Below are 144,179 nucleotides of genomic sequence, written 5' to 3' on the forward strand. Positions count from 1 at the left end.
TTGAAATTTGTCAAACAAAAACAAGAATAAGAGAATAAAAATACAATGATAGGGACGATATGCATGTTAGTGCACTTATGCATGCCCCTTTACTGACCACTTAAGTATGATGTAAGGTCCACAGAAGTCAATTTGTGACTGAAACTGTGAAAATTTGTAGCTGAGACAACTGAATTAGGTAGGGCATTCCAGACTTTGACAACTCTATTACAGAAATCATATTTTTTACAGTCAAGTTTAGAATGATTTAAAGCAGTTGTTTGTGCACATATTATTGCAATTAAAACAGAAAAGGTCATTTATAGGTAAAATAGAATAGAATTTTTATTGGCCAAGTGTGATTGGCCACACAAGGAATTACTACATATAATTTTGTATGCAATATCTAGGTCTGACCGCAAGCGACACAATTCTAAGTTACCCAAACTGAGAATTTTGAGCCTAGTAGCATAGAGAATTCTATTGTGTACAGAAGAGTGCAAAACTTTTCTCATGAAGTACTTCTGAACCCGTTCAATTGTACTGATGTCAGTTATATGATGGGGATTCCAAACAGTTGAACAATACTTTAAAAGTGGTCTAGCATAAGTATAAATTATAGTTACATAAGTTCAGAATGTTGTAAAATAGTTCTCCCAGCTATCAAGCTGGCTAAACAAATACATAAGCAACATATATTAGACTTGTGCAAATCACTTAACAAAGCGCTCTGTTTGTAATGGAAGTGGCTAACTGGATCTGCTGTTTGATGTCAAAAGGTTTGCTTGTACCTAATAAATGTGCTAAGAGGAGATAGATTGCAAGCAATTTTGGTTTTTATGCCTCTCCTATTGATCACTACCTCCAAATTTGTCATTTTCACAGAAGCTGCATGCAGAATTAAGTTTTTATTGAGCTGTCCATCATAATTCCAAAACTCTTTCCTTGAATAGTCATGTAAGTAGGCTATTAGAAAAGCATCAATAAATGGTATTCCCTGGTAGAAATTCTACCTGGAAAGGCAGTCCTGGAAGAACAAAATTACATGGAACCATATTGCTAACTGAAAATATTACCATTGCCTCAGACATTGCTAAATTTATATAATCAAAGCCCATCAGCATTTACATGTTTTCAGGGAAAGGAAGGAAAGTGAGTTATTGATCAGTAACACACCACTAGAATTGGAATTCTGATTGTATGGCCAACTCTAATTAGAACTTTTATTTTGCAGCTGAAGGCAACAAATTAGTTATGTTATTTTCCCACCAGTTTATTGCTCCAGTTATAATACTCATTCCAACCTTCTGTTCACATACTAAAGTTATTTACCGTGCGCTTGTAAGAAGCAACTAATTTGAAGAAAAGATAATGCTTATTTAGCAATCATGATTGGGATTGGCAACTATGCTGTCATTAAGAAAAGTGGTTGGTAAGTGAAACCACAACTGCTTATAATCGTATTTTAGCTTTCTTTTGTTTACAGATTTCAAGGTCATAAATGTGAGGATTGATCCTAAAGTTACTTTTTCAACACTCTTCTAACAATGATCACTAAATGAGGACTACCTGTAATTATTACAATAGTAGAACTTGTAGTAATAGCCTCAGTGCTAGTATGCACTGAAAACCGTTCTCTCAGCTATTTAACACATGGAACAAAAAGACCTTTGAAAAAAATTCTATAAATGTACTTTTGATCACTACACAACCCAGGGTCAAGGGTATTTACAAGACCAGTTACTAGGAAAACAGCTATAGAAGATCTTCTTTTATTAAATAACCTCACCAAGCATGAATTTTTACATATACATGCAAGCCATTTAATCTTTGGCATGACATTTGCAACGCCTGGGTGGGGAGGGGGGAGAAGCTGGTTAAAATGCTGAGTCATGATCACAGCCTAATAGCCCAAAGGGTACTTAAGTTTAGGATTATTTTATATAGGTAGATAGGGAGGTAAATAGTCAGGGAAGTAAGATAGAATTACACAAGGTGTCACCTTATCTTCGAAATGTTTGCTTTTATTCTGTAATTCTGTATCTAGGGACAGAAGCACCCAGGACAGAAGAAAATAAAGCTTCTGGACTGTTTTGGGTTTTTGTTGCTGTTTTGCCTGTCTTTTCTGTTAACAGCAGCAAGCTAGACTCTTCTCGGTCTTCCTGAGCGCGCAAGAGCAGAGAGCCTGTAGGGCCTATTCAGTGTCCCCCTCCGCACGCGCGCTTCCATCCTCGGGTGGAAGTCGCCCGCTGCAGTCCGCGCTGTCTTCTGTGTGACTGCACGCGCACAAGCGGCGGCTGCTTTGCGCCCCCCCCCCCCCCGCCAGCTCCTCTTCTCCCCGGTTGCCCATACTCCGCTGCCATTTCCTCCCCCCTTTCAGTGCCCTGCTCAAGGACGAAGCGGGCTGCCCACTCGGCCTCCGCTCGCCGTAGCACCCGTCTCCTATACGACAGAGTCGACGAAGCGACGAAAGAAGCGCGTCTTTCCCTCTTGGCTGGAAGCTGCCGCAGCAAGCAGAAGATAGGAGAGAGCAAAGAGAAAGCGGTGGGGCAGCGGCGCGGGCGATGAAGTGAGGTGAGCAATAAAGAAAAGAGGAACCCAAGCTGAGATGCATTCATTAAGTAACATCACGCAGAGCCAAGAGGAAAAACAGGGGGAGAAGCTGAGCCTCTCGCGGGTTTCCCTACTCCCCGTGTGATCGGTTTTTTTTCTTTTCCCCGTGGCAGTCCCTTTTGAAAATAAGAGCAGAGAGCAGGGAAATCCTGGCCGGGGGTGGGGAGGGGGTGTTGGAAAGCACAGCGAGCATAAAGAGAGCTAGCTTGCTCGAGCTGAGCATTGATTTCTATTTAACTTGGCCCAGTGGGGCTTTCAACTAGTGACAGGATGCAAAACGGCCCTGGAAAACAGTAAATAGCCCTTCCCTCGCTCCCCCCCCCCACTCCCCAAAGAAATTCAGAAGGCTGAATCCTCGGTGCTATTTGACATGACATCTTCTTGCAAATAGTTCAGGGCAAAGCTGCAGAGCAAAAAAAAAAAAAAGGAAAATTAATAAAGCAAGGTTTATATATGGCCTAATTATTGGTTGCCGTGGGTTACAGGCTAATAAAATTGTGATTAAGTCTTATGTATTTATATATCTTTTCAAGGCACAGTCAACAAAATGATTAATCCAAGGGTTAGCTGTTAAACTGCTGTGGTCAAAGAATGCACCGCTGTGTCAAAAGTCTAAGTAGAGGAGAGAAAATCAATAGGGCATGAGCTTTAGAGGCTCCCTGTTTCAGTCCTAAGCACAGCATAGGAGCTCAAAGATCATTGGAACCTGAAACCGGAAAATTCTGGCGGTCTACAGGCTTTTATGGTTGTTTAGAAATAAACTATGTAAAACGGAAATTAAATATATTGGCATAGTCACCTTCCTTTATTCACATCTTAATAACAAGCGATGGTCAGAGAGATATCTACATAGGTAGAACATAATGGATCCTCTCCCGCTCACCAATAGTACAAGTGAATTCTATAATTACTTTCTAATTAAAGCCTCTCGTTGAACTACCTGTTGTATCCACAATCCAAATTGCAGATAAGCATTGACATTCAACATGGGAACATAACTACAATGCACTTATAATATTTACACTGAGAGCAAAAATGTAAGTTCCTTGTGAGTTCAGCTTAATAAAGGTAACACATATAGGTATTAAGGTTAGTTAAGGTAACGCATATAGCCATGCAGTATTCTTGTCAAAAGTAGAGAATGTCATTCCATTTTTCCAGGATAGTTTTTAAGTTTCCAATCTAAGCTACAACCCTGGTATTCCTTGGTGGTCTTCTATCCAAGTATTAATCCATTCCTGCTTGGCTTTTGAGTTCTGATTAGATCACCCAATTTTTACCATCTGTTGAGCCTTAATAAATTAGCAAAAAAAAAAAAAAAAAGGCAAAGTTTTTCCCGTCAGTCATGTCAGGCTCTAAGGTGGTTGCCTCCATTTCATGCCAAGGGAACCAGTGTTGTCCAAAGACAATTTCCGTGGTCCTGTGACCAGCATTGCTATATGCCAAAGGTGCAAGAAACACTGTTACCTTCCCACTGAATTGGTACCTATTTATCTACTGACATTTGTATGCTTTTGTACCTGCTAGGTATTAATAAATTAGCACATTATCATAAAATGCACTTTATCTTAGGATGGCGTGGTCAGCTGTACATGAAAGTGAAAATGAAAACTTTACCCCGTATGGTAATTAGTATAATTAAGAGGTTATTTGTCTGCTATCTATTTAAAAATGCCTTATTTTTATGCCTTAATTTTCATGTGGTTTTTACTTCTTGCAAAAATGTTATTTTTTCCCTGTTTATGATTTTCCATAAGAACAAATTGTCCCTCCTTCCCTCCTTCCCTCCCTCCCCTCCAGGGTGTTTTTTCGTCCATGTTATGTGCTATATATGCTATAACTCTGGTCAGCTAACAAAAATAACAATAACAAGCAAATAAAGACAAGAAAACAAACAATTGACCTAACAACTCTTCGCAGCACATGAACAATTACAAGAATTACAAACTATGGATTCCAGCCTCACCCTAACTTAATGCTTGGGAGAGGAGCCAATGGTGCCAGTTACAACAGGAGAAAAATGGAGAAATTTCCCACATTATATAAAAAATATAAGACCTTTTGAAACTAATACTTCATTGTTCATAATTTTTAATACATCCTGGAAAAACCACGATCTGTTTGTCAGAAAGGGAGAAAGAAAAGATTTTGAATATGCAGTAATCAGTTACTGTTTGAGATTGTTAATTTGAAGGAAATGAACATTTATTCTTGGTATATGTTAGAAACTGGACTATTGTTACATAGGCACATTCTTTTCTAATTTCTATTTTGCTTTTCTCTGCTCTTTTTTGTTTTTAGAAACACTTGCCCAATAGCTGCTTTAGATAAATACAGGTAGTCCTCGACTTACAATTGAGACTGGAATTTATGTTGCTAAGTGAAAAATTTGTTATGTGAATTTTGTTCTATTTTATGATTTTTTTTGCCACATTTGTTAAGTGAATCACTGCAGTTGTTAATATAGTAACGGTTGTTAACTGAATCTGGTTTCCCCGTTGATTTTGCTTATCAGATGGTCGCAAAAGATGGTCACATGACCCTGGGACACTGCAACCACCATAAATATGAACCAGTTGTCAAGCATCTGAATATAAATCACATGGGGATGCTGCAACAGTCATAACTGTGAAAAAATGGCACCCTGTGCTCTTCACAGATGAAAACAGGTTCACGTGACGGGCTGGAGACACCGTGGAGAACATTCTGTGTGAACCTGCTTTCATCTGTGAAGAGCACAGGGCGCCAATGGCAAAGTTGCCAATCTTGGTGTTCTCTGGCAAATGCCAACACCTGCACGGTGTTGGGCTGTAAGCACAACCCCCACCTGTGGATGTCAGGCCCTCATACCACCCTCATGGAGTCTGTTCCTGACCGTTTGAGCAGCCACATGCACATTTATGGCCCGCTGGAGGTCATTTTGCAGGGCTCTGGCAGTGCTCCTCCTGTCCCTCCTCGCACAAAGGCGGAAGTAGTGGTCCTGCTGCTGGGTTTTTGCCCTCCTACGGCTTCCTCCACGTCTCCTGATGTATTGTCCTGTCTCCTAGTAGCGCCTCCATGCTCTGGACACTATGCTGACAGACACAGCAAACCTTCTTGCCACAGCTCGCATTGATGTGCCATCATGGATGAGCTGCACTACCTGAGCCATTTGTGTGGGTGGTAGACTCCATCTCATGCTACCACTAGAGTGACAGCACTGCCAGCATTCAAAAATGTGCCTGGATGAAGCTGTCTATCTAGACCCGTTCCAGTCCGGCTTCCGGTCCGGATATAGTACAGAGACAGCTTTGGTCGCGTTGGTGGATGACCTCTGGAGGGCCAGGGATAGGGGTTGTTCTTCTGCCCTGGTCCTATTAGATTTCTCAGCGGCTTTTGATACCATTGACCATGGTATCCTGCTGCACCGGTTGGAGAGCTTGGGAGTGGGAGGCACCGTTTATTGGTGGTTCTCCTCCTATCTCTCTGACCGGTCGCAGACGGTGTTGACAGGGGAGCAGAGATCGACTGCGAGGCGCCTCACTTGTGGGGTGCCACAGGGGTCGATCCTCTCGCCTCTCCTGTTCAACATCTATATGAAGCCGCTGGGCGAGGTCATCAGTGGCTTTGGGGTGAGATACCAACTGTACGCTGATGATACACAGCTGTACTTTTCCACCCCGGGCCACCCCAATGAAGCTGTCGAAGTGCTGTCCCGGTGCCTGGAAGCCGTACGGGTCTGGATGGGAAAAACAGGCTCAAGCTTAATCCCTCCAAGACGGAGTGGCTGTGGATGCCGGCATCCCAATTCAGTCAGCTGCAGCCGCAGCTGGCTGTCGGAGGCGAGTTACTGGCCCCAAAGGATAGGGTGCGCAACTTGGGTGTTCTCCTGGATGGACGGCTGTCGTTTGAAGATCATTTGGTGGCCATCTCCAGGAGAGCTTTTTACCAGGTGTGCTTGGTTTGCCAGTTGCGCCCCTTCCTTGACCGGGATGCCTTATGCACAGTCACTCACGCTCTTGTCACCTCTCGCTTGGATTATTGCAATGCTCTCTACATGGGGCTCCCCTTGAAGTGCACTCAGAGACTGCAGTTAGTTCAGAATGCAGCTGCACGGATGATTGAGGGAGCCACACGCTGCTCCCGTGTAACACCGCTCCTGCGCAGACTGCACTGGCTACCTGTGGTCTTTCAGGTGCGCTTTAAGGTTATAGTTACCACCTTTAAAGTGCTCCATGGCTTAGGGCCCGGGTACTTACGGGATCGCCTGCTGTTACCATATGCCTCCCACCGACCTGTACGCTCACACAGGGTCTTCTCAGGGTGCCGTCCGCCAAGCAATGTCGGCTGGCAGCCCCCAGGGGAAGGGCCTTCTCTGTGGGGGGTCCTACGCTTTGGAACGAACTTCCCCCTGGCTTGCGTCAATTAGCTGACCTTCGGACCTTCCGCCGTGAGCTGAAAACGCACTTATTTATTCAAGCGGGACTGGCTTAAATTTTAAATATTACTTTTAACTAGAGTTACTATTTTATGAATTTTAAGGGTTTTAAATTTAATTATTTTAAATTTCGGCCATCTATAGATAATAATAATAATAATAATAATAATAATAATAATAATAATAATAATAATAATAATAATAATAATAATAATAATAATAATAATAATAATAATGTTTTAATTTGTATACCGCCTTTCTCCCGAAGGACTCAGGGCGGTGAACAGGCAAATAAAATACAAACAAACATACTCAATAATTAAAACAACCCTTAAAAAACTGATTCAAATTTGCCAGAAAATTTAAAATGACATTACACCCCATAAAATTACAAAATTTAAAACCCATCAACAATTCAATTAAAATTAAAAATTAAAAATCAGGCCAGTCCAGCCATATGAAATAAATAGGTTTTAAGTTCGCGGCGAAAGGTCCTAAGGTCAGGTAGTTTTCGAAGCCCGAGGGGAAGTTCGTTCCACAGGGTAGGAGCCCCCACAGAGAAGACCCTCCCCCTGGGGGCCGCCAGTCGACACTGTTTGGCTGACGGCACCCTGAAGAGTCCCTCTCTGTGGGAACGCACTGGACGCTGGGAGATAGAGGCCAGCAGTAGAGGGTCCCGTAGGTAGCCCGGTCCTAAGCCATGGAGCGCTTTAAAGGTGGTAACCAATACCTTGGAGCGCACCCGGAAAACAACAGGTAGCCAGTGCAGTCTGCGCAGGATAGGTGTTACGTGGGAGCTCCGAACCGCTCCCTCAATAACCCGCGCAGCCGTTTTCTGGACTAGCTGAAGTCTCCGGGTGCTCTTCAAGGGGAGCCCCATGTAGACAGCATTGCAGTAGTCCAGGCGAGAGGTAACGAGAGCATGAGTGACTGTGCATAGGGCATCCCGGACCAGGAAGGGACGCAACTGGCGGATCAGGCAAACCTGATAAAAAGCTCTCCTGGAGACGGTCGCCAAATGATCTTCAAAGGACAACCGACCATCCAGGAGCACGCCCAAGTTGCGTACCTTCTCCATCGGGGTCGATGACTCGACCCCGACAGACAGCCGCATCTGCAGCTGACTGTAGCGAGGTGCCGGCATCCACAGCCACTCCGTCTTGGAGGATTAAGTTTGAGCCTGTTCCTCCCCATCCAGACCCGTACAGCTTCCAGACACCGGGACAGCACTTCGACAGCTTCGCTGGGGTGGCCCGGGGTGGAAAAGTACAGCTGAGTGTCATCAGCGTACAGTTGGTATCTCACCCCAAAGCCACTGATGATCTCACCCAGCGGCTTCATATAGATGTTGAACAGGAGGGGTGAGAGAATCGATCCCTGTGGCACCCCACACATGAGGCACCTCGGAGTCGATCTCTGCCCCCCTGTCAACACCATCTGCGTCCGGTCAGAGAGGTAGGAGGAGAACCACTGATAAACGGTACCTCCCACCCCCAACCGCTCCAACCGGCGCAGCAGGATACCATGGTCGATGGTATCAAAAGCCGCTGAGAGATTTAATAGGACCAGGGCAGAGGAGTAACCCTTATCCCTGGCCCTCCAGAGATCATCCACCAGCGTGACCAAAGCTGTCTCCATACTGTATCCGGGCCGGAAGCCGGACTGGAACGGGTCTAGATAGACAGCTTCATCCAGGTACTGGGGTAACTGACATGCCACTGCACTCTCTACAAACTTCGTCGTGAAGCGAAGATTGGAGACTGGCCGGTAATTCCCTAAAACAGCTGGGTCCAGGGAAGGCTTCTTGAGGAGAGGTCTCACCACCACCTCTTTCAAGGCAGCGGGAAAGACCCCCTCCCGCAAAGAAGCATTTGTAATCCCCCGGAGCCAGCCTCGTGTCACCTCCTGAGTAGCCAGTACTAACCAGGAGGGGCACAGATCCAGTAAACATGTGGTGGCATTCAACCTTCCCAGCAACCTGTCCATGTCCTCGGGAGTCACAGGGTCAAAGTTATCCCAAACCACCTCAACAAGACGTGTCTCGGAACTCTCACCTGGATCTACCCAATTTTGATCCAATTTGTCCCGAAGCTGAACGATTTTATCGTATAGGTAACCTTTAAACTCCTCGGCACGCCCTTGTAGGGGGTCCTCCCGCCCCTCCTGTTGAAGGAGAGAGCGGGTCACCCAAAACAGGGCGGCTAGGCGGTTATCTGCCGACACAATGTGGGAGGAAACGTAGGAGCGTTTCGCATCCCTCAATGCCACTAGGTAGGTCCTGCTATAGGACCTAACTAGTGCCCGGTCAACCTCAGAAAGGCTGGATCTCCAGACACTCTCTAGGCGTCTTCTCCGGCGTTTCATCTCCCTCAGCTCCTCGGAGAACCAAGGAGCTGGCTGAGACCGATGCCGGGTCAGAGGCCGCAAAGGCACAACATGGTCCAAAACTCCAGCCGCGGCCTGTTCCCAGGCCGCAACTAGTTTTTTAGTCGTGTCGTGGGCCAGGTGCTCGGGAAACGGCCCAAGCTCCGTCAGGAACCTCTCCGGGTCCATCAGGCGCCTGGGACGGAACCAACGCATTGGTTCCGTCTCCCTGCGGTGGTGGGTAGCGGTCAGAAAGTCTAGGTGAAGGAGAAAATGATCTGACCATGACAAAGGTTCGACAACTAAATCATTTAAAACCAGATCATTCAACGACTGGCCAGAGATAAAAATCAAGTCTAGGGTGCCTCCCCCGACGTGGGTAGGGCCGTCAATTAATTGAATCAGGTCCATGGCCGTCATGGAAGCCATGAACTCCCGAGCCGCCGAGGATTCCACGCCGGTTGATGGCAAATTGAAATCCCCCATGACCAACAGTCTAGGGGTTTCAACTGCCAACCCGGCCAGCAACTCCAACAGCTCAGGCAGGACTGTTGTCACGCAGCAAGGAGCCAGGTACGTGATCAGCAAGCCCACCTGAGTCCTACGACCCCACTTCACGTAGAGGGATTCACACCCAGCTATCTGAGGCACGGTGGTCTCCCTCGGCTCAAGACTCTCCTTAATAATAACCACCACCCCGCCACCCCTACCCTGGGCCCTCGGCTGATTGAATGCTCGGAAACCTGGTGGGCACATCTCCACTAGGGGAACCCCCCCTTCGGTGCCCAACCAGGTTTCCGTAATGCCCATAACGTCCGTGGTCCCTTCCTGAATTAGATCTGAAATCAGGGGGGCTTTATTAACCGCGGACTTGGCATTACATAACATCAGCCGAAGGCCCAAGTCCCGAGTACTCTGGCCACTCGGGTCACGGGAGAATCCTGGGGGGGCGGAGCATGCAATCGCTCGTAAACACGAGAGCGGACCCCCAAAACCTGATGTGCCCCCCCTTCCATCATATCTGCCTCTCCCATTTACCGTATTAATAGCTCGATCCTGACAAACTGGAACGACACCCCTCTCCACAACCTTCGCACCTATTAAGTTACCTCCGCGAACACATGGTGGACCTAAGACCCTCCCTGACGGGTTCCCCCCCATTCCCCCCCCAACCCAAACCCGTCAGTTTCCCTCCACCCCTTAAAATTCCCATTAAAACTCCCCGGTAAAAAACGATTAAAACAGTTCATTAAAAATCCCCTAAGCCTCCTAGATTTCGCATGCCAACTCTCGGGGTTCCAAAACCCGTCCTCAAGATGTGCCGTCGATAGTGTAGAGGGCCAAACCTGTGAGAGAGGGGAATCTCGCAGGGCAAGAAGGTCCGCAGTTGAAAATCTTAGCATAAATAAAAAGTACAGTATGGTTAGCAGTCCATCCAAGCCGGTCAAAATGTCATTACAGCAAGACTAGGGTCCCTGGCTGGCGACATGGACCGTGGACTTCCAGGACTCCGGGGGGGCGTTATTCTACCCCCAAACCCAAACGGCCCCACTTGCCCCAGGTCCAGATGACCAGCCATTCTCCTCCAAGCCAGTCCATTCGGCCTTGGTGTTAAAGTCGATATGGGCCTTGATGTCAGGGACTCCATACCGGTTGCTCCGACTCTTCAGGCCTGACCTTCAGGCCTGACCTTCGTGAGGGCCTCGACCCTTCAGAATGAACCCAACAGACGAAAAGGTCGTTGCGCCGCCAACGGCCGGAACTCCAGGCCGCCGCCGCCACCGCCATCTTGGGCAGTCCTAGGTCGAACTGCAGAGGGTCTAAAAGAGGGCCAGCCTCGCCTCCAACTCCTCCTTCAATGGGCCAAACCCTCCAGATGACTCATCCGATCCTCTGCCGCTACCTCTCAGCGACCGATCTTCTCCTCTCTCCTCCTCTCTGGCATTGATGGGAAAAAAAACTCTCATACGTTGATAGAAAGCCCTCAGCCCCTGGGAGTAGGGGGAGGCTGCCCACCGTCGCTGCCACTGCCGCCGGAACCCGGAAGCCAAGCGCAACCGCCGCGGCCATCACCCGGCCAAAGGCCCAACAGAAGGCCGAAGGAACGCTGAGGGAAGCGCCGAGCACCGAGGGAAAGAAGTCCAGCCAGGCCCCTTCTGACATCAATGGAAAAAGCCCTCAGTCCCTGGGGGAGGCCTCCATCGCTGCCGCCACCACCACCAGACCCGAAAGTCATGCAGCGCCCGCCGAGGCTGCGACCGCCGCCCCAAGCAGGCCGAGGGAGACACCGAGGGAGCCACCGAGCCGCTGCAGAGCCACCACAGAGCCGCCGAGCGACCATCGCCCCAGGCAGGCCGAGGGAGACCCCGAGGGAGCCGCCAAGCCGCCAAGCCTACCGCCGAGTGACCGCCACCCCAAGCAGGCCGAAGGAGACGCCAAGGAAACCGCCGAGCCTACCGCCGAGCCTATCACCTGTCCCGAGGCTCCCGACTCGGCTGGCCTCATCCTGAACGCCGCATCCGATGTTCCCTCAGCAGGGGCTGGGACCAGGAGGGCAAAAAACAAACCCTCCCAGTCCCAGACCCCCAGGAAAGGCCGCTAACCGCTCCGCCGAAGAGCTTCACCACGCCATCTTGGCACATGCGCAAATATGTTTTTTAACTTTCTGATTTAATTGTATATTGTACTGTTTTTAAAATTGGCTGTACACTGCCCTGAGTCCTTCGGGAGAAGGGCGGTATAAAAATCTAATTAATTAATTAATAATAAATAAATAAATAAATACATACATACATACATACATACATACATACATACATACATACCAACCCATTAGCCAGAAAGCATAGGAACTGAGAAGTGGTCTGTGGTCACCACCTGCAGAACCACTCCTTTATTGGGGATGTCTTGCTACCTGCCTATGCTTTCCACCTGTTGTCTATTCCATGTGCACAACAGCATGTGGAATTGAATGTCAATCAATGTTGCTACCTAAGTGGACAGTTTGATTTCACAGAAGTGTGATTGACTTGGAGTTACATTGTGTTGTTTAAGTGTTCCCTTTATTTTTTGTGCAATGTGTGTGTGTGTGTGTGTGTGTGTGTGTGTGTGTGTGTGTGTGTATTCTGAAGTTTTCATGGGTGTTTTATGTAGGTCTTTGGTTGTTCGGGTTTTCTCCTGTGTAAAATTGGAAGTGTCTTGGCGACGTTTCGACGAAGTCTCATTCGTCATCTTCAGGCTTCAGCTTTGTGCTTCTGGGAGCAATGTGTATATATATATAAATGTGTGTATATGTATGTATGTATGTATGTATGTATGTATGTATGTATGTATGTATGTAGGTCTTTGGTTATTCGGGTTTTCTGCCACGTAAAATTGGAAGTGTCTTGGTGATGTTTCGACGAAATCCCATTCATCATCTTCAGGCTAGGTGTTTACAGCTTCGTGCTTCTAGGAGAAATGTGTGATAGCAGCTGTTTCTTTCTTTTATTTTATTATTTATTTATTTTTATTTATTAGATTTTTATACTGCCCTTCTCCCGAAGGACTCAGGGCGGTGTACAGCCAGAATAAAAACAAAATATATACAATTTAAAACAACATTTAAAAAGAGCAAATTTTAAAGGCTGATTATTAAAATTTAGATTTAAAATTTAAAAAATATTAAGAATACCCAATTAAAATTCATCAATAATTATGCCAGTCCCGCTTTAATGAATAAATATGTTTTGAGCTCACGACGGAAGGTCCGAAGATCAGGCACTTGACGCAGGCCAGGGTCTAACTAGTTAACTGCTAGTGGGGGTTTGAACTGATTGGTTAGGAGCTTGGCTGTGTTCTGATTGGGTGGAAGTGTGTTCTGATTGGGTGGAGGTTTGGCTGTGCTCTGATTGGATTTACATTTACATCTTTACATTCCCAGATAATTCCTGATAGCTCATATCATTTGGATGTAATCATTGAGAAGGGAAGAGAAAACTGTAGAGAAAAAGGAAAGGTCCAAATCAAATAAGCAGTGGCAGCATCAGTAAGACACCCTTTGACTTTTAAATGGCAGTTAAAAAAAATTCAGAAAATAGGGATATAATTGTATTCTTGCTTAGCAACTATAATTGGAATTGGTAGTCCGATTGCTAAGCACTGTGGTTGCTAAGCAAAAAAAGAAATCACATGGCCATGATGGACTTAAGATGTCACTTCCTATTCAATCATTAAGCAAGTCACCACAGTTGGGAAGTGAAACATCATATGACCACGACTTACAACTTTATTTCTGTGTTTTATGTTAACTCTGCTTATTGCAAAGTGCCATGGTTGGGGAAGGCACACAAATGGCAATCACATGAGCATGGGACACTACATGAGTATGGGGCATTGCAACAGTTGTAAATGCAAGGATTGTCACAAAACTCTTTTTTTACACTATTGTAAGTTTGCAAGTTTGCAAAACGAGGCAATTGGCTATTCTGACATGGCACTCCAGTGGCTGCTTAAGGATGAACAGACCATAACTATAGCTCAGATGGCTAGATTCTGCGCAGCAGCATTGGGAGTTCATCGGAAACCCGTGTCTAATCCACCATAGCTATTTTATACAACAAATGTGGTAAACCCTTTGCACTGCTTATTCCTTTGCATTTTAGTATTAAACTGACTACAGGCCTCACAGTTTTGTATTTTAGTAGAGTTAAACCATGTGTAATTGACAGACTGGGTTTTATCATAGATTTTATCTATTTATTATTTTGTTCTAGAATTTTTAATTGGATATACACTGAGTATTTTTATTTGTTCTGGTCTCTGGTCTATAAACAAATAAAATCATAAACTCTTAAAAAAAAGCAAGTCAATTGGTAAGCAAGGACTATCTGTAAGAAAATACATGAATCTTTTGCTTTGTTAACCTATCATAAATTAGCTTATTTATATTTCATGGATGATCCAACAATTCTGATAACACATATTTTAATGGATTATAGCAAACTACTTCATGTTCCTGGCACATATTCAAAAGGTACAGTGCCTATGCCAAATCCGACTTCATTATTAATTAAGGATTATCTTAAAACATTAATGATATGATCTTTTACACATCTGCTTGGAAATGTATTACAGTGGAAAAGATTATAACTGCCAGATTTGTAAACAAAAACTACATCTAGTGGTTCGATAGTAATGTACTGATGAAAAAGGTGAATAACATGGGTTTGTCAAAAACGGATCGTGCCAGACTAATCTTATTGCATTCTTTGACAAAGTGACAAAATTAGTAGACCAGAGGAATGCTGTCGATATAATTTACTTGGACTTCAGCAAAGCATTTGATAAAGTAGACCATAACCTACTACTAGGTAAAGTAGAAAAATGTGGGTTAGACAGCACTACCACCAGATGGATTCATAACTGACTGACCAACCGCACTCAACGTGTAGTCCTCAATGGAACAACATCCACATGGAGGGAAGTATGCAGTGGCTCTGTTTTAGTGCCCAGTACTCTTCAACAACTTCATCAATGACTTGGACGAGGGGATAGATGGGGAACTCATCAAATGAAATTCAACAGTGAAAAAAGTAAGGTTCTACATTTAGGCAAAAAAAACAAAACACAAAATGCACAGGTACCGTATATGTGGTACCTTGCTCAATAATAGTACCTGTGAGAGGGATCTTGGAGTCCTAATGGACAACCATTTAGATATGAGCTAGCAGTGTGCAGCAGCTGCTAAAAAAGCCAACACAGTTCTGGACTGCATAAACAGAGGTATAGAATCAAGAGTGTTAATACCACTCTATAATGCCTTGGTAAGGTCACACTTGGAATATTGCATTCAGTTTTGGTCGCCACGATGTAAAAAAGATGCTGAGACTCTAGAAAGAGTGCAAAGAAGAGCAACAAAACTGATTAGGGGACTGGAGGCTGAAACATGAAGAACGGTAGCAGGAACTGTGTATGTCTAGTTTAATAAAAAGAAGGGGAGACATGATAGCAGTGTTCCAATATGTCAGGGGCTGCCACAAAGAAGAGGGAGTCGGGCTGTTCTCCAAAGCACCTGAGGGTAGAACAAGAAGCAATGGGTGGAAACTGATCAAGGAAAGAAGCAACTTAGAACTAAGGAGAAATTTCCTGACAGTTAGAACAATTAATAAGTGGAACAACTTGCCTGCAGAAGTTGTGAATGTTCCAATACTGGAAATTTTTAAGAAAATGTTGGCTAACCATCTGACTGAGATGGTGTAGGGTTTCCTGCCTGGGCAGGTTAGACTAGAAGGCCTCCAAGGTCCCTTCCAACTCTGTTGTTGTTGTTGTTGTTGTTATAACATTTCAGAATGAAAGTAGAAGGGTGTTTTGGATAGAATAAGGACAAGCAATTAGTACCAGTGGTAGGTTTCAAAAAAATTTACTACCGGTTCTGTGAGTGTGGCTTGGTGGGCATGGCTTGGTGGGCATGGCAGGGGAAAGATACTGTAAAATCTCCATTCCCACTCTACTTGAGGGGAAGGATACTGTAAAATCTTCATTCCCACCCCACTCCAGGGGAAGGTTACTGCAAAATCCCTATTTCCTTCCAGTCAGCTGGGACTTGGGATGCAGAGAATAGATTGGGATGGGGCCAGTCATAATTTTTACTACAGGTTCTCTGAACTACTCAAAATTTCCACTACCGGTTCTCCAGAACTGATCAGAACCTGCTGAAACCCACTTCTGGTTTATTTATTTATTTTTATTTATTTATTTATTTATTTATTTATTTGTCATAACAATATATACAAGCGTTACATAAAAGGTTATAAATATATGAACGTATATATGAGGAGAAATGAGGTACTAAAAACGTGTATATACATAGGGAAAGAAACAGTAGGACAGGAACGGTAGGCACGTTTGTGCTCTTATGCACGCCCCTTTAGAGTCCTCTTAGGAAAGTGGTGAGGTCAACCGTGGACAGTTTTTGAGTGAAACCTTTGGGGTTATGAGAAGAAACCACAGAGTCAGGTAATGCATTCCAAGTATATACAATTCTGTTACAGAAATCGTGTTTTCTGCAATCTAAACTGGAGCAGTTGACATTGAGTTTGAATCTGTTTGTAGCTCTTGTGATATTGTTATTGAAACTAAAAAAGTCATTGACAGGAAGGACATTACAACGGATGATTTTATATGCTAAACCCAGATCCAGTCGAAGGCGACGAAGTTCCAAGTTTTCTAGACCCAAGATATCAAGTCTGGTGGAATAAGGTATTTTATTAGTTTCAGAGGAATGGAGAATTCTTCTCGTAAAATACCTTTGGACACGCTCAACTGTGTTGATGTCAGATATATGGTAAGGGTTCCAGACAGGAGAGCAGTAATCAAGAATTGGCCTAACAAATGTTTTATATGCTCTGGTCAGTAGCATGGTGTTTTTTGAAAAGAAGCTACGTAAAATTAAGTTGACAACTCTTAGAGCCTTCTTAGCTATGTAGTTGCAGTGGGCTTTGGAACTTAAATCGTTAGATGTACAAACTCCAAGGTCTTTGACAGGGTGGGGGTCATCTGCGAGGCAATGTCCATCAAGCATGTACTTTGTGATTGGGTTCTTTCTTCCAATGTGCAAGACTGAGCATTTACTGGTTGAAATTTGTAGTTGCCAAATTTTAGACCAGGCAGATAGATGATCAAGGTCCTTTTGAATTGTGGATGCATTGTCAGTGGTGTTGAAAAGTTTGACATCATCAGCAAAGAGAACACAGTTACTTGAAATATCAATACAAAGATCATTTATATATATTATAAAGAGAGTAGGTCCAAGAACGCTGCCTTGAGGAACACCACTCTTGACAGGAACAGGATTTGAAAGAGCATTACCAATTTTAACTATTTGTTGTCTGTTTGACAAAAAAGCAGATATCCAGTGGTGTAAGGGTCCTGAAATGCCATAGGATTTTAATTTTAGGAGAAGTTTATCATGTACTACTGAGTCAAAAGCTTTGCAGAAGTCTATGTATATTGCATCTATTGATTTACCTAGATCAAGATTAGTAGTCCATAGGTTTTACAGTAGAGAAGTTGTAGATTGCATGATAATTTTTCCTGAAGCCAAATTGTTTATTTGAGAGAAGGTTGTGCATTTCTAAGTGTAAGGTAATGGATTGGTTGATGATGGATTCCATAACCTTGCAGGCGACGCAACATAGGAGATAGGTCTATAATTATCAACTAAGCTGGGGTCGCCTTTTTGAAAACTGGAATGACTGTGGCTAGCGACCAGAGACTGGGAAGGAACTGGTTCTAAAGGCTATATTAAAGATTATACTTAGGGTTCTGCTAGATTACTAGAGAGTTTTTAAAAGTAAGCACAAAGACCATCAGGTCCAATGGATAGAGATGGCTTCAATTTACTTAGAGCTTTACCAACATTTTCTTCTGTAAAATCAACAATTGTTAAGTTGTCATGCTCATTGATTGTACAAATTTGGAATGTTGGATGAGTGCCATCACTGTTGACAAAAACTGATGCAAAGAATTTATTAAAGAGGTTTGCTCTAGATTCTTCAGCATTGTATTCATTGCCATCAGGATCTTTTAGAGGTGGCATGCGTCTAGAGTTTTAAGCTTGTTGTTGACAAAATTATAGAAGGCACGACTGGAATTAGTGCGCAGTAGATCTTCTTCTAGCTTGGTGTGGTAACTTGTGCATTCAGTTTTGATTTGGTTGCATATAGTTCTGTAGCGTTTTTTAAAATTAGCTACATAGCCCTTTTGTTTCTTTTCCAGAGGATCTTTTAGATTGAAGCTTTTTTATTGATATGGGTAGTTTGCTTTTCCTAATCTTGATGGTAGTTAGTGGTACATATAGTTCGATGACTCTGTTGATTTTGAGTAGAAAAACTCTATAGTGGTCTTCAGCAGTTATACAGGTTGAGAACAGATTTTGCCAGTCTAGAAATGAAAGATCATTGTTTATAGAGTCATAATTGGCTTTTTTGAAGTTGTAAATGGGAATGCTATTGATATGATGGTTAAAGTCACAACGTATATTAAGATGGAAGTCAATCATGCAATGATCACTGTTGGAAAAGGGTTCTCTTATTTGTAGTCCATAAATGGTATTGTTATTGTTGCAGAAGATGAGGTCAAGGCAGTTGTTTAGTCTTGTATTATTGGTTACAAGTTGTTCAAGACCTAGGTTAGTAACAGCGTTGTATATTGTTGTGTGGATTGGATCAGTTGTACTTTCGTTAGTTATCCAGTTGATGAGAGGTAAATTTAGGTCACCCAGGAAGATGAGTGGATATGGGCAAGAGGCAGCCCAAGTTAGTAATGAGGTTAAAATATTAGCATGAGTAATATCGTAGTCGGGGGCTCTGTAGCATAGAATGAATCAAGTGCGGTATTAGATGATAGATCACATACAATAGTTTCAGGAAGAGAAAGTTTGTGGGCAACTTGTATGTTTTTAGATTAAGTGACTTTTATAGAAAATAGCCACTCCACCACCTCTTCGGTTTTCACGATCTGAACGGTGAACTTGATATTCTTTGTTTAAAATGATGGAATCAGGGATGGAAGAGATTAGCCATGTTTCGCAAATAAATATAATGTCAAATGTACCACTGTTTAGCAGGAGGATAAATTCAGGTAATTTGTTAAGAATACTTCTTGCATTCATCAATTTACATTTAAAATCTGTAGAAAGAGGTGTTAAAGAGGTAAGAGGCGTGCATACCTAGTTTTGAATGTTAGTTGGTTGAGGGATATGTATAACTGGTGGTTGTATTGGAGGTTGGATGGGTGGATGGAAGTTTTGGGTAGTGAGTGCTTGGATGTTGGGTACTAGACTGTTTGTTGATAAGGTTTGTTGGATGGATGGTTGAAAGGCTGGTTGGAAGGTTGGTTGGATGGATGAACGGATGGCTGGTTGAATAGTTTGTTGGATAGCTGTACGGATGGCTGGTTGAATGGTTTGTTCGATGGCTGATTGGTTAGTAGCCATGCAACTCCATAGATCAAACGTTATCTTTTCTCTGGATCTAAAATGCTTCTTCATTTTTTAGAATGACTCAGGCTCAGATCTAAAAACTCTTATTCATAAATAGCAGTAGCTTATATTATATGTTATTAAAAGAATTCTTGATAAATATGGACCTGCTGTGAAAAAAATTTCAGAAATTTCAACTGGTGTTCAGTAATGTTGATAGAATTTTAACTAACAAGCGGGTAGTGGTCCATTAATCATATACCAGTTTATAAATAAAATTAAAGGTGTTCATTTTAACATTTTAAAACTTTACATATCTTAAAATGAAGAGCTGTTTTTTCCCCCTTAGGAAGTGGTCAGCCTTTAAAATGAGCAGGTATTTCTTGTTATATATGCCATTGACCACAAAAGCTTATTTGATACAAATGTGCAAAATAGGATTATGTTGTCAGAATCCTATATATAGTATTCTCTGACCTAAGATTTAGATGGCAAATGAAGACATTTAAAAAACTAATCATACATTTGAAACTGGCTGTTTAATAATAATTACGAATAGTACTTTTATTATTCTTGCTAGTTTAGCTTCTCATGAATATGCTTTAATTTCTTATTGTTGATATATTTTCTATATTTTGTCATCTACTTTAACTTATTTTTTGAAACTAAAAAGTAAAGTAAAATTTCACAATAATTATGCATTGCATATGGCAATTTATCTGTTCACATTATCCAGCATTACAGTGCCTGAAACTGTTAGATACCATAAGATGATTGTAAGCATGTACTGTACATTTACAAAAGGATCCTATGGAAGATTATGAATTCATCTCAAAGTGTTTGTATGCCTAAGATCTGGTTATATTTCTTTAATATTCCTGTATTTTTTTATTCAAAAATAAATTATTTTGTAAGGACATTTGGATAGACTTCATGGGATATATGGATAGAAGTGATAACATTTGTTCGTCACATGTTCTCAGATATGTGGCAATGACAGATTCACTATCCTTTGTCTATCGTTGCTGAATTCCATCACTGAGCTGGAACATTTTAGTCAGAACTGTTTTCAAGAGTATGTGTCTGTCTCCACCAATGTTCTACTCATCTGAATTGCTGACCACAGAGTCTCTAAAGTTTACAAATCCAGCATTATACTCTGTTGAAATAGTTATTTTGTCACAGGAAAGTTCAACTTGTCTGGCAGCATCTTCTATAGCCAGAACATTTTGAATAAACACTAAACATTCTAAATCATTGCCTGAAACTCATCTGTGTTTATTACTGCCATTTTACATTTATTTTTACTAGTATTTCTCACAGTTTGCGAATTTATTTTGCTGTCTCATTTTTATCCTGTCATTTTTGAAGTGTTCTAAAGCCAGGTCTTTTTTAATCTTTTATATTCATGGGCCCTGTTTCATTTGGTTAATTGATAACTTTCCTACAATGTTACCCCACTGTTGAACAGGCAGTCTTCATTTACCAACCACAATTGGTAAATTGCTTAACTCTGTTGCAAAACGCTACAGTCGCTAAGCAAAACTCACAATGATAGTGCCAGACTTATGATGTCACTCTTGATTTTATCATTAAACAAACACAGAATAACAGAGTTGGAAGAGGCCTCGGAGGTTTTCTAGTCCAACCCCTGCTCAAGCAGGAAATCCTATACTATTTCAGACAAGTGACTGTTCAGTTTCTTCTTTCAAACATCCAGTGCTGGAGAACCCACAATTTTGGAGAATAGTTATAAAAGATTGGTTGAAAAGCTGTTTTTTTTAAACTGTTGTAACTTCGAACAGTCATTAAACAAGGCAGCCAGGAAGTAAGGGAACTAACCATATATCTAAATTATTATTATTATTTTTTTGCATTTATATCCCTCCCTTCTCCGAAGACTCAGGGCGGCTTACACTATGTTAGCAATAGTCTTAATCCATTTGTATATTATATACAAAGTCAACTTATTGCCCCCAACAATCTGGGTCCTATTTTACCTACCTTATAAAGGATGGAAGGCTGAGTCAACCTTGGGCCTGGTGGGACTCGAGCCTGCAGTAATTGTAATTGCAGGCAGTTGTGTGTTAATAACAGACTGCATTAGCCTGTTGAGTCACTTCCCAGCCCTAAATAATATTATCACCTGGTTAGCTGCTGAAAGAAGATTACTTGTGTTGACTATAAACAATAGCATGACAAAGAAGCCACAATGCTGCATTGGAAGATCTGCAAGAAATATTATTTGCCTTCAAGCAAGAACTGATGTAACCTTAAAATAGAAAAAGTAATATAAAATGAAGACGCTAAAATGCTTTGGGACTTTAGAATTCAAACCACCTGCCACGTAATACTCGAGACTTAACAGTTGTTGATAAGAAAGACAAAAAAGTCTGGATGGCAGATCTGGCAGTACCTGGAGAGAGCAGAAGAGAAAGAAATGGAGAAGATAACAAAATACAAAGACCTACAAATAGAAATAGAATGATTGTGTATTACTAATAATGATTGGTGCCTTGAGGGAAATTCCAAAACAACTGGAGCACCTCTTAAGCAACATTAATTAATTGATTGATTGATTGGTTGATTGATTGATTGATTAAGCATTGACAAAATTCCCATCAGTCCCTTGCAAAAGGCAGCTTTATTCACAACAGCTTATATTCTGCAGCAATACCTGTAACACCATGAAACATCAACATTAGCCTTGGAAAAGACTCAATAGGTGGATAAAAACGTCAAACTGAGTCTGGACACCTGGATGACTGCGAGAAATTATAACAACATTTATTGGTGCTATATTCCCATTATTCCACAAATTTATTAGGCCTTGCTTTCTCATGTTTAGATTCAGTATTGGAAAAAATAACTTTGCTTTTAAGGGGTGCAGCAGAAGACAATCTGCATTCTGATGCATGAAATGACATAGAACATTCTATAAAACTGAAGATAATCATATTTAGCTGACATTCATACAAATTGTTACATGCCATCAACTTCTAGTGACTGTATGGACCAATATTCACTACTTCAATCTGTCTCTAGTATTAATTTCTAAACTTTCTAAGGCATTATTCTTACCTCATCATCTGTTTGTGTTATTTTCCTTAACTTTATAGTAATTGTATAGTAATTTTTACACTAGAGTCGGCAACGACTAGCACGTATGTGCGAGGGGAACCTTTACCTTTACAGTAATTTTTATAGTCCAGCAGCCACTAGCATCACCATTCCTAAATATGTCAGTTTCTGCTTCCTGATCATTATCTCAAGGAAGTAATCAGCTTTATTTGGTCCAGGACTAACTAAAAGAATAAAGGCTTTCCTGTCAGTCATGTCCAGATCTAGGGCATAGTGCTCACCTATGTTTCTTGGCCAAGGGAGCCAACATTGCCAAAGACCATTTCCATGGTCATGTGGCCAGCATGGCTGTTACCTTCCCACTGAAATGGTACCTATTAATCTATTTGTATTTAACATGCTTTTGAATTGCTAGGTAGTAAAAAGCTGGGGTAAATAATGGGAGCTCATTATTGTGTGGAACTGGGGTCTCGAACCCGGGCTCTTCAGCTGACAAGCTCAGTATCTTTAACTGCTGAGCTATCACTCCTTTCCAGGACTACCAAGTTTCCTTGAAATCCATTGGGTTCATGGTAGCCACATTACAAATTTGTAATTCAAAACTTTTGAAAATGCAGTGTCCAGTCATCCAGTTACCACAATTCTATACAAATGAGAATATCAAAAGGAAAATCTAAAAAAATAAGCTTTCTAGTGTCTTTCTAGTGTGTTGAAGGCAATATTCTCCTTTATTGTCCCAGAGATGTGGAATGCAGATCCATAAGAATTATGTTAGGCCCCTTCTCTCACTTTGTTGGGATCTATGAAGATTTTTCCATTTTTCCATGTTATTCTTTGTTAGGCAATTTAAAATATTCTTGCCTAACTCTGTATTCCTTCTATAGCAGAATATCCATTATTTATCTGTTCTTAGACCCAAGGAAGCAAATTTTTAGCTGTCACTTTTTATCATCAGATTAATGTTAAATATTAGCCCGGATTTTTCAGACATCCCATTCTTATTTTCATGAGTTCTAAGATTTTACTGTCAGCTAATAGTGTTTCATTTTTCATACTGCTAATATGTTGACTATCAATATTTGAGAATAGAATAGAATAGAATAGAATAGAATAGAATAGAATAGAATAGAATAGAATAGAATAGAATAGAATAGAATAGAATAGAATAGAATAGAATTTTTATTGGCCAAGTGTGATTGGACACACAAGGAATTTGTCTTGGTTCATATGCTCTCAGTGTACATAAAAGAAAAGATACGTTCATCAAGGTACAACATTTACAACACAAATGATGGTTAATATATCAATATAAATCATAAGGATTGCCAGCAACAAAGTTACAGTCATACAGTCATAAGTGGAAAGAGATTGGTGATGGGAACGATGAGAAGATTAATAGTAGTGCAGATTTAGTAAATAGTTTGACAGTGTTGAGAGAATTATTTGTTTAGCAGAGTGATGGCCTTCGGGAAAAAACTGTTCTTATGTCTAGTTGTTCTGGTGTGCAGTGCTCTATAGCGTCGTTTTGAGGGTAGGAGTTGAAACATTTTATGTCCTGGATGTGAGGTATCTGTAAATATTTTCCCGGCCCTCTTCTTGATTCGTGCAGTATACAGGTCCTCAGTGGAAGGCAGGTTGATAGCAATTATTTTTAGCAGATGTCTCAGGGTGAAATGTTAAATTTGTTACTACTGGTTCTGTGAGCATGGCTTGGTGAGGGGGTAATGTGACTGTGTGGGCGTGGCCATTTTTTTTTTTACTTTTAAAAGCATTTTTTTCTACAACCTCTTCGGCCAAAGAGGTTGTAAAAAATGCTTTTAAAAGCCTATGTTGATCAGGCAACTCAGCTGGAATCGCCAGAGGAAAAAAAGCTTTTAAAGAGTTCTGATGATCTCAGCTGTGTTGCCTGATCACCAGAACCTTTTAAAAGCATTTTTTCTACAACCTCTTCGGCTGAAGAGGTTGTAGAAAAAATGCTTTTAAAGGGTTCTGACGATCCCAGCTGAGCCGAGGCTTTTTTTTTACTTTTAAAAGCATTTTTTCTGCCGAAGAAAAAATGCTTTTAAAGGTAAAAAAAAACTTCTGATGATCACGCGGCTCAGCTGGGGCTGGGGCAGCAGGGATTTTTGCTACCAGTTCTCTGAACCACCCACTGCCATCGCTACCGGATCAGGTGATTCGGTCCGAACTGGCAGCATTTCACCCCTGAGATGTCTTCTTTAATATAGATCAAAATATGAGTCCATATTTTTAAAAGTCACATGTTATGGATATAATAAAATCATAAATATTCCATAAACATATATAAGTAATAAAAATATACTGCTAAATTGATGAGGTGTAAGGAAATGATAAATCAAAATGTTTTTCTTTTAAAAAAATAATGTTATTTAGAGATTTACCCTATCCTAGAGTATCCTGTTTACAGTTTATTACTAAATGCTCAAGCATTTAGAGGTGAAGCAATACTTTTCTCTTATATCCTATTGCTGCATTACTTACCCACAACTTTGAATCCACACTGGATTTGGCAAATCTTTCACTGCTATTTGTTGAATTAAAAGTGACAAACTAAGTAAATAGTATTGCATTAACTGCTGTATCACTATCAGGAAGTTTCAAATAAAAGAGTTTAGAACATCAGTATTTTAAAGAAAATGTCTCAGCTGTTTTGATTATAGAGCTACGATATAAAAGTTTATATGTAAATTTTAGAAGCCTCATAATGAATAATTATTTAATATAAATGTATAAATCTTCTTGCAGACATTAGTTAGTTGTTCAAAAGCAAATAGAAGCAACTGATGTTCTAAACATTAGCAAATTGCAGAACTATTCAGAGTGTGCCTTTGAAAATATCACCCTCGTGGGATGCTGTAATTCATTATTTTTCATCATTAGTTTCACAAAATATTTCATCAGTTTGCTTTGGCAGAATGTTTGTTGGTTAAAAGTTAATTGGATTTTCAAGTCACATTTAAGACTAATAATTTCCACATGCCTAATACTTCCATTTAAAAAAAGGAAATATTTGAGTAATCAAATACTTGAACTACAAATTTTGAGAAGTAATAAACTGCTTTTGTTTATTATAGAAATGTCAATATAAGTATTACAGCAATTGCATTTAACAAATATTTCAGTATAAGAGACATTCTCACCTCTACAAGAACAAAGAAGACATTATTTATTGCCATATGTTACACTTAAATACTAAAAATATATTTAATTGGCATTGCTTTAGTTGGATGATTACCCCTAGTTATATATAGAGACTAGGGGTGTCAAACTGGGTCAGATCAGCATTGTAGTTCTCATCCGTGGGCGAGCTGTGGGGAGAGATGGGATGGACATCCTCCTGCAGCACCTTGCTGGCCAAAGGCACCGCAGGCCAGCCCTTTGCTATTTCCAGGCCGGCACCGTGGGAAACATTTAAGCGCCCTGCAGTCCAGAGCCAGCCCGTGGGTCTTGAGTGTGACACCCCTGATATAGACAATTGGTTAAGAGAAATTAGTGAACAAATAAGTTCATGTACAAAAGCAGGTTGTCCTCAACTTACATAATTGATTCGCAGTTATGGTTGTAAATTGTGATGGTCATTTCGCTGTGTCTGATTTCACAAACTTTTTCCAAAGGTTGTTAAGCAAACACAACCGTTATTAAGTGAACCCATTGTTTACTGTGCCTTTTGCCAAAAGATAAATGCCAGTTTCTTGCAATGTCATAAATTGTGGTCACATGACTACAGACACTGCAAATGGCCATAAATGTAAGTTGGTTGCCAAGAACCTAAGGTGATTGTGTGAGCAAGGGGACTGTCAGAACTTCAAATCTAGATCATAAGGCTCAAGGTTGATTCAGCCTTCCATCCTTCCAAGGTGGGTAAAATGAGGACCCAAATTGTTGGGAACAATATGCTGACTCTGTGTAAAACCTCTTAGAGTGGGCTGTAAAGCACTGTAAAGCAGTATTTAAGTCTAAGTGCTATTGTTATAAGTATCTTTCAATGTAAATTCTTTCAAAAAGTCCAATGTAACTTTGAACAGTCACTGAGTAACCAATCATAAATCAAGGACTACCTGTATATCATTTCCCAGTATATTTGTATTTATTTGTATTTTACACAACACAGGTGCATAATTCCAATCAGAAGTCACCTCTGTCATTATATGGGATATTGCAAGCATCATTCAAAAAACAGGCAGGAATAGAATCTTAAATATTACTTCAGGTTCTCCTATCTTATAAATAATCTCTAGCAAAATGAAAAACAGAAAAGATTGAATTTATTTGCTCACCAGTAGATGGTGGTACAATACTAAGTAAAAGTTTCAATACTGACAATATGATTTTAATCTTAAATTGGACTAAGAAGCTTATACATACATTTTTGGGAAGAGGGGACAGATGGAAGTTTTCTGTTTTCTAAGTAAGCTATCAGTATTATATTTCCGTAATAACAAAATATAGTTTATTTTTAAAAAAATAAAGGAAGTTTGGAAGAGAGTGGATGTACAGAAATTGGGAAAAAATAATGTAAAGAGAAATTACTTTTTGCGATTTCTGTTCATCCACGCTCTTCCAGACTTCTTTTATTTTTTTGTAAAATATTGGACTTATTTATTTTATTTTATTTATTTATTTTGTCACAACATCATATAAAAAGATTATATAGTATATAAACATATATATGAGTAAATATTGGGAAGTATAAGCATCTATATATATATATAGGAAGAAGAAAAGAAAAACAATAGGACAGGAATGGTAGGCACATTTGTGCGCTTATGCACACCCCTTATGGTCCTCTTAGGAATGCGATGAGGTCAATAGTAGAAAGTTTTTGTTTAAAGCTTTTAGGATTATGGGAAGAGACCACAGAGTCAGGTAAAGTATTCCAAGCACTGATGATTCTGTTACAGAAGTCATATTTTCTGCAATCTAGATTAAAGCGGTTAACATTAAGTTTAAATCTGTTGGTTGCTCTTGTATTATTGCAGTTAAAGCTGAAGTAGTCTTTAACAGGAAGGACATTACAATAAATGATTCTATGAGTTAAACTTAGGTCTTGTTGAAGGCGACGGAGTTCCAAGTTTTCTAAGCCTAGGATTTCAAGTCTGGTGGGATAAGGTATTTTATTGTTTTCAGAGGAATGGAGAACTCTTCTTGTGAAATATTTCTGGACTCGTTCAATTGTATTGATGTCAGAGATGTGGTGAGGGTTCCAAACAGGCGACCTGTATTCTAGAATTGGTCTAGCAAATGTTTTGTATGCTCTGGTTAGTAGTGTAGTGTTTTTGGAAAAGAAGCTACGCAAGATTAGGTTTACAACTCTTAGAGCCTTTTTTGCTATGTAGTTACAGTGGGCTTTGGCACTTAGATCATTTGACATGAAAACTCCAAGGTCTTTAACGGGATGGGGGTCATCTGTAAGGTAATGTCCATCAAGTATGTACTTAGTGTTTGGGTTCTTTTTTCCAATATGTAAGACTGAGCATTTGCTGGTTGAGATTTGGAATTGCCAAGTTTTAGACCAAGCGGTTAGATGATCAAGGTCTTTTTGGATGATAGATGCATTGTCTGTGGTGTTAAATAGTTTGACATCATCAGCAAAGAGAACACAATTACTTGTGATATGGTCACAAAGATCATTAATGTATAGTATGAAGAGTGTTGGTCCAAGGACGCTGCCTTGAGGAACGCCACTCTTGACAGGAACAGGATTTGATAGAGCATTGCCAATTTTGACCACTTGTTGTCTGTTAGACAGAAAAACAGATATCCATTTGTGAAGAGGTCCTGAAATGCCATAGGATTTTAGTTTTAGGAGAAGTTTATCATGTACTACTAAGTCAAAAGCTTTGCAGAAGTCTATGTAGATTGCATCTATTGTTTTGCCTTGATCAAGATTTGTAGTCCATATGTTTTTACAGTGAAGAAATTGTAAGTTGCATGATAATTTTTTCCTGAAACCAAATTGTTTATTGGAGAGTAGGTTGTTAGTTTCTAAGTGTGAGGTAATGGATTGATTGATGATTGATTCCATGACTTTGCAGGTGACGCAGCACAGAGAGATCGGTCTGTAATTTTCGACTAAGCTGGGGTCTCCTTTCTTGAAGATAGGGATGACTGTGGCTAGTGACCAAAGTTTGGGAAGGGAACTGGTAGTGAAAGCTTTGCAAAGATTATGCTTAGGGGTTCTGCTATATTAGTGGAAAGTTTTTCTAAGAAGTATGCGCATAGTCCATCAGGTCCAATAGATAGCGATGGTTTCAAGTTATGAAGAGCTTTTTCAACGTTATCTTCTGTGAAATCTATATGGGTTAAGTCATCATATTCAATGCTGGTGCGTTTATGGAATGTCTGATATGTGTTATTGCTGTTAACAAAAACTAAGCCAAAGAAAATGTTGAAGAGGTTAGCTTTAACTGTTTCGTCATTGTATTCTTTGTTGTTAGAATCGTGTGAGGTAATGGATTGATTGATGATTGATTCCATGACTTTGCAGGTGACGCAGCACAGAGAGATCGGTCTGTAATTTTCGACTAAGCTGGGGTCTCCTTTCTTGAAGATAGGGATGACTGTGGCTAGTGACCAAAGTTTGGGAAGGGAACTGGTAGTGAAAGCTTTGCAAAGATTATGCTTAGGGGTTCTGCTATATTAGTGGAAAGTTTTTCTAAGAAGTATGCGCATAGTCCATCAGGTCCAATAGATAGCGATGGTTTCAAGTTATGAAGAGCTTTTTCAACGTTATCTTCTGTGAAATCTATATGGGTTAAGTCATCATATTCAATGCTGGTGCGTTTATGGAATGTCTGATATGTGTTATTGCTGTTAACAAAAACTAAGCCAAAGAAAATGTTGAAGAGGTTAGCTTTAACTGTTTCGTCATTGTATTCTTTGTTGTTAGAATCTTTTAGTGATGGGATGGATCTTGAGTTTTTAAGTTTATTGTTAACAAAATTATAAAAGGCTCGATTGGAATTTGTGCGCAGAAGGTTCTCTTTTTGCTTGGTGTGGTAATTTGTGCATTCAGTTTTTATTTGGTTGCATATATTTTTGTAGCGGTTTTTGAAATTTGCTACATAGCCTTTTTTGTTTCTTTTCCAGAGGGATTTTTTTTTTGATTGAAGCTTTTTTATTGATATGGGTAGTTTGCTTTTCCTGGTCATGGTGGTCATTTGTGGTACATATAGTTTAATGACTTTATTGATTTCAAGTAGGAAAACTCTATAGTGGTCTTCAGTGGTTGTGCAGGTTGCAAACAGATTTTGCCAGTCCAGAAATGAAAGATCGTTGTTTATAAAATTGTAGTTGGCTTTTTTGAAGTTGTAGCTGGGAATACTATTGTTATTACGATCTAACTATGGACGTATATTGAGATGAAAATCAATCATGCAGTGGTCACTGTTGGAAAAAGGTTCTTTAATTTGTAGTCCATAAATTGAGTTGGAGTTGTTGCAGAAGATGAGATCAAGGCAGTTGTTGAGTCTTGTATTGTTAGTTACAAGTTGTTCAAGACCTAGATTTGTAACAGCGTTGTATAGTGTAGTATGGATTGGATCAGTTGTACATTCATTAGTTATCCAGTTTATGAGAGGTAGATTTAAGTCACCCAGGAAGATGAGAGGATATGGGCAAGAGGTAGCCCATGTTAGCATTGAGGTTAGCATATTTGCATGGGTAATGTCATAGTCAGGGGCTCTGTAGCATAGTAAGAATCGAAGAGTAGTGTTAAGGGATAGGTCGCATACAATAGTTTCAGGAAGAGAAAGTTTTTGTGCAACTTGGATATTTTTGGGGTGCATCCTACTTGGGGTGCATCCTACTCTCTTGTTGAACTGCATATGGTTCTGATTACTCCGTTTACATTGATTTGCAAGGGTTAAAGCAATAGCAATAGTACTTAGACATATATACTGCTCATGGTGCTTTACAGTCAGCATATTGTTCCCAACAATCTGGGTCCTCATTTTACCCGGATAGAAGGCTGAGTCAGGATCAAATGCCTGGATGTGGCTAGAGTTAGGTGCAGTACTGTATTCTAACCACTGTGCCACTGTGACTTTTAGCAAGCAAGATATGTTGTTATTTCTGGTAATCTTTTTGGACTGTTTGGACCGAAAGATGTTTTATGGGGGGGGGTTTATAGATAAAGATGGGACATTAGATGAAGAGATAAATGTCTGCAACCTTAAACAGAGTGCAGTGTTTATATTTATGATAAATGTTGTAATTTACTTCTTTATGTATTTCTTTCTTTATTCTTACTTTTTTGTTCTCTCTTTTTCTTTTTTCCTTATATTTGCCATAGGCTAAATAAATTTACTCGCACTTAGTTTTTACTCCTTTCTATGCTGTTCTCTTTTTTTTGTTTGTTTAGTTTGCATACGTTTTACTAATATAATAAAAATTCTTAATAAAAATTTTCTATACACAGAGAGACAAACCCGCTAGATCAGTAGTAGTCAACCTGGTCCCTACCGCCCACTTGTGGACATTCCAGCTTTCATGGTGGGCGGTAGGGGTTTTGTCCAATACTGAATACTTTTTTTTTAAATTTAATTGACTTTTTAAAAAAATTAAAAAGCATTATAGCATTATTTAAAAACATTTTCATTAGGTTTTCATAAAATTTCCTGTGACAATTTAAATTTCTGAAAGTATAATATTTGTATCGCCCACGCATAAGTTTAGGTCATGTTACATAAGTGAAACTAAATGGTGCTATAGTGTGACGGCAAACAAAAGATCTTTCTCCCAGAATAGCTCGCGCATCTCCCCCCACACCACTCAGCTATTACAGACGAGCAGAGCTGGTAGCCAGCGCCCCCCCAAACCCAATCCATGATGCGTGAGAGGCATGCACAGACGAAGATGCACTTTATAAATCACCATTATTGTGGAACCGGTGGGCAGTTAGAAAATTTTACTACTAACAGATACAAAAGTGGGCGGTAGATATAAAAAGGTAGACTACCTCTGCACTAGATAATCCATGTCCCATTGGATCATTGTTTCAAAAATATTTTTTTACTAGATTTCTCAATGCCTTCAACACAGAGCTTCTTATTGACTGTCTTCACTGGAAAAATTGGGATATATTTAGAGATGTATCTGCCTTGAAAATAGCCCAACTTGAATAGTATAGCAAAAACATCAACAGGCAGCAAATTCTTTTGAGATTTTCTGTTACAGTGTAAACAGATTCATGATTATGTTTATGTCATTTTTTTATTTACAAAACTAGCCAGATTTCAATCCATCGGAGTCATGGGTCTATACGTCTTCCCATATTTGTTCAGATGTTACTGTATTTGTTGTTATAGAATTGGCTAAAATATATTATGTAAAAGTAAAAAAATTGAGGCTATATGTTATCATCTTATTCTACCACACTAAAAAATCAGAAGTTAACCCTTTTTTTTCTTTTTTCACTTTTTCCTCTTCCATTTTTCTTCCCCCATTTCTCACTTTTTTCTTTGAATTTTGATAAATTAATAAAAAAAAATTGGAACTAGAAATGTTTATTGCATTACTCGATAGCAAAAGCATCAATATAAAATATGAAATGTAATTATCTATGGGTAGTCCTAGTTGGCTATTACAATAGCAGCAGGGACCATATATTGCAATAGTGTTGTTTTTATCAGTTACCATTTTTATTTTGCAACTTAAAAATGAAATATATAGAGAGCAGCTGAATTCGTCTTCAAATATAGTATATTTGTCAAGGAGAGTCCTTTTTTGGCAGACAAATATATTCCTGAAAAATTCCAGATTTCTCATGAAAAGTTAATTTTAATTCTAAAATTGTGCAGAAATGCTCTCTGAGATTATTTTTGTTTTCCATAAACTAGGTTTGATGTTTGTTGAATTCTTTTCTCTCTCTAGTGTTTTTACTCTGCATATATGGAGAGCTAGAATCAAGACCTATTTTTTCCTGTCTATTTTTACAAGGGTTAGAGAGATTTCCTTTCTAGCTTGGAGGAGAGAAAGTAGGACTTTGATGCTATAGATGTGGGTGTTACATCTCATTCTAAATCTTGCGTGTGTTGGTATAGGAAATTTGTTTCAGTATATATCAGTGAAAAATTAATTGTGTGTTTCTGTTTTCTTTTAGAAAATATCCTTATAACTTTTGTGCCCAGATATGGAATCAATTTCTATGATGGGAAGTCCTAAAGTCTTAAATGAAGCTTTCTTACCAAATGGCAGAAATTACATCAAAGACACCAGTAAGCTTACAGTTGGCATAATTGGAAGTGGGGACTTCGCTAAATCCTTGACAACTAGGCTTATCAAATGTGGGTTTCATGTGGTAATAGGAAGCAGAAACCCTAAATTTGTGGCGGAATTCTTTCCCCATGTTGTTGATGTCACTCATCATGAAGATGCTATCGCAAAAGCAAACATATTTTTTATCGCTATACGCAGAGAACACTATGCAACTTTGTGGGACCTCAAGCATCTTCTTGTTGGTAAAATTCTTGTAGATGTCAGCAACAACATGAAAATTAACCAGTATCCAGAATCCAATGCAGAATACCTGGCATCCCTTTTTCCAGATTCCTTTGTTGTTAAAGGGTTCAATGTTATTTCAGCATGGGCATTACAAGTAGGACCAAAAGATGCAAGCAGACAGGTAAGTTATGCATTTCAGCATTTAAAACAATGAAAATGATGATCAAGTATACATGAGAAACCCTTTGAAGCAGGGATGAAATGCTACTGGTTCGGACCGGTTCAGCCAAATCAGTAGCGATGGAGGCAGGTTTGGAGAACTGGTAGCGGCGGCAGTGCGAGACTCTGCCCATCTGCCCGGTCATCATTACTTCCTGGCTTTAACCAGGAAGTAACCTGTTTTTTTACTTTCTGCACATGCATAGAAGGGTTTGTGCATGCGAATAGGGTATACGTGATGCGTGCGCACTTCCAAACCTGTAGGGAAGGTAAGTAGGTTTTACCTGTGTCTTGAAGCTTCTGCTACAAAATGCTGTAATTTTTCATATGAGAGTACCTAAAAAATTAAATGAGATTATTTCTCATTTTCATGGTATGGCAACTTCAGCATTCAATTTTATTACGAGGGCAGAGGAGAGTTTCAGATTGAGAGCCTCATTTGATATTTGATTGGCTCATCAATCCACAATCAAAAGTCCAGAGCAAAAGAGAGTAGGACAACATGCCTTCAATTTAAATTTATTTATTTATTTGATTTTTATACGGCCCTTCTCCCGAAGGACTCAGGGTGGTGTACAGGCAAGATAAAACATACAATGTACAAATTAAAATGCAATTTAAAAAACTTATTTTAAAATTAGCCTGAAAAAATTAAAATATGCCAAGAACTAAAAACCCCATTTAAAATTAATCAAATTTACAAAATTTAAAATTAAAATTCAATTCAAGCTAGCCCCGCGCGAATAAAAAGGTGTATCTTCAGTTCGCAACGGAATGTCCGAAGGTCAGGTATTTGGCGTAAGCTCGGGGGAAGCTCGTTCCAGAGTGTGGGAGCCCCCACAGAGAAGGCCCTTCCCCTGGGGGCCGCCAGCTGACATTATTTGGCGGGCAGCACCCTGAGAAGTCCCTCTCTGTGAGAGCGTACGGGTCGGTGGGAAGCATGTGGTAACAGCAGGCGGTCCCGTAAGTACCCAGGCCCTAAGCCATGGAGCGCTTTAAAGGTCGTAACCAACACCTTAAAGTGCACTCGAAAGGCCACAGGTAGCCAGTGCAGTCTGCGCAGGAGCGGTGTTACGTGGGAGCTACGCGTAGCTCCCTCTATCACCCGTGCAGCTGCATTCTGGACTAACTGAAGCCTCCGAGTGCACTTCAAGGGGAGCCCCATGTAGAAGCATTACAATAATCCAAGCGAGAGGTAACGAGCGCATGAGTGACCGTGCACAGGGCATCCCGATCAAGGAAGGGGCGCAACTGCCGAACCAGGCGAACCTGGTGGAAGGCCCTCCTGGAGACGGCCGTCAAATGATCTTCAAGCGACAGCCGATCATCCAGGAGGACACCTAAGTTGCGCACCCTATCCTTTGGGGCCAATAACTCACCTCCAACAGTCAGCCGCGGCTGCAGCTGGCTGAATCGGGATGCCGGCATCCACAGCCACTCCGTCTTGGAGGGATTAAGCTTGAGCCTGTTTCTCCCCATCCAGACCCGTACGGCCTCCAAACACCGGGACAGCACTTCAACAACTTCATTGGGGTGGCCCGGGGTGGAAAAGTACAGCTGGGTGTCATCAGCGTACTGCTGGTATCTCACCCCGAAGCCACTGATGATCTCACCCAACAGCTTCATATAGATGTTGAACAGCAGGGGCGAGAGAATCGACCCCTGCGGGACCCCACAAGTGAGGCACCTCGCGGTCGACCTCTGCCCCCCTGTCAACACCATCTGCGACTGGTCGGAGAGATAGGAGGAGAACCACCGATACACGGTGCCTCCCACTCCCAATCCCTCCAACCGGCGCAGCAAGATACCATGGTCGATGGTATCAAAAGCCGCTGAGAGGTCTAATAGGACCGGGGCAGAGGAATAACCCCTGTCCCTGGCCCTCCAGAGATCATCCACCAATGCGACCAAAGCTGTCTCCGTGCTGTATCCGGGTCGGAAGCCGGACTGGAACGGGTCTAGATAGACATCTTCATCCAGGTATTGGGGTAGCTGTCGCGCCACAGCACTCTCTACAACCTTCGCAACAAAGCGAAGGTTGGAGACTGGACGATAATTACCCAAAATAGCTGGGTCCAGGGAGGGCTTCTTAAGGAGGGGTCTCACCACCGCCTCTTTCAAGGCGGTAAAACTAAAGTAAGTATAATTCATGTGACTAGAATTGTTTGAAAATAATTTATAAGAAATATTTTAGATCCTGCATGAATGCTGCACATATACCATGTAAGTCTGTTTTGTGTTTCTGTATCTGCTTTAAGAGCAAGATTAAAGATGTGTAGTTGTAATGATTTCATTAAAGCAGCATTTGTGGATTTTTCATTCTTGTGTAGAAAAAAGACATGTATGTCTGAATGATACTTTTTAAAAATTATTTTAAGTATTCACAGTAAACTGGTCACATCCCATGTATTTAATAATTTCTCTTACTATCAATATTTGGTGGAACACTATGGGATGTATCTAAGATTTGGGGGAATTATGTACAGTCCAAAATTTGTGGGAATTGTGTACGGGCAATATGTTTTGCACCATTGACTTAACATGAAATAAAGATAAAAATAAAATATAGATAAAATAATTACAAATGCTTTTTAAAGTGTAATATGGATGTCTGTAAAGTTAAGTTAAAAATAATTACAGGAAATTTCATACTTGGAAATACATACATTAGTTTGACTATTTAGTCCATGTGGTTACTAATAATTTGTTTGTTTGTTTTAGGTTTACATATGTGGTAACAGCATTCAAGCTCGACATCAAGTTATTGAACTTGCTCGTCAGCTCAGTTTTATTCCTATTGATTTGGGCACTTTAGCATCCGCAAGAGAGATTGAAAATTTACCTCTTCAGTTGTTCACACTCTGGAAAGGACCAGTCATAGTGGCTGTTGGCCTAGCCACCTTCTTTTTTATCTATTCCTTTATTAGAGATGTAATACATCCTTACGTGAGAAATCATCAGAGTGATTTTTATAAGATTCCTATTGAGATTGTGAACAAGACATTGCCAGTTGTTGCAATTACTTTATTGTCTCTAGTGTATTTATCAGGGCTCCTGGCAGCTGTTTATCAACTTTATTATGGTACTAAATACAAACTGTTTCCATCCTGGTTAGAAAATTGGCTACAGTGTAGAAAACAGCTTGGGTTACTTAGTTTTTTTTTTGCAACAGTTCATGTTGTTTACAGCCTTTGCTTGCCTATGAGGAGGTCAGAACGATACCTATTTTTAAATACAGCTTATCAACAGGTAAGAAAAATATCCTTTTTGGATCAAGTAATTCAGAATACCCTGCATGTGTGATTAGTAATTTGAGATATGTTGATCATTGCCTTAACATTTTTTCCTGCATGAAAAAAACATTAAATTATGGTTTTTAAATATGTTAACATTTTGTAGTGATGTAGTGATGTATGTACTGATGAATAATAATATATAAAGTATTGCTCATTTTTTTAAAAATTGATTTAGCTTCAATAATGGTCACCCTCTTGTTTCTGAAAAGTGCTCATAACTCCCCAAATGATCAATTTAGCTATAAACAAACTACTCAAAATAAAAGGAATTACAATTTATTATTTACTTTGCATAATGTATTCTTCTTCTAAACATGAAAGGGCCAGATGTACCAGCCAGATGAAGTTTCTAAAGCCTCCTTACTTAATTATATAACTCTCTCCTCTTGGCTCCCATTCATGATAGTTCACCAGGCACACTTTAAAATCCTTCAGATTTTCCAGTTAGTTTTAAATAATTTTCTATAAATGTGTTAAAATTGTTGAAGATTCCATAATCTATTTTTACAGGTCCATGAAAATATTGAAAATTCCTGGAATGAGGAAGAAGTATGGCGAATTGAAATGTACATCTCTTTTGGAATAATGAGCCTTGGGCTGCTTTCTTTGTTGGCTGTGACTTCCATTCCATCAGTAAACAAATCATTAAACTGGAGGGAATTCAGTTTTATTCAGGTGTGTACTAAACTGAAATACTAAATGTAATTAATCTAATCTAGTAAAAGACTTTAGTAGCATTCAATATTGAAAGATTCAAGCTTGTGTGATCTGGTCTTTGTGTACTGAGAGCGCTGGAAACTGGGAGACCAGCTTCCCAACGCACATGCATATGCCAGGAAGTTAAGCTTTTGGTTTCCAATGCGTGATGCGTGCCGGAAACCTGAATCTCAGTCTCCCGGTGCAGTTTCTGGTGCTCCCACACTTGCACACCAGGGAGCTGCTCTTCCGGTTTCTGGTGCGCACATGCACATACTCCCATTTCAGCACTCCAAAAAGGTTCACCAACATTGCCCTATGTCATTTATATTATTTTAAAATATTCACAATTTCATTACAGTGTCCTGATACCACAAATTATAGCCCAAGTAATAGCCCAATATACATTTTAGGAATACTTAAGAATTATACATGGAATATATTTACTAATTATTTATTAATGTGATTGTTTTTATTAATATGCTTGGTCTTTATGTAAAACTATTTTCATAACTATTTATTCAAATAAATAAACTCTGTTTCTTTTTTTGCTTTCTAACAGTAGAGCATATCTCATGTTTTGTACTAATCCAGTAAAAATTGAAAGGCCTTTCCAATAAGCATTTGAATATTTAAGATGTTTCCATTCATTTTACACTTTCTTTCTGTTAATTGGAAGAGTTAATTGGAGTCATCATACTAAAAATTATTAGCCCAATTTTCAAAATATTGAACTCTAATTTTTATTGTATGTTCACAAGTCCTTTAGCCATGTTTAGAGTTAATTTTTATTTAGTATGTTTTGTATACTAAAATATGAAGAAACCTAATCTATTTATATCTACGTTTATAATAGTTTAAGTTTTTGTAAATAACTTTTAATAGTTTGCTATATGTGGAAATCATGATGTCAGCATTTTAATTTGTATTTGTTTCTCATCTTCAAATCTCAAAGTCTACCCTTGGATACGTCGCTCTTCTCATAAGTACTTTCCATGTATTAATTTATGGATGGAAAAGAGCCTTTGAAGAAGAATGCTACAGATTTTACACGCCACCAAATTTTGTTCTCGCACTTGTCTTGCCTTGTGTGGTAATTCTGGGTAAGATAATTTTGCTTCTACCGTGTATAAATAGGAAACTGAGAAAGATCAGAAGAGGATGGGAAAAAAGACAATTTATACAAGATGGAAATGGATCTGATTCATATCCCTCACCAGAAAGAATTACAGTCATGTGAACATACAATGAAAATATTACCACAATGTTTGTCCCTTTAAATGTCTGTATTTAATACTGTATAGGTTTTATTTTAGACTGAAATATCTCAGGCATTAAGTGATATTCAGAATATAAGCAATACAGGTAAAAGCAGACATTGAATTTTCATCATAATAGATAAGAACGAATATATTTTGAAGGATTTGATTTGAAACTTAAGCCACTTCTGCCATTCCAAGATTACAGATTTAAACAAATGTAACAGATAATAAGTTCCATTGAATTCAGTAAACTTTACTGAGGGTGGATTTGCTTGCAATCTACTGTATTAGATGTAGCTTCAGTTAGCATACAAGGCTCAATAAAGGGGCCTCAGAGCCACAACCACACCCCTACAGTCCTCTAAAAGTTGTCAGCAAGTTGGAATTACTCTTCTGATTTTTCATACTATTAATGACATTTTAAATTAATCAAATGTAAACCTTTTATTTATTAGATTACAAGTGTGCCTCTGGGTGTGACTCACAACAATTAAAACAAACAGTAAAAAAAAAATAAACAAAACAGGATACAGCTACTCTGAAACCATTATTATAAATTCAATAAAACATCAATTGCAGCTGGTAAATATAAATTGAATATCCATTTAATACTGCCATTACCAATGCTCATGACTACTGCAGACCTCTAGGAACAATGGCACAGCTAAGTCTTCAGGTCCTTCCTGAAGGCCAGAAGGGTAGTTACCAGTTCTTTTTTTTTTTTTTTGTTTACATTTATATCCCGCCCTTCTCCGAAGACTCAGGGCGGCTTTATTCTGGTCCTTCCTGTTCACTGGGCATGGTCTGTCATAAAGGCCAAATTTCTTGCTTGCTTCAAACTAACTTTAAAGCTATTATAGATTTCAGCACTTCAAGAGATAAATCTACTATTTTTACCTAATTGTTTTTCTACTTTCTGGCTTGCATTCTTAATGCTCTGATTATTAGGCTAAAGATGAGATACATTTTATATCATTCTCTGATATCATTGGGCAGCTGATATTACTGTTAGTCTTTAGACCCCCTGAAGCGTTTTTTTCTTTGATACAACATTCTCTGCAGTCAAAGATGTAGATGAATCTAGCCATTATTTAAATTTCATATAGTACCCAAACCCAATACTAGGAAATTATGGAAAATTAAAAAGTCAAGCAATTCAACTGGGCTGGAGCACTGCCACTGGATCCAGATAAGGCCATTCAAGGCCATGTTTTTCACTTGAAGGAAAGGGAAAACAAAAGTGCAGTTACCTGCTAAAATGAGAAATATAAAGTATACAATATGGTGGTACTTCTACTTTGAATCTGGGAAATTCCTTGCCTCAAAACTGAGAAGTATATTTAAAAGTTTTTATTTGAAATTTTTAAGAAAGCCATTATAGAGTTAGTATTTGTAACTGTGTTATAATTAAAAGCTATTAATTTATTTTAAATGTTAAAAAAAACGAAACATAACTATTGGTCGATACAGGAAATGCCTAGTTGAACAACAGCTTTATTAAGATTCAACCAAAAAAGTGACAATTGTTGAATTGTCCAAGACTGTTCAGAAAACAATATGTACCATATAGGGTATTGAAGCAGATGCTTTAAAAAAAAGCAGAGTCAGGTGCTTTTGTGTTAGGTGTCTCCACACCCACCCCATAAACAGGATAAATTGAGAGTCGATAATCTCTGTTTTGCTGGATTCTTGGGAGTGAATGAGGTAAGAAATGAAGAATCTGCAAGAAAAATGCAAGTTCAGACAGCTCCAAATACCTAACACTCTAAACCTGACCTACATTGTGTTTTATTCAAAGAATAGCAGCCATTAATTTGTTTCTGTGCTAAATTTAATCTAACATGCTTCATCCACAGCTTTCATTTTAGATTGATATAATTAGACATCTGGTCTTGTTTTTGGACTTTTTCACTTTCCCTTTATTGTTTTATTGTAGGATTTTGTTAGAATTCTGAGAAAATTTTGTAATCTTAAACAACATTACATAGTATTTTGAATGATACCTAGCTATGCTTTTTACTATCTAAATTAGCCAGAGGATTGCAATTAGCAGACAGAATGAAACAGAACTATGTGTGAAGCATGTAAACTAAACATAATCATGGCTGTTTAAACAATAATTATTTCAATTACAAATATAGCAGGAAAATATGTAAATATAAAATCAATTATCCAGGCCAAAAGCATGTAAAAAGGTCAAATCATGGCAAAAGTTTATTAAACTTTATAATTTATTTTAATAAACTTTGGACTAGTTGCCATGATTTAACCTTCTTACATAGCAGGACCAAGTTAGACTTTTGAGGGCAGCCAGCAATATATCCTATACTATGAAGAATTTGGTAATTTATCAGATTACCAAATGTAATCCATATTCTCCATACATACACACAGAGACATAAAATTTCACTCAGAACAACTGAAATATAACAATTATACTTTATGGAAGGATTTCACAATTTTTATAGCCAGTTAACAATTAATAGTAAAGATACTATAAATGTGGAACAACTGATTGAAAATACAAGCTCTAACAAATTAATCAAATAGGACAGATCAAAAGCTTCCATTTACATCAATATATCATTAGATATTCCAATGTAGAAATGCACAAATCTAATACTTATTCTCTTGATGATTAGATGCAGATCACTAGAATTCTTAATATACATCTTGCTTCTGATATAGTGATACATATAGTAGATGGAAAAGTACCAGTGTTAAGTTGCCTCCTGGCAATACCTCCTGGCATTCACTTATCTCCATACTGAGTAAAACTTTTGAGTAAAGTGAAGTATTCAAGTACAGCATTGATTATCTTAACATAATTAAAAAAACTATATTTGGTTGGAGTACACCAAGTTACTGTTGACTACTTGTAATATTTCCTGTGATATTAATAATATATTTTAAATATGCTTTATTGTGCTTTATTAAATGTACTATTTATGGTGTTTTCATAAAAACCCAATCAGTTTCTACAATGAATCTGCTAAAACCAAATTACCATAAATTAATTAATATTAATTTCATTTTTGAAGCTTCAGTTGTAGAATTTTAAAACTTTCAGTATCAGAATCTTGATCATTATTCTGTTCTTTGCTAGAATGTTCCTTACTTCACCAGCTAGGTGTGTTCTACTATTGCCATTTAAAGTCAGTGAAGATTCTCAAAACATACAGCCAAAATAAATGTTATTTGTTAAATCCTTTAAAAAATCTGAGGCAGCCTTCTGTAGTTTTACGATACATCATCTGTGCAAATATTTTTCTATGGAGAGAACTAAGTAATCAACATTCAGTTGAACCACAAAAAGTGGGCCCTGCACATGGAAAAACACTAGGAAGGCCTATGTGAAAAATGTATTCACTTTTCACCATCACTTTGTATATTATGTTAAAGTCCTCAGACAATGGAACATATTATTATTTTGAATTATTTTCATATTTTACATTAGATTTGCAGTATTTAAATGCTTTCTGTAACAATTATTGCATAGTAGATAATAAAATATTTAAATAATTTTCTATTTTTAAAAACCAATACTTGTTTGCTAGTATTGATATGGCTGGCAAGAATAAAAAACACCATTTATATTGCTATTATATCTGTAGAGTGGAAGTTCATACAAATTAGACATAGGATTGCTTAATTTGCTTTCTTCTGTTTTTAATAAAGCAGGACTGAATTCCTTAAAGCAGCAACATCTTTTTTCAGGTTTGAGTAATTGCTGTGCTCACATGATAACTTAAGCACTTTTGAATCGTTGTTGATGGGTGCACAGCCATAACTACTAGACTGGTACAGTTACTATGTTGTAGGAATGAGATTAAATAGGAAACATTGATTAACATAATTTTATATGAAACAGAAAGGGCTAAACTATTATAAACTAATTTGATATTTGATTTTTAAATTAATTTTTTACCATAAACAGTCAAAACTCTAAAAAATTGAAGTGAAAAAAATAATCCCAAAAAATTAAACAAGACAATTTAAAGGGAAACTTTTAAATTCTTGTATTTATCAGCCATTTTTTCATGATTTTTTTTTCTTTCCTTATCCATGACTGACTTGTATATGCTCTGTACTTGGAATAATACTATATACTATATAATATACTATACCACATTTCAGGTGGTTGTTTCAATGCCTCTTAAATTTCATCATATTTAGAATATTAGATGTTAAAATATTTTACTCTTATAGTTGTGCCCCTAGCTGGCTTGGATCTAGACAACCTATTAATATCAGTGGGTCAGTTCTTAGAGTTTGACTACTGTAAGTCTCGGATAAGCTCAAACATCCTTACTTGTTCACAGCTTTGTTGCATTTTCCTTAAATATATTTTAAAAATTAATTAGAAATATGGTGAAAAAGTTTCAGAAAGGATTACCTACAGAAACGTAAGTAAACTATCACCAAAGAATCCAAACAATTATCTTCGTAGTTATTAAATGACCAAAACGATCCTCATAAATTTAGATTGTTTTCTAATATGATCTATCATATACTTTTTATTTTCTTTCTGTTCTAACTCTGAGTGGAGCAGCTAAACCTGAGTAAATCTTCAACATAATACAAAGTACATGTAACAACTATCAGTGCTGCCTCATCTTCGACCACCGTGTAATGTTAGATATCTATAGTTATCAGACATAATAGGAATTTTTCAGGGTGCATCAGATTGAAATGAAGATAAATGTCCAGAGTCCATTCAGCATGGACAGCTATAGCAAATTTAAATAAATCAATAAAATTCACAATGAAGGAAATTCCATCTATGTAATTTCCAATAAAATTTATTAGCAAATTGTTTTTCCCTAATAAGTACTGTATTGAATCAAGTAAGGCTTCTAGATAAATATATTTGGAATCAGATTGATTTGATTCTGTGAGCTGTTTTTCTATCATAGATTCTCACAAGAAATATAAATATTTATGCTACAAAAGCTACTGCAAGTCCAGGATTTTTTATTTGCACTTGGTTGCAAATGCTCTGAAAATATTGTGAAACTGTAAAAGTGTTCTTACAGAATTAAACACAGTTATTTTTCATATTAAAGAGAGATTAATTTATTTTAAATATAATACCAAATAATTAACTTGTATTTTTAGATAAAATAGCCACATTGAAATACAGATATGCTACATAGAATGTTATTACATATTGACTGCAGTTTTCAACCCACAAATGTACATTGCTTTTCATATGTACATGCCTTAAAAGCATGCAAAGTAACAGAAGGATTGCAACCCAATTTATACAGTCAAAGTATATTTGACTTTAGTTCAAAGTCAAATATAGTTCAAAGCGAGTCAGTAGTATGACTCTAAGTTAACCAAAGTGTTCCTAGAATTAATACTTTTGCTAGATACTCAAATTTAATTGCAAAAATGTACATAATTATTGTATGCTAATTATTAGAAACTCTTCCTGCTCCAAGGTTATTTACCACAATGTGTTTGACTAAGAATGAGTTTTTGCTTAACAAAATAACAGAGTTGTCTTGTTATTTCTAGTCCAACTCCCTACTCAAGCAGGAAACTGTTTCAGACAAATGGTTGTCCAGTCTCTTCTTAATCTCTCTTAATTTCTTCTTACATATTCCTTACTTTCTGTGTACTCATTTTTCTTATATTATGCACTATTATAACAATTCCCAGGACTTGTTAAGCTAATTTTGATTATATCTGACATAACCATTACCTTATAATATTGTCAAGCCATGATTTGTAGCTAAAGGACAATTTATTGTAGCTTGAAAATTAATCTATTTTTTCCTTTTGGATCTAACAGAAATGTGTGGAAATTTTCCACTATGCTGTGTGAAACGTAGGAAAGTACATAAGCAATTTAATATTCATACATTGCAGTATATTGGTCATTGTTAAACCAGGCCATTATACACACACACACACACACACACAAACAAACAAAAACACCTGTCATTACCCCAATATTTTCAATGAAACTAATATTGCCATATATTTTGAATTGAGTAAAAGCCATATAATAAATATAAATTGTTTATATACTTTTAGAAAACTTCAAATATTTTCAATTTCTAAAAATATAACTTTATTTCTCATTACAATGCATTATAATATTCTAACGGCGCTTAATGTATGTGTGATATTCAAAACAAAATTTCTATGCATAATATAATCCTTATAAAAAACTTTGAATTTTAATTTTTCACAGCTGTAAATGATTGGTTTGTTTCTGTATTTAAATGGTGTCTTGATTAGTGTTATTCAGCTCTTTTAATTTTATTTGTTTACTGCATCTGCAGAATACATTAGAGTTGAATTTATGTCAGATAAATTGTTTTGTGATTCTACTGCATTTTATTTAATAGTGTCTATTTGACTGTACCAGTATAAATTCTGAAATGTGTGTCCATTCTTGAACAAATGTGTGATGTTACAATCATAATAAACTTCCTTTGTGAAACAGATTTTACATGTTCAATGTGCATTTGTAATTATTTACTATGGATTATATTATGTTCAATCTAATAACAATAACAACAACAACAAAAACAAAAACAACAGAGTTGGAAGGGAGCTTGGAGGCCTTCTAGTCCAACCCCCTGCCCAGACAGGAAACCCTACACCATCTCAGACAGATGGTTATCCAACATTTTCTTAAAAATTTCCAGTGTTGGAGCATTCACAACTTCTGCAGGCAAGTCGTTCCACTTATTAATTGTTCTAACTGTCAGGAAATTTCTCCTTAGTTCTAAGTTCCTTCTTTCCTTGATCAGTTTCCACCCATTGCTTCTTGTTCTACCTTCAGGTGCTTTGGAGAACAACCCGACTCCCTCTTCTTTGTGGCAACCCCTGAGATATTGGACCACTGCTATCATGTCTCCCCTAGTCCTTCTTTTCATTAAACTAGACATACCTAGTTCCTGCAACCGTTCTTCATGTTTTAGCCTCCAGTCCCCTAATCATCTTTGTTGCTCTTCTCTGCACTCTTTCTAGAGTCACATCTTTTTTACATCGCGGCAACCAAAACTGAATGCAGTATTCCAAGTGTGGCCTTACCAAGGCATTATAAAGTGGCACTAAAACTTCACGTAATCTTGATTCTATCCCTCTGTTTATGCAGTCCAGAACTGTGTTGGCTTTTTTAGCAGCTGCTGCACACTGCTGGCTCATATCTAAATGGTCGTCCACTAGGACTCCAGGATCCCTCTCACAGGTACTACTGTTGAGCAAGGTACCACATATATGTACCTGTGCATTTTGTTTTTGTTTTTTCCCTAAATGTAGATCCTTACTTTTTTCACTGTTGAATTTCATTTTGTTAGATAGCGCCCAATGTTCAAGTCTATCAAGATCCTTCTGTAACGAGCCTATCTTCTGGAGTGTTGGCTATTCCTGCCAAAATAATGTTGGAAGTAGTTTAATGCAACAAAAATTCAACTTGAAAATAAAACATATCAATAAAACACAGCAACATCATCCTAAGAAGTAGCTACTCATCCGATTTATAGCAGAAAGGTTCCTATCATTATTTTTCTGTTCTAAATCTCTCCATTCTGTAAAATACCAATATCTTCTGAGTATGGCATTTTTTACAGGATTAGCTAGACATTATAGAGTGGAAGTGTTAAATTTGTTGAATGATATACGGCTGTGGATATAAAACACAAATGTTCAGAAATATTCTAGGATGCACCAGGTCATGAAAGGAATTCTTGAATCCATTCTTCTAACAAGTTTCTTGTATTCTCTAAAGTTACAGCATGTTCAAGGTAGAGGCACAAATAGGAAGATCCTAAAACTGCTCACAAAGTTGAATGACCTCTGTAGATTAATGAATAATCATTAATCAATTATAACTCAGGCTACAATGTTGAGATAATCAGACATTACCAATAAAAGCTGAAGAAATATGTCTGGTATATCTTTTCCGGTCCATTGAAGGTTGTTTCAAAGAGTTCTCACAGACTGTCCATCTCTGTTGTCACTGTCTATCAGAGATTTCATAGTGCATAAGGTTTGCATGATTGAATGAACATGAGATAAATATGCTAAACTTATGCTTTTAAAATCCAGCAGTAGTCTCCTGGTATTGTTGAGTGATGTTCACTTTGATCTAGTTTTACATTTAAAAAATTCCTAACTATATCGCAATGGGCAAACCTCATGTAACATAAATTTGTAGCTAAATCTTTGGAAAGATTGGTTTTTTGGCATGTTTTTTAGGTTACATAAATTCTTAGATTTAAAAGGAAATTGGAGGGTGACCTTTATTCCTAAATTGTGGTTAGGAATAGATATATAGAATAGAATAGAATAGAATAGAATAGAATAGAATAGAATAGAATAGAATAGAATTTTTATTGGCCATGTATGATTGGACACACAAGGAATTTGTCTTGGTGCGTATGCTCTCAGTGTACATAAAAAAAAGATACATTCATCAAGAATTCTAAGGTACAACACTTAATGATAGTCATAAGCACTCACAAATAAGCACTCAGGAACAATCAATATCAATATAAATCATAAGGATACAAGCAACAAAGTTACAGTCATACAGTCATAAGTGGAAGGAGATGGGTGATGGAAACGATGAGAACATTAATAGTAGTGCAGATTTAATAAATAGTTTGACAGTGTTGTGGGAATTTGTTTGGCAGAGTGATAATGTTTGGCAAGAAACTGTTCTGTGTCTAGTTGTTCTGCTGTGCAGTGCTCTGTAGCGTAGTTTTGAGGGTAGGAGTTGAAACAGTTTATGTCCAAGATGTGAGGGGTCTGTAAATATTTTCACAGTCTTTTTGACTCATGCAGTATACAGGTCCTCAATGGAAGGCAGGTTGGTAGCAATTATTTTTTTTGTAGTTCTAATGGTCTTCTGAAGTTTGTGTCTTGTTGGGTTGCAGAACCAAACCACACAGTTATAGAGGTGCAGATGACAGACCCAGTAATTCCTCTGTAGAACTGTATCAGCAGCTCCTTGGGCAGTTTGAGCTTTCTGAGTTGGCACAGAAAGAATATTCTTTGTTGTGCTATTTTGATGAAGTTTTTGATGTTAGCTGTCCACTTTAGATCTTGTAATATGATAGAACCTAGAAATTTGAAGGTCTCTACTGTTGATACTGTGTTGTTTAGTATTGTAAGAGGTGGAAGTATGGAAGGGTTTCTCCTAAAGACCACCATTTCTTGAAGTCCATTTCTACAGTTTTGAGTGTGTTCAGTTCCATATTGTTCCAGTCGTACCACGAGGCTAGTTGTTCAACCTCCTGGCTATATGCGGATTCATGATTGTCTCGAATGAGACCAATCACTGTTGTGTCATCTGCGAACTTCAGTAGTTTAACAGATGGATCTTTAGAGATGCAGTCATTGGTATATTTATTTTATTTATTTATTTATTTATTTATTTATTTATTTATTTATTTATTTATTTATTTATTTTGTCACAACAATATATATAAGTGTCATACAAAAAGATTATATAGTATATAAACATATATATGAGTAAATATTAGGAGGTATAAGCATATATATAGGAAGAAGAAAAAAACAATATGACAGGAACGGTAGCCACGTTTGTGCTCTTATGCATGCCCCTTATGGTCCTCTTAGGAAAGGGGTGAGGTCAATAGTAGAAAGTTTTTGGTTAAAGTTTTTAGGATTATGGGAAGAGACCACAGAGTCAGGTAATATGTTCCAAGCACTGATAACTCTGTAACAGAAGTCATATTTTCTGCAATCTAGATTAAAGCGGTTAACATTAAGTTTAAATCTATTGGTTGCTCTTGTATTATTGCAATTAAAGCTGAAGTTGTCTTTAACAGGAAGGACATTACAATAGATGATTCTATGAGTTAAACTTAGGTCTTGTCGAAGGCGACGGAGTTCCAAGTTTTCTAAGCCTAGGATTTCAAGTCTAGTGGGATAAGGTATTTTGTTGTTTTCAGAGGAATGGAGAACTCTTCTTGTAAAATATTTCTGGACACGTTCAATTGTATTGATGTCAGAGATGTGGTGAGGGTTCCAAACAGGCGACCTGTATTCTAGAATTGGTCTAGCAAATGTTTTACTTAGTAGTGTAGTGTTTTTGGAAAAGAAGCTACGCAAGATTAGGTTAACAACTCTTAGAGCCTTTTTTGCTATGTAGTTGCAGTGGGCTTTGGCACTTAAATCATTTGACATGAAAACTCCAAAGTCTTTAATGGGATGGGGGTCATCTGTAAGGTAATGTCCATCAAGTATGTACTTAGTGTTTGGGTTCTTTTTTCCAATATGTAAGACTGAGCATTTGCTGGTTGAGATTTGGAGTTGCCAAGTTTTAGACCAAGCGGTTAGATGACCAAGGTCTTTTTGAATGATAGATGTATTGTCTGTGGTGTTAAATAGTTTGACATCGTCCGCAAAGAGAAGTGGAGAGAACACACAGCGTTGGGGGGCCTCTGTGCTAATTTTACAGGTATCTAATCTGTTCTGATTATTTGTGATCTGATGGAAGGTGTTTCATCAGGATTATCTATCCGTAAATGTGCATGAGACTCTGCATGTTTGGTTTGTTGTGACCTTGATAATTTTTGTCTGCTTATTTTTATATGATGATACTTTTTCCGTTTTTGATTTATTGTGTTTATATTGTGTACTGTACAGAGTCACAGTTTGAGTTAAGTGAAAATAAATAAGCCTAAATGACAAAGTATGGATTCACATTGCAAATCCCACCATTTCATACCTGCATTACAATGCTCCACAGAAGTAGGGCTAGAAGCTGTAGCCTGTTACACACATTTATAGCCAGAAGCAACGGAATACCTAAAGAGTAACTATAGAAAGAAAATACATATGCAGCATTTCTGAATAGACCTGGTGGTATTGCTGACATGCCATGAACCTATTCTGGAAAATTACTTAATTAGAATTTAGGACAAAGTAAAAACACTGACATGGAAAATGTTGACACTCTTGAAGCAGAGGGATTCTCTTCAAGATTTGTGAATCTTCACACTGCCTTAAGTCACTTTGCACAATCAGAACCAGAGATTTTGAAACTTCAAGAGAAACTTTTCCTGATAAAGGCTTTCAGCGGGGAAGTGGGGGAGGAAAACGGCTGCACAAATGGTTTTTTTTTTTTAAATTACGATGATTTCTCGTGTTTCTATCCATTTCTGACAGCCAGGAACTGGATCGATGGCATCTGATGAGCTGGGACGAGCTTTTCCTTCCTTTTTAAAGCTGACGACGACACTGCTAATATCGCTAAGGTTACGGCGGGGTATTATTAATGCAATAATATCGTTTGGGCGCCATTCCTTTGGGGTGCTTTTCTTACGGGCAATGAGTGTGCTTCGGCTCGAAGGAAGCCAAGCTTTGGCTCCTTAGGGCCTTTCCCTTCCGCAAAACTATAAAACACCTTAACCTAACGGCATCTTCGTAGGGTATATGATAAATAACAAAGCAGCTGAGGTGGCGGGAAGGAGCAATAATTTCGGGGTTGTAGCAGCCCGAGGCCTCTTCCCTGACTTTCTCGCCCTGGGAAAAGGGACCCATCGCCCCAGCTGAGGGCTTTGGTCGAGGGCCTGTTGGGTTTGTTTTCTCTTCTGTTTTCCTTCGCCTGCCGTCCGCTCCTCCCATGGGACCGCTAGCGCTTCTCTCGCTGCCATGGCAACGGCGCCCGGTTTGTGTTTTCCTCTGTGGAAGAGGCAGCGTTGAAGCCTGGGTTGCCGATCCTTTCGGAGCCATGGCTTCCCCGGCTCTGCCGGAAGTTTCGCCGATTCTCATGGTTCCCTCTTTCAGCGAGAAACACAGGCATCTCTCCTCTTCCTCCAGGCTGGATAGCAAACTCAGCAACGGCCTCGAGCAGGTGAGAGAAAGTTGCGGCTATAGAGATTCAATTCCCTCTTGTTTCTGCCCAGCTCTGGGGCGTCCTCCTCCTCCTCTTGTTTGGGCCGTTTAGCCGGGACCGCCGGGCCTCGCGAAACGGGTCCTGTCAATTGCAAAAAGTGGCAATCAAAAGAGCAAGTGTTTTTTTCTTCTCTTCCCCCCTCCCCCCCCCCACTCTTGATTTGTGGGTTTTTTCTACTTCATTTATCAAAGAAGGGTTTGTTGTGTTTGAATCTGCCTGAGGGGTATTAAAATTTCCTGCCAGTTAGAGCAATTTATCATGAGTGGCAGGACTTGCCTCCAGAGGTTGTGGGTGCTCCCCACAACTGGAGGTTTGTAAGAAAAGACTGAACAACCATTTCTCTTAAATGGTACAGGCTTTCCTGCCTGAGCAGTGGGTTGGACTAAAAGACCTCCAAGTCCCTTCCAACTCTGTTATTCTGTTATTAACAACAGCTACCCCCTCTCTCTTTCTCCTGGGAATGGTTCTGGAGAAAACCATCCATGTTCTTCTCTGAGAGGACCCAAAACAGACAACAGACAGAGGAAGAAAATTTAGGCAAGGGTAAATAAAAGTACACTTTTATTTTGTTGGTGTATGGTTGCACTTATGCAGGGTATAGGAACACAAAGGGGACCTTAAAAATGTAAACTAAAAGTAACAAGGGACTTTGGAGGTCTTCTAGTCCAAAACCCTGCTCAAAGATGAGGTGTCATTTATACCATATATTTGAGCTACACATAACTGGGCTTACATAACATTGTATACAACTAGAATTTTTTGGTTGTTCTTAATTGATGAATAACATTTATTTTCTTACAAAGATTTACTTATTGATCATAACAGTTTTACTCATATATCTTTAATTTTTACTGGTATATCCCATTTTTTCTTTCTAGGGTTTAGATTAAAAACATAAAAAGCAATTTTAATGATATTGTGGATGTAATATATTCAATAGAATAAAATAGAATAGAATTTTTTATTGGCCAAGTGTGATTGGACACACAAGGAATTTGTCTTGGTGCTTATGCTCTCAGTGTACATAAAAGAAAAGATACGTTCATCAAGGTACAACATTTACAACACAATTGATGGTCAATATATCAATATAAATTATAAGGATTGCCAGCAACAAAGTTACAGTCATACAGTCATAAGTGGAAAGAGTTTGGTGATGGAAACGATGAGAAGATTAATAGTAGTGCAGATTTAGTAAATAGTTTGCCAGTGTTGAGGGAATTATTTGTTTAGCAGAGTGATGGCCTTCGGGAAAAAACTGTTCTTGTGTCTAGTTGTTCTGGTGTGCAGTGTTCTATAGTGTCGTTTTGAGGGTAGGAGTTGAAACAGTTTATGTCCTGGATGTGAGGGATCTGTAAATATTTTCACGCCCCTCTTCTTGATTCGTGCAGTATACAAGTCCTCAATGGAAGGCAGGTTGGTAGCAATTATTTTTTCTGCAGTTCTAATTATCCTCTGAAGTCTGTGTCTTTCTTGTTGGGTTGCAGAACCGAACCAGACAGTTATAGAGGTGCAAATGACAGACTCAATAATTCCTCTGTAGAACTGAATCAGCAGCTCCTTGGGCAGTTTGAGCTTACTGAGTTGGCGCAGAAAGAACATTCTTTGGTGTCCTTTTTTGATGTTATTTTTGATGTTAGCTGTCCATTTTAGATCTTGCGATATGATAGAACCTAGAAATTTGAAGGTTTCTACTGTTGATACTGTGTTGTCTAGTATTGTGAGAGGTGGAAGTATGGAAGGGTTTCTCCTAAAGTCTACCACCATTTCTACGGTTTTGAGCGTGTTCAGTTCCAGATTGTTTTGGTTGCACCACAAGGCTAGTCGTTCGACCTCTCGTCTATATGCGGATTCGTCATTGTCTTGAATGAGACCAATCACTGTTGTGTCATCTGCGAACTTCAATAGCTTGACAGATGGATCGTTGGAGATGCAGTCATTGGTATACAGAGAGAAGAGAAGCGGGGAGAGCACACAGCCTTGGGGGCCCCTGTGCTAATTGTACAGGTATTTGATGTGATCTTGCTTAGCTTCACCTGCTGCTTCCTATTTGTTAGGAAGCTTGTGATCCACTTACAAGTCTGTTCCGGTACCTGTAGCTGGTTTAGCTTAGTTAGAAGAGTGTCTGGAATGATGGTATTGAATGCTGAGCTAAAGTCTACAAAGAGAACCCTTGCATAGGTCTTTGGAGACTCAAGATGTTGTAGGATGTAGTGCAGAGCCATATTAACAGCATCATCTGTTAATCTATTTGCTCAGTATGCAAATTGCAAGGGGTCCAATAGCGGATCTGTGATGGTTTTCAAGTGGGACAGAACTAGCCTTTCAAAGGTTTTCATGACTACAGATGTTAAAGCAACTGGTCTGTAGTCATTCAGTTCCTTGATGGTGGGCTTCTTTGGCACTGGGATGATGGTAGTGTTTGAAGCAAGAAGGAACATAGCACATCTCTAATGATTTATTGAAAATATGGGTGAAGATGGGGGCCAATTGGGCAGCACAGATTTTTAAGCAAGAAGGAGTTATCTTGTCTGGGCCTGGAGCTTTTCCTGGCTTTTGTCTGTGAAATAGGTCCTGCACTTCCTTTTCTGTGATCAGTAGGGGTTGTGAACCCAATGAAATAGGGTCAGTTGTAGGAGGCTTGGCTGTTGTTGGTGTGTCTGACATGGGGGTTGTGGAGATAGGTGGCTGTAGTTTCCTTTCAAACCTGCAGTAAAACATGTGCAGGTCATCTGCCAGTTGCTGATTAACTTCAGCCTAGGAAGGAGGTTTGCCATAGCCGGTGATATTTTTAAGAGTTTTCCACATATTTGCTGGTTCATTTGCTGAAAATTGATTCTTTAGCTTTTCAGAGTAGCTTCTTTTTGCTGCTCTGCTCTCCCTTGCTAGTGCATTTCTGGTCTGATTGTACAGCATTTTATCACCTTTTCTGTTGGCTTCCTCTTTGGAATGTCGTAGCTGCTTAAGTTTAGGTGTGAATCAAGGTTTGTTGTTACGGTATATTCGCAAGTTCCTTGTAGGTACACATAGGTCTTCACAGAAGCTAACATATGATGTTACAGTATCTGTAAGTTCATCCAGGTCTGCAGAGGTATCTTCAAAAATATTCCAATCAGTGCAGTCAAAGCATGCCTGCAGCTTTAATTCTGACTCTTCCGTCCAGGTCTTCACTGATTTAATTGTTGGTTTTGTGGTTTTAAGTCTTTGCCTGTAAGCAGGTACAAGGTGAATCATGCAATGATCAGAGTGTCCTACAGCTGCACGTGGTAAAGACCGATAAGCATCTTTTAGTGTTATGTAGCAATGGTCTAGAGTATTCTTACCTCTGGTGGGACAATTGACATGCTGAAAGTATTTTGGTAGCTCTTTCCTTAAGTTTGCCTTGTTTAGATCTCCCAAAACAATGGCCAGTGAATCAGGGTGTTTGGCTCAGCCTCCATGATTTGGTCAGTTAGAGTTCGTAATGCCTTGTTTACACAGGCTTGTGGTGGGACATAAACAGCAATTAGAAGAAATGAGGAAAATTCATGAGGCGAATAGTATGGTTTGCAGTTGATAATTAAAGTCTCTAAATTGTTGTCACAGAATTTGTAAATTATTTTAAAATCTTGACACCAGTTGCTGTTAATATATAGGCATAAGCCTCCTCCTTTCTTTTTACCAGATGTTTCTGTAATCCTGTCTGATCATTCAATCTGAAACCCTGGAATGTTCAGGCTGTTATCTTCCATAGATTCGTTTAACCAGGTTTCAGAAAAGCATAGGACTGCTGAATTGCGAAAATCAGAATAATATTTGTTTAAGAGGAGTATTTTATCCATCTTATTTGCAAGTGAGCGTATATTTGTTAGGAAAATTGAAGGCAGAGGAGTTTTAATGAGATTTCTTAATCTGTTTAAGATCCCAGCTCGCTTACCTCTCTTTCTTCGCTTCCGTCGTTTGGTTTTTTTTAGTAATCCATGGCTCCATGGGAATTGCCTCCTCTTGTGTTAGAATCTCCTCCGTGTTTGTAAAGACAGGCGGGGGTGAGATCAAAGAAAGCTGCTTCTTAAAGAAATGTTGCTTAATTTTTAGCAGATGGTCTCGTGAGTAGGAAATCCGTAGTGAGTCACAGAGAACAATTAGACATAAAGAAACAATTAGAGAGCATTTCACTGAGGCAGCCTTCGTCGGCGCCATCTTGAAGGTAGCCATCAACATATATTTACAAATATATCCAGCAAAATTTTGTGCTGATGAAATTAGGGGAGATGCAAACGTTACACAGAATATTTTCTAGATGTTAGGCTAAAAGAGCTATTTATTCAGTGATTATAAAACTTTCCATTTTACTTTCATTTTGACCAATAAAATGTATACCCTATACAGCATAGATGTTTAGTTATCGGAGGGCCTATGGTATATAGAAAATATCAGATATTTCCAATTACATCAGGGGAGGGTTCTAAATTTTTTTACTACTGGCTCTGTGGGTGTGGCTTATTTTGTGGGTGTGGCTTGATGGTCATGTGACAGTGGGCATGGCTTGATGGTCATGTGATTGGGTAGGTGTGGCCAGCTCAATGTCACTCACGTCAAGGGGTGCCTCGCCTGGCCCCTCCCTCCCAGCCATTCCTTGTCACACCAGCCTCAACGTATCTATAGTTCTGTAAAAATGTTGTTCATCTTTTTTCAATTTTATTATCTACATACTATAGATGCACTTTAATGGACCACTGAAAGGAGGAAATGGCTCACATGCTTTGCCCAAGAGTGTGATAGGCAACAGGCTTTTAAGAGGCTGCCAGAAGAAGTGGGAAGGCAATGTATTTTTCAAAGCATCAGAAGGCAAAACAAGAAGCAATGGATGGAAACTGAACAAAGAGAGAAGCAACATAAAACTAAGGAGAAACTTCCTGATAGTGTGAACCAATATAGGTGCAGAAATATTTCAGTTATAATTTCACATATAAAATAGCGATTTGTGTAATACAGCCTGCATATTGTTCAGAACAGTCATTAGTATTATGGCTGATGTTTGACTAAAAGCCTAAAAGTCAAAGATTACAAGAGTGCTTCTTTCCCTGTATGTATACAAAATATCACATACCAGGAATACCATATTAAGATGGACTTACGCAGCGGTGGATTTCAAAATTTTTTACTACTGGTTCTGTTGGTGCGGCTTGGTGGGCATGGCATGGCATGGCAAGTGTTACAGGGGAAGGATACTGCAAAATCCCCATTCCTTCTCCACTCTAGAGGAAGGTTACTTCAAAATCCCCATTCTCTCCCCACCCCACTAACCTGCTCTGGCAAGGAATCAAACTCTTCCCTCTTCATTTCCCCAAATAAAATATTACTCATAAGAAAAGTCTCCCAGAAAAGCAAGGAAAAATCGAGCTGCTAACAAGGAACCTGCCTGATGCTCATTCCACATTCCTGCCAGCTGCATAAAGGAAGCTTTGTAAGAAGAAAACAGCTACCGGTGCTTAGAGATAATAGAATGTGGAAGCCGGAAGTTCGGCTCCATTTACAAGCAGGCAGAAAACTCATTCAAGACAGGATATTTCACAATGGAAATCGGCCAAACCTTTTTAAAATCACAAAGCCCATGTTGCACAAACCCCAAAACTTCAAAAACATAGAACCATATAAGAATCCCTTTTCCTATCCAGTTTGTTGTTCAGCTGACCCAGAAACGAACTGCTGAATGTCATTTCGCTTCTGCAAGTAAAAACCTCCTTCTAGCAGCTGCTGCTTAGCTTGTCAGTTTAAACGAGGTGACTTTTTTTGCCCTTCTTCTTCTTTGCCAAGTGATCTCCTGGCTGAGAAGTGAGTCCTGATTTTTTCATTCTAGTTGATCAGTTGGGAGGCTTCTTGGCTTCTCAATTTAAAGTGATGTTGTCTTGTTTTGTTTTTCTCTTCTTTGTCAAGTGAGCCCTGATTTTTTCCTTCTGGCTGATCAGCTTGGAGTGAGGAGGCTGCGAATAGATTGGGGCGGGGCCAGGCAGAGGTGGTATTTACTAGTTCTCCGAACTACTCATAATTTCCATACAGGTTCGCAAGAACCAGAGAGAACCAGTAGCAACCCACCACTGAATGACATGTAATTTCTTAGACTTCTGTTTGTACACCACAATAAAAGTCTGAAGCATTGTTATGGCTATTTAAGTTCTTATCTTTTTAACAAGACCAAAAGCATTTTTATTTTATTTATATTTGTTACAGCTGTGATTTTTGATCAAATGTATTTTGTAGTAAAAATAAATTAAAATCTTTTATTTCCTAGAATTATTTCGTAAGAACTTTTGAAAACTTTTTTTAAGATTAAGTATAATAGTAAAAAAAATACAAATTAAATTCAAGAAAAAAGAATAAAACATGCAAATAAAGAAAAACAAAAAGAAAAAAGTTTGAAACTTATTTATTTACATTATTTGTGCTAAAATATTGCAGAGAGATTTGCCTTTGATTACATAGAGATCAAACTACTTCAATGTTACTATACCAGAATAAGACTTCTGGCAGCATAAATGAAGAATTCAACTATTCTTCAACAATATAGTTTGATCATTATCATTCTCATTGAAGTACAAAATCCAGCTGTTAGAGATGACATCAATCTTGATTTGTCAGGATTGCTGTTGCTAAGAAGTGCATTCATGAAATGCAGTGTCTTGTGACCACATCATGTGCAGCAGCAATCTAGGAGTGTGAGCAGTCTGGATATATGCAAGCATGGGAAGGCCAAAGAAAGGTACATGTTAGTCCAGCAGGGCTGGGGAAAGAGGATAGAGGATAGCATGCTTTGGTGCAATCACAAGAACACTATACATTTGTAGTCATACCACAGGCTTTTTATAGTTTTATCTCAAAATAAGATTCTGACATATCTTTTGATAAATGAACAAATACAAATGGGGTGAATTTATGGAATATTAAAATTATGCATATTTATAGGTTGGTGGGTGGGTGGGTGGGTGGGTGGATGAATAGATAGATAGATAGATAGATAGATAGATAGATAGATAGATAGATAGATAGATAGATAGATAGATAGATAGATAGAGTGAGTCAATATTTTAGCCTCCACCTTCATGGATCACTGCCTTGTCGTGGTGAAGAGGATTCTGTAGGTCAATGAATGTATGAGCTATGCCATGCAGGGCCACCCAAGATGGACAGGTCATTCTGACAAAACGTGATCCATTGGAGAAAGAAATGGCAACCCATTCCAGTATCTTTGCCCTGAAAACCCCATGGAAAGTACCAAAAGGAAAAAAGATATGACACCAGAAAATGAGTGTCCAATATGCTACTGGGGAATAGCAGAGGGTTAGTACTAATAGTGCCAGAAAGAGTGAAGCAACTGGGCCAAAGCCGAAAGGACGCACAGCTGTGGATGCATCTGGTGGTGAAAGGAAAGTCCAATGCTGTAAAGATTTTTTTCTCCATAGGAACCCGGAATGTAAGATCCATGAATCAAGGCAAGCTAGACGTGGTCAAACAAGAGATGATAAGACTGAATATCAAAATCTTAGGAATCAGTGAACTAAAATGGACAGGAATGGGTGAATTTAATTCAGATGACCATCAGGTGTACTACTGCGGGCAAGAATCCCTCAGAAGAAATGGAGTAGCCTTCATAATCAATAAAAGAGTAGGAAAAGCAATACTGGGATATAATCCCCAAAATGACAGAATGATCTCAGTTCAAATCCAACACAAACCATTCAATATCACAGTAATCCAAGTCTATGCCCCAACCACTGGTGCTGAAGAGGATGAAATTGACTGGTTCAATGAAGCCCTAGAGCACCTTATATCCTTATCATCATGAGGGATTGGAATGCTAAAGTAGGAAGCCAAAAGATAATTGGAATAACAGGCAAGTTTGGCCTTGCAGTACAAAATGAAGCAGAACACAGGCTGATAGAATTCTGTCAAGATAATATGACAGTCATAGCAAACACTCTTTTCCAACAACCCAAGAGACGACTCTACACATGGACGGTCAACACAGAAATCAGATTGACTATGTGCTCTGCAGCCAAAGATGGAGAAGCTCTATACGGTCAGTAAAACTTTAAATATAGAAAAAGGAGTTCGACAAGGCTGCCCCCTATCCTCTCTGCTCTTTATACTTTCATTAGAAGTATTACTAGAACGAATTAGACAAAATCCAGAAATAAAAGGATTGAAAATCAGAAGTAAAGAATATAAACTGCAAGCATTTGCAGATGATTTGGTTTTTATCATTGAAGAACCACTAGAGAGAGGACAAGCACTAATTAAGGAATTAGAAAGATATGGAACTGTAGCAGGGCTGAAAATTAATAGATAGAAAACGAAACTTCTACCGAAAAATTTAACAGAACCACAAACAATAGAACTGGAAAAATCACTTGGACTTCAAACAACAAGAAAAATCAAATACTTAGGGATATAGTTGACAGCGCATTGCAAAGCAATAAAGGAGAATAATTACAACAAATTATTACAAGAAACAAAAAAAGATTTAGAATTGTGGAAGAAGATGCAACTGTCACTACTAGGAAGAATAGCAGCCGTAAAGATGTCTATACTACCAAAATTCCTGTTTCAGACTGTTCCAGTCAAATTAGAAAAGACCTTTTTTAATGACCTTAATAAAACAATTGGAAAATTTATTTGACAGGGGAAAAACCTAGAATAAAAATGAAATATCTACAAGATATGAAGAGCAGAGGAGGATTTGGATTACCAAATTGGGAATTATATTATAGTGCAGCAACACTAGTTTGGTTTAAAAGACTGGATCAATTTAAAGAATAAAAGAATACTAGCTATAGAAGGCCACGACCTACAGAGAGGATGGCATGCCTTCCTGTGGGAAACAGGCCATACGAAATAAAAGTATTTCCACAGACATTTGATTAGAGATTTCCTAATAAACAATTGGATTAAAGTTAAAAAGAAACACTATATAAAAATCCCAATTTGGCTATCCACAATGGAAGCGATGATTCACCCAAATAATTTAGATTTGAATAAAATTCTAAAATATAAAGATCTATTAGATATTCATGGAAATTTAAAAACACTACAGGACCTCCAAGAACAAGGACTACGGGTTGACTGGTGGGCCTATCTTCAGTTACAAAATTGATACAAACAAGATATAAAAGAATATGGAATATATCTTAAACTACAGCAATTAGATAAAATTTTACTAGGGCCAGACAAAAAAAATATTACCCAAATTTATAAATACTTGCTAGAAGTAGAATTGGAAGAAGAAGTACTGAAAGGATATATGATTGCATGGGGTCAAAATATTGGACATCATATAAATTTATCAGATTGGGAGAAAATATGGAACCGAAATTATAAACTTAACAAAATCAGCAGCATACAAAGAAAATGCATATAAAATGTTCTACAGGTGGCACCTGCCACCTTCGAGACTAGCGAAAATGTATCCCAAAATGTCTCCCATATGCTGGAAATGTAAAAATAAAGAGGGAACATATTATCATGTGGTGGTCCTGCCCCGAATCACGTAAATATTGGTTAAAAATTAAAAAGTGGCTACAAGAAATCACAAATGAACAATTGGATCTAGAACCCGAACTTTTTTTATTGGGGATTTTTAAAAAAAAATATGTGAAGAGTATAAAATATTTAATACTACATATATTAACTGCTGCTAGGATGGCCTTCGCTCAATGTTGGAAACAGCCATGTGTGCCCTCAGAGAGACTTATTATACAAAAGATTATGAATTGCGCAGAAATGGACAAACTAACTCTGAGTCTGAAGGATAAAGAGACATCAGTATTTTATGGTATATGGGAATGGTGGTATGGATGGATGGAAAGGAGATAGGAATATTTAGTTACTAAGTATAATCAACAGATAAAATAAGAACACAAATATGTATAATTTATTGTTTGTCATTGCACGGATTATTGTTAGATGAAAAACACCACAAATAGCTGTTAAATGATATAAGCTTTTCTTTTTCCTTTTTTTCTATGCTTTTAATGTAAAAAAGTTCAATAAAGTATATATATACAAAAAACAAGACCAGGAGATGACTGTGGCTCAGATCATGAGCTTCTCCTTGCAAAATTTAGACTTAAATTGAAGAAAGTAGGAAAAAGCACTAGGCCACTCAGGTATGAAGTAAATCATATCCCTGATGAATATACAGTAGAGGTGACAAATAGATTTAAAGAATTAGATCTGATAGACAGAGTGCCTGAAGAACTATGGATGGAGGTTTACAACATTGTACAAGAGGTAGCAACTAAAACCATCCCAAAGAAAAAGAAAGGCAAGAAAGCAAAATGGTTGTCTGAAGAAGTTTTGCAAACAGCTGAGAAAAGAAGGGAAATGGAAGGCAAGGGAGAAAGAGAAAGATACACCCAACTGAATGCAGAATTCCAGAGAATAGTTAGAACAGATAAGAATGCATTCTTAAATGAACAGTGCAAAGAAATAGAAGAAAACAGTAGAATAGGGAGGATCAGAGATCTCTTCAAGAAAATTGCAGATATAAAGGGAACATTTCATGCAAAGATGGGCATGATAAAGGACCAAAATGGCAGGGACCTAACAGAGGCAGAAGAGATTAAGAAGAGGTGGTAAAATTACACAGATGAACTATACAAGAACGAGCTTAACATCCCTGATAACCATGATGGGATGGTCACTGACCTTGAGCCAGGCATCCTAGAATGTGAAGTCAAATGGGCCTTAGAAAATCTGAGCAACAAAAAAGCTAGTGGAGGACACAGTATTCAAGTGAAGCTATTCAAAATCTTAAAAGATGATGCAGTAAAAGTGCTAGACTCAATTTGCCAACGAATTTGGAAAACTTAACAGTGGCCACAGGGTTGGAAAAGGTCAGTTTACATTCCAATTCCAAAGAAAGGCAATGCCAAAGAATGTTCAAACTATCACACCATTGCACTCATTTCACATGCTAGTAAGGTTATGCTTAAAATCGTACAAGCTAGGCTCCAGCAGTATGTGGATCAAGAACTGCCAGAAGTACAGGCAGGATTTCGAAGAAGCAGGGGAACTAGAGATCAAATTGCCAACATACACTGGATCCTGGAGAAAGCAAGGGAGTTCCAGAAAAACATCTACTTCTGCTTCATTGACTAGATGAATCAAAAATTGGAATTAAGATTATCAGGAGAAATATCAGATATGCAAATGATACCACTCTAATGGCAAAAAGTGAAAAGGAGCTAACGAGCCTCTTGATGTGGGTGAAGAAGGAGAGTGCAAAAGTTGGCTTGAAACTCAGCAATAAGACAAATAAGATCATGGCATCTGGCCGTCTCAATTCCTGGCAAATAGATGGGGAAGAAATGGAGGTAGTGACAATTTTATTTTCCTGGACTCAAGATCACCACAGATGGGGACTGCAGACAAGAAATTAAAAAACGCTTGCTCCTGGGGAGGAAAGCTATGGCAAATCTAGACAGCATAAAAAGCAGAGACATCACCCTGCCAACAAAAGTGTGTATATTCAAGGCTATGGTTTTCCCAGTTGCAATGTATGGCTGTGAAAGTTGGACCATAAGAAAGGCTGAGGCCTTTGAACTCTGGTGCTAGAGAAGACTCCTGCGAGTCCCTTGGACTGCAAGGTGATCAAACTGATCAGTCCTAGAGGAGATCAACCATGACTGCTGTTTAGAAGGACAGATCCTGAAGATGAAACTCAAATACTTTGGCCACTTAATGAAAAGGAGGGACTCACAGGAGAAGAGCCTAATGCTGGGAAACATTGAGGGCAAAAGAAGATGACGACAGAGAACGAGGTGGCTGGATGGAGTCACGGAAGCAGAAGGCATGAGCTTAAATGGACTCCAGAGGATGGTAGAGGACAGGAAGGCCTGGAGAAACATTGTCCATGGGGCCCAATGGATTGGACACAACTTCACAACTAACAATAAAAAAATTAGATGTAGATCTTTTTTAATTGTTTACCCCCCCCCCCAGTTTAACTTCTAAGTTTTTACCTAGAGTTGCTTCATAATTATATCTGAAACAAAAAAAACATTATCTGTTTGAATTTTATACTCATACAACATGTAAAATTTACAAATACCATTTATTAAAAGTAAAAGAAACAAGTTTTTTTCAGATTTTCTAGGTAAAGTAAGAAATGGAAGAGTTGTTACATTCATAGAAATTACTAACCATTACAATCTTATTTAAATGAATATTTTAGGAAAATCACTTCATATATGTGGACCTTGATCACGTGATCAAATTGCTTGAAGAAACTAACTCAGTAAGTATATTAAAACAAATAATAAGCATGAATCTTATTTCTATTTATTCCAATAGAATTTAAAGCTAGTAATACTATATCCTATATACATTGTATAGAGTGCTTAAAAAAATTCAGAAGATTATTAGCTCTAGGATGATTGCAAATGCATACGTGCTGTTGTTATGGGATTGTGCTTCCATGGTAAGCAAAACAATAACTTTGTCTTGCTTCCTACTTAAAACTGATAGACATATTTTCCTCAAAACTAAGAGGAAAGTCACAAGATATGCAAAGCAATGCTGGTGACACATTGAATCTTCTATCTCTTTGAAGAGCGGATTGTTGCAAATATTAAATACATATTTTCCTTTTGCTACTCTTATTTACTCTACTTTTTTTAAGAATATAGAAGAACAGATCCAAGCATGTCAGAAGGTTGCAAAACACTATGAATATGGAATCGTATCCTTTTCTCTTGTTTTGTTACATGAAAAATTAGAAGCCAAAAATACTTCTATTCCATGAATAGAAAAAGACAAAATAATATTTATCTATTTTAAATTGATAAGTTTGTTTATTTACTAAATTACATTCTAATATAGTTATAATAATTATATTAATTAATAATTACATTGTAATCATCACTACCTTTAAAGCGCTCCATGGCTTAGGGCCTGGGTACTTACGGGACCGCCTGCTGTTACCTCATGCCTCCCACCGACCCGTGCGCTCTCACAGAGAGGGACTTCTCAGGGTGCCGTCCGCCAAGCAGTGTCAGCTGGCGGCCCCCAGGGGAAGATCTATCTTTCTCTGTGGGGGCTCCCACCCTCTGGAACGAACTTCCCCCGGGTTTACGCCAAATACCTGACCTTCGGACCTTCCGCCGCAAATTGAAAACACATCTATTTATTCGCGCGGGGCTGGGCTAAATTTTATTGGTTTTAACTTTATTACTAATTTTAATGGGGTTTTAGTTTTATATATTTTTAAAGTTTTTAGGCCAACTATATAATAAGTTTTTTAATTTGTATTTTAATTGTATATTTTTGTACTGTTTTGTTTAATCTTGGCTGTACACCGCCCTGAGTTCTTCGGGAGAAGGGCGGTATAAAAATTGAATAAATCATCATCATCATCATCATCATCATCATTATATAAAATAAAAATATATGAATAAAAATTGGATTACTACTAAAAAAAATTAATCTAGACCACACCAATCTGGCTGTTCTGGGAATGGTCCAATTCAGTAGGATCTGTTCAGCCTTCAAACCAAAGCTGATCCATATAGTTCATAATCTTAGTTAATATTCTTTGATATTAACATAAAAAGAGCCATCAATTTTATAAGCAATGTTCTTTATGAATGTTTCAATGGGCTCTATGTTAACAATGTTCCCAATATCTTGTACAGTACACAAATCTTCCTCTGAGATCTATTTCAGAAATTTTTTGTTCAAATCCATGTGCAGGATCTCATTTAAAGTCTTCCTGGTCAAGCTTGTCTGCCTGGGACCCACACCACATTTCTGACATCGATACAATTGAACGTGTCCAGAAATATTTTACATGAAGAGTTCTCCATTCTTCTGAAAACAACAAAATACTTTATCCCACGAGACTTGAAATCCTAGGCTTATAAAACTTAGAACTCTGTCGCCTTCGACAAGACCTAAATTTAACTCATAGAATCATCTATTGTAATGTCCTTCCTGTTAAAGACTACTTCAGCTTCAATTGCAATAATACAAGAGCAACCAATAGATTCAAACTTAATGTTAACCGCTTTAATCTAGATTGCAGAAAATATGACTTCTGTTACAGAGTTATCAGTGCTTGGAACATATTACCTGACTCTGTGGTCTCTTCCCATAATCCCAAAAGCTTTACCCAAAAACTTTCTACTGTTGACCTCACCCCATTCCTAAGAGGTCTGTGTGCATAAGAGCACAAACGTGCCTACCGTTCCTGTCCTATTGTTTGCTTGTTTTTTCTTTTTATATATCTTATACTTCCTTATATTACCTCATATATATGTTTATATACTATATAATCTTTTTATGTGATGCTTATATATATTGTTGTGACAAAATAAATAAATAAATAAAAATAAATAAAATAAAAGCTTGCCATTCTTTGGCTAAATGTCCACCATTCAGTAGAAAATCACAGAAATTAAATTTCTGTGCTGACAATTTTGTCATTGTAGCATTCATTTGCAATATTGTATATTGTCTCTTGTTTGAATACATTTCTTTGAAGAGGAAAGATATATGATAATGCCAGGTCTTTTAACTTCCTTGCTAGAGCCTCAAAATCTATTATGATGTGACTATAACATCATTTGCCATTTTACTTGTCCTGATGTATATTAGCAATAAAGGATTGTTGATTGGATACATCTTGACAGCTACTATGTCACATTTCTAACCTATATTGCCAAGCAGCAAATTTCACAGGCTGGTAGGTTCAGTCAGCACAGGTTTATTTCAGTTCTTCATTCTAATGAATTTGCCAAGTACTGCAAATCTTTTTATGTGTTGAAGGGCACCGCTGCATCCCCTCTGCCCTTCAGGGATCCTTCTTCCTGTCTTCTGTTCTGTAACGTGTATGCTTGTATGTTTTCTACTGAAGGCTGTTTTTTGTAAGCCCAGAGGTACAGACTATTTTATGTCTCTTACTTTTGGTAGCCTTTATCCACTGGGATCAATGGGCTTTTTTCTTTGTATGATTCTTTTTTTCATGGACAATAGTTTTCTTAATCAGTTCCTATCATGCGCTGCCAAATTTCTTTAACATGCTCCTATTTTATTTATATTCCCCTTACAATCTTTATGTAGGCTGTAAATCACTCTAATCCACAATTGGCATTTTCAGACACACCATTGTAATTAGCCTTACTCTGGAGATTACCTTTTCAGCTTTCATTGTGAATCTTCACACTAGAATATGATAGTTTTAACTCTTCAGACATTTAACTTTTCTAATTGGCCCAACTTTGCAGAAGATTGCCAGATATGAATAGTTTAAAATCTTTATTGCTAACAAGAATGAAGTCTTATATATAAGAAATGATCTGCCCTGCGTAGTGCAGTCAATGCTTTATGGTTCAGAGTTCTTATCCAAATTAACAGTTCTCTGGTCTTAGCCATGGGAGGCAGCTGGAATATTTTATAAAACACTTCTTATGAGTCTGAGTAATGTTGCTTAGTGACTCACCAAATTTATCTTATATATTCAGCTGAACACACAGTTTCATAAAAGATCCTGTTCTATGGTCGTTTCCCTCTTTTTGTTATGTCTTACTCCTTTTCATTGACAAAATCCTACTTGCTTTCTCTGTTCAGTTGCTTGCATTATTTATATAGGTTATATCATAATCTATCAAATAATGCAAGCAACTTCTATATAGTGTGTGTAGTGCTGAATAGAATAGGCTCTACTTCTGCATATTTTATGTAGGGCAGAATCTCATATATGTAGTTATTTTATGATTGGTAATGGGGGCACATCATACAATCTAGGATTATTTTGCTATTATATGACCAATATGGCTAGTTTGGATGGCCAATATGTCCATTAGCTGTCTCTTTCAATCTGGCACACCCCAAATATATTAGATTATGGTTTGCAATTCCCAATAAGTGTATTTAATGGGCTGCTGTCTGAGATGAAAGAAAACTGTTTCTAGCTAATTTGGAAGGCACTAAATATATTTTAGAGTTGAGATTGTACTCAGCTATTTTCATAAATTATTAAAATATTATTTAGAGAAAAGAGTGTTACTCTGAGACTTGATATTAAGTAAGTCTGAATGATTTATTTATCCTCTTTACTATTAGAATTCTAGCACAGTTATCAACATGAAAATTGTTACTAATTTTACAACTAAAGTTTGGGATTTTGGTTTGTTTATTTGTTTTTAATTTGTAATGCAAAATGTTATGCAAAATTGTGTTTTCTGTAACAATTTTCCTTGATTGTTAATCATTATAAGCCTCTGAATGATTTAGCACACATCTCTAAAATTTTAAACTTATGTGTGGAGAAAATTCAGACAATGGATAATGTTTTTATAGAAATTACATGTGAAATTCTCAAATTGTATGGGTAAGTACTTAAGTAATGCTTCTATTTTATTCTGATATTAACTAGCCTTGTAGTTTGGTGGCCAGAAATAATATGCATTGATATTCATTTTAGCAAAAGCATATGACTTCAACATTTGTTGTTGTTGTTAGTTGCGAAGTCGTGTCTGACCCATCGCGACAACATGGATAATATTCCTCCAGGCCTTCCTATCCTCTACCATCCTCTGGAGTCCATTTAAACTCATGCCTACTGCTTCAGTGACTCCATCCAGCCACCTCGTTCTCTGTTGTCCCCTTTTTCTTTTGCCCTCAATCTTTCCCAGCATCAGGCTCTTCTCCAGTGAGTCCTTCTTTCTCATTAGGTGGCCAAAGTATTTCAGTTTCATCTTCAGGATCTGGCCTTTTAAAGAGCAGTCAGGATTGATCTCCTCTAGAACTGACTTGTTTGTTCGCCTTGCAGTCCAAGGGACTCGCAGGAGTCTTCTCCAGCACCAGAGTTCAAAGGCCTCAATTCTTTGGCGCTCAGCCTTTCTTATGGTCCAACTTTCACAGCCATACATTGCAACTGGGAAAACCATAGCCTTGACTATACACACTTTTGTTGGCAGGGTGATGTCTCTGCTTTTTAGTACGCTGTCTAGATTTGCCATAGCTTTCCTCCCTAGGAGCAAGCGTCTCTTAATTTCTTGGCTGCAGTCCCCATCTGCGGTGATCTTGGAGCCCAGGAAAATAAAATCTGTCACTACCTCCATTTCTTCACCATCTATCTGCCAGGAATTGAAAGGGACGGATGCCATGATTTTAGTTTTCTTAATGTTGAGTTTCAAGCCAACTTTTGCACTCTCCTCCTTCACCCGCATCAAGAGACTCTTTAGTTCCTCTTCGCTTTCTGCCATTAGAGTGGTATCATCTGCATATCTGAGGTTGTTGATATTTCTTCCGGCAATCTTAATTCCAATTTTTGATTCATCTAGCCCCGCCTTTCTCATGATGTGTTCTGCATATAAGTTAAATAGGCAGGGCGATAGTATACAGCCTTGCCTGACTCCTTTCCCAATTTTGAACCAATCAGTGGTTCCTTGTCCAGTTCTCACTGTGGCTTCTTGACCCGCATACGGGTTTCTCAAGAGACAAATAAGATGGTCTGGTACTCCCATCTCTTTAAGAACTTGCCACAGTTTGTTGTGATCCACACAATCAAAGGCTTTAGCATAGTCATATATATATATGACTATGACATATATGACATATACATATATAACATTTAGAATGTTATAATTATAATTTAGATATTGGGGAAAATATTCTCCACAAATTATGATTGCATTAAATAAACTGAGCAAAGATTATAATGTTACATTTCATTTAAAATTAATTTGAAAAAGAAAACTCTCAGTTTATATATCATTCAGATATATTAAACCTTTATCTAAATTTGTGGATTCAACTTTCATATAAAATTAATGAAAATGTAAGTAACAAATAAATCAATAGAAAGTATTTCTAATATATAAGACCTCATACTTTTATTAACTGTTGCAGGTATTTTAATAGCTTAAATGAATCCAATTAGCCCAACATCGAATATTTAGGAACTCAATAAAAGTAGTTCTGCTTGTTGTCCTACATATCACACTTAAACAGCAACTGTGTGCTAGTTTTCCTAGAACACAACCAATCATTCTTAGTAAATATTATGGATCTTAGTATAACTACTTATTAAAAGTGCGAAAGGTATTCTCAAGTCTTTAATTCTTCAGATGTACTGAGTTTATCCTTAAGTACCTTTAAGGTACTTTAAGGTACTTTAAGGTACTCTTTAATACAATTGAACGTGTCCAGAAATATTTTACAAGAAGAGTTCTCCACTCCTCTGAAAACAACAAAATACCTTATCCCACCAGACTTGAAATCCGAGGCTTAGAAAACTTAGAACTCCGTCGCCTTCGACAAGACCTAAGTTTAACTCATAGAATCATCTATTGTAATGTCCTTCCTATTAAAGACTACTTCAGCTTTAATTGCAATAACACAAGAGCAACCAGTAGATTCAAACTTAATGTTAACTGCTTTAATCTAGATTGCAGAAAATATGACTTCTGTAACAGAATCATCAGTGCTTGGAACACTTTACCTGACTTTTGGGATTATGGGTCTCTTCCCATAATCCCAAAAGCTTTAACCAAAAACTTTCTACTATTGACCTCACCCCATTCCTAAGAGGAACATAAGGGGCGTGCATAAGAGCACAAACATGCCTACCGTTCCTGTCCTATTGTTTTTCTTTTTTTTCTTTATATATATATTTTATATATATATATATATATATGCTTATACCTCTTTATATTTCTTCATATATATATTTATATACTATATAATCTTTTTGTGTGATGCTTATGTATATTGTTGTGACAAAATAAATAAATAAATAAAGATTATGTCTTCTCCTCCACTTACATTGTTTAACTTTGCTGCCACATAGTGGGCATATAAATATTCACTAGTTATAATAATGCAGTTGCAAAAATCTAAATATTTCATAACTGTTTCCTGAAGAGAGGAATGAACCAAAGTTTCTTACTGTATGTTTTAAACTTTTTAGTAGCATTAAAGTATCTTTTAATGTTTTTCTTCAGTGTTTTTCATTCAGGTTATCCTTGGTAGAATTGCTACACAGCTAGAGGATTGCACTATTTCAGAGTCTTAGATTAAGATTGGAAAAACCCATGGTCATATTCATAATCCAAGCATATGGATTAGGTTTATAATCCATATATAGTTGGCAGATCTAGAAAATATTAAAGTGAAATTAGTAGTTAGAAATAACATACATTTTTATCTTTTCATGAAAACTGTAATCATCATTATTCAAGTATTGTTATTTCTCTCATGCTTTTTAAAATACATCTGTAATAATTGATACATTTAATTCTGCAGGTTACCATTTTACAAAAAGAAGTTATCTGATGAAGGAAAGTATGCTAAAGAAGTTCAAGAATCAATTGCACAATTGGGTAATATTTTATGTTGACATACCTTCCTTATATAACTTGACCTCAACTTAGGACAACAATTTGAAATGGTTGTAACTCATTACATTTGTAACTTGACTCAATGGGGTTATTGGACCCAATTATTTGACTTTTTTGCAGTGTTCATGAATGAATGAATGAATCATGTTAAGAAAATCCATATTCATTAAACAAATGCAATGCTTTTAAACCCATTCTTCTGAATTATGCCTTTTGCCAGAAATTGACAAAAAATGCTGGAAACTGGCAAAAAAACCTTCACAAATTTTGTTTACATGACCACTGACATTGCAACCAGTTATAAAGATGAGCTAGTTGTTTTTCTTCTGAATTAAAAGGCAGTATGATGGCATTTTACAGTCAGAAATGCTTTATGGAATGTACTGCACCTATTTAGAGCCAATCATATTTGGTATGACCATTAAGTTATCAATCATAAACTGAGGACTATACATCTTTCTGAACAGAATTCTCTTGATATATTGCAAAATTGCATAATTGTTTTGAATTATCATAGCATATTGCAATAGAGGGAAACTTGTCAAGTTATGTATCTCAAGAAAAATTGCCCAAAGAAAAAAAACTGCATTCATCCAATTATTAAGAAAGGCTGTGAGCTATGCTAACTGGATATCAAGGGAGTGGTAATCCAGTTCATCTAGGAAGTACCAAATTGGAAATGACAGTAGTAAGAGTAGAAATTGCATTTATTTAGGATTGTTTCATATTTTCAAATCAGTACTGATGATAAAAAATGGAAAAGAGATTAAAAAAAGAAAACTCCATTTGATGTACAGGTAGTCCTTGTTTACAACCACAATAGAGCTCAAAATTTCTGTTGCTAAGCATGAGAGTTATTAATTGACCAAGCCCCATTGTATGACTTTTTTGCAATGGTTATTAAGCAAATCAGTACAGTTGTTAATTGAATCATGCAGTTGTTAAGCAAATCTGTTCTCCCCCATTAACTTTGCTTGTCAGAAATTCCCTAGGAAGATTGCAAATGACAATTCCAATACCCCTGGATGCTGCAACCATCATAAATATATGCCAGTTGCCAAGCACCTGAACTTTGATCATATGACTGTTGGAATGCTGTAATGGTCATAAGCATGAGAAGTAGTCATAAATCACTTTTTTCAGTGCCATTGTAACTTTAAATAGTTATTAATCCAATGGTTATAATTTTAGAGAGAGAAAAAGAGAAATTGTATAATAGAGTGGGATACATTCTTCCTCCTTAGCTCTCGAAACAAAACATTGTAACTTTGTAACTAAATACTGAGAAGAAATGCATATAATGTTCATATATAAATAAAAAAATAAAACTCATGCAACAGAATGTCATAAAAGTGTATTACAGTTTGCCTTTTGTTTCAGGTCACTTGATCAGAGTGCCATGTTCTCAAATAAGAATACAAATATGTAAGTGCATTATTAGTTTTTACCATGCTGAGCCACCAGTAAAAGAATTTGAAGGTAAGAGTTATTTTATATTTTGATATATTTTAATAAAATTAGTTTACTACAATGTTAAAAAATATAAACAGCCTATCTATATAATAAATGAGAAAGCAATAAGCTGTGAAGAAAATCTGTTACATCATGTAGAATACAGATATTTCACATGAAATCTTATATGCAAATGCAAGTAGATAAATAGATACGACTTTGGTGGGAAGGTAACAGCATCCTGGGATAGAGTCATGCTGACCAATGACCATAGAAATTGTCTTTGGACAACACTGGCTCGTTCGGCTAAGAAGCAGAGATGAGCACTGCCCCCTAGAGTCGGATATGACTGGACAGAGGAAATATTTATCTTTACAAATATAGTTCAACCACTATGCATCAAATGTCTGAATGAAATGTCACACAATATACTGTACTAGAAGTGTGATGAAGAAAATATATGTAACCACTGTTTCTTTGCTATGGAGAAATGCTTATTCTGAGTAAAACTGTGAATTAGATCACAAACACATTTTTTTTTAAAATTTGAATTTATATCCCGCCCTTCTCCGAAGACTCAGGGCGGCTTACACAGTGTTAAGCAATAGTCTTCATCCATTTGTATATTATATACAAAGTCAACTTTTATTGCCCCCAACAATCTGGGTCCTCATTTTACCTACTTTATAAAGGATGGCAGGCTGAGTCAACCTTGGGCCTGGTGGGACTTGAACTTGCAGTAATTGCAAGCAGCTGCTGTTAATAACAGACAGACTTAGTCTGCTGAGCCACCAGCACATTTGTTAGCCACATTTGTTACTTCAGTTTATAATAAAGTAATAAATTTAGTTTTACTTCAATAGACTACTTATCTTTCTCATATCTTGTTAAATTTAATTATTTTTAAAGAAGTTATTTTGTATATTTTAAATATAATAGATCAGTCCCATTGAAAATCCAGTTATTTCCAACATTGATGCATTGGATAGACATAACTATTCATAATTTTATCCAGGGGTGAAATGTAAAAATGTTTGCTACTAGTTCTATGGGCGTGGCTTGATGGGTTGGCTTGGTGGTCATGTGGTCATACCCAGTGGGCGTGGCCAACTTGACATCACTCACTGTTAGAGCCAGCAGCTGCACATTTTGAAACACTTTCTGCCCTTCTGAAGGCCCTAACACTTTGAGTTTCCTTCCATCACCCAAGCGAACATCGGAGCCTTCTCTTGCAGAAGGAGAATCCAGGCACAGAAATGGAGAAATGTGGGGCGGGGGGGAATGGAAAAGAGAAGGTGTAAGAAGCAGAATCCAGGCACAGAAATAGAAAAATGAGGAGGGGAGAATGAAGAGGAGAAGATGTAAGAAGCAGAATCCAGGCACAGAAATGAAAAAGGAAATGGGAAGAGAAGGTGTAAAGCAGAATCCAGGCACAGAAATGAAAAAGGAAATGGGAAGAGAAGGTGTAAGAAGCAGAATCCACGCACAGAAATAGAAAAATGAGGGGGGGGGGGGAGAATGGAGAGGAGAATGTAAGAAGCAGAATCCAGGCACAGAAATGGAAAAACGGGTGGGGGGGGGAATGGGGAGGAGAAGGTGTAAGAAGTGGAGTCCAGGCTCAGAAATGGAAAAATTGGGGGGGGGGATTGGGAGGAGAAGGTGTAAGAAGACTTTTCCTTAGATTGCTGACGTTTGGCGATCTAAAGAAACGTCTTCCAGCTCTTCAAGATCGACTTTAAGAAGCCAACAGCAAAGTAGTGGCAGCAGGGGCAATAGGCGTGTGTGTGTGTCTGTCTATCTGTCTGTCTGTCTGCAAGGATCTGGAGGCAGGTACCGCCCCTCTTAGGAAAAGAGGAGGTGCCGAAGCCCTTGCTGTCTGCTGGGAGAGGAGGACTGAGGAGAGGTGCGCGCACACACACACACACACACACACACACACACACACACACACACACCTATTGCCCCCGCTGCCACTACTTTTGCTGTCGGCTTCTCAGAGCTCTTAAAGTCGATCTTGAAGAATTGGAAGACGTTTCCTTAGATGCTCCAAACAATGAGTTTGGAAGTGTGGAAGGTAGGGAAGCATGGCAGGGCTGCGGGCCATAGACCGGTTTGTGGGCATGGCCAGCCAGCAATTGCTAGTGGTACAGTCCTCAATCTTTGCTACCGGTTCTCCCGATCCAGTCCGAACCCGTAGCTTTTCACCCCTGATTTTATCTTTATGAAATATGCCATCTACAAAATGCAGGCCCTGATTTCTAGAGTCATTAATGTTTTTGATTATTAGTTCTAATATGAAACAATTACTGGTAATTATCGTGCTGATTAACCTTAATAATAAGGTTCCTCCTATGTTACCATTTCTGAATTGTGTTTGCATGTATCCCTCTCTCTATTATTATCCTTCATTCTGTAAGGAATAAACAAGCTTAATATATTACTTCATGTTTAATCAAAATGAGTAATACAATCAAGAAATAATATCCTAACTTTAATTAAGTAAAACACACATTTATTTACTCTGATATTTAATTATCAATTCTAAAATTCTATAAAATGTTTATAAATTTGTTTATTTGAAACTTAAGTTAATTATTATTGTCAATGATCTTAATGCTTGGGAGTACAGTGTGGTAGTTAAGGTGTTAAACGATAGGTAGTCCTCGGCTTACAACAGTCCATTTAGTGATCGTTCAAGGTGACTGCACTTTAAAAAGTGACTTAGCACTGTTTTTCATACTTACAACCTTTCCAGCATCCCCATGTCATATGGTCAAAATTCAGATGTTTAGCAACTGGTTCATAATAGTTGCAATATTCTGGAGTCATTTGATCAGCTTTTGTGACTTTCTGACAAACAAAGTCAATGGGGAATTCACTTAACAACACTTAATAACTACAATAATTCACTTAACTACTATGGCAAGAAAAATTGTAAAGTGGGGCAAAACTCATTTACAAATGTTTCACTTAGCAACATAAATTTTGGACTCAATAGTGGTCATAACTTGAGGACTACCTGTAGAAAACTCCATTCTCAGACATGGAAATTCATTTCACCATGAATTCTTGGAGAACAGCAGGCTATAAATCTAATGAATAAATAAAATCAGAAAAGAATTAGTTTGCCTTAAAGTAATTTGATGGGCTTCTTCCAATTTTTCTTAATACAGGTTATCAATCTACAAGTGCAAATTATAAAAAGCAGATTGTAGAATTAGGAGGTTTAGCAGAGACTTTGGTTTTGTCACTAACACTTGTTGAAAATCAACTTTCTGAGAAATTATGGATCATTAAAACTTTGCAACATCTTTCTATTTCTGGTTAGTATGATTTATATTTAAAAAATATTGTAGCTAATCCTTATCTATTTTACTTTCTTTTTCAGTACAATGCTGGCAATTTGAAGGGAGCTAATTATCAATCCTTTTGTATTTCAGAAGCAAATTGTAAACTTATGATGAAAGCTGAAGCACCAAGAATATTATGTTCTCATCTGAATGAAGTTGACCCCTCTGGGCAATTATTATTCCGTTCCTCAGAAATCCTTTGGAATTTATTAGAAAAAACCTCCAAGGAACAAATTATTGAACAGCTCAGTAACTTGGAATGTGTACAGTTAAGCCTATTTAAAATACTATATATAAACCTAAATTTAAATGCTAGTTTATAAATTAGAAACTGGCATTTTTATCTTCTATTTCTCATATACATTAAAAAGAAAGGTAGAACAAGCATTTTTTAATTGCTTTCATTCTATTTGAATTATTTATTGATATAAAATAAATTATTTATTACATTATTAAAATACTAAAATCAGTAGATTATGGACTAACTACTTTCTGCCTTCTAAACCTTTGCTATATAAAGGTGTATATTAAACCAAAGAACAAAAATACAAAAAACATGACATGGAGGTGCTGCAGTGACTGTAATTTAGAGGACTATAATTTAGAGGACCAGTGACTGTAAGTTAGAGGCCCTACCAGTGGTGGGTTGTTCCTGGTTTGGACCAGTTCTATAAAACAGGTAGTAAAACTGGTGGGAGGCTCCTCCCACTGACCCAAACATCAAAACTCTTCTGCGCATGCACAAGAGTGTGCGCGGGGCCATGATGTGAACTGGTAGTAAAGGTAAGTAGAACCCACCCCTGGGACCTACCATTTGTTCAACACTGTCTTAAATTTGAACAGTCACTAAATAAATGTCTTTAAGTGAGGACTACTTAGTACTGTTTAGAATTTCAGTATGTAGGAATGATATTATATTTTCAATTAGAAAAAGTATAGGTATTAAGATATATAATTGTGTTGTTTTATTTAGTGCTCTGAAGGAAGCATTTACAAATTTACTCATACACGGTTTCCGCCATTATGATCGTCAGTTAAGAAATGACATTTTGGTAATAGCTACCCTTGTTGCTCAGAACCCAGGAGCTCCGATGATTGTATGTATACTTGATTTTGAATTTTGGCAATTAAAAGTAATTGAAAATCAGTTACATGTTCTGTTAACATCATTGTGCCAGCTTTTTTAATACAGCCACAACCTTTCTTCCCTAAAACACATTTACCTTTTTCTAAATAATTATTTCTTGTCTTGGAATTCTATATATAATTATGTTTTCAGTTAAATATGGCAGGCATTATAAGGTCTTGCTTTATATTTAAAATATAAATATAAATATATTTAAATGATAAGGTTTCAAAAGTTGTGACACAGAAGATAAAAAATTAACTCCTATGAAAATAGAATTAATACTGAAAAACTTGTAGAAGATATGGTAATCTTATAATCTTGACATTTTCTCTTACCTTAAAATGAGATTTTAAATTTTACACCTAATAACTGCAAAATATCATTGGATCAAATATCAAGTTTTTCTTTTTTTTCTTTATTACAAGTTTTTTATTTTTTTACAAACATATCAATATCAACAGTGTGGCACCTGGGAGTCATACATTCTAATACAAATAAAACTAGTAGAATTAATCATAATTATTACATTCAATCAACTTATATATTTCTAATAATGATACATTTATATTAAGTTGCATTATTCAATTATTCCATATTTTCTCTTGTTATTGCATTTATTTTATTATATAAAGGCAGGGGTGAAATCTAAAAAAATTTCCTACCAGTTCTGTGGGCGTGGTTTAATTGGTGGGTGTGGCTTGGTGGTCAGGTGACTAGGTGGGCATGGCCAATAACAATAAATAATAAAAATAATAAACAAAACAATATGAGGTGCCAAAAACCAATTTTCACACTTTACACACACACAACACAACACAACTGACTCATATACAATCTAAAAGCAGCTGCACTTCACCCAAAATGGCCCCTGCAACAAGCAGGAACCTCACACAGCCACAAAAAGCTCAAAAACCAACTTTCACACTTTACACACACACAACAAACACAACTGATTCACACACACACACAAAATGCCACATACAGCTTTGTGAGATTTTGTGTTTGTGTAGTTAGAATGAAACACTACAGAAACACACCAAATCTCAGAAAGCTGCACAAATATTTTATTTTATTATTTTATTTATATTTTTTGGATAAAAGCAGTTAAATTTAAAACTTTCTTAACTTTAAATTGCTGTCTAAAAAAAAAACTCCTTACAAAAAAACCAATTAACTATTTTTTAAAGCTCCCCCCACAACAGTAACTTACCCAATTGGAGGCAGGCAGATTGAGTTGCTAGCTGATGCAATTGATTGCAGTAGCCGAAACAAAACAAGGCTTAGCGAGCCCAAAAGAAGCAGCAATTAGGCAAGTGGGGACCAGGTGATTGGGTGGGCATGGGCGGGGGCTGTTGTAAGAGGTTGTTAAAAAAAGATTTTAAAAGCCTGTGATGATCAGGCAACTCAGCTGGGATCGTCAGAGAGAAAAAAACCTTTTAAAATGCTTCTCTGACGATCCCAGCTGAAGTTGCCTGATCGCCAGAACCTTTTAAAAGGATTGTTTTAACAACTTCTTCTGCCGAAGAACTTGTAAACATGCTTTTTAAAGATTCTGGCAATCAGACAACTCAGCTGGGATTGCCAGAGGAGCCTTTTAAAAGCTTTTTTTTTTAACAACCTCTTTGGCCAAAGAGGTTATTTAAAAAAAAGCTTTTAAAGGGTTCTGACGATCCCAACTGAGCCGTGCAATCATCAAAGGCTTTTTTTTTTAACTTTTAAAAGCATTATGTTGGCTGAAGAAAAAATGCTTTTAAAAGTTTTAAAAAAACACTTCTGATGATGGCACAGCTCAGCTGGGGCAGGGGGTGGGGCCAGGGATTTTTGCTACTGGTTCTTCGAACCACCTGCCGCCATCACTACCGATCGGGCACTCCGGTCCAAACCAGGAGCATTTCACCCCTGCATAAAGGTGTATGCACTAATATTCCCCCTTCTGTTATTTCTATCTCTTATTCTAACTTCTAATCATGTCACCCTTTATTAAAAGACATTTTCTTTCTATCCTACCTAACTTCTAGTCATGTCAACTACCTAAAAAAAGAAAAGAGAGAGAAAAGGAAAAGGAAATCAGAATAACAAAAATAAATCATCTATCCATTGTCTCTTGCCTGCTTCAGTGCTTAAATTGCTATGCTTTTTTTTGGCTTGCCTCCCACATTCCTTTCTTGAATCTTTATCTCTGTCTGCATCTGCTTCTTGGCTGTTCAACAGATATTTCTCCCACCTGTATCCTTTTCCACTGCCTAGTTTCCAAAATTTCTGCCTAGGGCCCTATCTCCCTTTCAAAAGTATCTTCCAACTCTCTTAATACATTTTCCTTGTGATTTAATTCATCAGTCACTGTTATTTCCATTGTTGTCTCCTCTTTGTCATTTTGTTCTTCCTCCATTTCTTCTGTTGACTCCTCCCTTTCCTGGGAGTCTTGGTCTTTACTCATCATCCCTCATATGGTATTTTCCACTTTTTCCATAATCTCCTTAAATCCTTTCTCCATGATGTCTTTTGTGTTTTGAAAAAGTAATGCCATCTCCTTTGAAATTCTGTTCATTTTTTCCTTATAAAGCATCTTATTTTGTTTTATAAAATTCAACTTTTGTCCATCAGTCCAAGAACTGTTTATTCAGTCCTTAAGTTGCCCTTCAAGGACTACGCTATTCCCAGTTCTTTATATCCTATAGGTAAACAATCAGTTCCAATTAGATAATTCCATAGGTTATCAAAAGCCACTTTGTGCCCCTTTTATAGGTTTAATCTTCTAGCATAACATTCAGGGATCCCTTTAATTAAACAGCTTCCTTATTTTCATATTTGAGTCTCCAGTAATCATGGGGTACTTAAGAATAACCCAATAGATATTTTCACAGTCCTTCATATAGGTATTCCCAGACTTGTAATTTTTCCTTTCATGAGCAGGTGGCACTCTCAACTTAAATTTCAGTATTGCCACTAGTCAATCATTTTTATTGTAAATCAGTTATAAAAGCAGCATCAGTTTTATAAGTAAATAGTACCAGCGTTTTAAAATGCTTTCCCAGTACCACATCTTCCCAGTTTAAGAGTCCAATTTTTGGTATATTTCAAAATGTACTATTTTTTTCTATTGTGCCTTCTCCTTCTGGTCTGGTATTTTCTCAGAATGCTTAGACGCCTCTTTAACAGATAATTCTGAGCAAATAGTTCTGAATTATTACTTCAGGTTAAATTTAAGGCAAAAAGAATCCTCTCCCCTAGTTCTAGCACTGTTCACCTACTTTGCTCCAGCTCCAGTCTTAGTTGTTCCTTGGTTGTCACAGCTTTGTGGTGGCCATCTTTAGACTGTCTCTTCTTGCCATGGCTGAGAGGGAAAAGAACTCCAGGTCAGACAGGAGAACTGTGATTCTCCTTGACTTCTCAGGACTCCCCTCTTTGCCTCACCCTACAGGGCAGCTTTGGCTCCTCTCGGAGCCCACAAACAGGGAGAGGTCAGCACAGGGAACACGGAGACCCATTCCCTGTGTCTGATATTGCTGCGACATCAACCAGAAGTCTCATTTTTCTTTTTTCTTTTGTGTGCATATGCGTGTGTGTGTGTGTGTGTGTGTGTGTGTGTGTGTGTGTGTGTGATTTTTCCTTCGTACTTTTATCCTATATTAAATATATATTTTGAATCTATGAATCATCTTATCAAAGTGCCCATATTTCTGCTACTGTGCATTAGTTCGCATATTAATATAATAAATACTATTGTGGAGTATCTGTTATCCAACTGACAAAGAAGAGGTTAATTTGCTGTAAAAAAATGCTAAGAAGGTATGAATAATAAAAGCCTGAACCTACATCATTTTTACTCTTCGGTGACTTATGAACTAGAGATTACTACTTCTATATTTGTTTCTTTTGTTTCTTTGTTATTCAGCTATCATTTTACATTGTTACATTTTGATTTGGACAAACTCTGGCTGCAAGGTTATATCTTCTGGCTTAATATAAATCTTTTGAACAGGATCTTATGTTCCAATATCTCAGGGGCTGCCACAAAGAAGAGGGAGTCAAGCTATTCTCCAAAGCACCTGAGGGTAGGACAAGAAGCAATGGGTGGAAACTAATCAAGGAGAGAAGCAACTTAGAACTAAGGAGAAATTTCCTGACAGTTAGAACATTTAATCAGTGGAACAATTTGCCCCCAGAACTCGTGAATGCTCCAATACTGGAAGTTTTTAAGATGTTGGATAACCATTTGTCTGAAGTGGTGTAGGGTTTCCTGCCTAAGCAGGGGCTTGAACTAGAAGACCTCCAAAGTGCCTTCCAACTGTGTTATTCTATTCTATCTAACTTTTTAATAGGTGGTCCATTCCTCATTGATCATAAGAAAGCTTTATTGTAAGTCTACCTTTCCAACTAGGAGCAATAAAATGCCTGGTTTTGATTTTTTTCTAATTATTTCAGTATATAAAGTTGTCTTTATGGAAACATTATCCATTTTTAAAGGATTTTGAAATTATATTTCATCTTCAAAATTGGATCTACTCCTTTTCTTATCCCAGAGCTTTTGCCTTTTTTCATATCACTAAAATTAATACTTTTGTTACTTTTTAAGATCTGAACAAAAAATAATCCTAAATTGGTCCATTTCAAATGTTTGTGAAGAACTACATTGATTTACAAATACCATTTTATATTTTCTAAAAAGTAATTTCTATTAATCCATCCACTGTTTAAAATATTTCCATGTGCTTTAGTGTATTATAAATTTAAAAACAGCACAAATATAAATACAACTGTTTTGTACATATCTTAACTTTATGTGTATCTGTGTTTAGGAAACTGGATTTTCCAAGCAATTAATACTATTTGCTACTTTTGATGAAAGTAAGTATTTTAACCATGAATACTTAATCATGTAAATGTGAACTATGAATGTTTATTTATAAAATGTGTTTAATTTCATTCACAGTAAAAAGTCATAGTCCTTTGGTAAAAGGTCTTAAACTTACTTCCTGTTATGAAGACTTTGAGCTGAAAAAGCTGCTGCTTAACATGCTTACTGTACTAGCAAAAGATTTATGTTCTGTTCAGGTAGGTCATAAAATAATTGAAAGGAATAATAATTCCTCAAGACTTTTAATACTACAAGTTTTCAGAGAGTTCTATTAATGCATCTGTAAATATACATTTATGTTGAAATTGACAGTACTAGTATACGTTCAGCTACTAGCACCAAAAAGCTTCATGTCAGTTATGTCACTTCTAGATGTCAAAATACATAGGCAAATATTTCTCCTCCCTCAGAAGAATGTTATTCTAAAATAACTTTAGTATATTTTAGAGCCCAATAACTGTATATAACAGTGATATATAACAGCCCAATAATTGTATAAGTTCATACAGTCAGATAGGAATCTTTTATTGAAGAACAATTTTAAATAGATTGTATCTTGCACACCCATTTTCCAAAGAAAATAATCAGAGGAATACAATAAAAGTACTTATTGTGTGTATTTGGGGGAGTGGGGGAGAGAATGAGAATGTGGCTGGTGGTTGTGGTTGTGGTTGCGAATGACTGGTATCAGCAGATATAAATTTTACTCCTTTTCTACATTTATTGTGACATCTATCAAAAGTGGCAACCCAGTAGTATACAGCGGGCATCATGTTTCAAATTTTATGCAAAACATAACTTTAAAAATGCTTTCTGAATGTACTAGCAAGAGAAGGTTAAAAGTATATTGTTATTGTTACCCTTTTACTATTAAAACTGATTTCTCTTTTCAAATTATAATATATTTGCTTTCCTTGTTTAGCTGTTGCATGAGGGTAAGGTTATACTTGCTTTATTTCATTATTTAAAACCAAACGAAAAAGGAGGAGCACTTGATATGTCTGCAGCACAGTATGAAGAGTTACAGCTTCTTGCTATTGCTACATTAGCAACAATGGCTCCCTTATTGATAGAAGACTATATGCTGTGCCAGGGAAATACTCGCCTTCTGCTGTTTCTGGAATGGTGTGTGAGCAAAGGTGAGTCAATAAGGCAAGATAACTTTTAGCTATAGTGAATAGACTGCCGTATTGCAGGCTAACTTACTGCTCACTCTGGGGAGTTTGGTTCTGACAGGCTCAAGGTTGAATCACTCTTCCACCCTTCCAAGGTCGGTAAAATGAGGACCTAGATTGTTGGGGACCATATACTGAGTCTGTAAACTGCTTAGAGAGGGCTATTAAGCATTATGAAACTGTATATAAGTCTAGGTGCTAATGAAATGCTGTGAGTTTTTATATAGAGCTAATTTGCTTTTAGGCTAAGAATTATATGTTCCAGTTTCATCCTGCTTGGTTTTCTACATAATCTCTATCCTTATAAGTGAGTAAATGTCACATGACCGTTGCAGCATCCCCATGATCACATTATTATTATTATTATTATTATTATTATTATTATTATTATTATTATTTATTCGATTTTTATACCGCCCTTCTCCCGAAGGACTCAGGGCGGTGTACAGCCAAAGTAAAAACAGACAATACAATATACAATTAAAATACAAATTAAAAAACTTATTTTATAATTGGCCTAAAAAACTTTAAAATATATAAAACTAAAACCCCTTAAAATTAATAATAGAAAATTTAAAATCAATAAAATTTAAGCCAGCCCCGCGCGAATAAAAAGATGTGTCTTCAGTTCGCGGCGGAAGGTCCGAAGGTCAGGTATTTGGCGTAAACCCGGGGGATGTTCGTTCCAGAGTGTGGGAGCCCCCACAGAGAAGGACCTTCCCCTGGGGACCGCCAGCCGACATTGCTTGGCAGACGGCACCCTGAGAAGTCCCTCTTTGTGAGAGCGTACGGGTTGGTGGGAGGCATGCGGTAACAGCAGGCGGTCCCGTAAGTACCCACATGATCAGAATTTGGACCCTTGGCAACTAAAATGCATTTATGACAACTGAAGGGTCCTGGGTCATGTGCTCAGCTTTTGTGTCTTTTGACACACAACGTCAACGGAGAAGCCAGATTCACTTAACAATCATGAACTACTTTAGCAACTGCCATGATTCATTGAGCAATTGTGGCAAGAAAGGTCATAAATGGGACAAAATCTCACTTAGCAGTGGAAAATTTTGCCTCAATTGTGGTTGCATGTTGAGGATTACTGTATGGAAAATTTTGAAATGAAAAACTTTTACAATATTAACTTTTACCATACTGTTAAGTGCAATACATAACAACATACTCTGGGAACAAACTCAGCCAAAATATTTTTTTAAAAAATTCTTATATAATTATATAATACCTAAGCATAGTACATAAAATCATCTGCTACAATGTCCTACCAGCCAATGATTACTTCAGCTTCAATACAATACAAGAGCACACAATAGATAGAAACTCATGGTAAACTGATCCAAATTAGACTGCAGAAAATATGACTTCAGTAACAGAGTTGTCAATGCCTGGAATGCTCTACCTGACTCTGTGGTTTCTTCCCCAAATCCCCAAAACTTTAACCTTAGACTGTCTACTGTAGACCTCACCCCATTCCTAAGAGGTCTGTAAGGGACATGCATAAGCGCACCAGTGTGCCTACCGTCCTTGTCCTAATGTTTTATCCACATCCTTTTCATGTATTTATAATTATGTTTTTATTTGTATCTGTCATAAAATACATGCTTGGTGAAAGTAAAAATAAATAAATAAATAAAATAAGTAGCAAGGAATTTCTGCATGTTCTCTGCCATCATTATAGCTTTGGAGATTGGAGACCAAATGTACAGCATTTCTTGCCAGAATATCAAAGAGCCATGATGATGCCTTCCTTTTTCCTATGAAGATTATATGTTCAATTAAACTTTAGAATTATATAATTAGATATTTGATTAACTATTAGGGAAATATCTATGTTACAGCAATAGAGTGCTGACATTTACAGTAATGTTTCAAACATGTTAATATGAAAAGTTTTATAGTTAATTTGAAATAAAATGAATATATTTTTTCTTTTCAGATTCTTTCTTTACTCAAGGTAATAGTTTCCATGGCACAGGTGGTCGTGGCACCAAACTTGCACAGATGCGCTTCTGCTTGAGAGTCCTGAATCCAGTTGTATCTCTCGCTGATGATGCTGTAAATGTTGACCTTTGTGATCAAGGAGCAATTCATCAACTATTGGGTAACACATCTGAAATTAATTTTGTTTCATTAACTTAAAGTTGTCCGAATAAAAATAAAGCTCAGTTTTATTCTTACTATGCTTTAAAGCAACATAGTTTTTCCTCATTTTTTTTCAAAATGACTGCAATTTTCTTTTAAGTGCTTTCTAACATACAAGACATTTAATAGCAGTGCAATCTTAAAAGGGCATCTCTGGAATCTCCTAGGGGTTTTGTTTGTTTGTTTTATCTCTAAAACCAAATGCAGCCAGTTAGTTCAAAAGAAGCAGGAATTTACCGCATAACTATAGAGGTATAATATTAATCCTGCAATGATAGCATATTCTATATATTTTATCTAAAACTGTGAATGCTATTTTCACATGCGGAGAGCATGATTATGACTTTATTTTGCTTCCCCAGTATGTTTCATAGTATTCCATTCAAAGAAACTTTTGCAGTTGAATTATATTACTTTCTCTAGTCTCATAGCTTTGAGGATGAGAATTTGTATTCTTCTATATGAAGAATCTTGACTGAGATGCCCCTACCTTTGCCAAGATATTATTTTTTCCCCAACAATGGAATAGTTTTTTTATTTGGAGCTTTAAGCTTCATTATCTTCCTAAATTTCCTTAACTGAAAAATAAGAATCCTCAGACAAATGATGTTTATATTGGGAAATCTATCTTAGGGGATGGGCAGTTCATTGGTTCTTTGCTCAAGGAACTTCTATATAGGCAATATGTATAGGTACAGGGGTGAAATCTAAAAATTTCCAGTTCTGTGGGTGTGGCTTAATTGGTGGGCATGGCTTGGTGGTCAGATGACTGGGTGGGCATGGCCAATAACAATAAATAATAAAAATAATAAAGTATACAAAACAATAAGAGGTGCCAAAAACCAACTTTCACACTTTACACACACACAACACAACACAACTGACACACACACAATGTAAAAGCAGCTGCACTTCACCCAAAATAGCCCCTGCAACTATCAGGAACCTCACATAGCCACAAAAAGCTCAAAAACCATCTTTCACACTTTACACACACACAACAAAACACAACTGATTCACACACACACACACACACACACACACACACACACAAAATGTCACATGCAGCTTTGTGAGATTTTTTGTGTTTGTGTAGTTAGAGTGAAAAACTACAGAAACACACCAAATCTCAGAAAGCTGCACAAATATTTTATTTTATTATTTTATTTTATTTTATTTTATTTATATTTTTTAGATCAGGGGTCTCCAATCTTAGTAACTTTAAGGTTTGTGGACTTCAACGCCCAGAGTTCCTCAGCCAGCAAAGCTTCCAGCAAATTTAAAACTTCCCTAACTTTAAATTGCTGTCTAAAAAAAAACTCCTTTAAAAAAAAAAACCCAAGTAACTATTTTTAAAGCTGCCCCCACCCGTTTCTTACCCAATTGGAGGCAGATTGAGTTACTCACCAAGGAGATAGAATAGAATAGAATAGATATTTTTTTTTATTGGCCAAGTGTGATTGGACACACAAGGAATTTGTCTTGGTGCATATGCTCTCAGTGTACATAGAGAGATGGATTGCAGGCAGGCAGATTCAATTGCTAGCTGATGCAACTGATTGCAGCAGCCAAAGCAAAGCAAGGCTTAGCCCGAAATAAGCAGCAATTAGGCAAGTGGGGATGGGTGATTGGGTGGGCATGGGCTAGGACTATTGTAAGAGGTTGTTAAAAAATGATTTTAAAAGCCTGTGATGATCAGGCAACTCATCTGGGATCGCCAGAGGAAAAAAAGATTTTAAAAGGCTCCTCTGACGATCCCAGCTGAAGTTCCTGATCACCAGAACCTGTTAAAAGGATTGTTTTAGCAACCTCTACGGCCGAAGACCTTGTAGACATGCTTTTTAGAGGTTCTGGTGATCAGGCAATTCAGATGGAATCGCCAGAGGAGCCTTTTAAAAGCTTTTTTTTACAACCTCTTCAGCCAAAAACGTTGTTAAAAAAAAGAGTTTAAAGGGTTCTGATGATCCCAGCTGTACCACACATTCATCAAAGGCTTTTTTTTTTTTACTTTTAAAGGCATTTTTTCAGCTGAAGAAAAAATGCTTTTAAAAGTAAAAAAACCCAAAACCCTCTGATGGCGTGTCTCAGCTGGGGCAGGGATTTTTGCTACCGGTTCTCCGAATCACCTGCTGCCATCACTACCGGAACAGGCAATCCAGTCCAAACTGGGTGCATTTTACCCGATAGGTACATATAGGTAATATACAAAACAGGGTATGTATTGTCAATGCTATAGTTCTGTTTTGTTTAAGATTTAGAACACTGCAAAAAAATAAAAATATATATGTCAGCTTTGGAAGCCATACTAGGCCAGAAGCTTCCATGCTGCCACTTTCTCATGTGTGGGAAAGTAGGAGGGGGGATTTAGTAGAGGGGTTGCTATTAGACATAATAACATTCTTCCTGTCGGTCAAGGTCAGGTCAATCCTGCATCTGGAGAATTAGTGGTCGGAGTGATGTCTTGAGATGGGACGTTTGACGATTGGAGCATGTGATCGACAGAGGAGTCAGGGCATGGTTTTGGGGGTTTTGATTTACTGAGGGAAAATCTCGATTTCTCAGATTCAGATTTTCCCAGATGTGCCAGTTTACCTATCTACTAAAAGAACTTTGAAAGATGCATGCTTCGGAGTTTTACTTGGACAGGGGTTTTTTTTCTGGAACACTGACAATATATTGCAAAAAGTAAAATGTTTGCTTTTTCTGAGAGTCTGAGTAAGGAATTAATGGGCCTAGTTGTTGTTACCACTTATGTGTTCAGAAAACATATTGAAGGAAGGGTATCAGACTGACATCAGTCTCTTAAATGACATGACAGATTTCTCCAATAAATTGGACAAAAAATGATAATCACCATTTGGTTTTTTGTTTCTCCCAATAAAAGTGCTGCATCTTAATAAGAACCCCAACTTCCAGTAAGCTTTCCTTTTTGCATCTGAGCGTAAGATGGATATACTTAAATATGTTAAAAGACAATATAGATAAGTTTGAGAAATATTAAATTTGCAAAATAATGTATTATTATGTAATGTGTTCTACTGGTATAATAATTTCTAGTGTAGCAGCCATAACATCTTTGTTGCTGTTTTCTACTAGGTATCTTAAAATTTACCACAACTAATTATAAAGATTCTGCCCTTGTGATGGAGATTCAAAGCGATATCTTACTTATTCTGTCAACTCTTTGTGAAAGTAATATCCATAGAAAGGTTTGTATTTCCTCATGGATTTCAAAAGTTCATTGAGTGAATTTACAATGAATAAGAAAGTGAAAAGTGAGCCTATGTTCAAAGTTTATTTTATTTATTTTATTTTTTGATTCTTTACTGTCTCTGTCCATTAAGATCCTAAACTGGCATTCCTGAGTTGCTTTTGATATGATTAGATTTTCAGATAACTTGGCTTTGGGATTGCATTATAACATGAAGTAGTAAAGATCAGAAACAGCCACATATAAATTGCAAAATATAGTACAGCTATTTTTATTTATGTAATTACTGTATATAAGTGTACAATGGAAAGTTTAAAAGAATCTTGGAAATCCTGTAGTGCAATCTTATACACATGCATAAATACATTTTTATAACATCAGTGATAAATGCGATCTAGCCTTTGTTTATAAACAATGTCAGCAAAGAGAATCTACTACTTCCCAAGGCAGAATGTTCTGTTCCTTATTCTTTTTGATATTCACTTGAAATCTATTTCTATGTCCTGTTAAGTCCATTGTTTCTTATTTTGTCTTCTGGAATAACTCTGAACAATTTTATTTATCTATAGAATAGTTATTCAGATATAGGTAGTCCATGACTTGCAACCACAATGAAAAAAATTGCCTCATGACTTTTCTTCACACTTATGGTTACAGCGTTCCAATGGTTTTTTTCTTCTTCTTCTTGTGCCATATCCCTCATCGGATGTTGGCGATCATGTTTGCAATCCTATTTTTGTCAACAGCCCCATGAAAAAGTGCTGCTGAGTTTTGCCCAAACCAGTCCCTTAGGTTTTGAAGCCATGATGTTCTTCTTCTGCCTGGACCTCCTTTGCCTTCAATCTTTCCCTGGAGGGTTAAGTGAAGAATGCCATATTTTTCTGGGTGTCGCATCACATGTATAAAATTTTGCTTTGGTCCCAATGGTCACATGATCAAAATTCAGCCATTTGGCAACTGAAATGCATTTATGACAGTTGCAGTGTCCCAGGGTCATGTGATCAGCTTTTTGCGACCTTTTGACAAGCAAAATCAATGAGGAAGTCACATTTATTTAATAACCATAATACTAATTTAATAGTGATTCACTTAACAACTGTGGCAAAAAAGATAATAAAATGGGGCAAAACGCAATTAACTATTTTCTTGCTTAGCAACAGAAAATTTGGGTTCAATTGTCATTAAGTCAAGGACTACCTTTATTACTGTATATTGCAGGTATGTCTCCTTTCAATCTTCCCAGATTAAATATATGTTACAATTCTAATCTTTTTCTCCTGAGTTTTATCTTCCAGATCCCTTATCATTTTGATTTCTCTTTTCTGAAAATGCTTCAGTATAGGTTGCAATTTTCAAATCAGAAGCAGATAAAAATGTTTTGGATCAATTTATGTAATCTCTCTAAACCTACTGGCAGCTCTTTAAAGGAGCCCTCTCTTTTCCTGGCCTCATGAAGATACATTCTTAAGTTAAAGGAATGACACATGATCACATCCTGTTGTCATCTCTGTAAAGTCTCTTAAAGTCCCAAATGAATATTTTCCTAAGTCTGCATAGCTATTGTGGAAGCCCAATAAAAGGCAAAGCTCTTATAAGAAACTGCCAATGGATATGGAAAAGGTGCTTGTTGTGTTCCAACTGGACACAATGTTTTAGATTTGGCATGACCAAAGTAGAATAGACAGGAACAATTATTTATAATTCTTACAAAATAATGTAAGTTTCACTATTAAACAGGAGCTCTTTGGATGGGAAGGAGTGGATACACTTATTCCATTTATGAAGATAGATGTCAAAAATTTCTATAGTGGATTGGGTCATAATCGTCTTCTTTTCTGTGCTCTGGACTGCTTATGGTAAATATAGCAATTTCAAACATTTTAATCTTTGAAAGAAGGGTGACAGACAGGGTTAGGGTTCAATGATCACAAAAGCATTTTCTTAGTTTATTCTTTAAGTATTTAATTTTAAATGGTTATATTTAATTACTGATTTTTTTCAGTAATAAAACAATAAAACAAAATTTAAAACAAAATTTATTTTGTTTTGAAACTCTCCCCAACTTTAATCTCCTTGTTTACTCCCATACTGCAAATATTAAATTCACACGACTACTTTCTACAAGTGAAGGAAATATTTTGAAGATTCTTAATGAATAATCTTTCAATATACATCTTATATCAATCATACTAATAATTTGACTTTATGGGAGAATTGGCCATAAATCAAGTGGAGCATGTACTTTGTATCTAGGAAGTCTCAAATGCTGGGCAAAAGTTGCATATATTAAACTGGAGTGCTTTTAAGAATTATGTGAGAATATAAATGGAAGTATAGGTAAAGGTAAAAGTTCCCCTCGCACATGTGTGCTAGTCATTCCCGATTCTAGGGAGCGGTGCTCATTTCCGTTTCAAAGCTGAAGAGCCAGCACTGTCCAAAGACATCTCCATAGTCATGTGACTGGCATGACTAAATGCCAAAGGCACACGGAATGCTGTTACCTTCCCACCAAAGGTGATCCCTATTTTTCTACTTGTATTTTTATGAGCTCATCCCATTACACAGCACTAGGGATTTGAATCTCTGAACTGCCGATCTTTCGATCGACAAGCTCAGCATCTTAGCCACTGAGCCACCATGTCCCAGATGGAAGTATGGACTGGGCCAATCTCTGGGGAGAAAAAGAAACACATTTAGGTGTACATGCTGATATTAGACATTTCTTCACATTTATATTCATACATGTACAGAACATACATACACATGTATAAGCTTAAACCAATACTGAAAGCTTCAGGGAGCATGCCAGAAAAATAAGGAAGCAAAAGAATTGGGTAGGAAAAACAAAGGGGATCACATAAGGATGACATGAGAGATAGTCAAGGGGGAAATTTGAATAAGCATTTAGGAAAAATTGACATGGTGGAACTCATTGAGAAGGGATTAGGAAGGAAATGCAGAAGAGAGCAAAGGGAAAGCTGGGAGCATTGCAGGTTAGTAGACTCCACCAGGAAGCAAAGGGACAGATCAGAAAATACAAGTAGTCCTTGCTTAATGACTCTAATTGGGACTGGATTTTCCATTGTTAAGCAATGTAGTCATTAGGCCAGGACCTGCTTCTTCCCTGCTGTGTTCACCTGAACTTCAACAACCCCCATTCCTCTTATTTTTGCCCTTTTATTGACATACATACATGCATGCATACATACATACATACATACATACATACATACATACATACATACACACTGACTGATTGGGGTGATACTGAAATATAATTTTATCATATTTTATTTATCTATATATTAAATTATTGTATTTTACTTCAATTTCATTTTATATTGTATTTATCCAATTCCATTTTAAATTGTTTCTATCAGATTTTAGTAATGATTTGTGCCTGAAACTCTGGACTTTGATAGGGCCCAAAGGCTAATCTATAAAATAAACTAACTAACTGCTCTGCATATGAAAATATGTGAGGGATGGGGGTGTAACATGCAGAGCAAAAAGTCTACTGATACACATACTGTTTACATTCTTGCCTTAAATCCTAGATTGTTACTATAGTACTACTCAGTGTCAATAGCACTGGATTAGCTAAATTAGTGGTGTTACATAACAAATGCATGTTTTTAAAAATAACTTAAATTTTTGAGACTAAATATTTGTCAAATCATCCAATCATCCAAATCGTCAAATCAGGCTGTAGTAGTTCAATGTCAGCCACAACAATTCCTAATGATACATTATTACCTAACAATATGAAAATATCTTTTGTATAATTTTGACTTTGTATATGACTATTTATATTAGAAATTCTCTCCATTTGCAGCTTGTTAATGAAATTCATTCATTGACAGTATAAAGTTTAAATTAAAAGTATATCCTACATCCTGAAAATATTTTTATTTAAGGTGCTGTGTCATGGGTTGCACTATTTTAGAAGACTATTTTCTTGAAAAAGAAGGTCTCTTCACTCTATTAGATTTGCTTTTAGTAAGTACTATTATTTACATAAAAGTGAACAAAATATTAATTATATTGTTACTGAATCTTCTTAAAGTATTCTACAGCATCATTAAAATATTTTAATAAATTCATTATTTTTCTTAATATTTCAATTAACACTTTGTAATGTACATATATATGGCATCTACATTAATATAGTACAAAAGACTATATATTTTAAAGAAAATAGTTGATTATATTAAAAAATTACATAAAGGACTCTATAGCAAACTATGTAAGAAAAAGGGAAATAAAGCAAAATGAACATAAAACCCCTTTCAAAAGAACAAAACTAAACTAAACAGTCAGAAAAAGCACGTGTGTAATTTATACCTAATTCTAAATATAAAAGGAAAAAAAGAAAAAAATAGATTGTTATACTGTTCAGTCAGGTCACTGCATCACAAATCTAGGGGTGAGGGATGACAAATTTTAGTAAGTCAGCTTTATAGTTAGGTTCCTTCTAAGTGCATAATCATGTGTTTTCCAACTATTCCTGCTCAAGATAATTAAGCAATGATATATAAAGATAATCAAGCAATGAATCTGCGAACACCTAGAGGAAACAAAATCATAACCAAAAGCCAAATGGGTTTGTCAAAAATAGATCATGTCAGATAAATCTTATTGAATTCTTTAACAAAGTGATAAAATTAGTGGACCAGAGAAATACTATAGATATAATTTACTTGGCCTTCAGTAAGGCATTTGATAAAGTAGACCACAACCTATTACTTGATAAGATAGAAAAATGTGGATTAGACAGCATCACCACCAGATGGATTTGTAACTGACTAACCAACTGCACTCAATGTATAGTCTTCAAGGGAACTGCATCTACAAGGAGGGAAGTATGCAGTCGGTAGTCCAAGGTTCTTTCTTAGGCCCAGTACTCTTAATACCTTCATAAATGACATGGATGGGGAACTTATCAAATTTGCAGATGACACCAAGCTGGCAGGAATAGCCAACACTCCAGAAGATAGGCTTAAGATACAGAAGGATCTTGGCAGACTTGAATATTGGGTGCTATCTAACAAAGTGAAATTCATTTGTGAAAAAAGTAAGGGTCTACATTTAAGCAAGAAAAACACATGCACAGGTATAGTATAGGTGGTACCTGGCTCAATAGTAGTAATTGTGAAAGACATCTTGGAGTCTTAGTGGACAATCACTTAAATATGAGCCAGCAGTGTGCTGCAGCTGCCAAAAAAGCCAACACAGTCCTAGGCATTAACAGAGGAATAGAATCAAGATCATGTGAAGTGTTAATACCACTCTATAATGCCTTGGTAAGACCACACTTGGAATATTGTATCCAGTTTTGCTCACCATAATGTAAAAAAGATGTTGAGACTCTAGAAAGAGTACAGAGAAGACTAACAAAGATTTTTAGGGAACTGGAGGCTAAAATATATAAAGAACAGTTGCTGGAATTAAGTATGTCTAGTTTAATGAAAAGAAAGACTAGAAGTAACATGATAGCAGTGTTCCAATATTTAAGGGGTTGCCATAAAGAAGAGAGAGTCAACCTATTCTCCAAAGCACCTGGAGGCAGGACAAAAAGCAGTGGATGGAAATTAATCAAGATGAGACAAACTAGAACTAAGAAGAAATTTCCTGACAGAGCAATTAATCAATAGAATGACTTGTCTCTGGAAGTTGTGCATGCTCCAACACTCAAAGCTTTTAAGAAGACCATTTGTCTGAATTGATATAGGGTTTCCTGCCTGGCCAAGGGGTTGGATTATAAGCTCTCCAAGCTTCCTTTTAACTCTGTTATTCTGTTAAATTCCTTACATATTAAAATATGCTAGAGTTTGTAGATATAGTTTAACAAAATATTAAAATGTTTAATCCTTAGGCTTTTTTTCTAAAAATACAATTAATCATATCTAAATAGTGAGGAATTACAAAAAATACTGTATATAAGCAAAGTAAAATAAATAATTAAGTCCACACACTCATAGCGTTCACCAAAGTTAAAACTGACTCCATCTCTAATATACTCCATCTCTAGTAAAGCTAGCCTTCAGAAAGACCTAATCTTTTTAAAATGTCTTGGGCTTCCTTTGGTGAACTTATTTGAATTTTTAGTCATAAGAAATATATCTAACATTGCTTTAAAGCCTAAAGCCATTTATTGGGAAATATAGATACTTTTGTATATTGTCTAAATTGAAGTTTGTTTTTCTTTTTAAAAAAAATCAGTAATAAATTGTAAGTTGTCTTAGTAAAGGCCTTCTCAAATATCTTCAATGCCTCTGATGTTTAAGATAATGCAAGGTAATTGGATTCAAACAATGTATTTTATATTGTTTGAACCCAAAACTTTACAAAATTTTAACCTTATTACTTTTTCAACTATTTTAAATAAATTCTCAGTTAAGAAAATGTTTTCATTCAGAGATTCTATGAACATTTTATATTAATCAGTAAAATCAATGATAGTTTTTACAGTTAAAGCCACCATCTTTCAATTGTGTATCACATTCCTACTTCAGGACAGTAAAAAGGGATGAAAAAAAATATTATTCCCTAAAATAAAGTAAAGGATGTAAGTAAAATTTTTGTTAGGATTTAAAATATGTATCACCTATTGTTGTCAGAGAAAAGAAGACTACATATAAAACTGGCAGGTGGGGAGGAAGCATAAATGCAAAATACATAATCAGCACCTGAACTGATTTTTCATAGGATTATTTTCATAGTTTAAAACATACTTGTAAAACAATGAAAATTAGACATTTTTAATTTATCTAAAATTGGGACAAATGTTCTTTGGAGTTAAAATTTTCCAGATATTGTGCATAATGCCATGCCCTTAAAATTAAAAAAATGTTAAAGGCTTTATATGTAGTTTTGATAGTTATTGTTCATTATTCTTAAATGATAATAAATTAAAGATTTGAAAAATATTTGTTTCATATATCCCCAAAATACTTGTATACCCCAAAATAAACACTGTTGCACATTTCAACATGAATTTAAAATTAAGTCTTCTCTAATGTTCATAATTTCAAGTTACAAAGAGCTTCTTATACACTTCATTGTTATGGAGTACTCATATTAAAATCTGTCTATATATTTGAATTCCTGTAGCTAATATAGGAATTGGATGAAGGATAATTATTTTTAAAAATATCTTAGTATTTGGTTATTTCATTCATAACTTCTCTTCTTTCCTGTTTTTTTTTTCTGTGAAGTTAAATCAAAAGAATGTATGTAACCTAATTCTTGGAATATTAGTTGAATTTTGTGATAATCCTAAAACTGTATCACATATCAATGTATGGCGAGGGAAAAAAGACCAAACAGCAGCTAATTTATTAATAAACCTATGGAGACAAGAAGAAGAAGAGATGGGAGTGAAACATGATAAAGCTGGAAGAATTGTTGGTAAGTATTGGTCCATGTTATTTTATCTTATGAACAACCATAGTCTGAAGACAATCTTAATTTTTCAGGTTTTTTAAATCTTACATAGATACTTCTGCTGTGACTAAAATTGTTTTTAATGATTTGATAAGTTAGAAGAAACATGGGTAAATTGGTCATTAAAAAAGTTTGACAGAAAAAGGCTTGATTTGAATATACAGGTTGTCTACAGTTAACCACTGGCAAAAATCACTTAACCACATCAACTTATGACAGCAGTTCCAATAGCAATTTTTAAATAAATTACATACCATCATTAAGAGCAATATCACATGACCATGATTTCTGATTTCCTGCTAGGTTCTCCATTGAATTTGTGGGAATCTGGTAGTAAAGAGTGCAAATAATGATCATGTGACTGTGGATACTGCAACTGCAATAATTGTCCAGTTACAAAGTGCCCAAATTATAATTGTGATTTCAGGGACATGTAGCAGCTGCAATTTTGTGGACCAGTCATAAGTCTCCTCATTCAGTGTGGTCCTAACTTCAAACAGTAGCTTCAGTGAGCAATAGCTAAACAAGGACTACTTGTACCATAACCATTAATTCATTTATATTTATTTGGACACCTATCTCATAAAAAAGTCACTGGGTGGCATATAATAAAAACATAAATGGTAATATACAAAAGCATCGCCAAATTCATAAAATTTAAAAATTCTGATTAAAAGGCAAAGAGGGGGCACCAGGTATGAACAGGATGGAGGCATCTCAACAACTCACTTATCTTACGTTTTCCACTATAAACCTTTATAGACATATGGACCATTATTAAAAAGTCATAGTTCATCTCTGAGGAAGATGGACAGCTACAAAATATATATAAATAAATATGCATGCATATATACTTTATATATTTATTTATTTATTACTGAACTTGAGAATCATGCTGGGCTTTAACTATAGTTAGTTAAATCAGAAACAAGCTGTACTTCCTGAAAATGTACCAGTATATTATATTATAAAGTAAGAACATGCTTTTTCCATGATTTGTTTACCATGAAATAATGTTTGAAGCTGAGATTTTTTTTTATAAACATCAGTGTTCTAGAAAATAATTATTTGTACCAATGAAGACAATATAGAGATCAGAATGTGATACAATAAATATTATTTCCTAACAAATGTTCTGTTCTTTTTCTGCAACCAAATTACATAAATTTAAATTTAAATTTAAATTCAGTCATTAAAATAATATAATTTTCAAGATACCTCGCTAATTAAAATACAAACAACATTGCTATAAATGTAATTAGTTTTTTTTTAAAAAACTGGAAAGTTATTGAATAATATGAAATCTAGTAGAAGCAGATGTTAAATAACTTCACAATGAAATATACATAAATAGTAGATCACTGCTGTAGTAATGGCTGAAAAAGTTTGATTGCAAGTGTTTATAGTTCTTTGGCTATATACTATTAAGAAATGTAAACAATTGTGAGAATTTTACTGCTTTTGCAGAACCTTCCATACTGATACATCTCACAAGAGTATTTATAAGTAAAGCAATTCTAATTTTCATCATATATCTGCATTAAGGAATTATTATTTCTAAAATCTTTATTTTAAAAAAATTACAGGATGCAATTAATATTTCACTAAACTATTACAGTTGCTGTAGGCTTTATAATGAGTTTTTTTAATGCCATAGATACAAAGAAACCACTAGTTGGCCAGTTCCAAAAAACACAAGAAGTAATTCCAATGCCTGCTAGCTGTCCCACTATTGCTGTCATGGATGTTGCTGAAAATATGAGAGCAAAGATTTATTGTCTAATATGTAAATTAGGTAAGGGCCGTGAGCTTCTTTCCAACAGATTGCTTTTCTATGTATTATTGATGGTGAACAAAAATAACAGAATTTTTTTTGACACAAGCCAACTTAAAAAAACTACAACAACCCTGAATTATAAGGATTATAGTTAAATATTGTAATATATTTTGTATAAAATTGTCAGCAATTGGTATTGAAGATACTTATGTACTATATATTTATTATGTAAAAAATGTTCTGCAAGTAAAGGTAGTTTTTTGTTAACAATAGTAAGTGGAACTGGAGTTTCCATTGCTAAATGATGTACAGTGTGTCAAGTATGGATGTACAAGTATGGTGTCATGTGACTGCATTACTTAGTGACAGCAATCCTTATTTCAACATTATCTGAATCCCACCAGTCATTGGGTAAAGTTCCATCCCGATCTACGCCATTCCCAGTTTGGTCCGCTTCAGTCCCGAATCTCAGCAAGGTAACAGACTGCCACCTCTTCAGCTCCCTCACCCACCTGTATGTCTTTTTTTTTTGTTACCCTATAGAGTGGCATGCAGCACTGACAATGCTGATAGGGCTGAGACTGAAGTAGATGCCCAGGGCTTCAGCAACCTCAGCTGCACGCTGTTGTCTTTAGGCCTCTATTTCAGCCACAGCACTACTACCACTGCTAGCTGCCTGAGCAGTAACCTAAGTCTGGAAATTTGGAAGGCATCAGAAGCATTGTGAGAAGTATTGCAGGAAGATGGCACTCAATTTGGATAAGAATGCACAAGATTTGGAGAGGAACATGCACAGCCTTGCAAAAAAGCCTGGCCTGGCCAGCAGCTGTTCACGCAGGGCCAGGAAGGGCGTACCCTGTTAGTAATGGAAGAAAGGAAATGGAAAAGGTAGGATGGGAGTAGCACGGCCTGCAGAGCGCACAATATTGGGGGCAGCTGTTACTTTGTGCTCTAGCATTGGATTGGCTGACCAGAGTATAAGGCCTGAGGTGGCACTCCTTGGTAGTAGCATTCCTTTCATGTTGGCTTGCGCTGGCAGTATGAGGCTGATGTAGCAAGATTGCTGAAGGCTCTGGGCCTCTACGTCAGCCCTACTGCCAAGAAGTCCACTTGCAATGCAGTCAAGGGATAAGGGGAAAGTTAAAATGCCTGTATCATCGTAAAAACAGGTAGACTGCTAGCACCTGAGTTCTGATCACATGACTGTGCAGGTGCTGCAACAGCTGTAATTTTAGGGACCAGACATTAAGTATCAGTCATTCAATCTTGCTTGGTGGGAATAACTTCATTTGCTAATGTGTGTATTCTACATAAGTATTAGACAATGTTAGTCTTTTAAAAATAATGTTACTTTAAAAATAACAATTGATACATTACTTCAGGTTTTGAAAACTTGCCTGGGCTCTGTGCAAGGGATTTTGTTACACTTGCTATTATACGCAGGTACCTAGACTTCAAGGTAAGTATCATAAATAGTCATTTATTGTGTTTATTTCCTAATTTTAATATTTGCAAAACTATATTAACTTTAAAAAATTGACTTTGTATTTGCTTCCTACATTTATTAATATACAGAAGTTTTCTCAATGAATTAACACCTGACCTATATTGTTTGAAAGTTGTTGTTAGTTGCGAAGTCATGTCCGACCCATCGCGACCCCATGCACAATGTTCCTCCAGGCCTTCCTATCTTCTACCATCCTCTGGAGCCCATTTAAGCTCACACCGACTGCTTCAGTGACTCCATCCAGCCACCTCATTCTCTGTCGTTCCTTTCTTCTTTTGCCCTCAATCTTTCCCAGCATTAGGCTCTTCTCCAGTGAGTCCTTCCTTCTCATTGGTGGCCAAAGTATTTCAGTTTCATCTTCAGGATCTGGCCTTCTAAAGAGCAGTCAGGGTTGATCTCCTCTAGAACTGACTTGTTTGTTCGCCTTGCAGTCCAAGGGACTCGCAGGAGTCTTCTCCAGCCCCAGAGTTCAAAGGCCTCAATTCTTTGGCGCTCAGCCTTTCTTATGGTCCAACTTTCACAGCCATACATTGCAACTGGGAAAACCACAGCCTTGACTATGCACACTTTTGTTGGCAGGGTGATGTCTCTGCTTTTTAGTACGCTGTCTAGATTTGCTATAGCTTTCCACCCCAGGAGCAAGCATCTTTTAATTTCTTGACTGCAATCCCCAACTGTGGTGATCTTGGAGCCCAGGAAAATAAATCTGTCACTACCTCCATTTCTTCCCCATCTATCTGCCAGGAATTGAGAGGGCTGATGCCATGATGCATCCGGCCATGATCTTAGTTTTCTTAATCTTGAGTTTCAAGACAACTTTTGCACTTTCCTCCTTCACCCGCATCAAGAGGTTTTTTAGTTCCTCTTCACTTTCTGTCATTAGAGTGGTATCATCTGCATATCTCAGGTTGTTGATATTTCTCCCGGCAATTTTAATTCCAACTTTTGATTCATCCAGCCCCACCTTTCTCATGATGTGCTCTGCATATAAGTTAAATAGGCAGAGCAATAGTATACAGCCTTGCCGGACTCCTTTCTCAATTTTGAACCAATCAGTGGTTCCATGTTCAGTTCTCACTGTTGCTTCTTGACTCCCATACAGGTTTCTCAAGAGACAAATAAGATGGTCTGGTACTCCCATCTCTTTAAGAACTTGTCACAATTTGTTGTGATCCACACAATCAAAGGCTTTAGCATAGTCAATGAAGCAGAAGTAGATGTTTTTCTGGAACTCCCTAGCTTTCTCCATGATCCAGCATATGTTGGTAATTTGATCTCTAGTTCCTCTCCTGCTTCAAAATCCTGCCTGTACTTCTGGTAGTTCTCGATCCACATACTGCTGGAGCCTAGCTTGTAAGATTTTAAGCATAATCTTGCTAGCATGTGAAATGAGTGCAATAATGCGATAGTTTGAACATTCTTTGGCATTGCCTTTCTTTGGAATTGACTGACCTTTTCCAATCCTGTGGCCACTGTTGAGTTTTCCAAATTTGCTGACAAATTGAGTGTAGCACTTTTACTGTATCGTTTTTTAAAATTTTGAGTAGCTCAGCTGGAATACTGTTTGAAAGTAAGATCATAATATCATCAGTAAAAACTAAAAGATATTTTAATCAGGTTTTTTTACAAAGATTTCTTATTGTTGATAGTAGACAACTGAGTCTGTTAGTTTCATAGTTGATATTATAGTTTTTCAGGTGACCTGTAACAAAAGTTTTAAAAAAGCAAATGTAGCTTAAAAGTGAATAGTTGATACGAAGTAAAAATCTAGTGATCTAATTAATCTGCAGCTATTTGATCAGTTAAAGGAACTGCCTACTTCATTGCATCTACCAATGCAGAACAAGGGAGCAACATTATTTTATTCATCTTTCATATCATAGTCTTAACAGCTCCTTGAGTTACAGTGGCACACGGATTTTTAAAGAATTGCTCTTTTTAAAGAAATTTCGCTTTCCAAAATTTATTGGAAATTATTTCTTGACAAGTTTGTCCAATACTACTTGGATAGTGAATAGTTTATTGAGGTGGGATGGGAAGTTAATACGATATTGATAGTCTTTTAAAAGATCTTATTTGTTTATAATATATAAAGGTTGGTGAGATCTGGGATGAAGTATGTGCAGAACTTAAAAAAGAAAAATTTAGACCTGTGACACCTGACCAGGAAGCATTACAGCTTATTACTGAAGCCTTTGAAAATGTTGGAAAGATTGTAGTCTCTCTCCAAACTGAGATGCTAGAAAGCCAGCAGTTTCAGGAACTTCAGGAGGAGGAAAAATGTTATGGAAGGGTAAGTTTGTGCCACAATAATTTATTTAGAAATAACTACTATGGCTAGTTAGAATGTTACCTCTTTATTGCTGTGATACTTTTGTGGGACATTATATATAATATACTATATGAACATTAGGATAGAGAGCATTTGTAGATATATGATTTGAACTTTACCCTTTGCTAAACTATAAGCTAAGGTTTTCTTTAAATGCTTTACAATTAAGAATGTTTCCTTCTGTTTTTCCTTCTAGATTCATTCTCTCCATAAACAAAAGGAAATAGTCAATAAATCTTGGGAAAATTTCTTAGCTCGGACATCAAACTACGAGGCTTTGAAGGTAAGAAAGTATGCAGTAAACTTCATCAAGGATGACAGTATATTTCAAATTCATATTTCTCTAAATAACTGAATTAATAGTTTACTAGTGAAGCAGTTACACTATTAATTATTATTTATACTTTAAAAATAGATTGAATATTAAGAATATGAAAAAAACATGTTAAGAATAGGCAATGACTAAGGAAGCATATTGAGAATAAGCAATGAATAAATAATTTCTAAAATATGGGCATAAGAATTCTTTTGAGTTTTTTTATAGTTGTTGACAATGTCTCGTTATTTTGTGCAACATGCTTTACTTGTAGCATAACTATTTATGTAATCACATCACTTTGGTTCAGGATTGATACTTAGAAAAGTATGGTTTGAAATATTCTCCTATGTATCATTCTGACATTAAATTTCTCATTAACAAAAGCTAATTTACCTATGAAGTTATATTTTACAATTTTTTTGGCTAGAAAGCAAAAAGGCTTCAAGAAAAATCTATAGAAAACTCGAGACCAAAGATAAAACACTATAATGCAACTTTCCATCCAACTGACATTAAAGGCCTAAATACAACTGTAAGTAAAATTCTTAATTGTTCATTTCTAAATCAAATTAAAGCAATTTTTTAATTAATTTACATCCCACTTTTATTATTTTTACAAATAATTCAAGACAGCGAACATATTTAACACACCTCCTCCTATTTTCCCTATCACAAAAACCCTGTGAGGTGAGTTGGGCTAAGAAAGAGTGACTGGCCCATCCATTTGGCTTTCATGGCTAAGGCAAAACTTTGAAATCATGGTCTCCTGCTTTTTGTCTTGCTGCATTAATCACTAGACCAAACTGATTCAATCAAATATTTAAGATATAAATCATTGTAAAAAAGTTTGTATTACATTACCATAAAGCAGGATATTCTGTAAATAAAATATACAAATTTACATTGAAATTATTTCTTTTTCATGTATACCATAAATATTGCCAAAATATTATAAGCTTATTTTCATTTTACCAATGACCTTTTTGAAACACAGTAGTATGTATCTATGGAGATTCTCAGTCAATCAGATCATGGTTGTCCCAAAGGTGCTTTTTTCAAGAACAACTGGACTTTCTGGTTTTTCTTTGAAGAACAGAGCTAAAGAAGCTTCTTGGATGAGAAGCGAAATGTCTTCAAAGAAAAACCAGAAAGTCCAGTTGCCTCCTGAAAAAAGCACCTTTGAGATAGTAGAATGTAGCTTTCTTTAGGAAGGCGTTTCCAATATACTATTTTAGCTTGTTAAAATAATTATATTAAAGTTCATTTTTATTCACTTTATAAATTGGATGGATGGTTTAAAAGTATTAATAATTGGCTTTGGTGCAAAAAAAACCCTCTAATATTTTCCTCCTGTCTGTGATTGTTGTAAAAGATTTTGACTTGAACATTAAATATAAATTAGGATATAGATATGATTGTATGCATATGTACTAGTACTTTTGATTCTTTCTAACATACACAGACACATGAACACAAAAAATACAATCTATTGGATTACATACTATTAAAAGTAGAATTTAAAAGACCTTCCTTTATTAGAGTGAAGAAATAATGCTGATCAGTGACTGGAATACAGATTCTACTATAGTGAGGAGAAGCAGTTCTTAGAAGTCCAGAAAAGCTATAGGGATAGCAACAGTAATTTACTGGTCTTAGCGAGTGAAATGAAGAGTTGGCTATCTATCTCTTACCTATTTGTCTATATATTACAAATGACAGTTTACTTTTTAGTCAGTACTGACTTTATAAATTATGCTTATATAAATAATATGCTTTTAATAAATAACTTAAACTTAAGCTATAAAACAAAGATATATTTTTGAAACAAATATGTAATTTTGATAAAATAGAGTGATCAATAAGAAACAAACATTTTTAAAGTCAATTTAATCAAACTTTGCCTTTCAGAATATTTTTTGTTTTAAAGCTTCCAATCTCTCAGTTTCCCAGGTTGGAAAAACAGAAGTGAAACTGAACTCCTGTTTTAGTTTTTTCAGATTATTGAAACAACATTTTTGTTTTTGCAGGTTGCATCTGGTCGCTTGGTAACAGTGGAAAGTACACCTTCTGAATTAATTGGAGGGCCACTAGCTGATACAGATCTTGCACTGAAAAAACTTCCAATTCGTGGAGGAGCCTTAAAAAAATTCGAAGGAGTTAAAGTAATAGATTCATTTAAGAAAAGTTCACTAACTGTGAAATAAATGTTGTCCTGCATAGTTCTGTATTTAGAGTTTGTTTAATATATAGGTGCATCTTAATATTTGGATCATTTGGAACCTTGGTAAAATGTTACCTTTAAATACATATACTTGTATCTATGGGTACATATATACATATTCCTGTATAATAATCTGAATTAATGTGGATGTCATTAATATTCTAACCAATAAATCTAGTACATTACGAAGATCAGTTATGTCTAATAACTGACATAACTTTGAATTAACTCAATTTGCATTCTGTGACTGAGTACTAAGATACATTTAACTCTGTGTACTATGCTATTTATGCTAACAAACATCTGAATCATAAAAAGAAGGAAAAAAGACGTTTAAGGAATAAAATGAAAGTACCATTGGTAATCACTGTTATAATTCAGTAATTACTTCCTAATAAGATGAATGGGAGAAATGCTGGAACATGTGTGTTGCAGAGATATTAAACGTTTTAACTTTCATTAACAAAGTGGATGATACATTGATTACCCTTATATGCATCTTAGTTCACTTTCAAATGTACATATTGGGATCAAAGAGATCAAAAATAGTATCTTCTTTTCAGGAAGAATTATGATCAAAATATCCTCAAATACTGAGAACTATATTGCCTTTTCATTGAACTTGTTTCATGTAGAAACTCTGAGTCATTATTCACTCGCAAACATTTCATTATTTTTCACTCTTGGACAATGAATCATAGAACAAAGTATTTATAAACAATCATGCTTACTGATGAATTAGATTATAAGAATATGGTGAACATTTAAAAATGTGAATAATGGGAGACGACTTCCGGTATCCAGCGGCAACGGACGTCTGGAAGGCTTCTCCTGCCTCCAGCGCCCGAATCCGGCCGCCGCCGAGGCCCTCAGGGGCCAGGTGTTCCGAAAAGGACACCTGCCGCACGGACGGCTCGCCAGGGGTCTCCCAGCCGACATACAGGACTGTGGGGACCGATGCTGGCGCGTCCTAGGCTCGGCGGGGTTCGGAGGCCACAGGCCGCGGCCATTATTTTGGTCGTCGCCTGGGCCGCTGTGCCCAGTGACACCGGGGCATTGGATCTATAACTGCAGCAGCCTGGTGGTGAACAGGGCACGGAGAAGAATTGAGGAGGAGAAGGGAAGGGAATATCGGTGGCGTGAGTGGAGTGCTCCGAGTGCGGGGGTTTCTCTCCCCTGCGGTTGGAAGGAGCACGAGTTATTCTGGAGAGGAGAACTTAAAATAAGAAGATTACGGTTTTGTGGAGCTCTGGAGAAGAGGTGATGGAGAAATTTAGGAGGGAAGGTTTGAGGCCCCTCCTTCTGGGGAACAGTGGTGGCGTCCAGCTTCCGCCTTCACTATGAGAATTTTGATGACATCACTTCCCTTGACTTCCTGGTTGACTAACTGTACTCTGGACTCGTTGCTCCTGTGAGTGCCCCTGGTGGATCCGGAGGAAATTACAAGGATATCGTGCCTGCCTGAGGATTTTGTATTTTTTTCCTTAATGGCAAAGGTCAGAGACCAACTGCTGGAGAGATGGAGAATTTTGGAAAAGTTATCTAATATGGACAAGAAATTGGATGAAATAAGAGCAGAAATTGTGACTATCCAAAAGGATTTAAAGGATACTCAACAAGTTTCAGCAGAAAACAAGCAGAAAGTGGAAGGTTTGGAGGGTGAGATACGGGCAGTGTAGAAAGAGAGGAGACGACAGGCAATGCTGTGCTTGGACTACAGATGGATAAAATGTCTTATTTCCTTAGGTTTCAAAATTTGGAAGAAGTGGACCAAGAAGACTTGAGAGATGTTGTGACTAAATTGTTGGGAGAATTTCTTGGGAGAGGTGTTGATTTCATGAATTGGGATGTGGATCGAGTTTATAGAGTTAATTCAATATGCACGCACGCATGCAGTTCCCAGAGAGGTTCATGTCAAATTTGTGAGAAGAGAGACGAGATGAAATTCTTAGAAAACATAGGAGTGGGGCACTGATTTACAGGGGCAGGAGATAGCCATTCTGAGGCAGATTCCCAGACAGGTACGTGAAAAAGAAAGAAATATTATTTTTGTCAAGCAAATTGTACCAGAAGGAGTGGGCTTCAGATGGCTGATGCCAGAGGATTGATGATTTTCCGGGAGGGCATTACGAAAAAAATCAGTACAATTGCGGAGGCTACGGCCTATGTGGAGGAACACAAAGCCTTCCTGGAATCAGATGACCCAGGAATTGAAGAAGGGGAGGTTATAGATCATGGGGCTGAAGCGGCTGCCGCTGTTGCGGCCCTGGAGTTGGGTCAGGCTGAACCCAGAGTTCTGAGATCCAAAACTAGGAAGTGATAAAGATATTTGTGTTGGTTTTCCTTATTCTCTTTTGTACGATATTCTGTTTATTCTTGACTCTTCTTTATTACGTATTTAAAATTTGCAAACTTAGCTACTTCGTGTCACCTGCTTGCCTTATGGCTGTTGTATGTGTTAAAAAATTTGAGTAAAATTCTTATTTTAGATAAGAAAAATGAAAATTTACCATACCTGATATGTATTTGTATAAACCTTTTTTGACTAATAAAAACTTTTTGAATAAAAAAAAAAAAAAAAAAAAATGTGAATAATGCAGTGTCTGCTAGCAAGGGAGACATGATAGCAGTGTTCCAATATCTCAGGGGTTGCCACAGAGAAAGGGAGTCATGTTGTTCTCCAAAGCACCTGAAGGTAGAACAAGAAGCAATGGGTGGAAACTGATCAAGGAAAGAAGCAACTTAGAACTAAGGAGAAAGGGGCGTGGCCATGACCGTGGTGGGGTAAGGACCTTTCCTTCACTTCACAGGGCTTATTAATGAAGATTTATGAGGATTTATGTTGTTTGGAATGCACCGTTATGGATGAAAGTTAATAAATCATGAAGTGAAAGTGTTAACAGCCCAGCAGACTGAATTTAAAACTGGTAGGTCATCTGAAACTGCTTGAATTAAGGAGTTTTTACAGCGTGGGGGTGACCGAGCCGACTGGCAGACACGATAAGTTTGGAATAAATTGTTGTCTTTTGCTTTTCCTATTATAACTATCGTGTTCTGTGTTTTATTGCTGAGGCCAAGGAGTGAATATTAAAGACTGAATTTGTTAATGAGAAGAATTTAATTGAAGAGTAAACCGATCTTTTGTGTTGGACGGACCGGCAGCAATAGGATTTTACTGGGCGGACAATTTTTTTTTTAATTTTTTTTTCTTTTGAGAGGAAACTAATAGCTTGTTTATATCACAGATAACAAAAAAAAAGGACTTTTTTTTGAAGCTTAAGTTGGAATGAAGCAGTAGATCTTTTATATTTTTTTTCTTTTTTCTTTCTTTTTTGCCGACATGGAGAAAAAATGGTGCTGATTATTGTTTAAAAGCTGTGAGGTATCTGTGTTTCTTTGTGGAGTGACTATGAGTCACAAGCTACTGAGAGATAACGAGTGCAAATAAGCCGCTTCGCTTCAATTAAAAGACTGCCGTCCCTTGATCTTCATTAAGACCCTCTGTAAAATTGGTTTGAAATACTAGTTTGGAAAAAATTTTAAGATTTTTTAAAATGACTCAACAACTTTCAGAAACGCAGCAACTTGCTGCAGCTTTAAATAAAATTGGGAAAAAATAGCAGGATTATCAGAGCGCATGGATAATATGACATTGGAACTGACATCGGAAATGAAAAAGATGAAACAAGAAATGAATGAAAATTTTGCAAAGCAAAGAGAGGAAATGACAATTATTAAAGATGAAATGGAGCAGATCCATGTACATGAGGTAAAAGTGGATCGGCAAATTGGTGAAATATTTTATAAAAATGAGCAGCAAGGTAAGAGAATTTGTCTCTTGGAAGAAGAGATGAGGAAATATAATTTGGTTATCCGAGGGATTTCAGAAGAAAAAGAGGATAAATTGAAACAGCGGGTTTTGAAATGGATTAATGATCTGGATACTCAACTTACGTTTACAATAGCAGATCTGGCAAGTGTTTTTAGAATTGGATATAGAAGGCAAAATGGCTCTAACAGGAATGTGCTTGTCAGGTTCGCAAACCTTGGTGACAAGCTGGAAGTTATGGCCAAGGTGAGAGAGATGGGAGATGCTTTGAAGTTTGAAGGGAAGACTATTCAAGTCTTCCCAGATATATCAAGAGAAGAAAGGGCATGGAGATTTTTTTTAAAACCAATTACAAAAGTTTTGAGAGATAATGGAATTAAATATAATTGGAGGCCACCACAACAATTAAAATTTTTTTATAAAGGAAGGATGCGTACAATTACCCCAGACATAGATGCACTATTATATTTACGGGAGCTTGGACTGATTGAGATGGAGGATTTAATGGAGATAAAAGATCAAACGCTCAAGATGGGTGGAACACGTGAAACATCAACCCCAGAAGAAGAAAAGGGGCTATTGGAGGCAAGACCCTAAAGGGTTAAAGAGGAAAGAAATATCACCTGTGTTGGTTGAACAGAAGAAAAGTCGTGAGGATACAGTAGGAGAAGAAGCAGATAAGAGTCTTGGAAAATACTGAAGCGAATGCGGAGAGAGCCATCACTATCTTTTTCTTGAGTGATGAATTTAAATAGACAGCCGAAGAAGTGGCCCGGACATTGTACGTCCCTCTCCCCATTCTCTTTATAGAGGCGAAACCGATGAGGATGTGGGGGAAGAAGATTGTTTGTATTTTATTGTTTGTCTTGTTTTTTGTTTTTTGTTTTGGTCTTCTTATCGTTTTTTATATGTTAAATGTTGGTTATATGGTAGTTTAATGTTGGGTTTTGGGCACAGAAAGGAACATGCGGGGATAGGATTGAAAATTTTATATTTTAAATGGGAGTCATAAAAATAATGTCATGGAATGTGAAGGGTACAGGGAATCAGATTAAAAGAAGAAGATTGGAATTTAAGATTAAAAGAGATTTACCAGATATTTTATTTCTACAAGAAACCCATCAGAAATCTGAAGATTCAAATAGAATGTATATAAAAGGTATGCAAATATATGAAAAAGCATTTGGAACTTCAAAAGCCAGAGGAGTTGCAACACTGATATCAGATAGGGTGTATTTTGAAAAACACCAGGTAATTTTGGATGAAGATGGAAGATATGTAATAATTGTTGGAAATCTTAATGAGGAAAAAGTGACACTTGTTAATTTATATTTACCGAATGAAAAACAAAGAGAATTTCTTGAAAAAATAACAAAAATTTTGGAGAAGGAAAGTGTAGGAAAGTAATTGTGGCTGGGGATTTTAATTTAATCAGAGATAAAATAGATAGTACTAACCCCACCCGCTGTGGAGGAGCAAATAAAATGGGGATTTTAAATACGTGGATGCTTCAAACGGCGTGGTGGATGTGGAGAGAGGTCAAAGGAATTGAAAGAGTATATACTTTTTCTCTAAGATATATAATACATATTCTAGAATTGATTATATTTTTCTTTCTAAAGATTTGTTGAATAATGTGGATAAGGTAGATGTGGGAATTTTTAAAGATTCTGATCATGCAGAAGTTATGGTGGATTTAGATTTTAATTTTGAGAAAAAAAGAAGCTATTGGAGATATGAGGAGAAACTGTATAAAATGAAAAGGATAAAAATGGATACTTAAAAATTGGAGGAAAGTTGGAGATTAAATGATAACGGGGAGGTTAAATTTGAAATTGTTTGGGATGCGATGAAAGCGGTGTTTAGAGGGGAGAGTATTAAATTATCAAGTAGGAAATATAAAAATTATAAAATTAAAATGGAAAGAGATAAAAATCAGATTAAAGAATTGGAAAATCAATTTTGCTTACTAAAGAAAAAAATTCTTCAGGAGCTTAATATGTTAAGAAATAAAATGATAGAAGAGGATACAGAGTTGGTAAAAGAAATTTGAGATATTTTAAATAGGAATTTTTGAATTTAGTAACAGAAATTCTAAGTTATTGGCAAAGATGGTGAAAAATAAAAGAGAGAAGAGAGAAATTGGAGTTTTGATAGATGACAGAGGTATAAGATGTTATAAAAAATTAGAGAAATGTGAAGTGGTTAGAAATTTTTTTCAGAATCTATATTCAAAGAAACCAGTTAATCGGGGAAAATTGCAAAGCTATTTAGAAAAATATGTGGTGAAAATTGATCAAACATATAAGGAATTGATGGAAGAAGATATAACACAAGATGAGATTAATGGAATTATACAAAAAATAAAATTAGGGAAAGCTCCAGGTGAGGATGGATTACCTGCTGAGTTCTATAAAGAATTTAAAGAATTAATAATACCAAGATTGCAAAATTATTTAACGGAATATTACATGGTGGAGAAGTAGCTTCGTCATGGAATAGAACGGTGATATCCCTAATTCCTAAGCCAGATAAAGATTTAGAAAGGATTGAGTCCTATCGGCCCATTTCTTTAATTAATCAGGATGCAAAGATATTTACTGCTATTATAAGTAATAGATTAAATAGATTTATAGATAGATATATAAGTTACAACCAAGTAGGTTTCGTGAAGGGTAGATATATGAGTGATATTGTTAGAAGAGTATTAAATATTATAGATGTAGCTGAACATAATGGTGATAAAATTGGTATAGTATCATTGGATATTTTTAAAGCTTTTGATTCCGTACAATGGGAAACTATTAAAGTAATTGTGGAGGCTTTAGGCTTTGGTAATAAGTTTATACATGTTATTTCAAAATTGTATCAAAAAAGTAGTGCAAGAGTGAAGGTGAATGGAATATTAACTGAAGAGATAAAATTAGAAGCAGGTACGAGACAAGGATGTCCCTTGTCCCCAACATTATTTTTATTGGCTATGGAAATTTTGACAAAAATGATAGAAAAAGATGAAGAATTAGAAGGATATAAGGGGTATAAGATAAATTTGTATGCGGATGATACTTTAATTATTTTGAAAATGTAGAGAAAGACCTGAAAAAGATATATAAGCATTTGATAGAATTTGAGGAAATGACAGGTCTGAAAGTAAATTGGTCAAAGTCAGAATTATTGATGGATAGTAATGGTAATGAGTGTGAGAATATGCAAGAGCAATTTGGGATAAGGATTAAAAATACATTGAAATATTTGGGTATAGTGCTTTCACTCAAGATTAAAGAATTGAAAAAATTTAATTATGATGTGGTGATTAATGAAATTGAGAAGAAGATAGACAAATATAAAATGTTAAAGTTGTCTTGGTTTGGTAGAATTGCAATGTGTAAGATGATGTTGCTGCCCAAGTTTAACTTTTTATTCGAGATGCTACGGTTAAATTTGACAGAGAAAGATATTGAAGGATATCAGAAAAAATTGGACAAATTTTGCAATGGTGGGAAAAGACCTAGATTAGTGAAGAAAATGTGGTATCAAAATCAAAAGGAAGGTGGATTAGTAATCCCCAAATTATTTAATTATTACTGTGCATATGGTATCCAGATAGTGGTAAAAATACTTAAAGGTGAAGATAATCATTGGAGAGACTTAGAGTTAAGGGATATAGAGAAATTTGGATCAAGGTGGTTTTTAGATAAAGCAAACTTAAAATGTGTAATTAGAAGTTATTGGTTAAAGGGATTAAGTAAAATGTGGAATAAATTTTTTAAAATTTTAATCCCGGATATAATCTTTTTGGGGGAGACAATTGGAAATTGGCCGATTAAAAATAATATAAAACGTAATGAAGTGATTAAAGAGGAAAATATAGAAATTATTAGAGATTGGATAAAAGTTATGGAAAATGAAAGGAGGAATAAAGAAATTATTGAAAAATTAGGGTTAAGTTGGTTTGAAAAAATACAGATAGAAAAATGGACAAAAAAATTAAGGGAAAACTATTCGATAAATAGATGTGAAACTGAATTTGAATATTTAGTATCTCGGATTATGAAAGATGAAATTGGGCTAAAGGGACTTGTTAGTAGGGTTTATAAGATTATAAACTCTGATGAAAAATTACAAAGAGTGATGAGGACAAATTGGGAAAAAGATCTTAATATTGAAATACCAGAGTCAGATTGGAATGTGAATTGGAATAGTAGAATTATGAGAACTTTATCTATAAGGATTAAAGAGCATAATTATAAAGTTGTTTGGAAATGGTATTTGACTCCAGTAAAATTGTCACAAATGGATAAAAAAATTAGTAAAAAATGTTGGAGATGTGAGATGGAATTGGAGACTTATGAACATATGTGGTATAAATGTGATAAGGTTAAAAAGTTTTGGCAACAATTGGAGAAAATGATATTTGAAATGATGGGGAAAGTAATAATATTTAGAGTGGAAACTATATTATTGTTGGTAATTAAGGAAATAGAATTAACAAAATATGAAAAAGAATTGATTAGAATTATGATTATAATAGGTAGAATTATAATAGCTAGATATTGGAAATTGGATGTGATTTTTAGAATAGAAGAGTAGAATTCTGAAATGTGGAAATTAGACTTAAATGATAAAATGACATGTGATATTAAAATTAGAAGTGGTGTGTATAAAGAAGATATTTTCTGGAAGACTTGGAAACCATTCGTGGACTATGCGCTTGGAAAATTGGACGCTTTGGTACCTGTACCTCGAGAACGTGGATTTTGGCAATCATGAGGATATATCCGAAGACCCAAATCTTCCTCTTTTTTTATGTATAGCACAAGGGTGTAATAATGTATTTTCTTTTTTGTTTGTTGGAAAAAAGTAATAAAAAAAAACAATAAAAAAAATTTCCAGTAAAGCTAAGTTGGTTGCCAACTACCTGAAAAGAAAAAAAAAGAATTAAGGAGAAATTTCCCGACAGTTAGAACAATTAATAAGTGGAACGACTTGCCTGCAGAAGTTGTGAATGCTCCAACACTGGAAATTTTTAAGAAAATGTTGGATAACCATCTGTCTGAGATGGTGTAGGGTTTCCTGCCTGGACAGGAGGTTGGACTAGAAGGCCTTCAAGGTCCCTTCCAACTCGTTGTTGTTGTTGTTGTTGTTGTTGTTGTTGTTGTTATTATTATTATTATTATTATTATTATTATTATTATTATTATTATTATTATTATTATTCTGTAGAGGTGAGCCTATGGAGCTGACTATGGGTCTGGTGTTCCTTTTTTGTGTATCTTGGGGAGGCTATAAAGCTTTGGGGCATCTGGATGATTTCTCCCTGGGGATGACTCTTTGCTGGATCTTTTCCTGATGGGGGAAGCTTTTATTTTGGATTTGGTGGTTTTTTCCAGGTAGGTGGTGGGGGTCTGTGTTTAGAGGTTTGTAAGCGGGGTCTTGGAGTAGGTTGAATAGTTTGGATTGATAGTCAGATGTGTTCATCACCACTGTGGTGTTGCCTTTGTCTTCTGGAAGAATGATTATGTTATTGTCTTTCCTCAAGTCAGTGAGTGCTTTTTGTTCTTCTTTGTGCAAGTTGCTTCTGGGTGAGTTGCTGGAGCCGAGGACGTTGGTGACTTCAAGTCTGATTTTATTGGCTTCATCTGGGTTGATTTTGGTTAGGCTAGCTTCAACTCGCATATGGTGTTTTCAGTGGAGATGCATTTGGGGGCGACTACAAAGTTGAATCCTTTGGAGAGAACATTGGTTTCTGCTATGGGGAGGGTCCTCTCTGATATGTTGTGTACTGTTTGTTTTATGAGTTGCTGTGGAGGGGGGTTGGGCTTCTGGCATTTTTCTAGTCTGTGGAATTTGTTGGTGTGTGTATCCGTCTTGTGGGAGGTTTCTGTTTCGGCTCTCCAGAGGGCTAGTTTTTTAGATTTGTCCCAGAGTGCCGGGTGGATTTTGTTACTGAGTTTGAGGTGCAGAGTGAGTAGGTCCCTGTTGGTTTGGTCTAGTAGGAATCTTTTTCTGTGGAGTTCATTTCTGATCAGGGCTAATTCAGTTCTTTTCAGGATTCTTTCGACGGCTGAGGTTTTAGAATGAAATTTTAGTTGGAAGCATGTGGGGATCACATTTTTGTCTCGGCAGTTGTGTAGGAATGCGAAGTCGCATAAGATGGTAGCTCTTTGGACTTCGAGTTTCTCGTAGGTTTTGATTTTGATTTTGAAGGAACCAAATTAATCTCCAAAACTGAACACTACAAGAGAATAATTATGGAAGCCATCGAAATAGAGAAACACCCCCACAACATGAACAAATGTGACTACACCTCTCACCTACCAAACATCTGGAAACTAGCCCTAGTCAACAAACGAGTCCCAGCCATGAAAATTGACACCGGACCCAGGGTAACACATGACGCCACCACCAATCATCCTCACCAGATTCAAACCCAAACCCATCCCACAGACAAAACAAACTACCTTCCAGAAGCCAGACCACGCTGGCACCACCAACTGCTGCATCCCCCTCCAATCCCCACACAAAGCAAACTGACACACACTATGAACACATGACAAGACCTCAAACTTGGAACCAAACCAAAACCCGGGATGCTGCATCACAGCCAACTGCTCAGGACATCACATCACAGAACTCCAGAGGCCATAACACCAAAGCTCAGAACAACCTACCACCCAGCACAAGACTCAGGAGGTCACATTCCCAGAACTCAGGACGTTTCCAGAAAGCCCATTACCACTACAGGAGGTCACATTCCCAGAACTCAGGACATTTCCAGAAAGCCCATTAACCAGGTTGTTACAACACAAAAGACTAATGGGCACACAACTAGGACCACTCCCACACAGGATGCTATGAAACAGCTGACTAATCTGCAAACACCCACTTCACCTACCAATCAAGATGTAACCACACAGCCAACCAACCTGCTTACAGCAACACTCCCCACCAGTATTTATAGAGAGACAGCAGCTCTGACCATGCTTTGCTCGCACAAGCACGAAGCCGTAAGCACCAGCCTGAAGATGATGAGTGAGACCTCGTCGAAACATCGCCAAGATACTCTCAACCTTACACGGGAAAAGTCCCGAATACGCCAAGACCTACATGTATGTATGTATGTATGTATGTATGTAAGTTTACATATACCTATGTATACCTATACCAAAAGACAGAATAGAATAGAATAGAATAGAATTTTTATTGGCCAAGTGTGATTGGACACACAAGGAATTTGTCTTGGTGCATATGCTCTCAGTGTACATAAAAGAAAAGATAACGTTCATCAAGGTACAACATTTATAATACAAATGATGGTCAATATATCAATATAAATCATAAGGATTGCCAGCAACAAGTTATAGTCATACAGTCATAAGTGGAAAGAGATTGGTGATGGGAACTATGAGACGATTAATAGTAGTGCAGATTCAGTAAATAGTTTGACAGTGTTGATGGAATTATTTGTTTAGCAGAGTGATGGCCTTCAGGAAAAAACTGTTCTTGTGTCTAGTTGTTCTGGTGTGCAGTGCTCTATAGCGTCGTTTTGAGGGTAGGAGTTGAAACAGTTAATGTCCAGGATGCGAGGGGTCTGTTAATATTTTCACGGCCCTCTTTTTGATTCGTGCAGTATACAGGTCCTCAGTGGAAGGCAGGTTGGTAGCAATTATTTTTTCTGCAGTTCTAATTATCCTCTGAAGTCTGTGTTTTTCTTGTTGGGTTGCAGAACCGAACCAGACAGTTATAGAGGTGCAAATGACAGACTCAATAATTCCTCTGTAGAACTGAATCAGCAGCTCCTTGGGCAGTTTGAGCTTACTGAGTTGGCGCAGAAAGAACATTCTTTGTTGTCCTTTTTTAATGATGTTTTTGATGTTAGCTGTCCATTTTAGATCTTGCGATATGATAGAACCTAGAAATTTGAAGGTTTCTACTGTTGATACTGTGTTGTCTAGTATTGTGAGAGGTGGAAGTATGGAAGGGTTTCTCCTAAAGTCTATCACCATTTCTACGGTTTTGAGTGTGTTCAGTTCCAGATTGTTTTGGTTGCACCACAAGGCTAGTCGTTCGACCTCTCGTCTATATGCGGATTCGTCATTGTCTCGAATGAGACCAATCACTGTTGTGTCATCTGCGAACTTCAGTAGCTTAACAGATGGATCATTGGAGATGCAGTCATTGGTATACAGAGAGAAGAGAAGTGGGGAGAGCACACAACCTTGGGGGGGGCCCTGTGCTAATTGTACAGGTATTTGATGTGATCTTGCTTAGCTTCACCTGCTGCTTCCTGTTTGTTAGGAGGCTTGTGATCCACTTACAAGTCTGTTCTGGTACCTGTAGCTGGTTTAGCTTAGTTAGAAGAATGTCTGGAATGATGGTATTGAATGCTGAACTAAAGTCTACAAAAAGGAAATTGAAACATCTATATTTCATTCCTGCTGGTTGCAGTAATTTCAAATTGCTGAGTTTATTATGCTGGAGAAATGGGCAGAGGCCTGACAGAGTCTTTTGTTTAAAAAAGTCTGACTGAATCAGTCACCAGGCTAAAAACCAGAAGAACTGAATTCTAGTTCCATGACTTTGGGCAAGTTTTTCTCTTAGGGAGGAGACAGTGGCAAATGACTTCTGAAATCTTGCCAAAAAAACTGCAAATACTTGACCAGGCAGTCACTTTGATTCAATACCAGCTCTAAAGCACTAGAAGAAGAAAAAATAATTTTAGATGTTGGGACATCTATTTTCTTCTGATCTTGGGAATTTTATTTTCAGATACCATTTCCCCATTATATTTTCATTCATCTGTTGGCTACTTACTGTATTTATGTCTCTGTAGATGTTCTATACTCATATTGGATGCAATGATCTTAATCTGGAATAGAGTGCATTTCTGATCATTCTGGCATGACTTCTTTCAGTGGTCATATATGCAAATTGATGATTATGGTGTGACTTTTCATTAATCTGTTCACTAGCCATGTAGTGAATATGTTCACACCATTTATCTTTTTCTCACACATGAATCCTTTTAAATATAGACACTATATGTCCTTCCTTTGTTTTTGTTTTTTGCCTTTGCCGAACAAATTATTATGTCACCTTCAGATGATCCCTAAGGATCTTACTGTATACGTCTTTTTCTACCAGTGATTTATACAAAATAATATTCAAGCAGATAGTGAAAATCCTACAAAAATGGCTGAATTGTATTTTTTCAACCCATGATCTTATATGGAATGATTTACAGATTATATTTAATGTTTTTCTGACTGAAGAGAAAAAATGGATGGTTGTGAGGAAAAGTAAAAATCAGAACTATCAGAGACTGACAGGGATATGTTGTTTTCCTTTCAAGATCCTTTGTGAGATCCAAGCATCACAGCAGATTTGAGAGTATTGCAGTAATACAGTGCAATTCCTTGTGCACAGTCATTCACGCCCTCGTCACTTCCCGTCTGGACTACTGCAATGCTCTCTACATGGGGCTTCCCTTGAAGAGCACCCGAAGACTTCAATTAGTTCAGAATGCGGCCGCGCAGGTGATAGAGGGAGTGACTCGTTGCTCCCATATAACACCTCTCCTGCGCAGGCTGCACTGGCTTCCGGTGGTCTTTCGGGTGCAATTCAAGGTGTTAGTTACCACCTTTAAAGCGCTCCATGGCATAGGACCGGGTTACTTACGGGACCGCCTGCTGCTACCGGTGATCTCCCATCGACCAGTGCGCTCCCATAGGGAGGTTCTCCTTGGGATGCCGTCGGCCAGTCAATGTCAGCTGGCGACACCCAGGGGGAGGGCCTTCTCTGTGGGGGCACCAACCCTCTGGAACACGCTACCACCAGGTATCTGTCAACTCCCTGATCTTCGGACCTTTCGACGTGAGCTGAAAACATTTCTGTTTCACCGTGCAGGACTGGCCTAGTGGGGTTTTAATAAGGGGTTTTATTGGTTTTAAGTTCTTCAACCAACTCTAAATTTTCCTTTGTATTAATTGATTTTACTTTGACTGTAAACCGCCCTGAGTCCTTTGGGAGAAGGGCAGTATAGAAATCGAAATAATAATAATAATAATAATAATAATAATAATAATAATAATAATAATAATAATAATAATAATAATAATAATAATAATACAGAAACAAAGTGGTTGCAGCTTTAATGGTTGCTATTCCAAAGAAGAAACATATAGGGAAAATTTATGAAACTAGACAACTTCCTTGTGAAACCCCAAGTTCATTTCCTAATCACATGCTATAATATAAGACAGTATTCAGACTTGGATCTAGATGCCCCAGAAAATCAGAGAATGTTAAATATATTGTTTATGGGAAATAGTTGTGAAGATATTAGTACTTGTGGCTACTTTCTAAGTATGGGTTGAAGCCTTTCCTATTAAAACAAACAAGACTAGGAGACCGATTAAAGTATTGTAGAAATAAACTATTCCCAGATTTGGACTGCCTATTTGGTTACTGGCTCAGACAATGGAAATCACTTCAAAGATTGTTCATCAATCCATTGAAATTCCATGCCACTTATCGTGCAGAATTAAATAAGAGAATGAAAAAGATGATGGTTTAATTAAAAGTCTCTGGGCCTCTGTGGCTCAGACTGGTAAGACAGTCTGTTATTAACACAGCTGCTTGCAATTACTGCAGGTTCTAGTCCCACCAGGCCCAAGGTTGACTCAGCCTTCCATCCTTTATAAGATAGGTAAAATGAGGACCCAGATTGTTGGGGGCAATAAGTTGACTTTGTATATAAATATACAAATAGAATGAAGACTATTGCTAACATAGTGTAAGCCGCCCTGAGTCTTCGGAGAAGGGCGGGATATAAATGCAAATTTAAAAAAAAGATGCTTGGCTAAGTTGGCCAAAGAAGCTAAGCTGACTTGGATCAAAGCATTGCCCTTATGTCTTTTAAGACTAAGAATTTCACCAAACAAAAATTAGTCTTTTTGAATTTTTTTATAGTAGATCCTATCAGATTATTTTCACCTGACTCAGTTTCTGACCCATCCCAAATTGTAAATGATATTAGGCAGGCTTATGATCAACAACTGTCTGCTATGATTTTTTTCTCTTGTTAAATATGTGCAGGAAGTTGCACCTGTTAAATTGAACCAACCAGTTCATCCTTTTGTTCCTGGTGTAGGAGAAGTCTTTGACAAATGAAAGTTTATTGGCAACAAGTGGAAGGGACAAATATTGTTGACTACTTAAACCTGTGTTAAAGTCCAGGCAATCAAGTCTTGAATTCATTATACCAGATTGAAGATTGCAGATCCACCAAACCCTGCTTGGATGTTGTACTGTGAAACTTAGGCCTGAAGCTGCTGTTTAAAAGGACCAAGTGACAGAATAGAAAATAGTATTTGAAAATTTCTGTCTGCTTTTTTTTAATGTAATTGTGTATTATAGGGGACTTTTCTTCACTAACTGTACAGTGTGGGAAAAACTTCTATATTACATGGCAATAACCATGACTTCTTCATGGCTAGTGTCTTCTTGGATACTGTGTTTTTATTTTTTAAAGTCTTTTGTTGCCTGTGATAAACCATATGCCTTGCAATATCCTATATGTTACTGTCCAAATCCCTATTGTGGTGCAATGTGCAGTGTACATACAGTCTAGAATATATTCCTATCTGGAGTATAGAAAACATCCAGGTTGCTCACAAGATGTTGTCAGTCACAAAGTCATCTCTGACACATCACGACCCCATGGACAACATTCCTCCAGGCCTTCCTGTCCTCAACCATCCTCTGGAGTCCATTTAAGCTCACACTGACTGCTTCAGTGACTCCATCCAGCCACCTCATTCTCTGTCGTTCCTTTCTTCTTTTGCCCTCAATCTTTCCCAGCATTAGGCTCTTCTCCAGTGAGTCCTTCCTTCTCATTGGTGGCCAAAGTATTTCAGTTTCATCTTCAGGATCTGGCCTTCTAAAGAGCAGTCAGGGTTGATCTCCTCTAGGACTGACTTGTTTGTTCGCCTTGCAGTCCAAGGGACTCGCAGGAGTCTTCTCCAGCCCCAGAGTTCAAAGGCCTCAATTCTTTGGCGCTCAGCCTTTCTTATGGTCCAACTTTCACAGCCATACATTGCAACTGGGAAAACCATAGCCTTGACTATGCACACTTTTGTTGGCAGGGTGATGTCTCTGCTTTTTAGTACGCTGTCTAGATTTGCTATAGCTTTCCTCCCCAGGAGCAAGCATCTTTTAATTTCTTGACTGCAATCCCCAACTGTGGTGATCTTGGAGCCCAGGAAAATAAATCTGTCACTACCTCCATTTCTTCCCCATCTATCTGCCAGGAATTGAGAGGGCTGATGCCATGATGCATCCGGCCATGATCTTAGTTTTCTTAATCTTGAGTTTCAAGCCAACTTTTGCACTCTCCTTCTTCATCTGCATCAAGCGGCTCTTTACTTCCTCTTCCCTTTCTGCCATTAGAGTGGCATCATCTGCATATCTGAGGTTGTTGATATTTCTCCTGGCAATCTTAATTCCAACTTTTGATTCATCTAGCCCCGCCTTTCTCACATGTGCTCTGCACGAAAGTTAAATAGGCAGGGCAATAGTATACAGCCTTGCCAGACTCCTTTCCCAATTTTGAACCAATCAGTGGTTCCGTGTCCAGTTCTCACTGTTACTTCTTGACCCGCATACAGGTTTCTCAAGAGACAAGTAAGATGGTCTGGTACTCCCATGTCTTTAAGAACTTGCCACAATTTATTGTGTTCCACACAATCAAAGGCCTTAGCATACTCAAAGAAGCTGATATTTTTCTGGAACTCCCTAGCTTTCTCCATGATCCAGCGTATGTTGGCAATTTGACCTCTAGTTCCTCTGCCTCTTCGAAATCCTGCCTGTACTTCTGGCAGTTCTTGATCCACATACTGCTGGAGCTTAGCTTGTAGGATTTTAATTATAACCTTACAATCATGTGAAATGAGTGCAATAATGCGATAGTTTGAACATTCTTTGGCATTGCCTTTTTTTGGGGGGGGGGGAATGTAAACTGAATGTAAACTGACCTTTTCCAATCCTGTGGGCACTGTTGAGTTTTTCAAACTTGCTGGCAAATTTGCTGGCAAATTTTACTGCATCATCTTTTAAGATTTTGAATAGCTCAGCTGGAATACTGTCATATTGTCATAGTACTGGAATACTAGCTTTGTTGTTGCTCTGATTTCCTAAGGCCATTTGACTTCACATTCTAGGATGTCTGGCTCGAGGTCAGTGACCCATCGTCGTTATCAGGGATGTTAGGCTCATTCTTGTATAATTCTTCTGTGTAATTTTGCCATCTCTTCTTAATCTCTTCTGCCTCTGTTAGGCCCCTGCCATTTTGGTCCTTTATCTTTGCATGAAACATTCCCTTCATATTTCCAATTTTCTTGGAGAGATCTCTGGTCCTCCCTATTCTATTGTTTTCTTCTATTTCTTGCACTGTTCATTTAAGAATGCATTCTTATCTCTTCTAACTGTTCTCTGGAATTCTGCATTCAGTTGGGTGTCTCTTTCTCTTTCACCCTTGCCTTTCCTTGCCTTTCATGCTCACATGAATTGGTGACAAATGTCACTAATGGAAGAAAATTTTGCATTTCATCCTCCTCAAATCTTGGACAGAAATTATTGGCTCTCATTTCTACATTTGACCCCAAGAAGTTCCTTAAGAATCTTTATGATCCAGAAAAGGATTTGGTAAAGGATTGTATGATAAAATGGGCACAGAGTATTCAGGAACCAATAATGTTGGAAACGTGGGAGAAAATCTGGGTTAGAAAAGTTAAGTTTACACAAGCACAGAATTTAAGGGAAAATTTTTATAAGATGTTTTATAGATGGCACTTAGATCCTAAAAAATTATCATGTATGTATCCTGATATTCAAGCGAAATGTTGGAGATGTGACTGTGATGACGCTACATATTTTCATATTTAGTGGACTTGTAAGAAAATTAAGGCCTTTTGGATAAGAATATAGTGGATTATTCAAAATGTCCTGAAGAAGAAGATAAAGTTCCTGCCGCAATTTTTCCTTTTGGGAATTATAACGGATTGTACAGTGACTGAGATTAAATTGATTTTGAACTTAATAACAGCAGCAAGGCTGTTGATTGGACAATATTGGAAGAAAAAAAGAGTTACCTACAATAGAAGAATGGATATTGAAAGTTACTAACTTGGCTGAGATGGCTAAAATCTCAGCTTTTTTGAAAGACAATACACAGGAAAGATATTTAATTGAATGGAAAAAATGGATTGATTATTTACAAAACAGATATCAGATTAAGAAATATCAGATTGCCTTTGAATAATTAGGAAGTATTATTTTATTTAATGGGGGGGTTAGGAAATGAAAAGATTTGGATGAGGTTAATTGGATTAGAAGGGAAAGTTTGGTTTATGTATAACAATACCTTGTGACTGACCCGGGAAGCCGGGGGGGAAGTGAGGGGGGAAGGGGGTTTTGTGGGGGGGGGGGGAAAGGGGGGAAAATGTTTTTGCTTGCTAAAACTTTTTCAATAAAAAAAAAATAGAATCTTTATGATCCTATTATTCTGCTCCAGGCTTTACATGGGACTCCATTACAGACTGTATCACTGTAAGGAGCATCTCCTTTGTCATTCACAAACTTTGAAGGGATTCCCCCCACCATGATCATCAGTTAACTTGGAAGGATAATTTTCTTGTTCATATGTATTCCAACCTTGCTGCAAATTTGAAACTGAAAGATTGTTAGGTAGGCACTAAAATGGCAATGGAGGGTGTTCCTTTATTAAGAGCCCCTTTAATGACACTGCTTTTCTTGATGAATATTATTTTTCAAGCCCTAAACTAGAGTAACTCATAAAGATATAAATGTATGGATGTTTACATTTTTTCTTGATACAGGTTATATGTATTGCATGTATTGCAAGTTTCCCCACATAAAGTAATTTCTGTTGGAAAATTGGAACCAAAATTTTGCAGCCACAAGTCAAGTCAAACCCTGTTTTACAACTATGTTTTCAATGGTTGTTATATGAATACCATGGTCATAAGTGCAATCCCTATCTTCTGAATGGGTAATTTTTGCCGGAAATTAGCAAATAAGGTCACAAATTGCAATCACATGACCACAGTAAACTACAACAGTTGTAAATGGGACCTGGTTGCCAAATGCCTGAATTGCAATCACCAGACATAAGTGTGAGGACTGGACATTTTTCAGCACCGTAATTTGAAATGGTGACGATTCCCTGTACTGTTGTATGTGCACTGAAAAGTACTGGATACTACAGAAGAGCCTTGATCATGTTAAATCAAGAAAAGTATACTACTACAAGTCAAAAGAATTACATTTAAAAGAATAACAACACTATTTCAATCTTCACTGCAGAAAAGCATATTTTAATTTGTAATAATCAACATGAATCATAAAATTAATAATTATAGACTGCACAGAAAATCACATCAACCATGATTGCTTTCCTTGGCGTTACAAAGATATTGTCCTCTCATATATCTTATAAGGAAATGTAACACATTTATAAGATACGTTACCAAATATATTTCTTGATGTTGCACCATCATTTATTAATCTATAAAAAGATATTGGATTTCCACTGAATTTAGCACTTTTCCTCAAAAGGAATGAGTAAGAATTTTATAAACATTTGCTAAATTTAAAGATACAATTTTTCCTAAGAGAATGTACGTATTCAACATTTATAAAGCACTGGAACTAGCAAATGGAAGATTGAAACTCTAATAACAGAAGATCATGTTTGTAATTATTATATGCAACATGTTTTTCAGAAATCAGAAAAAGATAAGAAATAGTATTCAGAACCGTCTGTGGTAAAGCAACCTTTTTTCTTTTTCTTCTTAGTCTTTTTTTGCCATAAACTTCCTATATATTTTATTCTTAATTTCCTACATAGGAAAAAAGAAAATGGTAAGAAATATTAAACTTCTATAAATTGTTCATAATTGGTAAAGAGAATAGTTTTGTTTTTTAAAAATAGTAGTAACATAACGGTACAAATAAAAATGCAAATTAAACATTCCTATTTTCAGATTTATAATCTGCTTTAATGATTAACACTGCATTTAAAATTGAAATTAAAATCCCTTGTCAAAGTTTTTCAAATTCATTAATGTTTATGAATGAATATAAATTCAATCCCCATGAAAGCAAATTATTATAATAAGTAAAAATACCATCATTATTAATATTTATTAAACTTGTATGCTGACTAGTTCCCAGCAACTTTGGACAGTTTACTTATTGTTTAAAAAATGAGGGGCGGGGGGACCAGAAACAAAATAAGGATGAAAATGACAAAACCAGGTGGTAACAAAGAAAAACAGCCTGGGTTTAATGAAGGCTTCAGTCATTCCCACCAAAAGCCAGTTAGATCTCTAGAATAACCTCATTCCAAGGGAAGGAGCTATAGCAAAGAAAGCGTGCTTTCAGGATTACACTGTAGATGGCTTTATTTAATTGAAGGAACCAGAGTGTGTCAACCCTGCCAGATTGAGTCAGTCAGCCAGACACCAAGGGAGTTGGTTGATCCTTCAAGTAACAAAGCCCTTTACTATATTGGGCTTTGTATGTATAATCAGCAGTTTGAATCACCACAGAAGCAATCTGGCAACCAGTGTTGTGTGTAGAACAGAATGTTACATGGACACCTTGAAGCATACCCATCAGTGCTTGTGATACTGCATTCTGGTTAAGTTAAAGTTCTGGGTAGTCTCCAAGGGCAGCTCCACATAGAACACACTGTAATAGTCAAGCTGTGAGGTGATTAGAATGGACCTCAAGAGTTCCCCAATCTATAGTAGAGTGGAACACCAGATGAAACTGTAGTAAAGGCCTTTCTAGCCACAGCTGCCATCTGCTGAATCCAGGAAGACCCCACACACAAAGTTCATTTAAAACATTAAACAATGTTGAATTCCCAAACTCTGTAGGATAAAGGTGTAACAAAAGCATTAAGTGCTCAGCTGTAATATATGAAAGAAATACAGAAAAGAAATCAGCAATGGTTTGATTTGGCCGAAATCCTCTGGCTCCTGAGGCTTAAGACTAGAATCCTCATTCATTAGAATTTGTTTTTTCTATCAAAAACTGGAGAGGAAGAAAGATTCCCTCCATTATGTCTCTAATCTGGAGACACATAAAGGAGGTCCTTTGTATCAGAGGTCTCCAACCTGGGCAATTTTAAGACTTGTGGACTTCAACTGCCAGAGTTCCTCAGCCAGCAAAGCTTTGGTGCCAAGGCTGCTTTGTATTGCTTGCAATGTGACAATAATTGTAAAGTAAAAATTGATTAAAATAATCCAGGAAAAGAGAAACATTTTAACATCAGAGACCTAACCATTAATATGAAACCAAACAGAAAGGAAGAACATTCAAGTTATTTTTACCTTGCCTGCATTTAAAAGTGCTGTCTTGAATCCTGCATGTCTCTTGCCCATTCCATGATTTTTCCAGACAAGACACCCAGCATACATCTTCTGAAAATCATACAGGAGACTGAAGTAGAAATACTCATTTCTACCTTTGGTTCGGTTCACATATAGATTCTCCATGAAATCCCAGAGTAAGGGAACTGTCCGCTTTGTCTTGAACTTCCTGAACTCAATTAGTTCGTTAGAGGCCATTTCAAAGCAATGTCTATCTCTATAGCCCAAAGAGCTAAGGACTTCCTCTTCAAATTCTGGACTGCCATAAGCTAAATGCACTATCGCGAGAAAGCCCAGCAAAACATATGATCTTCTGGATGCAGATTCCATGTTGCTTTTAAAGATCTCTGGAAGCATAAAGAAAAGAAAAAAAGAAAAGAAAAACTATGAAATTAATTAGAAAAAGCCTTTAATTTGGGATAGCTGTTATATATCAATTATAAAACAAAACCTTAAAGTTAGATTGCCAGAACACAAGATGGCTACTTTAAAGGAAACGTTGATTTACGAGCCCTGTGAAGTACTTGAACTTTTCAACTTTTTACTGGAAACAAAACTTACCACTGAAGACAGAAAAATCCCTCTGGAGACAACTAAGATAGATTCACTATATTAAAAAATACAATTGAATTATTATTCAAAAATTGAAAAAGATATTGTAATTACCCTTTCAAATTGGAATATATACAATATTTGTTGGACTTGCTTCATGAAAATCACAACTGGACTTAAAAGATGATAAGAATTTCAAGAGAAGAAGAAAAATGCTAGAAGAAAACGGAAATCAGAATTTTATTTATGAGTATGGAAGAAGACAAGAATATAAAATTGACTTATCTGATTACGATTAAATAGTGAATTCTTCTGGTAATGTTTAAAGGTTATCTGGATTGGTTATTTTGGAAATATCTAATGGGGTAGTAGATTAGTTTTTGATACCTAAATAAGGGATGATTATTTTTGGTAATGTTTAATAGTTTTTAATTCCTTTTTGCAATGTTTAATTGTAGAAAAAGGTACAAGGGGAATGTAAACTAAATGCAAAGGGGAAATATATACTTGTGTTATTAGGTATTTTTGTTCATTTTTTCTAGATCTTTGCTGACTAGGAAGGAAAGTTGAAGATTTGGAGATGGGTTTAAAGAGAATGGACTAAAATATGGAATGATCTGGTTGTATTTTAAGAGATAGTAATGAACCATTAATGTTCAATATACTTGGGAATGAAGGGGGAAGTTTCTTATATTTTCCCCCCTTTTTTAGGCAGTTTCACATTTTCTAAATATTTTTTCTTCTTTAATTTTTTAAATATATAAAAATATAAAAATCAGTATGTTAATCATAAAATGTCATTAATGAAATTGTATCAATTGGTTACCAGAAATGAAGCAGAAAGAGCTGTTTAATATTATTAGTGCATAAAAATATTAGTATTTTTAGTTTTTACAGTATTGATCCTTCAGTTCAGGGGTGTCAAACTGGGTATCTTTGAGGCCAGATCAGCATTGTACTTCTTCTCTGTGGCCCAGCGGCAGTGGCGGGAGATGGAACGGATGCCTCCTGCAGCACCCTGCCAGCCAAAATGGGGCATGGAGGAGCTCTGTGTGGCTTCCCCTTGCACCCCATTTTGGACAGCAGGGTGCGGCAGGAGGCTGTCCAGGCCAAAAATGGGGTGCGGGGGAGCCGTGTGCAGCCCCTAATGCCCCATTTTGGCTGCTAGAGGCATCGCGGGCCAGTCCTTTGCTATTGCTAGGCCAGCCCCATGGGCAAGATTTAAGCACCCCACAGGCTGGATCCGGCTGGGGGCCTTGAGTTTGACACCCCTGCTTTAGTTGGTTGTGAAGATTGATTCAGGCCAAATATTAAATTTATTATTCATTCCTCATTAACAGGATATTTCAGGCTTTAGTAAAGACTACATTATTATTTTTTTTAGTGAGCCAGAAAGTTACTGAATGAACTTAGGGAATGGTATGAAATAGAGATATAGCTACAAAATGCTATGGAAATAATAGGTCCTTACTGTGACCAAAGTCCAGAAAACAAAATATTTGAAATACTGCTACACATAAATTAACATACTACTTTTAAAAATATTTATTCTAATTGTCTAAGACAGTGATGGCTAACATTTTTGTCACTGTGTGTGGAAAGTGCACATGCTGGCATGCACACGTGCCAGCATCCATAACACAATGTGTGTCCCCCTGCATATGTATGCCCCCCGCATGCCCCCTGTACAGGTGCACACATCCCTGTGCATGTGCCCCAGCCCCTCTGTGTCCCGTTTTGGGCCTAGAAAGCCTCCTGCATCAACTTTTGCCAGAATGAAAGGCCTGCAGAGGCAGCAGCGTCACCTCCTCCTGCGAGCCTCATGCTCCAGGCAGCGTCCAGCCAGCCTGCCAGAATGCAATGTGTGCCTCCCTGCGCATGTGCACTCAGGCTTGGCTACCCCGCATGTGTCCAGCCCCCACATGCCCCATTTTGATGTGGAAAGCCTCCTGCACAAACCTTTGCCAGCGCGAATGGCCTGCCACCATAGCCTCTTTGCAGAGGCAGTGGCGGCTCCTCCTCCTGCCAGCCATGCCTGGCCTCCCCCTACAGCAGCCCATGTGGATCCCAGGCACTGCAGTTTTGGGGCCTTTCTTGGTGGTGGTGGCAATGATGAGGCAGGCAGGCAGGCAGGCAGGCACAGGGGAGTGACTGGCAGCAATGCTCCTGGCTGGCAAGGGAGTGGATGTCGGCAGCATAGCCACTGCCCACGTGTGCTAAAAGGAGCTGCCCTTTGGGCATGCACACGCAGGGAAATGAACTTCCAGTTTCTGGTAAACACGTGCATACCAGCCAGCTAATCTTCTGGTTACTGGCGCACATGAGTGCATGACAATCAGCTGGCTGGCTGATCTTCCGGTTTCTGGCATTGCCGCCCGCAGGCCAGCTGATCATCACGTGCACATGCATGCCAGTAACCAGAAAATTAGCTGGCTGGTGCGCATGCGTGCACCAAAAACCCAGAAGAAGATTGGGTGACGCTGCACATGCCAGGAGCACACGCTCACATTTGCAAACCAGTAGGGAAGGTAAGTGAATCCCACCTGTGCTAGAGACCCAACATTGAATTAGGACCAGGGGAAAAAGAAGAATAAAAAAAAAGATATAAGCACAGGTTCCTTTATGACCTGGGTTTATATACTGAGATAATAAAAATCTCAGCTGGTATAATTGATTTATACAGTATATCAAGAAAACCCATGTGGGCTAAGATACAAGAGTCTTCACCAGTTGTCAAACTTATCATGAGAAAGAAAATGTAATGAACCTCCAAATAAAATAAGAAAGGTCCTGCATACAGATTTCCTTTTTGTCTTTAATCCTGATTATTTATTTTTTTGAAGTCAGCAAACTTGGGATAAGGATTTTCTGTTTTATGTGTTCTGTATACTGCATTCCCATTCACTGTTTTTTCCCCTCAATATCAATCTGCCTCATTAAACTGTGAAAACATATTTTGTCAGAAAGATAGGATATACATCTGATAAAATTTAAAGGGCTAAAATGTGAGGCTCCCAACTAATCATACTGAAGAATTATGAAAAAGCAGCCAGAAACAGTTAGAAATTCTAGTTCTAAATAAATAAATTTCTAAAAGCCTTTTGCTTTTCTAATTCAAAATGGTTTTGCTACTGTTCAAGCTCAATTAAAATAATAAACATAATATAGTCTTTATTATTAACCCAAGGATTTAGCAGTCATTGATTCAATGCTGTTTTTTGCTCTTAAAACTATATTCTAAATATACTTAGACCATATGTGTGTGTGTGTGTGTGTGTGTGTGTGTGTGTGTGTGTGTGAGATTTCATATATGAAGGGTTCAGAACCTTTTTCATACATTATAGTAAAATTTCCAACAGTTCTGAAAAATCAGTTCATGTTAATGCCATACTGATAATACTGAAAAATATCTGTATTAAATGACTGAGGTCTTGGATGAGCTGAAGATGAAAATGGGAATGAGTTTTATGTACCTTTTGATTTTTATTAGTTGATTTCTCTGAAAAACAAAACGTTCAAAAGAGACTAGTTTAAATTTTTTTACAATGCAATGCTTTTTCATGGAATTGTTGACCCAGTAATATAGCAGCCCACATTTGGCAGCACAACAACCTTGCCGCATTTTATTTTCTCTATTTATATATAATTTTCTATTACTTAACTTCAGCATCATTGTTAATGTTTTCTTCTCTCCAGTTCATTTGTTGAGAGATACATTCATAATATTTGGACCTATGTGGATCCCTTGGAAGCCCTGATTACATGATTTCTTTTTGTGCATCTATACTTGTAAATATACACAGCTTCTTCCTTCTTCTGGAAATCAAGTGTCATCTACATCAAAAAGTCTGTCAGAGGGCTAAGCAATAAATCAAGGAAGTTCGATCAATATGATCGGGGTAGTTTTAGTTCACGCAATGAAACACCAAGAGAATTCAGTAAAATTATTACTTTAAAAAAAAGATCCCTAAAAAGAATTAAAGCTCAGGCCCTCAGTATGTTTATTAAGGAATACTTTCCTAACTCTCTCAAACATGGCAGTACACAGAAAGTTCTGAAATCTAAGTCTCTCTTTTTAAGTACAGAAAGTCTTTTAAAACACCTGTTTCATGCAACCAAGTGATAGAAGTAGTGAAGAAATTATACTTACTGAGAGATACAGTCTTGAGTGCAACAACTCAGTCTCTGGTAAAAGGTTCTGTTAACTGGAATAACTAGAGTGAAGTCTTCAGTTGGCTGTCCCAGAGCAGACGACTGAAGCTGCTACTGGTGATCCATATATATATATAACAGCAGCTACACTAATCATTAATAGAAAGGGGCTATAAAAACATAACCCCGCCTCTCTCTACCTTATCTTTCAAAAGCCAATATGCTATGTTCCTTTCCATCCTATTGAAAATGTGGGCACTGTAGATTTTTCAAATGATAACAAATTTCATAAAAATAGATCTGCAAGCGAAGGTATTTAACTCAGAAATAAAGTCTCACTTAATCCAATTAGCTTGTTAACTAGACTGACATAACAAATCTGTGGATCATATTAAAAATGTATAAGAACATTCTTTTATCATATCCTAAAATAAAGATTATTTTAAAGATTTATACGTCGTCTTTCTGCCAAATTACATTTAAGGTGGTCTGACCTGATACGTCTAGAATCATTGAAAAAATTTAAAAACCACAGATGACAAGAAAATGTTTATTAGAGTTGTAAGGATAAGGATATTTTCTTTCCAAATAAAGAAAAGAAAAATGCTTACCTCTAATCAAATAGACATTAAAACCTCTTTTTAAAAAAAGTATTAAAATATTTTAACAATTTAAAGGGGCAAAGAAATATTGTCCATAACCTGTATTTATCTATTTTTTTAAAAAATGGTTTTTATCCTTTTTGCTAGGTTATTAACCCTTTATTTATCCTCTGGATTCCTGCTTTTGGTCTGAGAGGTTTCCTGCCAGGCAGCAGTAAAAGTTATTAAGAGAAAAATCTCCCTTTCTTTCTTTTTTTCCTCTCTCATTAGGGCATCAGAGATAATTTTCAGATAAAGAGCAAGATATACCTATATCAGCCAGTTCAAATCATTACAGATGCTTAGAGTGAAAAAACTTTATTTTGAATTTTATCCCAACAAGAATGGCACTTAATATCACTATTTCAGCATTTCTCAATTTCTATCTTTCAAAGGTAATAGTTTCCAGGGCCCTTTAAAAACAACTCATGCACAATCAATAATCATTCAAAACATTATCAAGCAATTTCTCCATGCAGAGTCAGACAGGTAAAATGTAGCACATGTAATCTTCATGGTTTAAAGTAGAAATAAGGAACTGAAATCCTGTAAGAATGGACAGTGAAGAAATGGGGGAGAAGAGACTGGGATCACAAACTGTATTAATTTATGGTTTACTTAACTGTGAGGTTTTGAATTTTGTGGGTTCATGCAAAACGTCAAGGTTAGATTGTGATTTGGAAACTACAAATTACACATTATATTGAGTCAAAACCAAACTATGTTTAGCTCAGTTTTTAAATCTAGCCTGAAAGTGATAGAAGAAGAGTGACAAAAATAGAGCCATCGCTTATTTTATTCATTAATCATTTTGTCACATTCATCATCTCCTTCAGGATGAAACTTGGGGGAATAGTAATGCAGACTATTTTTCTGAAATAAGACAAGCACCACTTCTCTAGACAGGAAACCGACAGCCAACTGAGCTATCACCATATCTAGATCAAGGTTTACTTTTTTGGTTTACATACTGTCTTTACTGGTATGTTTTAAAGCACAGGAAGTGGAAGCCGTCACCAAACACATCAATTCTGTGGGCAGATACATTAAGTTCACACTGGAAGATGTTAAGGAAAATAGTCTGATTTTCCTGGATTGTGCAACACACATTAAGGAAGACAATAACATTGAAGTTTACAGAAAATACAAATCAATATTTACATTTTGATTCTCACCAGCAAAGCAATGGTGAAATCCAATTTTTTTTACTACCGGTTCTGTGGGCGTGCTATGGCTTGGTGGGCGTGGCAGGGGAAGGATACTGCAAATCTCCATTCCCACCACACTCCAGGGGAAGGATATTACAAAATCTCCATTCCCACCCACTTTGGGGCCAGCCAGAGATGATATTTGCCGGTTCTTCGAACTGCTCAAAATTTCCGCTACTAGTTCTCCAGAACCTGTCAGAACCTGCTGGATTTCACTCCTGCAGCAAAGGTAAAAAAAGGTAAAGGAGTCCTTGTAGATTTTACTCCGCTAGCCGTTGCCAACTATAAGGAGCTGTGCTCATCTTTATTTCAAGTCAGCACTGTCTGAAGACATTTTCGTAGTCATGTGGCCAGCATGATGTCATGGAGTGCTGTTAGCTTCTCACTGAAATGGTACTTATTTATCTATTTGCATTTGCATGCTTTCAAATTGCTAGATTGGCAGGAGATGGGGTGAGGACAGAAACTCACCCCAGTGCATGGCATTCAGGTCTCCAACCTGGATTTCCGCCTTTCCAGATGACAAGCCCAGCATCTTAACCACTGAGCCACCATGCCACCTGCTGTATCATCAGCAAAGAGGGAAAAGAAAAAGAACTAAAACATGCCAAATTTGTGGCTATCCCAAGTGGGATTTAGAATGGACCAGTTTAAAACTTGGTAACTATCCAATATTTTCTTAAGGAAAAAATAAAAGTAGGAAACTTTCCATGGCCATCTGTAAATATTAAAAACAAAATGCATCATGTGGATGTAAAAAGGAGTTACTGCCCTGGTCTAAGGTCTCACTTTTCTGGCTTTCCTACAGAAATTATTCCCACATAATTGATTAATGTAGCAAGGCAATTTCTATTCTGAAACCAGATCTAACATCTGGCTGAAATAGATCTAGGTATTAAGATTGACAAGAACTGAATAGCTATCATCTGCTTGAGCATTATGACAAGTATTATTTTTAAACAACAACAGTAACAATAATATTAAACATTAATTCACTTACTTAAAAGTGATGGAATGAACCATCTATCTATCTTGTTTTAAAACTAATGAAATATGAGATTTAAGAGAGCACCAAATGCTTCTTGATGAAAAATGATTTAAAAAAATACTGTTTCATTCTTTCCATTATTAATGAAAACATGTTATTCAGTTTTTATAAATTTTATATAAATTTCAAGTTTAAATGAGAACTTTCAGTGAAGTTAGGATATATAGTTTTTTGTAGCAGATGGAGAGGTGTTGCAAACAAATAAACCTTGTTTTTCCTTTTCATGAATGAGTCACAGCTCCGTGCTCAAGCGACTACCATAATGCACCCAACAAGCACATAGTGTTCCTTACTACTATAATTATAAAAGACGACGGTACATGGCAGGAAATTGGTATTTTTTTTAGTAAAAATATCTTACTCCTCCCAATGTGGCCATATGAGCAGTCATTTCACTAACTATAGTCTCCAACAAAGATAAATCACCATGTATTTCCTTTCTCTTAGTAAAGAGAGAGGTAGAGTTAGTAAAAACACTGGTAGAGTTTCACTGATTTTAGGCACTTTAGAGAGCGACAACACGTTGTTGTCATGTGACGTATTACAACTTTTTTCCCCTTCACTAAACTGAGGGTGGAAATGGCCAGCGCGTGATTTATTTATTTTATTTATCATATTTGTATACCGCCCTATCTCCCTAGGGACTCAGGGCGGTTCACAGGCAAATAAAAAAGGTACATATAAATACAAAATAAAATAACAGTTAAAAAGCTTATTCTACATGGCCCAATTTTTTAAAAACAATATAAATAATAAAACCCATTAAAACCAATATAAAATTTAAAATCTAATCCAGTCCTGCGCAGATGAATAGATGTGTTTTAAGCTCGCGACGGAAGGTTTGGAGGTCCGGAAGTTGACGAAGTCCTGGGGGGAGTTTGTTCCAGAGGGTGGGAGCCCCCACAGAGAAGGCCCTTCCCCTGGGTGTTGCCAGACGGCACTGCCTAGCTGACGGCACCCTGAGGAGTCCCTCTCTGTGAGAGCGCACGGGTCGGTGAGAGGTATTCGGTCGCAGCAGGCAGTCCTGTAAATAGCCCGGCCCTATGCCATGGAGCGCTTTAAAGGTAGTTACCAAGACCTTGAAGCGCACCCGGAAGGCCACAGGAAGCCAGTGCAGTCTGCGCAGGAGAGGTGTCACATGGGAGCCACGAGGGGCTCCCTCTATCACCTGCGCAGCCGCATTCTGAACTAACTGAAGCCTCCGGATGCCCCTCAAGGGGAGCCCCATGTAGAGAGCATTGCAGTAATCCAGACGAGACGTCACGAGGGCGTGAGCGACCGTGCATAGGGCATCCCGGTCTAGAAAGGGGCGCAACTGGCGAACCAGGCGAACCTGGTAAAAAGCTCTCCTGGAGACGGCCGTCAAATGATCTTCAAAAGACAGCCGTTCATCCAGGAGGACGCCCAAGTTGCACACCCTCTCCATCGGGGCCAATGACTCGCCCCCAACAGTCAGCCGTGGACTCAGCTGACTGTACCGGGATGCCGGCATCCACAGCCACTCCGTCTTGGAGGGATTGAGCTCGAGCCTGTTTCTCCCCATCCAGACCCGTACGGCCTCCAAACACCGGGACAGCACTTCGATAGCTTCGTTGGGGTGGCCCAGAGTGGAAAAGTACAGCTGGGTGTCATCAGCGTACAGCTGGTACCTCACACCGAAGCCACTGATGATCTCACCCAATGGCTTCATATAGATGTTGAACAGAAGGGGCGAGAGAATCGACCCCTGCGGCACCCCACAAGTGAGGCGCCTCGGGGCCGACCTCTGCCCCCCTGTCAACACCGTCTGTGACCGATCGGAGAGATAGGAGGAGAACCACTGATAAACGGTGCCTCCCACTCCCAATCCCTCCAACCGGCGCAGCAGGATACCATGGTCGATGGTATCAAAAGCCACTGAGAGGTCTAATAGGACCAGGGCAGAGGAACAACCCCTATCCCTGGCCCTCCAGAGATCATCCACCAATGCGACCAAAGCTGTCTCAGTGCTGTAACCGGGCCGGAAACCGGACTGGAACGGGTCTAGATAGACAGTTTCATCCAGGTGTAGGGGAAACTGATATGCCACCATACTCTCTACAACCTTCGCCGCGAAGCGAAGGTTGGAGACCGGACGATAATTACCTAAAACAGCCGGGTCCAGGGAAGGCTTCTTGAGGAGGGGCCTCACCACCGCCTCTTTCAAGGCGGCCGGAAAGACCCCCTCCAACAAAGAAGCGCTCGTAATCGCCTGGAGCCAGCCTCATGTCACCTCCTGAGTGGCCAGTACCAACCAGGAGGGGCACGGGTCCAGTAAACACGTGGTGGCATTCAATCTACCCATGCATCTGGCCCACGGGCCATAAGTTTGATACCCCTGCTTTAGAGATATACTTTGGTACTATCTAGCAACCAGATTGCAAATACATAGGGAAATGTTATCTTTGCATTTTTATTGTTGCATTATCTCTTGACCTATCTCAGATTATGACTACTTCTAATACATTCGTTTTGGTCAGAATTTCCATGGTTTGTTCAATCTTTTCTCACTTCACTTCACTGATGAGCTATTGCTTTATGGACCACCTATTAATTTTCTGAGTTGGTTCAAGGGCAATTCCATTTCAGACCAATTTCAGGAGTCAAACTGAGTGGTAACAAGGACATGAACAACAATTTCCAATCTAGGAATGGCCACAAGTAATACACGAGCTGTGCAATGGCCACTAACTTGGCATGGAGGGATAGATGCTTAGATCAAAATAATGCACATCATTATTTTAATTAGCTCCCTAAAACCCATGTTTCCATTAACAATGTAAAAACAAATATTTCTCTGTTCCTAAGCTGTCATGGTAATGTAAACAACTGATATTACAGATGGCTTTGGAATCAAAATAATTTATAAATGATTTATAGATATATGTTAAACATTTAAAAATATTATATAATCATCCCAAATAGACTTGAGATTTACACAATCTTAAACATTATAAACTCTTTGGCAAAGATATTACTAAACTTCATTGCTTATAGTTGTGGGAATGGAAAGCCTCAAATGCAAATAGCTAATGGGCCCCATTTAGGCCAGTCAGTCAAAATGTACGGTTCTGAATTCCCAGATGGAAATCAGGATACAACTGCAACAAATACACCAGTAAACAGACAAAGGATTGTCCCTGAAACCGAATCCCTCTAACTGAAACATACTCCACAGAAATCAATCTCATTTTCAGGCCAATAATTTCCTTAATAATTGGGTTAAAATAAGCCAAGCACTGGAGACAGCATGGTCTGCAATCTCATTACTCAGTGGTTTTCATGGGATTCTATAATTAATTCTCCAGTTCATTCTATACTGTTCATTTAATTATGAACAGTATAGAATGAACTGTTCAATTCAGTTCAGTGAACAGTTCATTACTGTTCAGCTCATTAATAATTCTTCTGTTCATTCTGTGCTTGTTTATAGGGGGAAAAGTGGTGATTGTGTCTTTATCATGCAGAAATTATTATTAAGAATTCCACATCCCTGGAACGGAATCCCTCTAGTTGAAACGTATCCTGCAGAAATCAATCTCATTTGCAGACTAATAATTTCCTTAATAATTGGGTTAAAATGGATTGGCAAAAGATTATACTTTCTTCTCAGAAAAACATAAACTTTTTTCTAGAATTGATATGATATGGATTACAAAAAAATTGCTTCATAAAACAATCAAAGCTAATATTCTTCCAGAATTTTTTTCTGATCATAACCCAATGACTTTATATCAGGGGTAATCAACCTTTTTATACCTACCACCCACTTTTGTATCTCTGTTAGTAGTAAAATTTTCTAACCGCCTACTGGTTCCACAGTAATGCACCACGTATCGTCGTCTGCGCATGCCTCTCGCACATCGTGGACTGGGTTCGGGGGGGCGCTGGCTACCAGCTCTGCTTGTCTGGGGCGTTTGGGGGGTTTGGGGAGGGGGGCGCCGGCTACCAGCTCTGCTTGTCTGTTACAGCTGGGTGGTGTGGGGGGAGATGCACGAGCTATTCTGGGACGAGGCTATTTTGTTTGCGGTCGCACTATAACAACACTTAGTTTCACTTACGTAACATGAACTAAACTTATGCGCGGGCAATACAAATAGTATATTTTCAGAAATTTAAATCGTCACAGGGAATTTTATAAAAATCTAATGAAAATGTTTTTAAATAATGCTATCAAATTTTTTTAAAAAGTCAATTCAATTAAAAAAAGGAAAGTGCTTCAGTATCGGACAAAACACCTACCGCCCACCATGAAAGCTGGAACGCCCACTAGTGGGCGGTAGGGACCAGGTTGACTACCACTGCTTTATATGTTAAATTTGGGGCCCAGTCTTTCAAATAGAGATGAAATGAGTTTGTTTTGCAGAGATTACAGTTTGTTAAAGAATGTAACAAGTATTCCAAGATTATTTTAACAATAATCTGGGCAAGATAACCAATTTGAGAACAGTTTGAGATGTCTGTAAAGTTATGATAAGAGGATACTTTATACAATATATGTATATATTAAATAAGAAGAAGACCGATTGAAAAATCCAAAAAAATCCAAACACATTGCAAGAAATTAAACTAAGGAAAAGAGAGCTTCAGAAATCACCAGAAGAGTTTAATATACTTAACCAGTTAAAATTATTGCAACAACAAATTTCTTTGTTGATTGTTTCAAATATTGAAAAGAAATTGAAATACCAAACTTTTTTTAACATGCAAATAAACCAGAGAGATGGTTGGCATATAAATTAAGAAAACAGATTGAAAAGGAGAGAATAATTAAACTTCAGGAAGGAAATAAGACCTACTAGATTGTTATTTTTACTCCAGACTCTACTGACATTGGTAATAGGTTCTTTTAAACAGTGGCAAAAAGATACAATGTATCTAAATTTATTTGGCAAAACAAAAAACTAAAATTAAATTAAATTAAGTTAAATGATTTGAACTTCCCAGAGCTGCTGCTGAGAGGAGCTGCTGACTGTAAGTGGGGGAGACTGAGAGGGAGTACCAAGGACAGAGGTAGCAGCCCACTTGCCGTTAGACCCATGAATTATATAACTATAACTATAAACCAAAAATAGCAATAATACACTCAGGGTTAGTGCACTTGAGATTGCCATTTTATTTTATTTTATTTCAAAATGACCAGCTTAGTTCAGTGTAATACTTCAGTATAATACACAGCAAAAGTGAATTCTTTAACTTTTCAATATAAAAGGCACTTTTTTTTCTATTCTATTTCTTTGTTGTTCCTAGTTGCGAAGTCATGTCCGACCCATTGCAACCCCATGCACAACATTCTTCCAGGCCTTCCTATCCTCTAACATCCTCTGGAGTCCATTTAAGCTCACACCTACTGCTTCAGTGACTCTACCCAGCCACCTCATTCTCTGTCGTCCCCTTCTTCTTTTGCCCTCAATCTTTCCCAGGAATTGAGAGGGTTGGATGCCATGATCTTAGTTTTCTTAATCTTGAGTTTCAAGCTAATTTTTGCACTCTCCTCCTTCACCCGCATCAAAAGGCTCTTTAGTCCCTCTTCGCTTTCTGCCATTAGAGTGGTATTATCTGCATATCTCAGGTTGTTGACATTTCTCCCAGCAATTTTAATTCCAACTTTTGATTCTTCTAGCCCCGCCTTTCTCATGTGCTCTGCATATAAGTTAAATAGGCACAGCGATAGTATACAGCCTTGCCGGACTCCTTTCCCAATTTTGAACCAATCAGTGGTTCCGTGTCCAGTTCTCACTGTGACTTTTTGACCCGCATGCAGGTTTCTCAAGAGACAAATAAGATGATCTGGTATGCCCATCTCTTTAAGAACTTGCCACAATTTGTTGTGATCCACACAATCAAAGGCTTTAGCACAGTCAATGAAGCAGAAGTAGATGTTTTTCTGGAACTCCCTAGCTTTCTCCATGATCCAGAGTATGTTGGCAATTTGATCTCTAGTTCCTCTGCCTCTTCGAAATCGTGCCTGTATTTCTGGTAGTTCTCGATCCACATACTGCTGAAGCCTAGCTTGTAGGATTTTAAGCATAACCTTACTAGCATGTGAAATCAGTGCAATGGTGTGATAGTTTGAACATTCTTTGGCATTGCCTTTCTTTGGAATTGGAATGTAAACTGACTTTTTCCAATCCTGTTGCCACTGTTGAGTTTTCCAAACTTTCTGGCAAATTGAGTGTAGCACTTTTACTGCATTGTCTTTTAAGATTTTGAATAGCTCAGCTGGAATACTGTCTTCTCCACAATCTTTGTTGTTCTCAGATTTCCTAAGACCCATTTGACTTCACATTCTAGGATGTCTGGCTCGAGGTCAGTGACTACCCCATTGTGGTTATCAGGGATGTTAAGTTTGTTCTTGTATAGTTTATCTGTGTAATTTTGCCACGTCTTCCTAATCTCTTCTGCCTCTGTTAGGTACCTGCCATTTTGGTCCTTTATTATGCTCATCTTTGCATGATACATTCCCTTCATATCTCCAATTTTCTTGAAGAGATCTCTAATCCTCCCTATACTATTGTTTTCTTCTATTTCTTTACACTGTTCCTTTAAGAAAACATTCTTATCTCTTCTAGCTATTCTTTGGAATTCTGCATTCAACTGGATATATCTTTCTCTTTCTCCCTTGCCTTTCACTTCCCTTCTTTCCTCAGCTATTTGCAAAGCTTCCTTGGACAGCCATTTTGCTTTCTTGTCTTTCTTTTTCTTTGGGATGGTGTTAGTTGCTACCTCTTGTACAATGTTGCAAACCTCCATCCATAGTTCTTCAGGCACTCTGTCTATCAGATCTAATTCCTTAAATCTATTTGTCACCTCTACTGTATCAGGGATATGATCAGGGATATGATTTAGTTCATACCTGAGTGGCCTAGTGCTTTTTCCTACTTTCTTCAATTTAAGTCTAAATTTTGCAAGAGACGTTCATGATCTGAGCCACAGTCTGACTGACTGTATAGAGCTTCTCCATCTTTGGCAGCAGAGCTCATAGTCAATCTGATTTCTGTGTTGACTGTCTGATGATGTCCATGTATAGAGTCATCTCTTGGGTTGTTGGAAAAGAGTGTTTGCTATGATCATCGTATTATCTTGACATAATTCTATCAGCCTGTGCTCTGCTACATTTTGTACTCCAAAGCCAAATTTACCTGTTATTCCGGTTATCTTTTGGTTTCCTACTTTAGCATTCCAATCCCCCATGACGATAAGGACATCATTTTTTGGTGTTAATTCTATAAGGTGCTATAGACCTTCATAGAACCGATCAATTTCATCCTCTTCAGCACCAGTGATTGGGGCATAGACTTGGACTACTGTGATATTGAATGGTTTGCTTTGGATTCGAACTGAGATCATTCTGTCATTTTGGGGATTATATCCCAGTATTGCTTTTCCTACTCTTTTATTGATTATGAAGCCTACTCCATTTCTTCTGAGGGATTCTTGCCCACAGTAGTATACCTGATGGTCATCTGAATTAAATTCACCTATTCCTGTCCATTTTAGTTAGCTGATTCCTAAGATGTCGATGTTCAGTCTTGTCATCTTCTTGTTTGACCATGTCCACCTTACCTTGATTCATGGATCTTACATTCCAGGTTCCTATGGAGAAAAATCTTTACAGCATCGGACTTTCCTTTCACCACCAGATACATCCACGGCTGAGCGTCCTTTTGGCTTTGGCCCAGTCGCTTCATTCTTTCTGATGCTACTAGTACTAACCCTCTGCTCTTCCCCAATAGCATATTGGACATCTTCTGACCTGCAGAGCTCATCTTCCAATGTCATATTTTTTTCCCTTTTTGTACTGTCCATGGGGATTTCCCGGCAATGATACTGGAGTAGGTTGCCATTGCCTTCTCCAGTGGATCACTTTTTGTCAGAATGTTCTGCTGTGACCTGTCCGTCTTGGGTGTCCCTGTACAGCATAGCTCATAGCTTCATTGAGCTACGCAAGCCCCTTCATCACGACAAGGCAGTGATCCATGAAGGGGATTACTCTTTCTTACATTTACTTTCTTACACTTCTTACAAAAGTGCACTACTTTTACAATAACTGAAAGCCGCTAATATTTTTCTTTTTTTATTTTCAACTGAGATACCATTTTTCCTTTCAGCTGAGATTTAATTTTTCTTTATCTTTATTCATCTGTTATTTTACACATTCATCTATCATATTTATACATCTGTGGATTTCAAACTATATCCAGAAAGCAACCTCATTCCCATTTAAACCCTGCTCAACACAGAAAATTTTAAATTTTTAAACCAACTTTTAGAATTAGATTTTTTTTCTCTTTTTTAAAAAAAAATAAATTGTGGTAACATCTTCTACATTTTGTAAATTTTAACAATTTTTAAGCCTTAAAAGAATTAGCAAAAAGAAACATAGTCATGGAAAAAGAGACTAATAATTGTGATTTGTAAAATATGTCCATGTGTATGTTTATACCCATAGAAGACTTAAACTACATAGGTACCAAATGTAAATTAATTGAATTACTAAAAAAAAAAAGTAAAAGGTCTGGAGGCAACTCTACCAACTCTGAAACAACCTACAAAATGCAAAATTCCAACCTAAGCAAAAAGGCTATGCCCAAATTGAACATAACAATGAATAAACAAGTAAAATAATAGATCCTGTAAGTAAGGGGTGTCAAACTGTATTTCTTCAAGGGCCGGATCAGCATTTTAGTTCTCCTTCATGGGCTGCCTGGGGGTGGGGAGATGGGATGGATGCCTCCTGCAGCACCCTGCCCCCACAATGCCCCGTTTTTAGCCTCGATGGCCTCCTGCAGCACTCTGCCGGCCAAACTGGGGCTTAGGGGAGCTGCGCACAGTTGTTTCTCACCCCATTTTGGCTGGCAGTGCAACAGGAGGCGATCCAGGCTAAAAATGGGCTGCGGTGCAGCTGCATATACCCCCCCATGCTCTGTTTTGGCCAGCAGAGGCACCGTGGGCAAGTCCTTTGCTATTTCAAGGCTGGTCCTGAAGGCCAGATTTGACATTGATACTCCTGCTGTAAGTAAACTTTTAGAAGAAGACTGATGGAAAATGTCACTCCCAGAAGAAAATTGCAAGCAAGAACAAAGTCCCTGTTGTTGTCTAATCCAACCCACTCTAGTGCAGCTCCATCAGTGAAGCTGAGCAATTGATTTCGTAGCCTCCAGCTGGAAGAAGGCATGCAGATACCAGAAAAGAGGCATCATCAATTGTCCCTAAAAAAAAGTGGCATCTTCAATACTGCTTACTGTGATAAGTAAAAAAGTAGCCCAGACTTCCCTAGGAGAAAAAGGCAAGTGTTAGTGATAGGAGAATCAATTCTTGGGAGACTAGAACCAGCCATTTATAGACCAGACATTCAATTGAGAAAGGTATATTATCTCCCTGCAGCAAAAATCAAAGATGTGGCTGAGAACGTTACTAAAATAAAACAAGCCCACAGACTACTATTCTTTTCTTCTCCTTTACATAGGGACAAAAAAAATCACGGCAATGAACCTGAAAACAATATTGAGGGACTATGAGCAACTTGGCAATAAAGTTAAGGCATTAGAAGCACAGGTAGTGTTTTTACCTGTACTTCCAATGAAAGGTCAACATCCAATGAGAGAACAAAGGATTCTAGAAATGAAGCTTAGGGGTTAATGAAACCAAGAGAAGTTCAGATTTTTAGGCCATGGTCTGCATTACCTATATAAAGGGTTTTGGCAAGGGATGAGCTGCAACTCAAAAGAACTGGGAAAAATGTATTCAGAAAATTACTGGCTCAATTTATCAGAAGGGCTTTAAACAAAAATTGAGGGGGGAGCGTGACTAATTTTTCGGATCTTTAAGACCTAATTCCAAGCATAAACCCCAAGAAAACCAATCAAACAATGAGGTAGGTAGTGATGGGGAGGAAGAAGAACTCAGATACAAAGTAGAAGATGTAGAAAGAACACACAGTGTTGGCCGTAAAAGACTCAGATTAATGCTCAAAGTCTGGAAAACAAACAGGGTTAATTTGAAGTATTATTATACTGGTAATAGGTGCAATATGGTAGCCATTACTGAAACTTGATGGGATGAAACTCATAACTGTAACATACTAATGAGAGGATACAAATTGTTCAAAACAAACAGACTTAACAAAATGAACATTTTTGCTAATCAGTTAACCAATGTATGTAGGAAACATACCACAATAGCATGGGGAATTTTAACTATCCTGACATAAATTAGGAGACGAACTCTGCATCAAGTGAACAAGTTCCTGACCTACCTAGCTGACAATTGTCATCTAAAAGGTTGAGGAGGGAACTAGAGGGACAGCTGTACTGTACCTAATAACAGAGAAGAAGTGATAGAAGGGGTTGAAGTTGCCAGAATTTGTGTAAGAATGACCGTGTCATATTGGAATTCAATATAATGCAAATGCAAGTAACAGAACATAATCAAATCAATGTCTTAGACTTTAAAAGAGCTAATTTTAACAAACTCAAAGAGAGCTTGGAAAGTACTTAATGGATGAAAATCTTAAAAGGAAAAGCTTATGCGGTCCGATGGGCCCTACTGACCTGCAAACACTTTCTTGAGGGCAGTCACCTGCCATTTGAAGTATGGACTGATCATAAGAACTTAGAGGCACTCAAGACCCCATGAACGCTCTCCCCAAAGCAAGTTCATTGGGCGCAGTATTTCAAATGGTTCCATTTCGAGTTAAAATATATTCCTGGGGGAAAGAAACCTCCTGGCAGATGCCCTGTCATGCAAACCACAGTACAATAGTAAACGTGAAGAGGTGGTCCACACTATGATCCCCCCTCCCAACCTGCCTCTCAAGCCACAACCAAGGAATAGGCTAAACAATGAACCACAGATGGGGGATGACCCAAAAACTAAGGGATGAAGTGCCAACTGACCCAGGGTATAGAGACAACGAAGAAGCACTGATCCTAAAAGATGGACTAGCCTGGAAAGACTCCAAATTATATGTGCCCAATACCCTGCAACTCCAAGTACTCAGAGGAGTCAGAATTCCAAGCAAGCAAGGCACTTTGGCTATTTAAGAAGAAACTACAGGCACCTATTTCCACAACCCCTCAGACACACCAACAACAACTGAGCCTCCTACAACTGACCTCATCCCATTGGGTTCACAACTCCTAGTAATCACACAAAAGCAAGTGCAAGACCTATTTCACAGACAAAAGCCAGGAAAAGCTCCAGGCCCAGACAAGATAACGCCTTCTTGCTTAAAAGTCTGTGCTGACCAATTGGCCCCCATCTTCACCTGAATCTTCAATAAATCACTAGAGATGTGCTATCTTCCTTCTTGCTTCAAACGCTCTACTATCATCCCAGTACCAAAAAATCCCACCATCAAGGAACTGAATGACTACAGACCAGTTGCTTTAACATCTGTAGTCATGAAAACCTTTGAAAGGCTAGTGCTGTCCCACTTGAAAACCATCACAGATCCGCTGTTAGACCCCTTGCAATTTGCATATTGAGCACAAAAATCAACAGATGATGCTGTTAATATGGCTCTGTACTACATCCTACAACATCTTGAATCTCCAAAGACCTATGCAAGGGTCCTCTTTGTAGACTTTAGCTCAGTATCAATACCAACATTCAGACACTCTTCTAACTAAGCTAAACCAGTTACAGGTACCTGAACACACTTGTAAGCAGATCATAAGCTTCCTAACAAACAGGAAGCAGCAGGTGAAGCTAAGCAGAATTACATCCGATACATGTACAATTAGCACAGGGGCCCCCCCAAGGCTGTGTGCTCTCCCAACTTTTCTTCTCTCTGTATACCAATGACTGTATCTCTAATGATCTGTTAAACTATTGAAGTTTGCAGATGACACAACAGTGATTGGTCTCATTTGAGTCAATGATGAATCTGCATACAAACGGGAGGTTGAACAACTAGCCTTATCATGAGATGAGATGGCTTTGTTCGCATTGGTGAATGACCTCTGGAGGGCTCGGAACAGGGGATGTTCCTCTGTCCTGGTCCTGTTAGATCTCTCGGCGGCTTTTGATACCATCGACCATGGTATCCTGCTGCGGTGGTTGGAGGGATTGGGGGTGGGGGGCACCATCTATCGGTGGTTCTCCTCCTATCTCTCTGACCGTTTGCAGATGGTGTTGGCAGGGGGGCAGAGATCGACCTCTAGGTGCCTCACTTGTAGGGTGCCTCAGGGGTCGGTTCTCTCACCTCTCCTGAAGCCGCTGGGTGAGGTTATCCGTGGTTTCGGGGTGGATTATCATCTGTACGCTGATGATACTCAGCTGTACATTTCCACCCCGAACCACCCCAGCGAAGCTGTCGAGGTGATGGACCGGTGTCTTGAGGCCGTGCGGGTCTGGATGGGGAGGAACAGGCTCCAGCTCAACCCTACCAAGACAGAGTGGCTGTAGGTCCTGGCATCCCGGTACAGTCAGCTTACGCCTTCGCTGACTGTTGGGGGTGAAGTTGTGGCCCCCAGGGGAAGGGTGCGCAACTTGGGCGTTCTCCTGGACGATCGGCTGTCCCTAGAAGAACATCTGACGGCCGTCCCCAGGGGAGCATTTTATCAGGTTCGCCTGATTCGCCAGTTGCACCCCTTTCTTGACTGGGACTCCTTACGCACGGTCACTCATGCCCTCGTTACCTCTCGCTTGGACTATTGCAATGCTGTCTACATGGGGCTCCCCTTGAAGAGCACCAGGAGGCTCCAGCTAGTCCAGAAT

At 37.4% G+C, this 144,179-nt stretch overlaps 2 protein-coding genes across 2 annotated transcripts; both read left to right on the plus strand.

Annotated features, from left to right (window-relative positions):
* The first annotated feature begins 2,386 nt into the window (after positions 1-2,386).
* STEAP2 (STEAP2 metalloreductase) lies at positions 2,387-44,765 on the plus strand. The gene is made up of 5 exons (XM_058183582.1): positions 2,387-2,553; positions 32,539-33,060; positions 35,820-36,347; positions 36,905-37,069; positions 38,046-44,765. Exons 2-5 carry the CDS (start codon positions 32,569-32,571, stop codon positions 38,328-38,330), a joined length of 1,470 nt encoding a protein of 489 aa, XP_058039565.1. The 5' UTR covers positions 2,387-2,553; positions 32,539-32,568; the 3' UTR covers positions 38,331-44,765.
* Positions 44,766-50,045: 5,280 nt separating this feature from the next.
* Positions 50,046-102,951, plus strand: CFAP69 (cilia and flagella associated protein 69). Its single transcript, XM_058181718.1, has 23 exons — positions 50,046-50,200; positions 62,454-62,516; positions 62,901-62,960; positions 66,496-66,608; positions 69,527-69,603; positions 71,002-71,100; positions 74,247-74,396; positions 74,514-74,691; positions 75,397-75,520; positions 80,352-80,400; positions 80,486-80,607; positions 81,333-81,549; positions 83,531-83,695; positions 86,833-86,945; positions 88,685-88,803; positions 90,865-90,946; positions 94,165-94,357; positions 96,051-96,188; positions 97,553-97,629; positions 99,773-99,970; positions 100,206-100,292; positions 100,756-100,860; positions 102,356-102,951. The coding sequence occupies exons 1-23, from the start codon at positions 50,078-50,080 to the stop codon at positions 102,530-102,532; spliced, it is 2,829 nt and encodes a 942-aa protein (XP_058037701.1). The 5' UTR covers positions 50,046-50,077; the 3' UTR covers positions 102,533-102,951.
* The last annotated feature ends 41,228 nt before the right edge of the window (positions 102,952-144,179 follow it).

This window comes from Ahaetulla prasina, chromosome 4 (genome assembly GCF_028640845.1).
Source record: "Ahaetulla prasina isolate Xishuangbanna chromosome 4, ASM2864084v1, whole genome shotgun sequence".
NCBI lineage: Eukaryota > Metazoa > Chordata > Lepidosauria > Squamata > Colubridae > Ahaetulla > Ahaetulla prasina.

What these genes read in the sequence shown, in the direction of transcription:
- STEAP2 (XM_058183582.1), top strand. Translation starts at nt 32,569, where the DNA reads ATGGAATCAATTTCTATGATGGGAAGTCCTAAAGTCTTAAATGAAGCT. An exon ending in CAAAAGATGCAAGCAGACAG is followed by an intron (nt 33,061 to 35,819) that starts GTAAGTTATGCA and finishes TGTTTGTTTTAG; the next exon opens with GTTTACATATGTGGTAACAG. An exon ending in TAAATACAGCTTATCAACAG is followed by an intron (nt 36,348 to 36,904) that starts GTAAGAAAAATA and finishes CTATTTTTACAG; the next exon opens with GTCCATGAAAATATTGAAAA.
- CFAP69 (XM_058181718.1), top strand. Translation starts at nt 50,078, where the DNA reads ATGGCTTCCCCGGCTCTGCCGGAAGTTTCGCCGATTCTCATGGTTCCC. An exon ending in GCAACATCTTTCTATTTCTG is followed by an intron (nt 74,397 to 74,513) that starts GTTAGTATGATT and finishes TTTGTATTTCAG; the next exon opens with AAGCAAATTGTAAACTTATG. An exon ending in CTCTATTAGATTTGCTTTTA is followed by an intron (nt 90,947 to 94,164) that starts GTAAGTACTATT and finishes TTTTCTGTGAAG; the next exon opens with TTAAATCAAAAGAATGTATG.